Here is a 144179-nt window from a genome sequence, read left to right on the forward strand (position 1 = left end):
ACCGATTTTTTGCACTTCTAGCAAATTTTTCATGAGACTGAGTTGTTTCAATATCCGATTGTTTCTAAGTAAACTTTCTTCGAAAGAAAATACTGGCCATTTAAACATGTCTGTAGTCTTTAGTGATTTATTAGTTTCTGTACAATTCAAGCAATTATCATAGCTAGATATACTACTAATAAACAATCTAATTGTATGATAAGACAATAATATTGACTGTTGAAAACATTAAATTCTATATTCATAAATCTATTTGAATAAGTTATCTTTTGTTATTAATCGGAAAAGTTTACGTTTATATACAACTTGTTGAAGTTATATCTGCAACACAACAGAATTCTGTTAATTTCAACAAAACAATTTACCAGTAATTTAACAATTCAAGATGTTCTATTAAATACAATCAAACATGATTAATAACTAAGGACTGATTCGTTACTAAATAGGTAAATTTGTTAACAATATACCATTTAAAATAATCAAATCTATCGTAAAAATAGATCTATTTATTTCAAACATTTATATATATATATATATATATATATATATATATATATTGTCAGAAAGAGATTTTGTGCATATTAAAGTAAATTAATAGTCAAATTCATAAGTCAATTAGAGGTAGATCACCATAGAAAACCTGAAAGCACTGAACGGCCGTTTCGTCCTAGTGTGGGACTCCTCAGGAGTGCGTATCTAAGATCCCGCTCACGGGATTCGAACCCAGAATATTCGGCCTCGCACGCGAGCGCCTAAACTGTATACCGCTGAGTCGGCATCCGACGGTGTTAATGTCTAAGTTCCACTAGTCCACGAAATTGCGCCACCGTCCACCATTGTCTTCAGTGAGTTACTATCTCACAACAGACCCAGTTGAAGTTAAACATCAACACCGTTGGATACAGGCTCAAGGTTTAGAGGTTAAGCGTTCGCAGGCAAGATCAATATGTCCTGAGTTCGAATCTCACGAGGCAGGATCGTGGATGCGCACTGCTGAGGAGTCCCATACTAGGACGAAGCGGCCATCTAGTGCCTCTAAGTTTTTCATGGTGGTCTAGCTTCAATTAACTCATGAATTCAACTATTAAATATATATATTGAGAAACATTTACAAATAAGAATGATTACTGTAATATAAACTCGAAAAAACATAATATTCTGATATTTTAAATGATTGTCTTTAAACTAAATCAACTAAAAAGTGAGTAATAAATTTTTCTCATTTAGAACGATAGAATATTCTACATTCAAAATTATAATTTCAAACTTCTAATAATAAACCAATAAATATGAACCTTTTTTTATTATGCTTCTTCAGATGTAAATTATTTCGAATAAACATGATAAGTCAATGCAAACAATTGACTAATCATTAACATAGTAAAATACATGTAAATCAATATATCAAGAAGAACTAATCAATGAAAGGAAAACAAAAGGGGAACATTTCAAGGAATAAATAATTTAGAAAAATGTTTGTAAATCAATTGAATCTAAAAAGCTTGAATAGATCTCTGGTGAATGCGATGTATCATAAGTGTATGAATCGTGATGACAATTATTTATATCATTACTAGTTGTAGGTTGAGATATATTAAAATCTGTGTAAAATTCTTTTTGATCAGGATAACTAGTCATATTATTTCGATTGTTCACATTAGGAAGAAATGTACTTGTTAATTGGATTTTGTAAGGATCATAAATTGTATCAGTTGATTGAAAATATGTTGAATTGTTATTTGCCACTAAATTTTGAACTGATGTACACATATTTGATATGGGTTTGTTACTCATTGGCATCATGTTCATTTGTGATATTATAAATGGTTCTGGTTTATGATTCATCTCATTTATTGACATATTTCTATTTTGTGTTATTTCATATGATTTCATTGTTGGAGCAATAATAGGGATACGTGGTTTATTATATGGTTGAGTGACAGCTTTCGGAACTCTTGTTAACCTTGCTGCTTGAAAACAGTTTGAACGGGTAGGACATAAAACTAACTCAAGAGGTAATTCAGCAGTAGTTTTTACTTTTTGCTGTAATACAACTTTATTTGTTGGTTGTTTGCGTTTTCGTCTAGGACAGTATTTGTAATTTGGATAACGTCTCATATGACAATCACGTAGTCGGTTAGCTTCTTCAATAAATGGAATTTTGTCAGTATTTGTTAAAGATTTCCACAAATTACCTAATTGCTTACTGATTTCGGAATTATGAAGTTTAGGATTCTCTTCAGCCATTTTACGCCTTTGTAAACGTGACCATACCATAAATGCATTCATTGGTCGTTTAATTCTTTCACTGTTCGTATTAGTATTGTAAACAGTTAAATGATTATTAGCAAAATTGGATTGCATTGTAATCACTGAAGACGATGATGATGATGACGATGATAAAATTGATGTTGACAAGGTCAAGGGATGAAGTGGTGATTCATTTACTACCTGAAAAATAATTTCAAGATTAATTTCAAGTACTAAAACCCAGTGTTGAAAGTCATTACAAATCTAATAAAAAGTTTTCAGTGGAAATCGTGTTTGATAAACACCTAAGAACAATCTAGATATATTTTAAAGTAGGTAATTTTCCTAATTGTACATTAAGTTTATCCAGATCTTTAATGAAACGTTTTTAACTTACTGAAATCGGCTTATGAAATACTAAAATAAAGATAACACTGAATAATTTTGGATTCTAATTCAACAGCCGATCACAATAAACTATGAATATAACGTCAAATTTATAAATTAAAATCTAAATATTCACTAATGAATAGCTTCTAAATGAATTCCCTAAATTTCCATTTAGAAGTATTACTTTATGAAAATAATCCAGTATAGTATGAAGCAATATTTCAGTGATGAAGATTCCACTAAATTAAGATTATCAGAATGGGGATTTACGGAGATTGTAGTAATTTTAATAGTTGAATTCATGAGTCTATCCAGGCTAGACCACTAGTGAAAACCTAGCAGCATTGAAGGATTTCTATACTAGGACGAAACGGTCGTCCAGTCCTTCCAAGTTTTCAGTGTGGTCTAGCTTGAATCGACTCATGAATTCAACTGTTAAATTAAAATTAGCTGAAAGCTAAATATATGTTGAATTTGAACTGACTTTTGATAATAATTAAAAATGTCAGTAAGTTTCAAACTGGAATAAGCTATTCACTTCAAGGTAACTAAGTTTTGCATAGTTCTCTAGCTGATGTTAATTTGTAGTAACTTTTATCTTCATTTTTATAGAACTTTTACTAAACAAACATAATATATATCTTCTGTATTCACACATATCAATGATAGTGTTGATCAAATATTCAGTGTGACTATACTTAGTAGCATATCAGAAACTTCAGAATATACAGTCAAAGCTACCGAAACTTCAAATTTAACAACAATATGTGAACCTATTATCTTGAATAGTAATGGCTTGCTTGATTTACTATTTAATTATTACAGTCAAATCATATTCTATTTGAATACCATAGTAACTGAATGAACTAATTATTAGCCTCATTGCACGATATCACTGAAATCTATGATTGTTCAAGTGACGTCACACTACAAAGAGAGCTTATGTCAAATTACCTTAGCCTACAACAAAGAAATTTGTCTTGTACACTATGGAAACAAACATGTTAGTTTAAACGAAAAATAATTTTAAGTCCATCTGAATTCGAAAAAACAGTATTAGTACGTAGTAATCCGATTCGTAACATGAACAATTAAAAACCAATAGCAAACAATATTTTTCATAGTGCACTACTGTTTCTTGTAAAAACCGTCTTAAATTTATGATAAACCTAAAATGTAATTAAACCTCATTTCAGTTAATCGATAACGATCATTTTTACCATTTCTTCACATCAAAATATTAACTGTTATATGACTTCGTGTTATATCTCGGCGGTGTTTAAGGGGCTTTGCTCAAAAGTTATGAATGTTAGGGGCTATCGATTGGTTAGTCCTTACATGGATAACTGAAAAAACATACTAACTTTTTTCATGAGTGTTAAAACAGAACACATGTCGATACTAAACTACTGATTACCTTTTATAAGAACATTTTACATGAGTTAATAATATTCGGTATTTAGATAACCATTGAACAAGACCTGACTGATGTTAGTTAAAAGGTTAGTTCTCTATATTTTGTCTTCCTTGTAGCGCCAAGATGATAGTTTTCGTCACAGTCAACAGAAAAACGAAAGCAGATGTCGTATTACTGATGATATAAATATTGGAAAGACCATCAATAAAAGGTATTCTCCCTAGCTTCCTTTTCTCCTTTTAACTGCTATTACACTTTTTAAACTTTTAAGTGACCAACATATTCATTTAAATCTACGTTGACATACCTCTATAAATATAATGATTTAAAGTGGCTTATTACATTTGTACTAAACTGGAGACCCACATGAATATTTAAAAATTATTTCAAGTTTATTTTAAATAACTGGCCAATTTTTCCATCAACAACCTTTGAAAATCTTAACAAAAAACTAATGTCACCAAGCTTGTACCGAAATGCAAAATATTTCGACTACATTTTGTTGCTTTAGTGAGTCGATTTGTTTCCGAATAAATTTTACCATTTTATTGTCAAACAGATGAAACTGTTGTTAATGTCTACTTGTTTAAAGTGTTTTTCGAAATGCATTGTTCATTTCAAACTTTAGGAATCAAAACATAACTTGACATCGTGTCCGCGTCAATCATATACCGAGATGTGTTTAGAATTTTTTATTCTTTTATAATTTAACTATCAGAAATCATTTGAAAATCTGTATATTGTGTTGTATGCTACTTATGTCCGTCGATATAAGTAACATGTAACACCATTCGAAAGCAGAAAACCCGGCAGCAGAATGCTATAAGTATCGACTTAAAGAAAACAGAATTAAAAAAGAATTGTAAGTCAGAAAGATCATACAGAAAATAAAGAACAAATGATGAAATTTTGCAAATGAAGTATTCAATATATAGTTCTTCTGTTGAGATACATTTGATTGTCCCCACCTATTTTCTCGGTCACAACAATATCAATCGAGGTTCTACATTGCCTGGTTCATTGACGTCAGACTAACCATTTGTCCTATATTCTCGTTGATAATTTGATTATTTCATGATAAGTTTCATAAATATAAATACCATTTTCATTCTGCTTTGATATTACTTCAGTTTTAACTGAACACTAGCATTACAGCAGATAGTGGAGAAATAAAAACATAGCCAAAAATAGCTAATAAACTATTTAGTAAAATTAAAATTCATCATTATATTAACGTACCATTTGTCGACATGAATATTTTTCTAGATTTTGTTTACGATTATCTAAACAAATATTGTAATCCAGTTGTTGTTGTTGTTGCTGCTGTTGCTGCTGCTCTGACTGTAATCTTAGTCTCTCACTTTGATACTCCAAATCATGTGGTATGAAACTTGATTTGATAAGATTTTTATTTGATAAATCAGATTCAGGATAATTCAAAGGTGAAGATGATGATATTGATGCAAGAACAGAAGAATAATACGAATTTGTTATGTGTTTCTTATCACCTGACATAATTTGTATATTATTTGGCATCAGTATATTACTTACAGGTGGTAATATTGTATTGCTTCTTGAAACATTTTGATTTGGAAAATCATTCATTTGTATTAAACTGAACTCTTCATTTCTTAGCGCAGCTGACTGAAAGTTCTGAAGTTGATTATGTTCACCAACAGTAGAAATGGGTGATTTTTGCATTAAAGTATCTGTTTCATCAGATGATAATAATTTTCGTGTAACTAAATGATTGTCATCTGTATGTGGAAATGAATCATATTGTATAGGACTATTTAAAGCTGGAGGTGTTGTTGAGATATTTTGACAAAATGGTTGAGAGGAAATCATGATTTGAAGTTTTCTAAGAATTTATTTAACAACTAACTATAAAATCTTTCATATTAAAAGTGTACTGAATTATTATTTTTGTATTTTTTTCTCTTTCCATAATTCTTTTATAGGAAAAGTATAAATATATCAGAAGCCCCCAGTTTTTACGTTATCATTTGAATTCAATGAAATAATTGCATTAGTTTAAACGAATGATTCAAGGCATAGTTTATTAGATTTTATGATTATTTCAAAAACAATTGTGATACAACTCTAAAATTAGATTGCTAATTTAAATAATGTGGAAACCTGACTTCCAATAGACCTTGAAAAATTTTGAGGTGACTTTATCTATTCTAAAAATTCGTGATCATTCACCTTGGATAAACATTTCTCTTATAAGGTAAAATATTAAGCCTTAGATACATTTTACTAACAAATAAGAGGATAGGATAGTTAAGAATATTGGGCCTCTAGAACATTTTTTTGTTTACGCATAATGTGTTCTTGTAGACATGCATTTAAGAAAATACAACACATATAGATGTAGGCAATAATAGTAAGCATACTTATTTACATAAGCACACTCATAAAGCATACATACAAATAATTTTTCTACCCCACCCGACAAGTTCTTCTCCTTTCTACTCATCTGACATTTTATTTATCTGTATGCATTGAGTTCACAATATTTATACTGGGCAAAACGCAACAAATTTTTAGAAAAAAAATATATCAAGTATAACCTAGTTGTTTACACATCCTGTTATATGTAGTTAGATACAAATATATACATTTTAAAGGTTTGATTAGATTTTAAACTACTGTTGTTTGAAAATGGTACGCTCAATTTTGTTTAATATTGAATCAGTATTTATTCAAGTCCTTTTATTTAAAATAATTTTTTTTGCAATGTGAAGTACTATAGAACAATAACTTGAATTAAAAATTGTGTTTTACAAAATGTGTCACAATATTTGTCACCTTAAAATCTGTCGCGGTACTTCGTTACTGAAGAAGTTTCAAGTGTTCTATTTGGCTAATACTTAGTGTAATTTGTTCGTTGTTAAAATAGACAATAGGCGGCCTATCAGATTTTGATCATTTCAAGTCATTTAATAGTTTAAAACCATTAATAATAAATAAGTTTTTGAATTATAACGACGCAAATAGAACAAGAAACACTAATCTTAGTGGTGTGACAGTACATAAATTGGAGAGATAACCCTTATCATCCACCTGAAAAACTAGGTCGAGTGAAAAACAATTTCCTTATGCATTACCAAATGGTTTGTCCGAAAGCAGGTCATTTATTATTATAGAAAGTTGATGTCAATGATGTTCAAGCTAATTAGTCGTTCAGCGTACGTAGTCGGTGTGATTCCATCCATAATGAAAAAAAGAAACGTTTCAGATATTTTGAGGTGTAAAATTCTTATTTTCACTGGTCGAATTTGTGACACATTGTGATAGCTTCTAACTGAAAAATAGACAATCCACAAAGTAGCTTTGTGTTTCATATATCAATAAATGAGGATGTGCACTTTTATTTTCAAGGGATATTGATATGACTTGTTTCTTGATTAATAATAATCTATCTTAGATGTTCTAAATTGGATCATAGACGGGAAAATAAATATTTCTGTTTTGTTTTTTTAATCAAGACGTACTAAGAAATACGACAGAATGAAAGAAAGCAAAGTAAAAGGACGACATGAAAGGTTGAATCCATAGGCTAGGGGCCACTCACAATCTATCAGATGGTCGTTGAAACGAGTTCAAAGCCATAATGTTAGAAGACGCACTGAGTTTCAGATTGCATAACCATATACTTATCACGCTGGAAATTACAGTACAGACTATAACAGATCACGTGAAATTGAGTTTGTCCACAATTAATTCAATCAAGTCATTTTATTAACACATTGACGAACTGAGTCATCCTAACAACAACTTATCTATATCATTGTATCTTTATTACTCTTGCGAATGTATGAACATGTATGCCTGAATATTGCTTACGGCCTACGCATTTATTCACTATGCTAGTCTTACTACTAACCGCTTATTTGATTCGATGACTCATTCATTTCACTATGTATATATATGTCCATGTTATTCATATTCATTGCTCTCGCTCTCGCTCGCTTGATTGTACTCACTTGCTCGTATTCATATTCGCTGACTCACTCGCTTGCCTGCTTGCCTTTCGGCACAACTCTTCTATGTTTGTTTAACGCATCTGTAGCTTTGGTTATCTGTGTGTGTGGTCCCATAATAAACGTAATCAACACTTCGTATTCGCATTCTGATTAATATACCGTTGGGGCGTTATATAGGACGGTTATCAAGATGAACTGTATACGAAGTTTAAGGATTATACTGAATGCCGACCATCACAAGACATTACTCGAACAGCTTTTCAAAACAAACCATACCTGCATCACTAGAAAACATCTTACACTTCAATAATACAAAGATTTCTGCATCAAACCCTTCTAAAGAATACTTCCTAGCACTTCGATCCTTAAAAGGATATAATAAGAGATGATAAAACAAACAAAACGTCAGTCATGAACGCAAAATATTATGATGACATAGTTTGGATATCTCCCTACTAAACTAAATTATAAGATTACATATATTTGGTTCCAAATGTATAAGGACAAAATAAAGTCAGACCGAATTGACTTTTTAAAGTTAAAATAAACCGAATGAACTTTTAATTTCGACAAGTTAGTTGAAATAAATTTAAATGAATCTCTCAATCTAACCCTCTACTTTAAATCAATATATCTATTCAGTATTAAACCGTCTCTTATTCAGAAGAGTTCTGAACGTCTTACGAAGTAAAAAGACAAACAAAAATACAACAGAAAATGGTCAGTTTTTTACTAGTTCATTAATTTAACATAAACGTTGGTGAAAATAAAGTACAATGACTTGTAATTAAATGAAAAATCATAGAAAATGTTGGGGATTAGAACTGCAGTGTTATCGTACCATAAAACTACGATAACAGAACAAGAAATAATCCTAAACAACGGAAAATGAAGGTTTTTTATAAAACAACCAACACACTTTTATTACTCGCCTTCAAATGGATATGAAAATGGAACCCTGTTTACAGATTGATTTTATTGATTTTAATATATTTTGTCTTGTCAAGTCTTCTTAGGAATCCTTTACTAGTACCTCACAAAATATTTAAGTTACACAAATAGATGTAATAATTCTGAAGAATTTGAAAATGTACTAGCCAAATCTGTAACAGTAATGCATACAATATTCCACAATTGTACAATCGATATTTAAAGATAATCAAATAATTTAAAAACGTTTCTCCAACTTCTTTACTTTATCAGCATGGGGTTGTGGAGATTATTCAGTTTTCAATTGAGATCATGAACCGATTGATGATTTCAATCAAAAACTTAATAATCTCCACACCCCCATACTGATAATAACCATATGCTCACTAATGATTAGCTTTAAGATGAATTTCCTTCAGTCCTACTGAGAAGCTAATCCATGTCGGATAAAGACAAGTATCTACCTCAGTACAATGGAAGATGGTCACGAAATTTCGTTAATCGGTTGAAATTAGACATTAACATCATTGGAGGCCGGCTCAATAGTCTAGATGTTAAGCATTCATGCGCGAGAACAAATGCTCTGGGTTCGAATCCCATGAGGGAGATCATAGATTTGCACTGTAGAGGAATCCCAAAGTAGAATAAAACAATCATCCAATGCTTCTTTTACTTTATTCTAGAATGTAGAAAATCTTAATCACGAATTTATTGAACAAAGTGAAATATAAAATTTTATTTTATATTTTTCAATTATGTTGGTTTTTTCCTAAAAACATTTTTTTATAAATAACAATTCATCATATTTACAAATAATAAATTAGTTACTTGAACCTAATGTAACCTACATTCTATGTAAAAGTTTGACCTCAATTTTGTTTTAATAGTACGATTAAATTTCCTTTTTTTTGTAAATTTACTCAACTTAACATCTTTTTACTTAATAAATTAACTCTCTTTAATTTTGTTTTTTTTAAAAAAAAGAAAAAAGAAAAGAAAAACAAACTATGCATTATTACTAAGGTTATACAAGTAAATTTCTATTGTTCTATATACAAAATTATTAAAACTAATTCTTTCCATCTACTTATGTATTTCCTAGAAAACTTTCGGATATAAAATTTGAGAAAAATATTATTGTCAATCAACAATTATAAGAAACAATATGTTTTTATGAGGTAATTGTTTTCACGTTTTAGAACAGATGGATAAGATCTGGTAAAAAAACAATTCGAAAACTCATGTTTCGTCTTATTTCATAATCATTATTTGAAGGTATGTTCATCTCAGTGTTGATTTAACTAGAGCATCACTCTCAAATTTAGTGCAAAACAACTACTGTTTACGTCCTGTATTGCTTTCAAGTGATTGAAAACAGAATCTGACCCTATTAAATGATTTTGTCTATTAAACGATACATTTATAACGATTGGCTTTATTCATAACATGAATAACCTCTAGCTTAAAAGTTTTAAGATAATATATATTGTCAGTATGAAGCGAAGATTGTTGGATTTCACTCAAATAGAGAAATGATCTAAGCACTGGATGGTCGTTCCATCCCAGAATGAGACTCCTCATCAGTAGTCGCGGACGATCTTGCAAGCGGGAATCGAGCCCAGGGCTTTCGGCCTCACGTGTGAACGCTTAACCTCTGAGCCACTGATTCGAGACCCAAAGGTGTTAGTGTTTAGCTTCTGACTAAACACGTAACTCCCGATTATTTCTATTACAACACTATCAAGAAACCTGTTTCATAGACTGTTCAACCGACCTGCAGACATTTTTGCCAAGTCTACAAAATTTGTCAGTTTTCATCGCTTAATACGAAATTCTGCAGTGGTTTTTACTACTAATGCAATATAATCCATGACTTTGGTGAAGATTATATTAAAAGCTATTTACTTACTTTTCAGACCATTAGATACATCGAAAACAGCATCAGATATTCGAATTTCCTTTGTTATTTATTTAAATTACGAGCATTATCGCTCAATGATATTAATTCATACAAAGAGTTCTTATAGCTAAAACCTGTTCTTGATTTCTTAACTCAATAGCTATTTTTCGTTTACTGGTTACACTTCGTAATTTCAGAAGACTAAAGTAAAATATCAAACCTGGATAATTATCTTTCGTAAATTCTTCACTGAATACTTTAAGAATTAATCGTCAAACAATTTTTTTATGACACTTTTAATGTTTATCTTTTAAACTAACCATTATTTTATCCTTTATAGATGTAAATCAAACGTCAACCAACCAAAAATGAATTACTCTGTTTTACAGCTAGTCTTAGTTAATAATGTTTGAAAATTGTGGTACTTTGCTATCCGGTAGTTTATTTGTTTAATGATATTAATTTATATTTACTTAAGTGCCTAGCAACACTCATCTGACTTTCTACAGTAACACATAAATGTTTAGAAAAATATAAATTTCTATGACCTTACAATCATGTGAAGTAATATAATAATGCAGTTGATGATTTACTGTTGGTAATGTAAAACAATCATGTTTGCATTCATAACCAATGTTTAGAACAGTCAATTTGTCCACTCATTTTAGATTCAACTGAGTAAAGATAAATCAGTTATAAAAACTAATTCCTAATGTTCAGTATGATAGTGATAGAATCTTTGATTCTAAAGTTTATGAACAGTATATGACATGATTTGATAATAGTAATTTAACAAAAAAGAACCATTTATTTAGGGTTTTATTTAGTATAATACATAATGATCTTTCATTTACGATTATTACAAGTAGATTTTTATGGAAAGTAAAACGGCTACGAATTTTGATAGTGTTTTGTTCTCTGAGCTGGATAGTTTGGAGCTTTAGAGTTTTCATCGTTCTTCTGAACAATATCGTCAGCACAAACTTTAGGTAGAATAAATGGATTAAATGTATTAGCATAAATCGGATATACCTCAAAGTATTCTTGATTGCTTACTGTATACATCACTTACCTATGAAATATGAATTACTTTATGCTTCAACATAAATTTATTCATGATCATTCTAATGTGACACTATAAAATAACTTTTTTTTAAAAAAAATCATAACTACAGTATATTTTTCACTTCTAACAACTTCTTAATGCCAACTATTTTCAAAGATATAAGTAACAAGTAATCATTTAAAAGCTACTACTGAAATATATTACTGATTTTTACAAGTGATTTAAATTTCAGTTTAGCATAATTTTTCCCCTTGCTGATCTTACCTAAGCATAAAAGTACCATCAAATCAATGTCAAGAATCAATCTGTTATCTGTTTAATTAGATCGAAAATAACAACATAGTTGTGTGTGTATATATTTTTTCTTCTAATCTCAGTTACTTGTAATTTCATATAATTTGGAGGTGAAATAAAAAAACTATGATAGAAAAAGGTGATTTGATAAATTCTATATTCCCTTCCTTCTTTCTTTTTTTCTCTTATACTTTTTTTGATAAGGAAACGGAAATACAACTTCTTGTCTCAATCAAGAACAAAAATTATTGATTTCAGATCAAAAAAACATATATAGAGAATAATCAAAATGTTTCACTTGTAGTTTCTTTTTGTTTTGAATTTCACTATTGATATATTCTATCATATTTGAAAAGAAAGTAAACTTCTTTTTCCCCATTTTTTTATTATAACAATACACTCTGTTTTCTACTTATATTGTAATGATCCTAATAACCATTGTATTTGAATGTAAATAAATTCTGTCGGTAATTTGACAATATTATTTATCAATAGTTATTTCGGTAGATACATGAGAAATATGAAGATTCAAAACTGTTAAATTAATTAAATTTATTACTTGACCACCTATGGTAGTTTATGAATAATGATAAGTTTATTATCTTTTTTTTGTCTCATAATTTGTTCATTATGTTGTTGAACTCTGTTCTGTTAAAGAGAAGAATAAAATGATAAAAGAAGTATGATAGAGATAGAATATAGTTTCATCTAGTGAACCATAGTTGAATTTTATATTTTGACTAGTTGTTATTTTGTCTAATATTATCTATGAAACCACATAATCGCTAGTTGATATAAGGTAGATTAAATCATTTGGCCTAATTGAATATTTGTAATATTCTAGCCTACAGAATTTGTTTTTTGTTGTTGTTGAAATGTAATATTTAAATGAGGTTCAACATTATATTTTACACAAAAGAGGGCTGTGAAAAGCGGTTTCTGATACTTCCCGGCACACTTACCACGAATAAAAACATTTAGGTAGGTCTAAAACCCGAAATAAAATCATATTTGGTCCAATGCAATATCTAAAATAACCTTTTTTGCCAAATAGAGTCGTGGATCATTTTGATATATACTGATAAGGTTTAATAAAGCCACTATGGTCCGTCAGCAAACAGAGTATTGACTCGATAATTAATAAATACTACTGTATCACTGTATATCCAAATCCTTCAATCAAGGCATTGATTTTACTCAGTCAAAAAAAAGAGAACTAGAGCGAAAATCCAATCAACAAAGGAGTGAATATTATGGATGTGATATGGTTGATTGAATGTAATACAATGATTGAAATAGATCAGGACCAAAAATACATTAATTGACAAAAAATAAAAATGCTACTCCCCAAAACTCTTTATCTCACTGAACCACAGAATACTGGAAGATAAAATTTTGATCTCTGATTGAGGATAAATACCATTTAGTCAAAATGCCACTCTTCATACTTTTTTTATGTAACATATAACCATAATGAAAATTTGATTCGAGAAGTTTAGCTGCCTGATTCTAAAATCCATGTATATTACTAGGGCTAGTGAAATATCACTGAACTATAACCACACTGTCCATCAAGCTTAACTTAACAATAATTTAGAAGATTGATGGTTGAACTTTGGGTAGTTCGCTGAATTTTGTTGAGGTTGTAGACGAGTAATGTGGAGTGATCAATCAGTGACATGTGCTGCACTGTATCTAAAGTATGTGTAAACAACCTCTCCTCAGTCTCTCTTATACAATAAATCAGTTAACTGGTAGGATTTTATCTATTCTCTAGAGGCACTTGGGGAGTGAATTAGCCTGGCTACGATGTTGAGCTGAACCTAGCTAGGTAGCCATGCAATAGTGTGACTTAGAACTAAGACTACTTAAGCTGTGCACTCGCGTCATTCAGTTCATTTCGAAAGGATAAGAAGTATTATTAAAGCGATATAAAGAAACGCTTCATAGCAAATGTCTCAACATCCACAGAATGTCCCACCTACGTAAAATTATGAATAAAAATCTGAATGGAATACCTTATAGCTCACTGACTGATGACGTAAAATGTTGATTTCTAGTTCGGCTGCACGGTTAACATTGACGATAACCGTGATAAATTAATGAATTTATTAAGCTCAAAGATCACCGTCAAGTGTTTAGGCCACCACTTAATAAGTTACCGCTCACGTGATAATCCTCACCCATCCAATTTATAGCCACTCGTTCAGTCCTGAAGTCTGTCACTTCTGTTTATGCATAATTCTACTGTTATTCTCCTTATTAATTATATTTGGGATGAACAGACACCATTTAGATGAATTATTTAGAAGAGATTAGAACTGTAACAGCTTTATATTATCTAACTTGGTAACCTTGATGTTCACCATTATTATGGCAACTCTATATAACCCCATACTTTCTGAACTGGTATGTGAAAAGACAATCAAGTGACGTTTAAATGTGTTATTACAATTCTATTAATAATTTTGTAACTATTCATGTGATTGATTACGAACTTTTACTATGCCTATTATAAACGTGTGTTTGCTCATGTATGTACGTATGGGCTGTATAAACTTATTCATCGATCTATACAAAAGCTGATTACCATGTCAGTTCAGACACCATATACTGTAAAACATAGACCAAACAATTCCCACTTTAATTTCTATACTTCAGATGGTCTGAAATACATTTATCTATAAAACAATTTAGCATCTAACTTTTGGTATCGCTTTTTATAAGTGTATATGATTATACCACCAGATTCTTCGAGGAAGTATACAAGGATAACAAGAATCTAAAAAACCTGGATTCAGGTTTTATCACAGTATCATTTTGTAGCGCTAAAGCGATGTCAAACTCCGAATACCTATGGCATCTTCAAGTTTGAATGTATTTTATTCCCTCAAGTAGTCTCCAATTGTTATAGACAATGTGTCGGCCAGAATAAGAAATCTTATCGAACTCTAGATATGTTTTCAAAATTTCCACGTTTTACAGTATCACATAAAAGTCGAATACATTTACTAATAGTTTACGACACTGGGCATTTGTCTAGTTCCGGAGACTATTGTTAATTTGAAATAACGTTAGGAAATAGGATTAATCTTAATCTCACAGTATGACTCCCTAATGTAGAACTTATCACAATCCACACGACCTAATCTGCAGACACAATTTTATGTAGACGTGAGCGGGATCATATCTTTTATTCTAATTGAAGCGTTTCTTAGAATGTTGGTTCTCTCATAGAAAGCTTCAATATCCATTGTAACTCTTCTATCGAACCACAGTACCAATCTAATAACTTTCATTTGGATTGTTACTAACAGAATGACCGTCTTATTTTAGTATGTTATTATAATATTCTCAGGAAAATTATTGGAACGTAAAATGTTTATCATATTCTCTTCTTCCCTTAGTTTGTCTTCATAAGAAGTAATGATTTTGGTTGACCTTCTGAAGAAAATCAGGGCTAGGGATACTTTCACACTGAATGGATATGCAGAGTTGAAAATCAATATACCTATTTGAACGTATCGGTTTTCAGTATATGGCTAGATTTAGACTATCATTAACCAAACGGTCTTAGAAAGGTAGTTCACTATGTTCATCTTCCTTTTCTAAAGTGGATTCGATATATTCTGAGAGTGTGTTCATGTGTTTGAAGAAATTTATAAGAGACATCCTTTTAATAATGATAAATGTGTCACTTACATATCTGAGTCAGATTCGTGTTCTGGTCTTGCTGGCAAGAATGTGGGCATGAATAAATTCGCAACAACCGGAGATGCTAAAGATCCCGTGACTACTGCGTTCATTTGTTTATATAATGTCCCTTCGAAAGTGAAAAGTGTTGAATTCAAGCATAGGTTGAGTGATCTCATGATTAAGCTAATGTTCGATGGATATCTGCTAGATAAAGTATGATCGTTCTCTAGTGAACCGTTGACGAAATCTAGACATCTATCAATTGGAAAACTAGTGTATAAAGATACAACATCATAGCTTATCAAAGTTTCGTTCTAGTGCTTACTTACGTTGCTTGCCTATGTGTATTAGCGTCGATCAACAGCTATGTTTGCTAGTGGTTGATTTTTAACAAACCTATTTCACTGAAGCATGTAAATGCTACTAAAGCTTGTAAATGAACCATCGCAGCTAATCATAAATACAGATGGCCAGTTACCAATATCGATTGACCTACTAAAGTGAGTATCAATCAGTATTACAATAAGATAATATATGTGAGCATTAATCAACAGAATAATGGAAAATGGGTTAACAAACGTAAAAACTGATCGGTAAAGTTGAAGCGAATATGAAACTTAATAACAGGTTGTGTTTCTTTGGTCGGTCTCAACCAATGTAGAATAATTGCACCGTTTGTTATTAGTATTGCCATAACAATAGAACTAATCCCGAAATTGTAGATCTCTCATGATGTGACCACCCAATCCACAAAGTCTTACGTTGGAGTCCCATCATGATAATCATCGTGATGATCAGCACCATAGCGCCTAGCACTCCTGAACAACATATATGAGCTATGAAGAGAGTAATAAATTTGATACAGAAAGCAAGAGGTTACTGCGCCTGCATTACCAAGCCATTCCACTTTGATTAATTCCTTCCACTTTCATCATTGTTGATCTGCTCCTATTGTTATATGTTGAATGCGAATCTCCCCAGTAATCATACACTCAGCTTAAAACTTCGTGTGGTTAGGGACCAATATCACTACGATATGTCATTGAGTCCTAGCCAAATTATCCATAGAACAGAACTGTTTCGACTTCAGATGAAGGATTAGTGAATGTCGATTATTTTGTTGAATATCGTTAAAGTCACAGATGACTGACACGGATTGAGCAAATGAATAGCCTTGACCAGCTCACATGACAGAGTCTATATATACTTCGCTAACCTATAGTCTTCAATGTACTTTGATAATTCCATAAAAATGTAAAGGATTCAGAGAAGAAAATTTGTCTTTCTACGAAATCACTTACTGGTGCTGTTCATTCGTCTGGCAAATATACGTCTATAAAATACTACGAAAGGTTACATTGGAAAGTGGTTCGAAATTTTGAAAGGTGTTGCGTAAAATTCAGAAGATTAGAAGAAAATAAAATGACGAAAATAATGTGAGAGATAACTACCCAATTGGCAGATATCAGTGAAAATAAAATACGTAAAAGGTTATAATAACTACCTTATAAGGATCATGAAAATCACTCGAGGATAATAATATCTGGTTATAGCTTAAAGTGACAAAGTAATAACTGAAATAAAACAAGACTAAGGCACACAACGGTAAATACGCATGCACGTTTTACAGTATCACATAAAAGTCGAATACATTTACTAATAGTTTACGACACTGGGCATTTGTCTAGTTCCGGAGACTATTGTTAATTTGAAATAACGTTAGGAAATAGGATTAATCTTAATCTCACAGTATGACTCCCTAATGTAGAACTTATCACAATCCACACGACCTAATCTGCAGACACAATTTTATGTAGACGTGAGCGGGATCATAACTTTTATTCTAATTGAAGCGTTTCTTAGAATGTTGGTTCTCTCATAGAAAGCTTCAATATCCATTGTAACTCTTCTATCGAACCACAGTACCAATCTAATAACTTTCATTTGGATTGTTACTAACAGAATGACCGTCTTATTTTAGTATGTTATTATAATATTCTCAGGAAAATTATTGGAACGTAAAATGTTTATCATATTCTCTTCTTCCCTTAGTTTGTCTTCATAAGAAGTAATGATTTTGGTTGACCTTCTGAAGAAAATCAGGGCTAGGGATACTTTCACACTGAATGGATATGCAGAGTTGAAAATCAATATACCTATTTGAACGTATCGGTTTTCAGTATATGGCTAGATTTAGACTATCATTAACCAAACGGTCTTAGAAAGGTAGTTCACTATGTTCATCTTCCTTTTCTAAAGTGGATTCGATATATTCTGAGAGTGTGTTCATGTGTTTGAAGAAATTTATAAGAGACATCCTTTTAATAATGATAAATGTGTCACTTACATATCTGAGTCAGATTCGTGTTCTGGTCTTGCTGGCAAGAATGTGGGCATGAATAAATTCGCAACAACCGGAGATGCTAAAGATCCCGTGACTACTGCGTTCATTTGTTTATATAATGTCCCTTCGAAAGTGAAAAGTGTTGAATTCAAGCATAGGTTGAGTGATCTCATGATTAAGCTAATGTTCGATGGATATCTGCTAGATAAAGTATGATCGTTCTCTAGTGAACCGTTGACGAAATCTAGACATCTATCAATTGGAAAACTAGTGTATAAAGATACAACATCATAGCTTATCAAAGTTTCGTTCTAGTGCTTACTTACGTTGCTTGCCTATGTGTATTAGCGTCGATCAACAGCTATGTTTGCTAGTGGTTGATTTTTAACAAACCTATTTCACTGAAGCATGTAAATGCTACTAAAGCTTGTAAATGAACCATCGCAGCTAATCATAAATACAGATGGCCAGTTACCAATATCGATTGACCTACTAAAGTGAGTATCAATCAGTATTACAATAAGATAATATATGTGAGCATTAATCAACAGAATAATGGAAAATGGGTTAACAAACGTAAAAACTGATCGGTAAAGTTGAAGCGAATATGAAACTTAATAACAGGTTGTGTTTCTTTGGTCGGTCTCAACCAATGTAGAATAATTGCACCGTTTGTTATTAGTATTGCCATAACAATAGAACTAATCCCGAAATTGTAGATCTCTCATGATGTGACCACCCAATCCACAAAGTCTTACGTTGGAGTCCCATCATGATAATCATCGTGATGATCAGCACCATAGCGCCTAGCACTCCTGAACAACACATATGAGCTATGAAGAGAGTAATAAATTTGATACAGAAAGCAAGAGGTTACTGCGCCTGCATTACCAAGCCATTCCACTTTGATTAATTCCTTCCACTTTCATCATTGTTGATCTGCTCCTATTGTTATATGTTGAATGCGAATCTCCCCAGTAATCATACACTCAGCTTAAAACTTCGTGTGGTTAGGGACCAATATCACTACGATATGTCATTGAGTCCTAGCCAAATTATCCATAGAACAGAACTGTTTCGACTTCAGATGAAGGATTAGTGAATGTCGATTATTTTGTTGAATATCGTTAAAGTCACAGATGACTGACACGGATTGAGCAAATGAATAGCCTTGACCAGCTCACATGACAGAGTCTATATATACTTCGCTAACCTATAGTCTTCAATGTACTTTGATAATTCCATAAAAATGTAAAGGATTCAGAGAAGAAAATTTGTCTTTCTACGAAATCACTTACTGGTGCTGTTCATTCGTCTGGCAAATATACGTCTATAAAATACTACGAAAGGTTACATTGGAAAGTGGTTCGAAATTTTGAAAGGTGTTGCGTAAAATTCAGAAGATTAGAAGAAAATAAGATGACGAAAATAATGTGAGAGATAACTACCCAATTGGCAGATATCAGTGAAAATAAAATACGTAAAAGGTTATAATAACTACCTTATAAGGATCATGAAAATCACTCGAGGATAATAATATCTGGTTATAGCTTAAAGTGACAAAGTAATAACTGAAATAAAACAAGACTAAGGCACACAACGGTAAATACGCATGCACGTTTTACAGTATCACATAAAAGTCGAATACATTTACTAATAGTTTACGACACTGGGCATTTGTCTAGTTCCGGAGACTATTGTTAATTTGAAATAACGTTAGGAAATAGGATTAATCTTAATCTCACAGTATGACTCCCTAATGTAGAACTTATCACAATCCACACGACCTAATCTGCAGACACAATTTTATGTAGACGTGAGCGGGATCATAACTTTTATTCTAATTGAAGCGTTTCTTAGAGTGTTGGTTCTCTCATAGAAAGCTTCAATATCCATTGTAACTCTTCTATCGAACCACAGTACCAATCTAATAACTTTCATTTGGATTGTTACTAACAGAATGACCGTCTTATTTTAGTATGTTATTATAATATTCTCAGGAAAATTATTGGAACGTAAAATGTTTATCATATTCTCTTCTTCCCTTAGTTTGTCTTCATAAGAAGTAATGATTTTGGTTGACCTTCTGAAGAAAATCAGGGCTAGGGATACTTTCACACTGAATGGATATGCAGAGTTGAAAATCAATATACCTATTTGAACGTATCGGTTTTCAGTATATGGCTAGATTTAGACTATCATTAACCAAACGGTCTTAGAAAGGTAGTTCACTATGTTCATCTTCCTTTTCTAAAGTGGATTCGATATATTCTGAGAGTGTGTTCATGTGTTTGAAGAAATTTATAAGAGACATCCTTTTAATAATGATAAATGTGTCACTTACATATCTGAGTCAGATTCGTGTTCTGGTCTTGCTGGCAAGAATGTGGGCATGAATAAATTCGCAACAACCGGAGATGCTAAAGATCCCGTGACTACTGCGTTCATTTGTTTATATAATGTCCCTTCGAAAGTGAAAAGTGTTGAATTCAAGCATAGGTTGAGTGATCTCATGATTAAGCTAATGTTCGATGGATATCTGCTAGATAAAGTATGATCGTTCTCTAGTGAACCGTTGACGAAATCTAGACATCTATCAATTGGAAAACTAGTGTATAAAGATACAACATCATAGCTTATCAAAGTTTCGTTCTAGTGCTTACTTACGTTGCTTGCCTATGTGTATTAGCGTCGATCAACAGCTATGTTTGCTAGTGGTTGATTTTTAACAAACCTATTTCACTGAAGCATGTAAATGCTACTAAAGCTTGTAAATGAACCATCGCAGCTAATCATAAATACAGATGGCCAGTTACCAATATCGATTGACCTACTAAAGTGAGTATCAATCAGTATTACAATAAGATAATATATGTGAGCATTAATCAACAGAATAATGGAAAATGGGTTAACAAACGTAAAAACTGATCGGTAAAGTTGAAGCGAATATGAAACTTAATAACAGGTTGTGTTTCTTTGGTCGGTCTCAACCAATGTAGAATAATTGCACCGTTTGTTATTAGTATTGCCATAACAATAGAACTAATCCCGAAATTGTAGATCTCTCATGATGTGACCACCCAATCCACAAAGTCTTACGTTGGAGTCCCATCATGATAATCATCGTGATGATCAGCACCATAGCGCCTAGCACTCCTGAACAACATATATGAGCTATGAAGAGAGTAATAAATTTGATACAGAAAGCAAGAGGTTACTGCGCCTGCATTACCAAGCCATTCCACTTTGATTAATTCCTTCCACTTTCATCATTGTTGATCTGCTCCTATTGTTATATGTTGAATGCGAATCTCCCCAGTAATCATACACTCAGCTTAAAACTTCGTGTGGTTAGGGACCAATATCACTACGATATGTCATTGAGTCCTAGCCAAATTATCCATAGAACAGAACTGTTTCGACTTCAGATGAAGGATTAGTGAATGTCGATTATTTTGTTGAATATCGTTAAAGTCACAGATGACTGACACGGATTGAGCAAATGAATAGCCTTGACCAGCTCACATGACAGAGTCTATATATACTTCGCTAACCTATAGTCTTCAATGTACTTTGATAATTCCATAAAAATGTAAAGGATTCAGAGAAGAAAATTTGTCTTTCTACGAAATCACTTACTGGTGCTGTTCATTCGTCTGGCAAATATACGTCTATAAAATACTACGAAAGGTTACATTGGAAAGTGGTTCGAAATTTTGAAAGGTGTTGCGTAAAATTCAGAAGATTAGAAGAAAATAAAATGACGAAAATAATGTGAGAGATAACTACCCAATTGGCAGATATCAGTGAAAATAAAATACGTAAAAGGTTATAATAACTACCTTATAAGGATCATGAAAATCACTCGAGGATAATAATATCTGGTTATAGCTTAAAGTGACAAAGTAATAACTGAAATAAAACAAGACTAAGGCACACAACGGTAAATACGCATGCACGTTTTACAGTATCACATAAAAGTCGAATACATTTACTAATAGTTTACGACACTGGGCATTTGTCTAGTTCCGGAGACTATTGTTAATTTGAAATAACGTTAGGAAATAGGATTAATCTTAATCTCACAGTATGACTCCCTAATGTAGAACTTATCACAATCCACACGACCTAATCTGCAGACACAATTTTATGTAGACGTGAGCGGGATCATATCTTTTATTCTAATTGAAGCGTTTCTTAGAATGTTGGTTCTCTCATAGAAAGCTTCAATATCCATTGTAACTCTTCTATCGAACCACAGTACCAATCTAATAACTTTCATTTGGATTGTTACTAACAGAATGACCGTCTTATTTTAGTATGTTATTATAATATTCTCAGGAAAATTATTGGAACGTAAAATGTTTATCATATTCTCTTCTTCCCTTAGTTTGTCTTCATAAGAAGTAATGATTTTGGTTGACCTTCTGAAGAAAATCAGGGCTAGGGATACTTTCACACTGAATGGATATGCAGAGTTGAAAATCAATATACCTATTTGAACGTATCGGTTTTCAGTATATGGCTAGATTTAGACTATCATTAACCAAACGGTCTTAGAAAGGTAGTTCACTATGTTCATCTTCCTTTTCTAAAGTGGATTCGATATATTCTGAGAGTGTGTTCATGTGTTTGAAGAAATTTATAAGAGACATCCTTTTAATAATGATAAATGTGTCACTTACATATCTGAGTCAGATTCGTGTTCTGGTCTTGCTGGCAAGAATGTGGGCATGAATAAATTCGCAACAACCGGAGATGCTAAAGATCCCGTGACTACTGCGTTCATTTGTTTATATAATGTCCCTTCGAAAGTGAAAAGTGTTGAATTCAAGCATAGGTTGAGTGATCTCATGATTAAGCTAATGTTCGATGGATATCTGCTAGATAAAGTATGATCGTTCTCTAGTGAACCGTTGACGAAATCTAGACATCTATCAATTGGAAAACTAGTGTATAAAGATACAACATCATAGCTTATCAAAGTTTCGTTCTAGTGCTTACTTACGTTGCTTGCCTATGTGTATTAGCGTCGATCAACAGCTATGTTTGCTAGTGGTTGATTTTTAACAAACCTATTTCACTGAAGCATGTAAATGCTACTAAAGCTTGTAAATGAACCATCGCAGCTAATCATAAATACAGATGGCCAGTTACCAATATCGATTGACCTACTAAAGTGAGTATCAATCAGTATTACAATAAGATAATATATGTGAGCATTAATCAACAGAATAATGGAAAATGGGTTAACAAACGTAAAAACTGATCGGTAAAGTTGAAGCGAATATGAAACTTAATAACAGGTTGTGTTTCTTTGGTCGGTCTCAACCAATGTAGAATAATTGCACCGTTTGTTATTAGTATTGCCATAACAATAGAACTAATCCCGAAATTGTAGATCTCTCATGATGTGACCACCCAATCCACAAAGTCTTACGTTGGAGTCCCATCATGATAATCATCGTGATGATCAGCACCATAGCGCCTAGCACTCCTGAACAACACATATGAGCTATGAAGAGAGTAATAAATTTGATACAGAAAGCAAGAGGTTACTGCGCCTGCATTACCAAGCCATTCCACTTTGATTAATTCCTTCCACTTTCATCATTGTTGATCTGCTCCTATTGTTATATGTTGAATGCGAATCTCCCCAGTAATCATACACTCAGCTTAAAACTTCGTGTGGTTAGGGACCAATATCACTACGATATGTCATTGAGTCCTAGCCAAATTATCCATAGAACAGAACTGTTTCGACTTCAGATGAAGGATTAGTGAATGTCGATTATTTTGTTGAATATCGTTAAAGTCACAGATGACTGACACGGATTGAGCAAATGAATAGCCTTGACCAGCTCACATGACAGAGTCTATATATACTTCGCTAACCTATAGTCTTCAATGTACTTTGATAATTCCATAAAAATGTAAAGGATTCAGAGAAGAAAATTTGTCTTTCTACGAAATCACTTACTGGTGCTGTTCATTCGTCTGGCAAATATACGTCTATAAAATACTACGAAAGGTTACATTGGAAAGTGGTTCGAAATTTTGAAAGGTGTTGCGTAAAATTCAGAAGATTAGAAGAAAATAAGATGACGAAAATAATGTGAGAGATAACTACCCAATTGGCAGATATCAGTGAAAATAAAATACGTAAAAGGTTATAATAACTACCTTATAAGGATCATGAAAATCACTCGAGGATAATAATATCTGGTTATAGCTTAAAGTGACAAAGTAATAACTGAAATAAAACAAGACTAAGGCACACAACGGTAAATACGCATGCACAGCATGAGCAAATTATTTTGTTGGTAAGAGAATTTTCCTTTATTTTTGTTCGACGACACAACTAGAACCGTATTAGTGTGAGAAGATTCCACTTGTTTTGCATATTCAATAAAGAAGCAGCCTTATCCGATTACCACAATAGAGTGAGCCAGATCAGATATTTATATGAAAGCGTGATGAAGTTGAAAGCTAGAAGATCACATTATTTTCTTCCAGCTCGAATAGACGTCATCATTTATATTTTCGTGGTTCTTCTATTCCCCTATACTAGTCGGTAGAAGATAGCCAGATCGTTTTTCGTTCTCACACTCCGTACCGGATGCCTTAGGTACAGCACTAACTTTGATATCTAGCTATCTCTCTTGCATGTATGGTAGTTGTAATGCCTCACTGTCAACGCTTCACAGCGAGGCCTATCATCAGTAACTGCCGTCCAAATGTCTTATAATGTATCTGACATCCTTTAAAGCTTAGTATACTGCCAACAACTCTGTTAGTTGTAGAATATCAAGACCAGTTGGCTGGATATCTTCAGTTGTATACCACTAACCATTTGCTGTCAACTTAAACATAACGCCAACACTAGTTGTTTATCAAGAGAGATAAACATACTTCACTATTTTCCCTAGCCACTAAGTTATTTTTATATAGCATTTTCTTATAATTTCAAGTGGCTGGAAAACATGGTTCGAAGACACTGCATTAGTGGTTAATGTGCACATGTCCAGTTATGAGGGATTATCATAAGAGTATAAGTGGTCGGTTAAACCAACGTAGCATCAGAGGACAGAGAGACTTCTATAGTCATGGCCTTCTTTTACATGGATTTAACATGGTGGGTTAATAATAAGTCCTCTAAAATCATGTAGTGGCACTTTAAAATAAACAGCTTTATGTATCTTGACTAATCCTTGGTGATATTTTACTAGCTCAATAAGTTCAAGTTCGATGACTGCGGTCTAATCAAGTTGGATGGGAATATGTGAACAACTAGCAAACATTAAAATCATACTTCGTGCTTAGTATCTAACGTGGATTGCCTTTTTCGTCGTATCCAGATACTATGGCTACCTTGATGACCGTACAATACAAACGATGTTATTACAGAAATATATTGGTAAGAGTAGGTACAAGGAACAGAGTGTGACCACTGCTTTATGGGCCAATTCAGGACATGCCACTAATTGACGCACACTGGTCGTTCTTGACCTAGATGAGGACCAGCAAACTGTTTGACATTTAGCGACCCGAGTACCATATGATTTGGCTAGAACTCAGTGACATTTCACTAACCATATAGTCATATTCGGTTCGCGCATTCTGGTGTTGCAATGTGTTTCTTCTGAACGCGATTTTGCATGAAGTTTGATCTGACACCTTCAGCCAGTTGCAGTCCAGTAAAACTAATATGATCATCATCAGTGTCGTTTGCTTATAAAACATGTTCGTCTTGGTGAACTTCGCATACGAGTTTTCAATAATTTTTTTCAGAACCTTTACATTATTATTTTTACAAAATGCCATGACGACGTTTAAGTAGAAAGTGAATAAAAGTCCTCGTATCAATAAACCCTACGTAGAATAATTTTCCACTACTATCCCTAAAACTTCACTAAGTTCATGGTGGAGTTTAAAAAAACCCATAGTCATTTAAAAATCACTAAATAATAAGAATGACATTTAAATCACTTACTTTACAGAAATAGTTTACTCCATAACTTAACACGAGTGAGTATTGTACATTGAGATTTTTTAGTGTTTAGAATTATCTTGTTTAATAGTTCCAATTGACCTTCCACGTTTTGGATTTCTTGTGAGTTTCTGTAGGAAAACTCGAAGTCTGTTAAGATATACAAAATACAAGTCAGAACTAATTAACCACGATTAAATGACGTTATAATATGTTGTTCCGTCATGCTAATTTGTAGTTTACCTTACTTATATCTTAAAATAGTCTCTTACAACTGCTTTTTTATGTATAATGCCCTTTGGAAATATGGAATAATGCTTGAAGTATTTTAAAGTGACAGTTTGTAAGCTTTGTTCACAGCCATATCAAGCTAACTGTGACGAACGAGGGCAAAGAATAACATGCAACTTACTACTGTCAATTAATCGACAGTAATTACTGAATGATTTGTCCAAGTTAAACTCAGTAGAAACAGGCGAGGAAAATATGAAGTTGATTTCAAACAAAGATATACAGTGGGTAAACGCATTTAAATTAGAACGCTGGAAAATCATAAACGTTCGGGATAAACTTCAGACAGAAAGTTAAATTGTTATAGTTGCTGACTTTTCTGTATTGTTTCTTGAACTGTTTTCGGTCATATTTACCATTCTTTGTACTAGAATTTCCACATTTCCTCATTTTAAATGATTAACGTTTTCTTTTGTGCATGATGACTGGTTTTTGAATACTTGTGCTTTCTCACACCTGTTTTATAAACAAACATTTTTTAGTCACTTTCAAAATATTAATCTTTTAAATTAAAGGCTAGACAATTTTAAAAAATACTCAGACTGATAAATGCACAATGAAACCAAAGATCACACTGCATACACATTTTTAACTATTTTTCCTATATGCTGGATATATATACGTTGAATAAGATCTTGTAAATTTACCGTTTCGATCGACTGGTGACTTTTGGTTTAACTTTTTACGCAGAAGTATGATTTTAGTATTCATTACTTTAGCCTTGGCTTTTTATTTTTGGAATAGGTGTCAAGAAACATGTAGTTAAGTAACTCATCTACTACAGTAGTGAATTCCATCGAACTACAGTATCGTTCTTAGTATGTATTCACCTACTAAACCAATGGACTATAGGCCTGTGAACCACGTCCAATGAGCCTGCACATACGGAGTCTATGAATATTCTTAATTTCATGGTCCAATGTTACTGGATGACTACCTTACTTCTTTTTCAACAATCTCCAGTCTTGACAACTTATATGTGAAAACGCTGTCAAGAGTAGGATCTATGAAGCACTTTGGTTAACCGCTATGTACCAAAATTTAGCAATGTTTCTATGCAATTACCATTCAGTGTTGGAAGTCCTGCCAAGTCAATGATGAGACATAGATAGCTGTCATACAGATTCAGTTCAAAAGAACTCTTTTAGTCATATAGCAGTATGCATCCTAAATTAGTATGGCTGATAAGTCACAGACAAATAACTCGAAAGTAACACTACTGGTAATGAGAACAGGCATAAGACAGATTATATTTCATCGCCTATCTTGCTTACAATAAGATTACCTACTTATGTATCCAGGTACACGGAGTTGAGAGTTGTTTCCAACGGCGAACAGTCTAGTGTGAGCATAGGGAGAGACTCGTGTCAGTAAGGCCGAACCTAACCTTGCATGTAATTTGTATTTAATCTATCCATAAACAGTCATAAAATTGCTTGAACACCTTGATAAAAATCTAAGACCGACACATGAGTTCTTACACGTCTTCCATATATTGACACTCATATTAAGACGTGTATGTATCGATTAGCTCTGCGGACACAAAGCAGTTCATATATAAAGTTTTCTCATTTATTCCATCATTTTCGATTCGGGTTTTATCTTTCCAGGATTTTGCAGTCTCTTTGTTAGTTTGATAGTCATGTATATTATTACATCCATTACCCTTTCTTGTGATTAGGTACTAGTAATAATGATTGCGTTTCTTCATTAGCGTATTGCAGAATTCTAATGCGATTTTCTGTCATGTTTATCGAGAAATGGCTGTAAAGCTTTGTTTTTTAGTCTAAATAAATAATTTATATAAAGCAAATTGTTTCTCATCATTGAACAATTACATATAATAAAAATGGATGCATATGTCTATTAATTACATTGTTGCCTTATAAGATTGTTAGTCACATTTTGTTATGTAGCCATTTTGTTACAATAGTTGCGAATCAGTGCCTGTCGCTTTAATCGGAATCTTAGTAATTTTTTAAACTATGCAAATCAGAATTTTGCCTAATTTTGCTCTGCATATGGTCAATAAACTTAAAATGCCTCAGCAGTCTGTCTTGGTATTCACTACTATGTTTTTCAGTCTTCTGATGTTTCTCAGAAGCCCGAATCTTTATCGTTTCCTAGTTTCCAATATGTTCTCATTAAACGCTAATCTACTCAATAGCACCTAATATATGTGTATATCTATAAATTTCTTACCTCTAGTTCAATGTCTGTTTGTGAATCAAACGAAAAGCCCTACTCAAGGAGTTACATCCACCTAGAAAACTGTGATAAAAATGACTTAAAAATACGTATTATGCAGTGGAACATGCTTGCTCAGGGTAGGTTTATAGCTGTAGACCTTTATTTATTTCCAAAATACAGGCTTTGTTCCGTTGGACGAATTCATATACTGTCCTTGTAAAATGTTGTCGTTTGAACGTAGATGTAAATCAATCAGTGAAGAGATCCTGCGTTATGATCCAGATATTGTTTGCTTACAAGAAGCAGACATAATTAAAGACATAGTAAAAAGTCTCAACGCCAGCAGTGGGAGAGATAATTATTCGTTTTGTTTTCTACCAAAGATGTCTTCTCCTTGTTTGATGGTTAAAAATAATCACGGGCCTGATGGACTTGCTGTTATTTATCGGTAACCATTTTTGTCTTTTTTATGTTTTCAACAAATAGGAATGATAATTATGAACTGATAAAATCTGAAAAGATTCCTCTCAATGAAGACAATTCACGTTATGCTCTTTTTTGTCACTTCATACCCAAAGATGTTGGACACTTAAACAAGAGCTGCCCTGATATCTACCTAATATGTCTTCACTTAAAAGCTAAGGTATATTGTTCTGAGATACGAAGAAAACAAGGAGAAGAACTTGTTAAATATTTAAATTCATTTATCAAGCGTATTTCTTCCACTTCTGCACCCGTAAATAGTACTGTATTTCCTCCTATTTTTATTTGCGGTGATTTCAATGCTGAACCTACAGAACCAGTAATTAATATTTTACAAAATTTCTCCTTGAATTCTAACACACTGTACAAGCTCACAAGTGCTTACTACGTAGCAGGTGGTTGTAAAGAACCTGAATTTACAACATGGAAAATCAGAAAAAGTAAACGAATTGTAGAACTTACCGAGGACTGTCACACGATTGATTATATTTGGTACTGTGATCGACTATGCACTTTGTTAGGTGCTTGGTCCATTCCATCCAAAACTGAAATTGGTCCTAATGGTCTACCGTCAGCTATATTTCCATCAGATCATATGAATTTAATTGCAGATTTTAGTTTACGTTTATGCAAGTAGTATATATTCTTCTTTGATCTATCACTTTTTTGATAAACATTATTTTCATCATATTTACTGCTTGAATTGGTTTTGGCATTGATTTAAATTTAGTTTAATATAGCTTCGAGTCAATTGATTAACTTTGGTCGTTAATTTGCATGAAATAAGAGATCAAGTTCTTATTAACGCTTTACTGAAATTTTATTTTTATGATCTTTATTGAATAAACTGTGTAAATATGTTTTGACGATTTATTTCTTTAAAGCGTATCTTCGAAGTTTAATTTTTTTCCCTGATTAAATTTGACTTCAGTACTAGTTGCTTAAAATCCTATCTCTTTTACTTTATATATTTGAGTAAATTAAATTAAGTACATTGTCACTTTATCGCAGCTTAAAGACATGAGTAGTCAGGTGATTTCGTTTTTTAACAACTACATTGACTTTGATTCACGTCTTAGTTTCACAGTCATTGATAAGTTTACATTCATTTGAGAAATAAATCATAATGCAGCATCCCTCTATAAAGCTTAGATTTCAGAACGGAAAAGTTACAATAAGTTGTTCGACGAAATGCTTGACTCCCTAGTTATCGTTGAACTAATATTAGTTGAATGATAGTAAACTTACATATAATTATTAGAATGGGAGGTTGTGGAGATTGTAGTAATTTAATGGTTGAACTCATGAGCCGATTTAAGCCTGACCTCCATGGAAAACCTGGAAGCACTGGACGGCCGTTTTGTTCCTGCATTGGACTCCTCAGCGGTGCGCATACACGAATCCGCACCCGGAACTTGAACTCATGACCTTCGGTTTCGCACGAGAACGCTTAACATCTAGAGCACTGAGCCGACATCCAATGGTGCTAATGTCTAGCTTCAACCAATCCATAAGCTCTACAATCCCTCCCATCCTGATAATCGCTATGTGCTCACTAGTGACTGTTTTCAAGAGGTATATCCTGGAGTTCTAGTGAGAAGCCGTGACCAGTGGACGTCAACCGTGTCTGTTGTGAGGCAGTTACTCACTGAAGACAATGGTAGACGGTGGTGCGATTTCGTGGATTGGTTGGAGTTAGACATTAACACCGTTGGATGCCGGCTCAGTGCTCTAGATGTTAAGCGTTCTCGTGCAAAACCGAAGGTCCTGAGTTCAAGTCCCGGGTGCGGATTCGTGTATGCGCACCGCTGAGGAGTCCAATGCAGGAACAAAACGGCCGTCCAGTGCTTCCAGGTTTTCCATGGAGGTCAGGCTTAAGTCGGCTCATGAATTCAATTGTTAAAATACATATGATAATAGATGAAATTCCTGATATTTGTCTTTCATGTACAAGTTATCAATTATGGAATCATATTCCAAGTTACTAACTCCAGTTAAAATGACTATAAGTGCGAATGCTTGGCCGTAGAAGATGAGATCGATAGAAGTAGGTTTTATTGAATTTGGCTTAGTATAAATATGTGAGTTATCATTGAGTCTTTTTATGGTTGTACTATTATGATCATCCCGTCAGTTATATAATTATTTAATTTTATAAATAATTATATCCGTAATGTTAAGTTATCGATCGATATAGCGTACAATTAATTACATTATTGTGTTTGCTAGCAAATGACCTTGTATGCTAATAGATCAATAGACAGTAACAAATGGAATCTGTTGAACATATATTATCATTATAAATTCGAATCCAATTTGTTGCAAGCTACTAATTTAGTGTTACATATGTTACATACTTATGGTTAAATATTTAAATTGCACAAGACCCTGGTACAAGTGAATACTTATAGTATTATTAGTAACTCAGAAAATAGGGAGATTCACTTCAATAACGGATGGATCCATGCGACGAAAATTCGTTTAAAAAGTAGTCTGGATAAAGTGAATATCATTTTATCATATGACAATCGTGATACTAATATCTAAAAATAACTGAAGTAACTTTTATTGTTGGAATGTCTAGTATGCATTGTGAACTTGAACCAATTAAAATTATCTGTTTATTAGTCAAATTAAATACAGATAAAATAAGGTGAGAGAAATAAAATAACCACTAGTCAGATGCTTGGTCAATGATTATGTATTATGAGTAAAGTAAAAAATGGTAGTGCGGAGAAACTGGTATTCAAATTCCTAATGTATTTATTAGTTTAATAACTATAACAAAAATAATATTTGAACGGGTGAATCTAAGTTAGTAAAACACGAAGAGGAAGGTTACCTGCGCATTAGCTAATTTGGGTCATCTTATGATTAGGATGGCTCTTGGTTTATCGGGCCTAAAATTAGTCAAGTTAGTAGGAGCGGTTGAACAAATTAATATTGTATCCAAAGCTCCGATTTTCTAATCCGGATGACTGCTGCTTACACTATTTAGAGAATTCGAAGTTTAACAGATTTCAGCAGATATTAACTAACACAACAGATTATTATGTATGATTTATTCACCCTGATTGTATAACCCGTTTCGACTAGATGGTATTGTGTCGAGCTATTGAATGTTTTAACCACGCTGGAAGGTGTTCGTAAGTATGTGAAAGTAATTTTGTAGATTATCTGTCGATGTAACCAGCCCTACATAATCAGTTGGATTGATAGATACAAAAGGAACCTCATGTTTTGTCTAGATAATTACTTGTTTATAAACTTCACAGGGAACCCGTTTTCCCTTAACGTATTACATAAAGCATTTGTTTCCTTATCAATCGTACCTAAAGAGTATATGGCCGCCGTCCCATTATGAAAGTTTTCACTAAGTTTCTTATACTGTAGCAGAACGAAACTAGAGAAGTTTATGTATTTTACTTGTTAAGTAGCCTTTTGAGTTCCTTCCGAGTGATCTGTCAACCCTCCTAGTAAGTATTGCATTTAGAAATGCTATTTTGTCTTGATATTCTTCCTCGCAAGTGAATTTAGTAGATGGATAGATTTCGTTAAACAGTCTCTAACAATCATTGTGTCTTTTGAAAAAGGAAAGTCCGACATTCACAGTTCGTCAGTAAAATGAGAACTTTTCAATGTTATACAAGTAATTCGTCTTCTAGATTAACTAGAAAGTTACCGGCCAACATAAGATCTCAGTGGAGAACTACATATGGTGAACCTATCAAAAGTATCCAAGTGAGAAGGTCACGTGATTACAATCTGAAATGACCTGACGGACAAATGCATACCGTTGGTTGAAAAGATGGATTGATTTTCCAAGGAGTAGAGATGTTTATGAATAAATGAGTATTTGTGCATATTATTCGGCAGTCAATATACTTTCTCGTCTTCTTTTGTGTTCTCGCTCAAGTAGTCAGGTGGGTATTGGAGTGTAGCACATTGTGTATCAATGTCAGATCTCGAACACCACCCATCGTAACAGAACCCACCGCTATCGTATTACCTTATCTGTATATTTCCCTGTCAAAGATGGGATTCACACTCGATAAATTTTGATTGTAATTCTTTAAAAACGTCTACTTAGATCGCAATGTCTTTCATTTTACACTATTTTTTCGCATCTGACTGACTTTCCGTATATTTAACATGTGTAAAAACTATTGTCAGATCTGAGGATAACGTAGTATGTTCTCTAATGTTTATATCTTTGGTCCAGCCTGAGAAATGAAATACACTTTAACATAACATCAGATAAAGTCGCCATCTCCCCATCTTCGTTTGCATAAATGCTAATTAACTGTCAACCACCACAACGTATCGTGAACGTAGAAAATTATAAACATATATTCGACCGGAAAAAACTTGAACAGAAAAAAAATAAAGTGAAGTTTCCTTTGGTAAGTGGTCAATTTTTTCTATGATTTCTGCTGTGCTCTTAATAAGAAGCACTCCAACGATGTGTATGTAGGTACGGCTTACTAGCGTACACGCTTCTTTGAGAACAAAGGCTTTGTTTTCATGAACTAATTATAGAGTTCGCTGAGATCGTTCTTAGGTATCTTTAAAACATTAACAGGGTTCAATGAACCGAATGGTTAATCTTCAACCAAGAGGTTGTTTGTGGAGGTGATGGTACAAACATTTTTCTTCATTGTAGTATGGCAATAATATATCTAATGATATAATAATGCATTTATGTATGCGACCGAAAAAACACAATCACTTCAAAATGTCAACTTGTAGGTTATAGACTAAGGTTAATCATAAATGCAGATGAGTATGGACAGTTTCAAGTTATTTCCATTTATTCGGTTCGGAGAACACAATACTGAAATATCATTGAATTCAAGCAAACCTTAATTAATACATACGGTTGCCGTGTATTTCTGTGGCAATGTTTGTAGGGTTTGTCAGTGACCGAATAAAGTCTAGCCAAATTCAAAATGAATGTGAAATATCTCTCGGGTAATTAAAAAAGTCCTACGTGTCATTTATTCGTGAGCATCTATCAGAAGAAATAAACACACTGCCATCAGTAAGGTTTGGTTTCTCCCCTAATTTTTAGCCACTTTCAATTTTTTCAATGTGGATATTGATGGGGACAGTTTAGCTAACTTGGCTACAGTAATGATGACTACGTTCTTGAAATTATAAACGTACTTTGCCGAACTACTTACAAGTAGTAAGCTTGTTTTCCAGAGATTATTTGGAGTTTCAACAATGACATGTATTCTAATTCGTATTTTTTGTTACTTTTACGTTGCTCGAATGATCATGGCATCTTTAACGAAGTTACTCGGCAATTTTTTTCTCTTAAAAAGGTATTTAGTACTCACCAACTGAATGTTTACTTTTAAAGGTAAGTAATACCGATATATTATAGACAGTAGTCACTCATTTAACGTGAGTTTGTACTAATAAGCTAGTTTTGTATAATTAAAAATAAGGTGGTGTGCTCATGTCTTTAAATTAGCTGGTACTTACACAAACAAGGTAATATTTCCGAACGGTTGAGTTGACTATTATAGTGAAAGACTAACAGCCTTCTCTCCTCTTCACTAAGTCCAAGATAGAGACTTACTCCTGTTATCCCTCGTAGAGGTCCATAGACCGCTCACCAACACTCTCCATCCAAGCCTGTCCTGTGCAATCCTTCCCATTTGCTATTCATTCTTTTGATATCTGATTCCAATTCCCAAGGCAACGTTTTCTTGGGTCTTCCTCTTTTCCGTTTCCCTACACGAATCCAAGTTAGTGATTGCCTCGTGATTCAGTTCGGTGATTTCAGCAATGTATGTCCTATCCACCTCCAACTTATTTTCCATATTTACTATTCAGACGGAAGCTGGTTTGTTCTCTCCCACATTAGACTGCTACTGATGGCATCCGGTCAACGAACACTGAGTATCTTGTGTAGATTATTGTTTATCAATACTTGTACTATTTTGATGATGACTGTAGTAGTTCTCCAAGTTTCACCTCTGTACAGTAGGACTGTCTTGACGTCCATTTTGAAGATTCTGACTTTGATATTAGCATGCATACAATTGTTTTTAGTTCCATATATTCTCCGACTATCGTTTTTCCAATCCTTGCCTTTACGTCTGCATCAGATCATCCTTGTTCATCGATGATGCTGTCCAGGTACGTGAAAGTTTCCAGAGTTTCTCCATCAAGTGTGATTGGTTTGGTTGGTGTTCATTCTGTTGTATTTCAGAATCTTAATTTTTCCCTTGTGTATGTTGAGGCCTACTACTTCGGAGGCTCCTGATACACTTGCTGTTTTATTCTGCATTTGTTGGTGTATGTGAGGCAGAAGAGCAAGGTCGTCTTCGAATTGTCTCTGGATGCTAGTTGTATATTGTGTTCCGTGCTGCCCCTGAGATATGGAGGTCTTCGTAATCCAAGCGGCTACCAGAAGAAAGATAAAGGGCAAGAGTGACCAGCCTTGTCTGATTTCGGCCATGGAATATATATATATATATATATATATATATATATATATATATTTGTGATGGGTTTGTCTACTAATATCTAAATGGTAGACAAATCCATCATTGAAATATTATACAAATATATTGCGCGAAGTAATATAAGCTAGTCAGTGGATATTTAGTAGAGTTATAAGCAGTGAAAACAGATAACATAAAGTAAAGATAATCACTAGGTAAAATGAATGATTTATACTTTTAATAGCTACGTTTTCGAAACAAGCTAATAATGAAAAATAGATTATCTCCAATAGTTACCTATAACGAATTACCTTAAAATCTAACAATTTAAATTAGTCAACTACAACTCAGTGTAATACAAGAAAGTTTATCTAAAATTTACATGCTTCTAATTACACATTGCCTGCTAGTTACTAGTTAACTCATGGTTTTTCACACGGTCCAATAGACAATCACTGTTGATTTCCTTATTGATATATTTGCATCAATGTGTTCTCAGCATTTCACTAGTTTTGTTAAGTGCTGATAATAACCATGAGTTACGTTAATGAAATTCTGGCACTAATTGTGTAATATTTACTTTTATTTGAATCACATCAGCAACAGCAGTACATGCTATTTTCAGCAATCACAAAATTGATATTAAAAATATCAAAATAATTCAGAAAAGCTTTTCCAACTATAAAGGGAAGCGAGTAGCCGAAGCGTTTCACATAATGCTATATCCTTCTGCCTTCCATCAGAAAGAAGGCTTGGCTATCCATTCAACCTGGACTGTTTATCCAAAAAGCACACTCAAACCTATTTATTTTTCACAAAGTCTGCACACACACCTAGTTTCATTCCCATCACTTCATGCAAACATTTTTTATGCCCACATTGTAACGTACAAATGAACATAGTGGTATGTCTTACAAAATCACCTTGGCCAAAAACGTAACTTGACATTGACATGTTTAGACTTATTATGATTTTGATTATACTAAATATGTATTACTTTGTTTGTTTCGTACTTGTGTTAATTTTATTTCGGTTATTTATTTACTCCAAAGAAGTGACTTACATAAAGTCACAAAACGTCAGAAATGCACTTTTCTATTCATTGAGTTATCACAAAAAAATATATATTTATCATCAACTTTCTACTCAATGCTCAAATTATTTGAAACTATCACTGATACCTATATACTCTTTGACATTAGTTATTAGTTGAAAAGCCCTACATTTCTTATTTGTTTGAATATGAGCTACAGTTAAACTCTAAGCTATTTGAACTATATAATTACATTAGTATGTATATCTTTAAATATATCTGGTTCACTTTGCATGTAAATTATTCTTTCTTTATTATGAGCTTCTGTGAACAGTTGATTGCATTTTTTGACAGCAAAAAAAGAACGTTTTAAATCCTGTAACTGTAAGAATTAAGAATCAGTTTGAGCATGTGACTTTCGATAAGTTTTATCCAAATAAGTCTGTTAAACAGAATGATAGATGAACCGTCTGTTTGTAGCTGGAGATATATTTTTTAATATAGTATAAATCAAGATGGTATTTTATCCCATAGATTTATTATGTGAATTTTAAAACGGAAGAATATTCATGGAGATCAACACTGAGGTAGAATAAGAAATATTTTGGTGTGTAGATATGTTTTGTAAAATAACACGAAGTTTATCAGCAAGTGACTGAAGCGGTAGTTTATAAGTTATTTTCCTAAATTCTCTTTTAGAATACAGTATTGTAAATAGTAGCTTAACATTTGTTCAGTGGGACTTTGGAAAATGCGAATATTCAATCTCCTGGTTATTATTAGTATTAATAATGTCAATAATAAAATTAGACAAATTATGGGATGTCAATTGTTTCATTATTATTTATATCAAACAATAAATACCCAGAGAATGTTGAATACATATAACCATGTAGAAAATAAGCTCCATCACGTATGGCCAACCATGCACGATCACCTTTATACATTTGTAGAATCCCTTGATTCGTAGCTGTTGCCCATGGAGAACTTTCAGACCAAACATCAAATATTTGCTTTTCGTTGTGCATTAGACGTACAACCGCCTAAATTATAGGTATTCATTTTATTTTTCCATAAAAAAGAAATATGAATTATGGGTTAATTATTATGAGCAATGGTGTTTTTAATTTCAAACAGACAAAGATTTAAATACTACATATTTTTCATGCGTTAATTCAGAATTTAACATGACGAAAGTGACCCATTATATCACTAAAGAAAAATTAAAGACGATTGAGAGAAGAAAACTTTCTTTTTATTGATAGCATTTACCCTAGTTACACAAACATTTTTATTGTCAATTTACAAATAAACAGCTATGCATTGCATAAGTCATTAATGTACGTGGTTTTAATATTGAACTCTTGATGGTTTTACATTCGCCTTCAAAAAACCATTCAGGTTAATGTTTAAGGATTCGTTTTAAATTTACTCAAATCGTGCGACCAATGGACCTGTTTCACAAGGTTAAGTGAACTTTTAAATACACATTGATGTGGCCCAATGAGAGACTTTGTCATTGACAAATCCACGAATGATGGAGCGGCTGGGAAGGACGATGAGAAGCCTAATGGCATAAAAAGTTTTTCTTTGAAATTTCGTTAGACGATCTATCAAAATTTCCGCAGTAGTGTCTCCCTTGAACTCAATGTTCATAAAGAAAGTTTTCTTAGAAACTGTAGTTCTTACAGACTGTGGTTTAGATCTTATTCATCTTTCAATAAACCTAGATGGATAGGCATTTTTGATAAATATTTGTTAAAGCTTGGATAGTTTCTCATCTAACGTGTCTTCGGAGCATATTTGCATAGCCCTGGGTGATAAAAATTGGCGGCCTGCTTAAACATCTATGCTATCCGTTCCTGCCATCTAGATATTTCAACAAGTTATCCAACTTCGTTTGTTTTAATACATTATTATGGCTATTATTCTCCTAACCTATTCAGGTGTGTTTTTGAAAAGTGTACAACCTTTCGTTGTACAAGTTAAAAAAAACCAATCAGAGATATCGTGGTTGCAGGCAATATGCAGCGTGAATGATGTACATTATCTAGATGTCAATTGACTGGACTGCTAACTTCTAACTGCCTATCACTCAACATTTATCGTGAGGATCGACCAAGAAGTAAGAAACGGAAACTTGTTGTAATACTTTGTGCTGAGGATTCTATATTGTACCGAAAATATAATAGTGAATAAAACTAATAATAATAATAATCAGGTTTCTTTAACTGCTTAATGGAACGCATATATGAAAATTCGTTTATTATTTATTCCAAGTTGGTTTTAGTATAATGATTTTCGTAATGTACTGTCTGGTCTTCTTGTAAGAAATTAAGGAACTGAGATTCCGAAATTAACATGATAAAAAAACATTTCATGAAACCTAGAAACTAGATCCTTAGTTCACTTTCCATTACCAGTACTAAAATCAGTATCCTAAATTTTATCTCCAGTCACATTATCATGAGGAGAATTTGCGATCCCCGTAAATATCAACTTATACAACGAAATAACTGATCACATCAGCTTGATAAGTCGCCAGAGAAAGATTATTAACAGCGAAAGTTTGAATTAACCAGGCGAACCATGATGAGCTTAATTACAGTTAGTCAAGTTATCCATTTAACCTATGTTAATTTCCATTTCATGTACAATAAGTTGAAATAGTCTACTTGGTTACCACCTCAGTGAAACGGTTTTTATTCATAATATTTGTTCAAATATCTTTAGTTGACTGAAGCAACCACCACTACTACCACAGCTCATATCAATAATGTTTATATAACAAAACCTGACTCATGCGTTCTCATCGTGCCTCCTGGATAGTGTGATTTAGTCCCATGAACTAACGTGAGCAGTAAACCGGGTAGTAGAGACCGGGCTAATCACTCACTATACCGATACCCATAAATGATTACGAATGCTACAAAAAAATTGTACAATTTTTACTGGAGTAGACACGACAAGATCTAAGAAAAATATATATATTCAAAAACAGCTATTTCGCTCTGGTAGTTGTGCCGTGCTTCGATGTAGCTGCTTCTCCAGAAGGGCCTACTAAGCCTCACCAACTTGTTTTGGCTAGAAGGAGGGGAGGGGAGAACAATCATAGGGTGTTGTATGTTCTTTTTACAGAAAAATATTTTAAATTATTTCTAGTATTCTAATCACTAACAATGAAATTCAAATTTGAATATTCAAATTGAACAAAAATAAGATTCATTATTATTTTTTAATTTGTTCATAATAATGCGCTGTAAAAATTATAACTTTCAAATGGTCATAAAAAACCACGTTACATTCATTTCAACCAGTAACACTGGTAACGGTTTTAGAAGAGAAGGAATAAGTAAAGGGTATAATTATACATCATTAGTTTACTCGTAAGAATTTTCTCTAATTCAGTTCTTATATTCGGTATAATGTGGTTTTTTCTTTTATGACAAAGTATTATACATTTATTTGGTTTTATTTTTAATCTGAGTAAATTTCTGGTTAGGATTTCTGTTAGATTTTGTTTGAAAAGTATCAAAACAAACTTATATGATGATACTGTTAAAGCTAGAAGTAAATTATCAAGCCGATGAACAAGCAGTTCACACTCTATATATTCATCCATAGAATTATTACGGTAGGTTTTTTTAGTGTTATCTAAATACCCATTTAAAACTGTGTTGATGAAATTTTACAACTTATATCATTTAAGTAAATTCCACGTTTATTGGTGTCTAAAGGTAGGTGGTATCTTCAACAAGCCATTATTCTACATTTTACGTCTCATGTTCTGACATATATCTGTTATCTGAACGAAACTCATGCTACCTCAAGAATAAAATATTCGTTATTCTGAACAACAGTCCGAATCGCTGATATTGTAGTCTTTCAACCACCATTGTCCTGTTGTGACAATAATTCATAGGTAATAATCGATCTCTAGATATTGGGTAACTGTATGTGTGATTCTTACTGTCACATATGTGTTAACTCGACATTCATGATCTTTATCAAGTTCAATGCCATTAACAAACCAGACCTTTTTTAAACAAATAAATAAAAAATCAGGAGTACACTATTCACTTACTCTTGATTTCCCTTGAGCTGAAATGGCTAGAAATAAAATATAAATACCATTTACTGGTGCAATAAATTCCCCGGTTATTGGATTGTATGCATTGCCCAAATTCGTGATAACTTTGTTCATTATCAATTTAGGATTTTCGTCCAATGGTTTTTCAACAACATTAAATTCGAGACCGGCAAAAAATGCTATTCTATTCTGTACTGTCTGTAGCTGATTATGCAATCTACTCAGCTGTAATTTAGTTAAGTTGATATCTGTAAATAAAAAGAAAATGATAGGGAGACAAACACAACAAAGTGATGTAATCGATGAGGTGATTATAACGTTTGGTCCTGTACATAGAATCATATTCTTAAATTTATTCACAGGTTATTTTAACAACAACTAGCTAGAATGAAACAAAGTTTTGCTTAGAACAATACATAACAACAGCAAATGGCAAGACGTTTATATTATCTTAGAAGGTAGTTGCAATGTTTAAGATACAATAGTTAAAACGTCTAGAGAGAAGAGGCTGATTTCAATCGTTTAGATTTTGACACGATTGTTTTTTTAAACTATACATTTTACTGGATGTGAAACTAATCCTTAAAATGCTTAATGGCAAATAGCCTTGTGGTAACTGAAACTAATAACTATAATAACAGTCAGTGAGTTGTTTTAAATGTTGTATGCTGTTTTTAATTCAGTTTCTTTTGAGATAAGTAAAGACTCCCAGTTATTCTTAAGGACTTACTTCACATTAGTAACACAAAGTCGGATAGTAAAATGTGGAGCATTTAACAAAAAGAATGTCTTATCAGATGAATGAATTTTTGTTCATATGCTGTTTCATGATTTTTAAGTGTTCTTTATTCTACGGTCTACTTGTAATAGTCATGCAATAATTTAAGCATAGATCTCATTGATGAACGAAACAATTTACTTTTACTTCGAGCTGGTTTTCTTCTATAAACTGATGTTTATTAAAATACAAGATTTAAAACCGGTAAACAATACCCTAGTTTTATTATACATAATCAAACATATTACTATGCTGTTTAAATCTGATCATTGTCTACTATGTATGGTATGACCTTGAGAGACGCTGTTAACGATCTTTTATCTAGATGAACATGACACCATGCTAGGGTAATACTTAACTTAAAAGTTAAGGTTATCCTTCATCAAGCATTTAAAATAACTTTAATAGACTGATATCAACAAACGAATGGATTTTACTATCCTGAACCCGCCATTTTCTTTGTATGGTTTAAGGCCGTCAACATTACTCGCTTTGATAACCCATCTTTGCGATGGAGGATCATTAGTTTCCCATTTCACCTATAATTTATCAATTTTATAAACAACCTTCTAATTATTTCACAGAATTATGTACAGGCTAAAGCCAAGTTAATTGGTCAGTATTATGAATGGGTGAAATAGTTAAAAAGTTAAAACCCTATTATTATTATTATTAAAATCTTTTTGTAAATAAACAGCTTAGTACATCGTTTGACCAAGTTTTGTAATTCACTTATATTAATGACATTCTCTACAACTTTACTTTTTCTTTTCAACTGAACTCAACACCAAAAATGAAGCCTTTTATTTCTTTAAATTAATATTTTATTATGATATGAAGTTCAATCTACACTTTAAAACAATATTTCCCTCTAAAATAAACTTTATTGTATGTTCTTATTTTATTATATTGTTAAACATCTCCAGGTCAGGTTGGTTAAACATTCAAAGAAGAAAGTAAATAATTAATAATGTGAATAAAATTTCGGAAATTCATAGGTAATAGTCATCTCAATGTTCAATAAAATGTTCTATTTGTTCATATATATGTATAGGTTTGTTTATTTTGTCATAAGAACTTGAAGAATAATTCACTACAGTATGAGTATTTATGACTTTTAATTTTGTGAAGAAACATTTCTTAAAACAAATATTTTACTTTGAATTGTAAGTAGTATTAAAAACTGATGATATACACAGATCTCCAAACATGATTCTCATTTTGTTATTCTAAAGTAAATCCATGTTCCAAGAAATGTGTGAAGATCACTTTGAATGTTATAGTGAAGTATAAAGATAAATGAAGGTAGTTAGGTTAAATGGAATTTTTGTAAACTCATTAAATAAGAACTATGCCTGAAAATTATCATTTCGTTGGACCTTTCTTTTTGAATACTTTTAGAAACAAGTATTAATAGTTGAAATCATGAATCAATTGAAGCTAGACCACCATGGAAAACCTGGAAGCACTGGACGGCCGTTTCATCCTAGTATGGGACTCCCTAGCAGTGCACATCCACGATCCCGCGCCCGGCGAGATTCGAACCCAGGACCTATCAGTCATGGATGAGCACTGCTGAGGAGTCCCATATTAGAACGAAACGGCCGTCCAGTGCTTCCAGGTTTTCCATGGTGGTCTAGCTTCAATTGATTCATGATTTCAACTAATGAAAGTTATTTCTGTTCAAGAATAAAGAATCAAGATTTATCGTATAGTTGAAATTAAGAGCAACAATTGTTTGTTTGTTTTTCATTTTAATCTACGACTGTTGACGAATATTGATGATGAACTCATGAAATTTAATAAATTTGAATGAGTCATGATAGTTTCTAAAATATGAGTTTTGACCTCTTTAAAATGAACAAATCATATTACCTGAAATATTGTTCATGATAGTATATATTATTTATTATAATTATCTATACTATTTGTTACGTAAACATCACTATAAGTAATTACACTACATATTTTATCCGGTTAAAAACTTCACCATTTGGATTTCAAAGATCGGTCTTACCAAAATTTTTAATTTATGTAATTATCTCATCTACTACCTAATAGATATTAACCTCCCATTTCACTATTTTATAATTTTTACGCAATTTAAAAAACTATAAGTAATCAATATTAATCACTGATCTGAAGTTTAAGATCTTTGTTCTATTTATCCAGATCTCAACGTTGTTGAAAACATAAGGGATCAGTGGTACCTATTAAAAAAGTATTTCATATTGATAATGATATCAAATTTCTGTTATTGTTAAGAAAATTCGATACAGTTTATGATTCCAGCTTACATGTGTTTATAGATGTTGGGAGTAACTTGATTTTATGTTATGATCTGTTAAAGGTCTTAATAATAGCTATTATTTAAGCCTTTTACACTTCACCGACTAGTTCTTACACTTTCCTGGTGGTTATTTTATTTCTTGAAATACTATACACACTAATGTTTACTCATTTAATTCTTTTTTTCTTGAGAGATTAAATACTCTCTTGAAGATCGCATCTCATCTCTGCTTATTTGTGTGCGTTTGTTGTCATTAAAATTTTATGTATTAGCTGTTCAATCTATTTAATTGCGTCAATCCATAACCATTTAATAAGTGCATCCAACTACTTATTTTGAACCAAAAGAAATATACAAACATGACAATATGAAATCATTTGCTAGACATCTCAACAGCTAAACATTTCAACATGACAATAACTCATCTTATAGTGTGAACTACTTATATCTACATAAATAGTATATAACGACTGTCAGGAATAGAATGTATTTCAGTAGACGATCGAGAAGGAAAGAACGAGAATGGAAAGCAGTTGGTATGAAAATGCACAACCAATGAAATCTAAGACGATGAACTGAGATTTGCAAAAGAAACAATGAAGTTTAAGACAATTGGTTGATATTTTGTAAATTAACTATTTACTTTATGGTAATTAGATGTTAGTGAGATATTCTGTAATTTCGTGCACCAGATATATTCGAATGCTTCCACTCGTGTTCCTATTCACTACAATCTACCAACTTTAAAAGGTAATGATTATTTCATCTTATAATATAATACTTCGTACTTACGAAATATATATATATATATATATATACTATATATCCCTTAACATATTTCTCTTTAGGCAATTTGATCTCCCTATTATTACTTGATCACTTTTGTTAACATAATCAGGGATAACTACCAAACACAAACATCAAATCAAAAGTGCAACATTTTTTACAACAACAACAAAAAATATTTTGTAGGAAGAAAATCTAAATTGAAGTTTATTTAGTTTAACTAATAGAGAACTATGAATGAATTTATATTCAATGAAAAGGAGATTATCATTGATAGGAATGAAACATTAAACAGGAAATAATTGCCTAAGTGAAAAACTATAAATTGATGTTTATTTAATTTTATTTCATTCTAATATGAATGATAAATATAGAACAGAGAAATTGTCCCTAACTCATAGCTATTACTCATAAGTAATAATTGTTTGTTTTTTCTAGAAAAAGCTTCACTCTCTATCTTTCTATGTAAAAATAGTAAATTTATTGAGATAAGTAAATTTGTTAGTATGTTTGTTTTTCTTTCTTTCGTTTGATTTTTTTTTCGCTTACCAAAAATGAAGTTTGTTGATTTGGTTAAATGGATTTTTCGTGTTTATGATGAGTTCGGAAGAAACATGAAAAAAAAATAAAATAGGAGAGTAAATAGGTGATGACAGTTAGACTGGAATAATGATTTAAAAATGTTAATGGATTGAGTAAAAGAAAAGAAATTGTCTATAAATTATTTTCTGTATTAAATATCTATCGACTTTAAGAAAGTTGAAGAAACTAAAACGAATTTATACTCTCGTGTGTGTGTGTGTGGTGGTGGGTGGTTAGTTCGTTGAAATATATGAAGAATCAGTGAATGAAATTTACGGATTCTGTATACTAGTTTGTAAAGGCGAAATATTCAACTAAGTTTTAATTTGCACAACTCGCTGAATTAATCTTGTAGTCTTCGTTTATTTTTACTTTTTATTTAAGCTCAGCAGATAACATTTGTTCATAATTGAAAATTAAATGTTTCGATAATAGACCTTTAAAATGCTGTACAATCGTAAGTAATTATAATACGCAAAGTAGTTTACACTAATGTGGTGTAAAAAGCTTGTTTGAACATTGAAATAAAATACAATCTATAGAATAGTAATCGATTTCTGCGAGTTAGTTAATCGCCAAAAGTATGCCTCATAGTCTATATATTTGTATCTTGCTAAGAATGAGTAGTTAACTACTCTGAATTCTCCCTTAAAATTTTTCCGAGTTGATATACACTAGAATTTGTTATCTGTCATCAACCGACTAATGGATAAATCAATATCTTAAAATTCCAGTTGACGTCACTATTTACTAACAATTAATTGTTGTATAGGAAACCTGTTGATAGCTGATATATATACATGAACTTAGCGGTTAATGTCACTTCCTTCCAACCAACCAGTTGCAGCTCTAAACTGCTCTTCATCTATTTCGTTTTACATAACTGAGTAGTATCACTTGATTTCATATTAAAAGCTAAAAGTTTACAACATGAGTGCGCTTTTAATAAATAGCAGTATTGTTACCACGGGTTAAAAAATGATTAAGTTATCTTTTAGGGTTTGCAATTACGCAAAAGAGTCTTCAGGAATAAAATAGCTTTTTGTTTTTGGTACCAAATTATTCATCCTAAACACTAAGATCAGTTTAAAATTACTTATTTTACTTCACAGCTTTGTTCTATGGTAGAATTTTGATAAATATTAATTTCAAGAAATTTTCATTTACTTGGTATGTTTATTTATTTCTTCACAGTAGTCCTTCGAAATCAAACTGCTGAGACTCACACCAATAGTTCATCTAATATTATCATGGAACCTTGTAACAATGTTACACAAGAGGACTAATAAATTCTTAAAAAAGCCTTTCTTATTAATAAATCCACTAAAGTACTCTTGGACTATACTTACTTTCACTAATCCGTTGCTAATCAATAAACAATAATTTAACGTTATACTTGTTTCATGCAACTCAATAGACAACAATTTATATAAAGTGATTACAATAATGTTGATTTTGAAATCTGTCTTCTGACAGATTTTATAGCTAATAAAAAAGTCTTTAAACCCCCTCCTTGGTTATGAAAAATGTCAACGTTTGAGTTGAAATAATTATACATTCAATAAGGCCTATTAATGAGTTTACATATTTTTTTAAGTATTAAAGTACATTTATATGTTACTAGACAGAAGATACTTCGCTTCAAATACATTTCCTCAACCTAAGATAAAATAGTTGGGATGTTGATAGCTATGGAATTTAGGACAAATGTTTGGGATTCGTCATCTGGACACACTTGAATCCTACAGTTAATATTCATTCTAGGACTCAAACCCAGTACTTTTTGCTCCAAACACCATCTTATTATCAACTTAGCTACTGAGTTCAGATAGTCATTCACTTTTGTAATGGGTATTATTATTACTAGTGGCTTTATTTAATATTATACTTTTGGTACAATACAGAATTCTCAGCACAAAATATTTCAACTAGTTTTCTGTTTCAAAACAAAAGAAAATGAGTACAACTTTTTCAACCAGAAACATATTTAAAAATGCAAGTTATTGACTATATCCACTTTAACAACCTGTTTTTTGCTAGATAAGGTATTGTAGAGTTTTTATACCTTTAATTTCATGCATGGATTCGAATGTAATGATTTCTTGTTCTACCTGAAGATATACAAGGAGGAAGATATAAATGAAGTAGATTGTTATTATCTGATAAGATTACACCTGCCAGGAGTTCGCATGATTTTAGATGTTCATCCACAACCAAATTAATAATGATTTGAAAAGATTGACCACACACTCTGCTAACTATCTTCAGCACTCTCCGCAATACAGCAAGGTCCTTTCTCAAAATCCCAGGGAAGAATAATAAAGAATAGTAAAGAATAATATATAATATGCAAGAATCAACAAATCATACGAGTAAGTACCGAGTAATCCCAAAAGCATACAGCCTCTTTATGTAGTAAGTCAGTAGGAAAACTTCCTTCGATAGCAATAAGACATGAGAAGACCAAGAAAGATCAGTGGAAATAGTCACACTAAGATAATTGACCTTCGAATTTAAATTCATTTTGGCAGGGGTTAACATACGTCTATCTGGTGTATGGTGAAACTGTATTGTTCAACTATCACTATGGGGTGAAAAACATATCCAAAGCTTGATCTAATGATCTATTCTTTTTAACTCTAGAAACTCTTGGTGTCACTGCACAACACACTGAGGAAACAAATATATGTCAACAGTCAAAAACGCCTTGAACTACGTAACAGGAAATAAATGTGACCATCCGATAAATTAATAAATTCTCTATAAACAAGCTCAATATGTTTTTGAAGCAAACACAGAGAAAGACAAATCACCTTCTGTAACCAGTGAATCTTAACTTTGATCATCTCGGGAATAAATTATTCTTAGTTAAGTTAGATTACTTTATGCAGAGAAATAGTATATTTGTACCAGTTGAAAATGATGGAAAACAAAAGTGTAAACTTTTTAACCATTATTCTACACCTTAAGTTTCATTTCAAAATGTAATTTAAGTGTAACCAGTAAGCCAGTAGATCATTGGTTTACCAAATAAATCCTTTTCAACTAGTCTATATTCTAAGCTGGATATTAGTTTGTACTTTGATCTAGAAACAACTTGATGTTTTGTAAAATATTAATAAACTGACCTTTAACCCCTGAATCAATACTATGCTTACTTTACTAGTTATCTTGTCAAGACACCTCATGACTACAAACTTTATGATCAGTTTTACGATCGCAAGTCACTGTAATAATACTATAGATAGTGAAAATCTAGAAATTTACTTTAAAGTAGCTATAAGTAGGACTTGTAATCTTTTTAGTATAATACATTTTAAAAAAATAATAATTATTAATCACTTGACCTTTACATTCCAATACCTCTTCAAAACAACTTATGTACAACACTTAACGATCCTTACTTTTCTGAAAAGATTATTCCTATTTTCTTCAAATTTTATACAAGAGAGGATTATAGTTATTTTTCAGTCGAATGTTCACGAAAATAATTAGGAAAATTTACTCCTAAAGTATATTTTCACTTTTTTGTTTCGATCATTCCAAATTTGTTCTTTTTCAGTGTCACGTAAGCACATTGCTTTGATTAAACACTTTTCTGAACCTCCCTGATATTAATAGTTCCTTAGAAAACTTCAGTTAATCGCACAAACTCATTTTTAAATTCAGAGATTAGGTTGGAATATGGCTTACATCTGATCAGGAATAATTCTATACCATCAGCAATCATTCATGATTCCTCTCCTCTATTCAACTTAAAACTAATGTAAAAGAAATTATTAAGAATAAACATTTAATATCTCGGTGAATAAAACGTTTCTTTCAAATATTTTACGACATAATCAAATATACTTCTTCAAACAATTATCATTAATAAACAAATAGAAAATAGATTACGTGACTGAAAAATCTGACCGTAATTACAACATGTCAACCACTATCATCCATTATTATTTAAGTACTAACAAGATTATTACAAATAATAATGATATCTCTTCAATAGAAAAAGTTACTGTTGATGGTTAATTAAGTATTTGATTAAAATATTTAAGTAACTATTCATAACTGAACTTGTGAAAAAGTCATTGTTTTATTATGCAATCTACTTGTATATAGCGTAAACATTATAAATAAACCAATACTTTGTAGTTAAGTCTTTTTAACTTATATATATATATATATATCAGAAGGGATTTTGTGGAGAATTGAGTAATTTAGTAGTTAAATTCATTAGTCACTTGAAGCTAGACTACTATGGAAAACCTGGAAGCCCTGGACGGCCATTTCGCTCTATTGTGGGACTCCTCAACGGTGCTCATCCACGATCCCGCTTAGCGAGATTCGAACCCGGAACCTATCAGTCTCGCACATGAGAGCTTAAATGTTTTTTTCTAATAATGTATGAAATGATTACAGTAAGAATCTTGTTAAGAAATCTTTTCATCAATTATGAAATTAATTTATTTAATCGACAGGCTAAAAAATGGATTGTTTGTGTACATTGACATAAATATTACTTCTACTGATTTCGACTAATAGAATTAAACAAAAATATGTGTATATTTACTTGTTTATTTATTTATTTATTTTCGATTTATCTCCCTTAAAATGTAAGCGGATTAATTCAGTAATAATATCGGTTTAGTTGACTGTAATATTTGCTAAATTGAATTCACTATAATTAAGCTGATTGAAAATTATGAAAGTAGATAACATAGTATAACAAAAATTGTCATGTCCGCTTATAAATAGGCTGCCCCCAAATGCCCTGGTACGGCTGAGAGTGGAGAGAGTTTGTTCTCCCTCTCAAAATACTCTCACATGGCCACACGTATATAGCCTCTGTCAAGGAAGTCATACTCACTGCCTTCTCGTGACAAGGGTGTTGTTTACGAAATTGAGAAAATGAAAAGTGAATGTCCGGCGATTTAACCGGGTTGGTGAAAACGGAGAGTTCACCTAGGGGAGTTGGAAAACTCTGATTCCAAAGCAATAGTGCACATGGGCTCTAAGGTCCTGAAGGAACAAATGGCGTATGAACCAATCGTTTTTCAACGGCTACCATGGGACTGCAACCCCTGACGTTGCTACACTGCTTTGTGGATCAGACTTTTAGGTCAAAGGCTCTGGGTGTTACCCTCTAAGAAAACCACCTGCTTCGGTCTGGGTACTTGAGCAGCATCGCAGGCCACACAAAAATCAAGCGACTTTTATGGCACATATGTATTCGGTGCCCCTTTCTACCGCTATTTATGTGTTCAAATAAATAAAATTATAAATTCGCCACTGAACATTTGATAGAATGATTTATTTTACCAGTTATTTATGACATATACATATTCACCATGAAATAAGTGAACGCTTGTTTACAAGACATGAAAAATATTATGAACATATATATTTAGATGTTAATAAAAATGGGAATCATGTATGATGTCTTCAAAGAATAAAGTTTTTCTCAAAGTAGAATAAAGTAATGTAACATGTTCGAATTAAGGATTAATTACAGTGAGAATCATTTATAAAGTGTAAAATAGTTTGTTGGCTTATGTCGTTACAAGATGTTAGTACACTTACATCAACACTTGTAGCCTTGTGGTTCAAAATTATAAAGGCTTAGAAAATAAAGTAAATCTCGGGTTAATAATATTTTCTTTTTAAACTACAGTACAGTTGACACTTCTGGTTAAAGAATATATCAGCTCATATATAAAAGTTCGTAATCACTAAGTAACAGAAGTTCAATGCTATAATAAAATTGGTCCAGTTAAACGAATGTGTTTCTGCTGAATTGAACTGTCTAAACAATATCCGTTTCCTTGATGCACCATCTAGTGAATATGTTTGCTTCTGAAAGTATCTATCATGTTTCACCTCTCTGCCGGCTGGATATGATTGAGTAGATGATTTTTTACCGTCACCTTCATAATATAATGATTTCCATGAATCACTATATGGAGTAGTATCAATATTCTTTAGACTATTCACTAACAAATCATCGTTAAGCGTATCATTTAATAACACAGTTTCGAATAACTTCCAAAATTCACTCACTGTTATTCCATCCATATGCTCCCAATCAATAAGCACACCATCAACTGGTGATAGTAGATCAATAACATCCGAATGATCATTACAATCTGCTCTATCTTGTCCAGTACTTTGTTGAAAAGTTAATGCAGTCTCATAATTGGCTAATTTGCAGTCGCTGAATACATTCTCAAGTGTAACCAAACGATCTGTAAATTTGATGTTTTCAGGCATAAGGAATTCAGCTAACACAATGACCTCATGGATGCCATTATCGTTATAGTTGTTCTCACTTTTGTAAGTAGATGTGGAGTGAGCATAAGTAGTTGCATTGTGTACAACATCACGTCGGTAACGTTTAATTCGGTTGAGTAAAACCTGTTGGTTTGATAATGAGTCCGATATGATCATTTTGGCATCTCCTGCAATTTGAATGAGAATACAGAAAGTGTGTGAACATTCAGCATTGAGATTTGTTGGGGTTTTTTTGTAATTATTGAAGATGATAAGAGTATTTTACTTCTTAACACATACAAGTTTCGAAGAAAGTAATTTATTTGAAAAGTGAGATATTTTGGCTGCAGAAATGATGAAAAACACATGAGGATTAAATTCGCTAAAAGCAATTATGGTACTCATTTTTCCCAATCATAAATTTCCAATTAGTCACCCAGTTTATTATTAAGTACTTTAAAGTTTTATTCTCTGAGGAGATTAACATGCACTATTATTAATTAAACCATTATCAATATCATTACGACAAGAAAACCGTGAGCAGTTTACATAGCAATCTAATTTCGATAATAATCCAAGGTATACAAGTACAGTAGAAATACATTTAAATCCAAAGTTATCCCGTCTTTAAATGGTCTTGTCTTATATTTCATCTACAACCATTAATATAAAAACACACTTAGGAAAAAAACTAATTGTAAATACGACCCACAAATAAATTATTCAAGGGATACTTTTTTTATCACCCATATGAATTTCTTCTGTTCTATACATAATTTGAAAAGTATACTTATTAAGACATCTTACAGTAGATTTGGAACAAAATTACTTGCAAAAATCGGTAAATTTTTGATGAAATATATAGGTTTGGTGAAGAAAGTGAACAGCTCGATATTGGCCCATTTAGTGCAAACTGATCATTGTGCCAGTATAAACCAATCGTTTTCAATTATTTTTGGGGTCAGTAATTTTTTGCCAAAGCTTGTCAAACTTAAAGTCCTTCAAACGGATGAAGTAATAGCCAACCGGAGCTATGGGTACAAAAGAAATATCTTCAACCACTTCTCCTCTCCTGGCCAGCCTCAAGGGCAATTAATCAATAGTAATCTTAGCTATCGAATTACCTAATTTGACTATTGTGCTTACGACCTTTCGTAGTCACATGTAATTTTCTCTGTTATCTTTATTCACAAATCTTTGTATTATTATTATTGGTTAAATATCATTATTAATCTCCCCAATAACATGATTCATTCACTTCGCATTCATCCCTCCTTATTACGTCTTACTAATTTTTCACATGATATAGTCTTCCATTAAACATTTTTTCGGATTGTAATTACACTATTATTTCTCTCATCCTATCTGACCCATATTTATTCTGATCATGAATCTTAAATTTTCGCTTAACATATATACAGATTCAAATTAACATTCTATATGGTTCATATCAACAGTAACAATTTTATTCTATTTTGTTTGACAATCCTAAATTCACATGCTTTAAACGATACACTTCGCCCTTAAACATGACCAATTTTTAGATTATTAATTTGAATATATAATTGTAAAATCTGAAGAGAATTTATCAAAAAGAATATTCTTCATTCAAATAGTAGTCCCACAATAGGACGAAATGGCCTTTCAGTGCTTCCAGGTTTTCCATAGTGGTCTAGCTTCAAATGGCTTATGATCTCAACTAATAAAATTACTATAATATATACCTATTAAAAAAATATAATTAATCACAGAACTTCCTCCTTATCAAAAGTAAAATGGTAAAAAAAAACTATCAAAACTAGTATTATGTTAATCAATTAACAAGGATTTGAAAATTACTCATTTACCAACGAACTATACTACTAGTCACTGATTATAAACAATCCAAGACAACTTAATTTTATAAACGTCAATAAAATCTATAAAATTATGCCTTGAATTTTTCAAAACCTTAACTAAAAAAATATTGTTTTCTTTAATGTTTGTCACAAAACATCCATTACACATGAATAGATAAGATGTCTATGATTAGTAAGTGTTACTATTAGCAATAATGAATAATAAAGCACTTTTCTGATTAAAAGACTTATTCCAAATTAATATCATAAACTCATTCATAAGATCATGATAAAGTAATTGTTTTTAGTTGATAATAATGTAAACATTTTACGGGTTAGGAAAAGAACTAAAAGATATTTTTAAAAAAACGTTATTCCCATTCTTACCTAGGAATATATAGAGAGATTGAGAGGGAGAGAGAGGATATTATATTGATTTAGAAACTAATTAAACTGTTTTTGAAAATAAAAAAAAATGTACCAGTCATTCGAAAATAGTAATTTATTAAGATATTGAATTATTATTATTAGTGTAATTATTTGTTAAAAATTAAGGTAGTGTATAATCATTTATTTTATTAAATCCAATCTAAATTATGTTATATCTAGAGCTTATATTCTTGATATGTCGCGTTGGAATTAAGCACTCGAACACTAGAACCCTCCCAAGTCGTAAATGAGAAGACAGAAGACAAGTGCAAGGAGTGTTATTCCAAATAGTGTCAATTATGGTACAAAACTGTCAGGCATTTATAGCTTTTAGTAAAACCGAAACCATCGTTATAGTTATCCAATCCACATATAGGAGGTTATTAGCATTGTCCAATAGGGAAACTACATGTAGTGATTCTGGAATATTCTTCAAAAAGATGATTGGATAGAATATCTTCGGCTCTTTCTAAGCTTCTTAGAAATTCCTCGAGTTTTCACATGGACCGTCCTCACAATTTATATTGTATAATATTCTCATTATTAGAGACTTAACACAGTTCATGTAGTATTCTGATTCAGTTATACATTAAATATAACTTCGTTTTTTTTATTCATATGAAATATTTAGTTTATTCTACAATCAGGCGACTTTTCAATGAAATGATCTCAAAACGGCAGAAATCCAATTTTTCTTTCCATAGAAGATCGTAAATATATATTCATATCATTTTTAATGCTTGATTTATTTTTTTTTAAATTATCAAGTTAAATCTTGATAGGGACACATAAACTATTTATTTCATTGCTTTATATATATCTACGTATGTATCCTCTATAATTACAACTGCACATTGGAATATTTAATAACATTAACTAAAAATATATTTTTTCACAGATTGAAATCATGAGTCAGTTGAAGCTCCTGGAGTTCTAGTGGGAAGCCGTTACCAGTGGAGTACAACCAGGTCTGTTGTGAGATATCAGCTCACTGAAGACAATGGTATATGGTGGCGCAACTTCGTGGATTGGTTGAAGTTACACATTAACACCGTTGGATGCCGGCTCAGTGGTCTAATGGTTAAGTGCTCGCGCGCGAAGCCAGTAGGTCCTGGGTTCGAATCCCGCGGGGTGCAGGATCGTGGATGCGCACTGCTGATGAGTCCCGTACTAGGACGAAACGGCCGTCCAGTGCTCTCAGGTTTTCAATGGTGGTCTAGCTTCAACTGGCTCATGATTTCAATCTGTGAAAATTTGTAAAATCCCCACAAATTCCTTCTGATAAAAATATATATATCAGATTAAGATAACATGATATAAACATATCAAACGAGTCGTTTTTGAATGTTTTGTTTAAAATTTCTCTTTAAAAAGTAGAATCTATCATGTCTTCAAACTATTTTATGCTATGCCCCCAAATGCCCTGGTACGGCTGAAAGTGGAGAGAGTTTGTTCTCCCTCTCAAAATGCCCTCACATGGCCACACGTATACAGCTTCTGACAAGGAAGTCATACTCACTGCCTTCTCGTGACAAGGGTGTTGTTTACGAAATTGAGAGGACGAAAAGCGAATGATCGACGCTTTAACCGGGTTGGTGAACACGGAGAGTTGGAAAACTCTGGTTCCAAAGCAATAGTGCACATGGGCTCCAAGGTCCTGAAGGAACAAATGACATATGAAGCAATCGTTTTTCAACGGCTACCATGAGACTGCATCTTCTGACGTTGCTCCACGGCTTTGTGGATCAGACCTTCAGGTCGAAGGCTCCGGGTGTGGCTCCCTAAGAAAACCACCTGTTTCGGTCTGGGCACCCGGTCAGCATCACAGCCCTCACACATATCAAATGAGATTTGTATGGTGCATATGTATTTGGTGCCTCCTTGTACCAATATCTATGTGTTAAAATAAATAAGTAAATTTTATGCTATAAAGTAAATTTTTCAATTAACTTCCGATAGTAACTAAATCGACATTTTTATTGTTCTACTACTAAGTCTTCCCAATAAGTGAATATAACTTATATGAAACATTTTTGTTTGTAATTGTATTCCTTCTTATAGGTTTATAAATGACCAATTTTATAAATATCTTACACAATTTTAAAGTAATAATAAGAATAAGAATAACCTAATTACATAAGTAGTCATTCAAGTATTTCAAATCAAACTATTTCAATGCATTCAAACAAATTCAAGTTACCTACTTGAAATTAATTAAAAACGGTGTAACAATATGTTAATGTTAATTAAATATTCATTAACATAAATAATATTCTTCACAGCTTGTAACAAAAATATCTGTTGTATTTAAAGATGGTAATTAATTATTTTTACTAAATATTCTTATGCTTATAAATGACGTTTGGTTCTAATTAAACTTGGACGGCGGCTTAATGGTCTAGAGGTTAAGCGTTCGCGTGCAAGACCTATAGGTTCTTTGTTTGAATCTCGAGAAGCGAGATAATGAATGCGTGCTGCTGAGGAGTCCCATACTCGGACGAAACGGTAGTCCAGTGCTTCCAGGTTTTCTATGATGGTTTAGCTCCAATGGATTTATGAATTCAACTATTAAATTACTATAATATCCACAAAACTCCTTTCTGATTATAAACTTGTCTAGTTAAAACTTTATTTAGAGTATTATTCAATAAGCAGAATGTAGAATAAGGAGATACATGGTTTAATCAAAGTAGACTAAAAACTGAACTATTGACCTTAAAAAATTGACCACTGTAGAAAATGCGAAAAATCCTAAGAAATTCATCTGACGAAGAGTTTATTTGTATATTACTAAGATTTAAGGAGAAGTGAAATACCTACTAAGTTTCTCAGAAATAACGAACAAAGTATTTGAATAGAGTTGGTTTATGTACCTAATCTATATGTACATATCTTCATATATTCCACAAAGAAAGTACTTTTTTTCCCTTCTTACCATAAAAAAAAAATCTGTTGGCACTTACTTTACCTTCTAAATTCATATCCAAATTAAAAGCCATTTCTATTATCTAATACATTTAAGATAATTGTATTTAAGTTGATGAGTAACTGCGCAATACATTTTTTCCCATTTTTTTAAATGAATCACTTTGCCAATTTAATTTCTATAAACTTAGCTTAAAATGAAGAAGAAAAAAAGGACACATATTTTCCTCCTTCATAAACTAAGAATTGAAAGAAAGGGTATATAAATCTTTTGAGTTTTTTCTTTAAATCATAATTTCATAAACTTTTCAGACCTATCTACATATAATAAATAAGAAACGACTTAAGCAGCGAGAAAAAAGTTTTTTTAATTCCCCTCTATTCCTCGTATCAATTTGTCCCATTACGAAATTCCTCATTATTGAACTACGTATTTAATGTTTACCATAAGCTGTTTTGTAATACATTTCTAATATCAAGTATTCTTTGTAGTTGATAATAATAACGTTTTTTTTTGAAAGTTTTGGCAAGATTAGAATTAAGGAAAGTTATTTATGTTCGTCCAGGAATAAACATGTTGCTGTCCCACAATTTATGGGGAAAAAAGGTTAAATATCATGTTAGTTGTTAGTATGCAAACAGTCAGCTAAGTTCAAATTCCAATGAATGTGTTTATGAATTTCATTATATGGCTTAAAGTTCATATGGTCATTGTAAAAAGTAATTCTTCAATATGGTGTTGAATCCAATCCACTTTCCTTAAATTCACTCATTGAGAGATTATATTTAAGATAAGAATGGGATAACTGATACAGACTCAAAGGGTGATATAAGAGTAATTTGATGAAACAACACTGATACAGTTGACGTTAAAATAACTAACAATATAAGCCCATCAGATGTTTACTGTTAGAATACTATATGATCAACAAGTTTTGAAACTAATTATGATTATATTACTGCGCATAAATGACAATCGCTAGAATAAGTTGTACTAGAGTATAGTTTACTTGAGTTTATGCTTGATAATACAATAATAATCTATAAGATATAAATAGTAAATGATACAGAAAGAGTTTTCGTCCAGAATACATACGAAGTCTACAGAAAATACATCTTTCAATAGTTCTATTTTAATCGTGTTTATTTTCTCTTTTTTTAGTAATTATAGAAGCTATGACTCAAATGTAACTTTATTGAAGTGGTTCCTAGTGAGATTAAGAGTGCCAATGCCAAGAGCATTGTCATGATTGTGAATATTAGGATCATTTATGAATCGACGTATGATACAAATTAATTCCGAAGGAATTCAATAGAGTATTTCTCTTTAAAATAAATATTTGGTTTATATATATTCTCTTGGTTTTCTTATCAGAATACATTATATCTTGGATGTAACCACGTAAACTCAAAGACAGAATCACAATTCTCCATAGAATCAGTCAGTATAGATCATAACATTAGTATCTGAGTATAAATGATCATATGTTAAACTCTGTCATTAGCCAAATTAGAGTCCCTGAAACCTAAGAACATATTTGGTGCATACTTCAAATGCTTTTACTTATTGACAGAATAATTACTCACAAATTGTTTATTCCCTTCATATGGAGATGTTGAAGAAATGAAATATGGAATATATGCTAAATATATATTTCCGTAAAAGGATGACTAAATATTCAAAATTGAAAATTAAAATTCCAAGTGTCTTATGATAGTGAATTCTAACCTTTCAATTCAAAGTTAAAATGCTATAAAGTATTTCTTAAGTAATTTATTTACTATATTCTCATACAGACCTGTTGAATAAAATGAGAACAGCTATATAATTCATAACTTTCAGTACTTATTCTCTTGATGTTATCTAATAATAACGGTCTCTTCAAAAAAGAAATAAACTCTATGGTCAGCTTCAGTTATTGCTTCTTCTAGTGTAGCATATGAATGCTTTAGGACTCTGGTAAATGATGCATAAGAATTATATTTCCTATCACATTCATATATAAATATCTTTGCATTTTTGTGGATCTCTTCTTCTCTCTATAAAGATCAGTTAAAATGACAATAAAAAGAGTAGTAATGGTAGTAGCAAAATAAGTAATAAGCAAAACTTCTTATCAGACAATCTCTTTCCATCTATTCATCCACCCTATTTTTGTAATAATGTAAAGACAGTTTGCCTATATATTTTTTCTGTTCTTCTTTATGTTTTTGGTAATTCATTCATTCATTCCCTCTCTCTCTCTCTCTCTCTCGCCCTTCTTATCTTGATAAATTTGAACAGAAATGTTCAGAAAACACGCAAGTATTATACAGATAAAGCAATGAGTACAAATAATTGAATGAAATGCTATTTGACAATAAATTTTATAAAAGGAAACCAAAAGATTTTTCCTTTATGTTGACTCTCTTTAGTTTTAAACTATCCAATTAACTTTACCCTTTCTTTTTACGAGAGATTATATATATATATATATATATATATATATACTTTATTTTTCTATCTATAGAAATTATGTTCTGACTTCTTTCAATAAGGAGACTAGTTGAAATTAACCGATTTCTTATTCTACTGACATTAAATTCTTTATTTCAATTTTATTTTACTATGTCGCATTTACTTTTTCGTATTTTCTATTTTGATAACTGTATGCCCCTATACATATATATATACAAAAAATTTAGATATCTTGATAAGATATTCAAATAAACAACATATATAATACTGATAAACATCTGTCATTTAAGTAGTTAAATTAAATAAAACAAAATGAATAACATTTTATTTATTTTACAAAAAATAATCACTATTGACATTTGAACTTATATGACTTTATGCTTTAACTTCGTTACTACTATAAATAATTTCAATGTAGATGATAACTACTGAAATGTTGTTATTTTCAGTAGTCTATTTTTCTCATTCATGTAAATTAAATAAATACTTATATAATTAGAAAGAAATAACTATTTTGTTAAATAATAAATGAGTCCAAAGATTAAAAATAAGTTTCAAAAATGGTAGTATCATACTAATTTCTTATCACTGATACGATATGATGTAACTTGAACTGATAGGGATTAATGTTTACGATTGACTATTGAAGACTGAAATTGAAATACTAATTACACGAAACATTACATAGTATTTTGATAACTTCTGCATACAAAGTAGGTGATACTCTATATTACTAAAATATTTGATTGTTTTTTTAATAGTACTACACTATGTTAACAGATGTTTTCGAAATACATATATATATTCACTTGGTATTGCTTGTTTATACCTTCTCATTGTTGTTTAGGATTACAAGTGATCAGGTACATTCAGCTAACAAGTCCCAAATAGGATGAAACGTGCGTCCTGTATTCCACTGCTAGCCACCATTCATCCTTATGTATATCAAAATACGGTAGTAACTTAAAAAGTTTAATGATTTATAAAATTTAGTTATCTTTAACGTTCAATAATAAATTTTTTGAGAAATCGTTTAAGAACATTTATAAGTAGGTTAGATTTCGATGATAATCATCTCATTTGTATGTCAGAATAAAGTCATGTCATTTTTGGTGAAAATAACCCTTATAACTCAACACTATGGTCAAAAATAGTAGCTTTCATACGAAATAATACAAATTTGTCTGTTTAAAGAAATATCAGCTTTCCCAAGTGTAAACATAAGCTATGCTGATAGATATCGTTTCATATAAACTTTAATTAAAAGGGTAATACCTTATTATTCAAACTATTCAATCCTGAACAAATTAAATTATAATGTTGATCAGCTTAGATATGTAGTTACATCACTGACCTGCTATAAAAATAACTTATCATCACCGAAAACTGGACAATATGACATTAATTAATAACCTGTAGTGTGTATCTGGATATTAGTAATCTTTTAAAAGACATCACAGTAATATGTTATGATAATAAAATATTTACTGTTTCTTAAAGCGTGCACATTACAACCTTTTCTAAAATTGATTCGGATAATGCACTACTGTAACACTTTTATAGCTATTTATTATAATCATAATCTATTAAAAATTATCAGTATAAGTTGTGGAGTTTACTAAGTTTTTGACTGAGATATTTGTCTCTACCCGACACGGATTAGCTCCATTGGTCACGGCTTCTCACTAGAACTCCGAGAATTCCCTCAGGAAGCTAGTCACTAGCGAGCACATGGTGATTATCACTATAGGGTTGTAGAGATTATTAAGTTTTTGATTGAGACCATGAACCGATTGCTGATAGATCATCACTGAAAATTACTGTTCAACAAACTACAAACACTCTTTTAAATTGTTATATAAGTCCTATCTATAAAATTCGAAGATATTTCTGCCTTTATTTACTTGTCAAATGTACTTGGTGATTTTTTTTTCAGGAGAAACAAATGCCAAATTTTAAAAGCCATGCAACCAAAATCTAAATTAAAATTCAGTATATACAACTCGTTCCTTCAGTAAATTGATTTCAACAAAAATAATAATGAGATTATTATTAACTTAATTTCCATTTTTATCCGGTAAAAATAGTTCTACATTTTGAAAAGAAACCACTTACACGAATTTACTACCATTTATATGAATGATTCTTTATGTTTACGTATGATATGAAAGAAGAGACTGAGAAGCTACACTTATGAAGTGTACATTTAGGTAATTAAAACACTAAATATGAAATGTAAATGAATCTATTCTATTAAACCATTTGTGCATCATGGGAGTTATATCTACATAATCGATTTATTAACAGATGTTATTTGTCTCTGGTGAATGTTTCCGATGACATTACGTTTTCTAGGCTGAATAATTTGTTTTATAATCTTTCATTATCGTTATGAATATCATCTGTGATTACTTTAAACAGAAGTCAGCACTTGAGATGATGATAATAAAAACGGTCATGAAGGCTTTATTACTAAACGATTCGTATCATAGAATGCGAGATCACCAAAATGTGCTTATATTAATTTTCCCCTCAAAACTATTTTAAGTAATTCTTGATACTGCCTTACTAACATATTTTGTATTGTGTTCAACAAAGGCAAAGGAACCCTAGATAATAGTTAGAAAACCTTTTTACGACATATTAATATCATAGGGTACTGAAGTGATTTATTTTCTCTATTTTATCAAGCTTTGGCTATCGTAAAACATAAGCCTAGTTCAGTTTATACTTCTATTTGGAATAGGAAACAATTTAATTTACCAGCAGATTATTAATTTCATAATAAACCTAGTTTGATGTCAGTGGAAAACTCTGCCTCAAGTTCTCTATTCATAAGAAAAACCGAGAAAATATACCCAATCTCGTTTAATAACTATAAAATGGCTATAAGCAAACGACCCTGATAAGGAAAATTTGTGCGTTCATTTATCTTATCTTTCCTACTTTTGTGCCTAAAAGGATTATATATTCGACTAGGTAGTGGCTTGATCCTAACTACTTCAGTCGATGAACACTCATCTTTATCAACCGAGTTTATTTAGCTAAATACTAATCTATAACTACATTCATTATTACGCACTAAATCATTCTATAACATTCAAGCGTTATGACTGGTTACTTACAAGTTATTCAGATCTCCACTTAGCAAAACTAACGCTTCACAGTTATAAAGTAATGTATAATGAGCTGCCTCTTGATATACTCATTCTTTGGTAGGGAGATGAACGATTTTTTACATCATGAATAATATCACTTGCCTAAATTAAAGTGAATAATGGTAAATGTTAAGTCAGATTAACAAAACCCACAAACAATTCAAATCTCTAAGTTGCACTCGCTTTAACACAATATGAAGAAGGATTATTCAATCTCATAATGAGAGTTTACTTAAAAATGTACACACAATGTGCGTTATCTAATTTTGAATCAGTAGTCTAATTTTTCAATGTACACTTTTTCGTGTTTACATTTGAGGTGAAAGTGACCTTATAGAAAAAGACGAATTATCACGTTTTAACAGTCAAAGAATTATATTGTCGATAACGTTGGTAATATCTAAACTATACCAAAAAAACTCACTTAAATAAAAATGCTATACTGAAATTTTGCGAATTGTGTTCAAGTTCAATACAAAAAATTATTGTAGTGAACAAGAACACAAACGGGGACAACCAAATGTATTTGAACACGAAATTACACAATGTCTTAGTAGAATCTGAGAACCGTAAATAATTCATTTACAAAATATCAATCAATCGTCTCAGACTTTATTGTTCTTTTGTTTCCACACCAATCATTCGCTGTTCACGTTCTCTTTTGCTGGAGCTTCTTAACAATCTACCTCCAGGTATTTTACTTTCGATTGGCGATACATACTACTTAAATCTGTTGACATCAACAGCACACACCACATTATAAAGAACTTTGATCTGCCAGATTAATTAGTTCAAAAAAATCTTTCAATTTAAAAGAGTCCATTTCACTGACACAACTACAATATTTCAAACTGAAAGATATTTGAACTAAACAGTGGTGAACAAAAAAATGAAATTTTCAATTCGAATTATCTTGTTCTGATACTTTTGTATGTCATACTACTTTACTCTCAGTAATTTCTAACCACACTTATTTGTACACTAATTTGCATATAAATGAATTACTCACTGAAACATTATACTAAATGGCAGTTATTCTGCCATCATGTGGCAGTTTGTCATTTTGTAGCATTACCTTGGTTTATGTGAACAGTCATCGATAGATCGCTAATAATCAATTCACGATGATCAGTAAGTTTTTTCTGCTAATTATATATCACAGATATTTTTATAGCATCATGATCTAAACATTGTGTTCATAGAATTAGACTGAACGTTTTTCGGAAAATTAGATAACCTCTTCAAAACTACTATAGCTTTTAGTATAAAAATGATATACAATCTCTGTTCATACTCAGAAACAAACATTGATCTATATTCTGGTTCATAAGTGAATCATTTATTACTTCTCATACAACACGCCATTTACCTTGTAAGCTACCTGGTTCACCAGGTGGTCCTCGAAATCCTCTTGCACCCTGTGGTCCTGGAGGTCCCTGTGGACCAGGTGGTCCAGCTGGTCCTCTTCCACTACGAACAGGTATACGTATACGACCAGTAATATGAGTAGTTGAAAAATTCATTATTGGCATTTGTTTATTATCAATATTTTCCATTTCAGTAGAACATTCCAATTGCAGTTGACAATTGGTTAATTTATTATTCATAGTATTCATCTTCAATGATTGTTTAGATTGACGAAAATTTATAAAATTATCATTAGAAGGCATTTTTGCATAATCAGATCTGGGATACTGTGACGATGATGATGATAAACTTATGTTATTAATAACTTCATTATTAGTCTTAAATAAACCAGACATCATTGATTTTGATTCATTGCCAAATATGATATAAATTTTGTTGAAAAGAATAATTATAGTCTGTAAAATAAAAATTAATTGAGTAAAGTATAGATTATATTTCATTTATATCAACTGATAAGTTAGTAAATAATAGTTATGCTGAAATGATTTCTTCTTTGATTTGACTGTTAACTGTATTGTGAATACTTATTCTTCTAGAAGAGTTGAAACTCGTCATATGATTTTGGAATTCGGAGAGTTTCAATGTAGGTTCACAATGAATTGTAGCTATGATTAAGTGTATTGCCATTGTTTGTTTTTTTCTACTCTAAAATGATTGGATAAATTCGGTGAATGAATTCGTTTTTGGATTCTTTGCTCGTGTAGAAATGTTTGTTTGTATGTATGTGCCTATTTATAGGGTTGAACAAAGTAAGTTTGTTATTGGTGTTGCTTATGATAAGATGAATACAATGTAGATTTTTAACCCCAGTAAATAAAAAAGTTATAAACTTTTTCTATAATTTCTTTTTCGTTGTGATTATTGTTTAAGTGAAGTTTGTTTGACTCAATAGATAAACTTGCCACCTTTGTATCTAGGTCGACTGCAAACTACTTGTATGATTATTATAAAGGGTATTATGCTTGTTGCATAAGTGATCGATTATCTGAACTCAGTAGTTAAGTAGTCAGTGCGTTGGGGGGTTGAAGAGAACGATACTGGGTTCGTGAACATCAACAGGAACTTAAGTAGATCCAGAAAATCAATCTCAAACCGGACGAAACACTCCGCCTGGATTCTATTGCTAGCCATAAATTTATCTGTTCTGTTGATTGTAATTTCGTGTTATCTATCTCATATCTTTCCCATATTGATTTTAATGAAATATTCAAAATAAACTAGTCGTAAATATTTACTGATGTGTTTATTTCATAAGTTTATTTAATTGGTTTAAAGTTATTTATAGTCAACGAAATTACCGTTAAATGTCGGCTCAGTGGTTTAGAGGTTAGGCGTTCGCGCGCGAGACCAAAGGTCCTGAACTCGAATCCCGTGAGCGGGATCGTGGATGCGCACTGCCGAGGAGTTCCACAGTAGGACGAAACGGCCGTCCAGTGCTTCCAGGTTGAATGACCTTGTACATAACATTTTATTTTTATTAATGCTTAATGTTATCGATACGTTAAAAGTTGTATTATTGTGTCCATACCTTTTAAAAACCACATGTCGGGTTGTACAACTCATGAGACTGGATAGATAACCATTATTATGTATTTCGAAGATATTCATCCCCACATTCCAAACCATTAAGGGACACAATGTGTATTTACATACAACTTCATCTTTGGACCAGTATGAAATATTGTTACAGTTTTGCCAAAGTATAAAATAAAAAGATTACTTTTGACACAAGCGGTCAACGGTTAATATTTATTAGGAACCAAAGATTTGTAACAATTTATGCCTTGAACAAATCTCGGCTATCTATTCACTCGCTATCAAGTATCTATGATACATTTTGATTGAGTTCTGGTAATAGTTAAAACAAATCAGGTGTTTTTTCCGTAAAATCGTCTGTACAACAATATTCATAGAACAAACTAGTCTGTTTAATAAATAGTCATTCTGAAGCGACATTACTTTACAAAACCTAGGGGAAGATTATTTTTACATCGTCAAATTATTCTCAACATATATCAACACACCCTATATAAGTCTCTATATTTTTTTAATATTCCTAGAAGTTCTCAGACATCAGGGTGGTTAGCTGATTCGCAGTTTCACGACCCTTTCCACCCTAAATTTCTCGACAGAACCGTGTAAGCAAATGATTTTCCAAACTTACACTTAGCCGGTAATCAACCAGACAGTGAGTCTGAGAGTGGAAAACACAAGAGATGGAACATATTCTGTTCCCATCATCAAAAGAGATTGACATTAGCCCTAGGCTTCCACTATTCTTACAGTCTTCACATCCCCCACTTAAATATTTTGTCCACCTAAATTGGGCTGTTTCGTTCTCCATAAATACCCCCTTTACCCGTGAATTTCTTTTAATTTGTTTTTACTTTTTTAGTATTTGTCCGAAATAGACTCACATTAGTCGAATCTGACATTCAGTAGAATGGCTACACTGAAAATTTCGTAAATTATATCAGAAATTACATGAAATATGACCAGCACTTAAGTAACATTTTACCTGATCAGAAGACATTGTCATAATAATCCGACTAGGCACTTATTATTCACTGTTATAGTTCCAATGAGAGCGTCTATTGGTGCTAGTGCAAAACAGACAGGAGACTCCTGCTAAATCTTCATCATCTGTAACTAAAAGATAGATGCTATTGATCTCTAGACAAAGATAGATGGAGGATAGCAGTGGGACATAGTCATATTTGGGACTCGTCAGCTGGATGCATCTGCATCCCAGAGTTGATGTTCACTCCGGGACTCACACTGTACCATTCACCTCAAAGGTCATCTACATAGCTACTGAGTCCTGATGGTCACTAGCTTGTGCGGTGGAGTGAAGTTTGGGTTCATTTTGTATTGCTTGTTTGAATCTTCCCACCGCACAAGCTAGTGACCATCAGGACTCAGTAGCTAAGTGAATAACGTGATGGCGTTTGAGGTGGATGGTACTGAGTTGGAGTCCCAGAGTGAACATCAACTCTGGGATGCAGATACATCCAGTTGACGAGTCCCAAATATGACTGGGTTTCACTGCTAGCTACCATCCGTCTTTGCTTAGATTGCTTTTGACTTAAGGCAATATCAGGCCAATACTCACAGAATACACATATAACAATACGAGACTGATTAAGTTCAGTCCTGAACATCAATAGGAAGATTCAAACAAACAATACAAAATGAGTCATTGATTTCTGTTATGATTTAAAAATAAATAGCACGACATTATTCACTGACTGGTAGCTAGTATCCGTACTTCATTCATAGCTTCACTAAAAACCTGTTTAGACCATTGTTTATAGTCATGATCATATATTTGAGTTGTCTCAAATAAATATGGCGTGATTTGTTTTCCTCACACTAGTAGGCACAGTATGCCAAGGCATAGTAACCAATAGAAATACTAAATTCTCGAAAATCTCGTCTACTACTTACATTTATACAAAATAAATATCATGCTTTACAGTATCGAACGATGTCGATTTTCCATGATAAGTAGAAATTATAATTTTCACCAATTTTTGGATGCTATCTCAATCTATTCAAATAACTTAACTTCTAAAGGTTGTGGGTGTACATTGTTAAGACGAAACAATTGTTCAGTCTATCCGGTTTTCAATGGTTTTCTAATTGATGTCAGCTTTTGATACAAATGTGGTGTCTGTACTAAATTATACTTGTTTTTCCTATTTTTACGCGCCTATTCAAAATCATTATAAAATGTCCTCAGGTGCGTTCACTGTATTCACTCTTACTTGAGTGCTGATCCATTTGTACCTACTAGAGTACGTACTGGACAGTTTTGAGAACTTAATTCACTTAATAAACTCGGTTACATTACTTTAACTTACCACAATAAACTAAAAATCTCAGCTAAACTTCATCCTGACAATTGTAATGACAACAAGCATTGAACAGTGCTAACCAATAAATAGAATTATTTCAGTCTAATATAAATGTATGTTTTATCAATTTAGCTTTTGCTTATTTAAATAACAGGTTTCAACTAATTTACGTTGTTTTTAGACATTTCCATGTGAGTAAATATAGCGGAACCACTACCATACAGAGAAGATAACACCATAATGATTCACTGTACACCTATATGACTATTCTTGTGAAGACAATGCCATCCCTACCCCCCACTCTACCCAATAATTCAGCATAAACATCTTAACTTTAAAGAAAAGAAGAGAGGAAACTATGCTAATCAATGAACCACAACGGTGATTATAATTGGAATTGTCAAAAGGAATTCAACCGTTAAATATTTAAATTTGATTTAGTGTGTAATTAAGTCTTTTCTTAAAAATAACTGTCAAGTTAATTAGATTCAGTTTAGTCAAATGGTTATTCGAGAAAATTCAACTTTATTTCTTTATTTATTTGAATATATATGCCAATTATTTTCAATGAATACTAATGTAAATGTATTTGAAACGAACTTGCTAAATATTTCGGATTTATTCACCAATTCAATCTATGAATCAACCAACGAATATAAATATTACTCTATTTCACACATATACTCATTGATTAAATTAATTAGGTATACCAACTAGTTTCATAAAACAAAATCCTACTTGTGATACAGAATATGGGTTCGATTATTACAAATGGTTAATTTGGATAGATGTCATCGAAATCAAATTTCTTAAAGAAGCATGAATTTTATAATTGTTTATTTAGAGCTAAAAATATTAGTATTTGCATAGTACTATTTTTATCAACAACCTACTGTGAAAAAAAAAAACTAGATTTCAGTAGAGGAAGAAATCAGGAAGAAGCTCTGGAAGTGGATAGAACACACAGTGAGGAAACTTCCAACTGTTTCACAAGGCAAGCCCTCACTTGGAATCCTCAAGGCCAAGGGAGGAGAGTAAGACCAAAGAACACATTACGCCGAGAAATGGAGACAGACATTAGAAGGATGAACAACAATTGGATAGAACTATAAAGGAAGGCCCAGGACAGAATGGGTTGGAGAATGCTAGTCGGCGGTCTATGCTCCATTAGGAGTAACAGGCGTAAGTAAGTAATTTCCATCAAGTCATTAAAAACGTGACTAAAAATATTCTGTAAATTAAAGCCCAGTAATAAGTTCTCACAAGTTAAAACTGAATAATTGACACTTTGGATAGACTAGCTCGCCAATATGATATCATACAAATCACATAGATTGTTGACTCTGCAGAACTTTATAATAATCTTTGTCATTAAAATAAATTTGTACAATCTTTATTTATATCCTAACTGTAAATAGTTGGTAAATGACTTTAACTCTGATCAATTATACGACTCATTCTACTTTCAATTATATTCTTTGTTAAGTGATGACTGAAACTGAAGTTCTTTTTAAAGAATCGGAAATTCTCCTCCCTAAAAAGTATGTGGGTCTGTCACCCCTAAAGTCGATCTTTATGTATAGTGTCTTCTTTTCTGCTGAAATTATTTGTGTTTTCAGCGGTTTCGGTTTTGTTTTTATCAATGAATATAGAAGGATACCCGTTTTTGATAAGTATCTCCTTCAAGATGCTGAAGCGTCCAGTTTAAACTCTTTCATTGTTCAAATTCATCATTCTAAAGTATTATCTATCTGTGAACAGAATATCTTGCATAAACCAAATCACTTAACATCAAGTCCAATTGAGACTACGTCCATAGTTTGTCATTTTCTTTTGTTTTTCAGTTATCTATGGAAATATTACTACAATTAAATCAACTAGGACTTTTAATCAAGTTGTTGATATTCGAAAAATTAGGTCACTTTGAATGATTGAAAGCTAGAATCACTAGTGAATAGTGATGGCTGTTCGGAACTGTTAAATGCTTCCATATTTAAAAAATAATAATAAGTAGAATCATTAAACAACCTCAGATGTCAATCATCTTTGTAATTTATCTCTTTCGCCACTCAACACATCTAATTTTTTATAATTGTTATTAATGGATCTTTTAACTAACAAATGGCTTCTACCTTCAAGTAAGTCACATAAATATTGAAACCATACATGTAGGTTATGATTACTTAGCACATTACATAGTGTTGAAAGGTGAAGTATATAGAAGAGTCAGAAATCTAAATGCCTTTTTAAATTTTTACTTTGTTAATGAATCGGTGAAGATATATAAATACATTACTCTCAGTTTAAATAAATTAAATCCTATTTCACTAATTAATATGGGTTCTTAAAATATCATATCATTCAGACAACACTTTCAATATTTAGTGCTTCCATGAATAACGGGTTTTTTTATGAAACAAAGTTATTGATCTGTTTCATCTGTTTTCTATGATATCGGAACACAACTTTGAGCAGAAATAAAAATATCATTTATATCATATCCCGTATCTAGTGTAAACGAATATAAGTCAAGAAACTATACAAACAACAGAAATTCTAGTTTAGTGGCCCTCGAATATATGACTCCAGGTAGATCGTACGGATGATTTTTATCTAAATACACATGTCGCCAATCCTCGTCTATAATCATCGACTTAAATCGCGTTGGTGAATAACGGAATTCAATAAGTCAGATACGATAATGGATTTTTGAATACGTATATTTTATACACTCATAGATCTGAACAGACAATCAAAAGGACGAATCGAAGAGAGCAAAGTAAACTGAACCGCAGTGGATTGTGAGCCAACTCGATTTAACCGAGCGTGAATCGATATTCATAATCAGACGAAAATAAGTTACAGGCATGTTATGAGTAAGATAGGAAATGTACACACATATGCTTACATAAAAATAGTCAAGGTTGACAAGCAAATAATTAACAAAGTCAAAATGTGACGCAAGAAAAACGAATAAATCGGCTTGTCCGGAAGCTAGAATAAGCTATGTGTGTTTAACACAGCAACCGACGCTACATTAAATATCTGAATCAATCTATTTAGTTTCAAAAATGGACAAATTTCTGTTTTCTTTTCAACTTTAAAGTTCAAACAAAAATATACTATACTTTAACAACCCATTTATTTTAATGGAGTTTTTTTCTGTAAGCTGGATGATTTAGTCGTAAAGCTTTCATCATCCTTCTGAACGACATCTTCAGCACCTTCCTTATGTGTACAAAAACAATCCATTTATATTAGTATTCAGTTAATGATCTTGAGTTTATTATTCCTATTTTTGGCACTTTGTTCATTCTAGAGAATAACAATGTAACTTAAGCACAAATCAGAGAGGGGTTTTGTGGATATTACAGTAATTTAATTGTTAAATTCATGAGTCAACTGAAGCTAGATCACCATGGAAAACCTGGAAGCACTAGATAGCCGTTTCGTTCTAGCTTGGGACTCCTCAGCATTGTGCATCCATGATCCCACCTATCGAGATTCGAACCATAGGCATAAATATTCTGATAGCATATGACAAAGATTTACTTAGTATATAAATGTAAACCCATTCTTTACGAAACACGAATATTTTGTAAATTTAGCAAAAGCTTAGACAGTATTGCTGAAAACATGCTCTGTCGAAAAGAAAAATTGTATCAATTAAGATTTAAACAAAACTTTTTTTAATTGTTTTATATTTTAATTAAACTGATTCATTTATTAAGAATATTATTCATTATACCGTGTGGTTTCTTCACACTTCAACTGTTACTGCTTATATATCTAAGATAATTAATAAGCAAAATGAACTCATGTAATTGAGACTATAATTAAAATAAACTTAATTTGCTCTGTTGAGAATAAAACAATTGTTCTAACTATTGTTAAGCTTCTGAATAAATAATTAAACAAACGACTCATTATAAAATTGATAATAAAAAAATAAATTTTTGAAAACATTCCCTATTTTATTACACAACAAACTAGTTAGTTTGATAACAATGGTAAATGGAAATAAATGGCCTCTAATTTTCGTTCAGTAAGTATTGATTACCAAGACAAACGAAACTGTGAATTAAAAAAACACCATGAGATTTTAGCTTCTAGAGGTTTTCAAAATAGATTTGATCCTAAGCATTCCTATGCATGCTGTTGTAGGTCGTGAGACCTATGTAATTTTCTTGTTTACATTATCTGTGATTACCGATTACTTGCTTGAAAAATTAATTCCTCTGTGTACTGTATGTGTTAGTCGTAATATGTTTTCATCCAGTTCAGTAAAACAATGTTATCTCTGTGTTGTGTCGATTTGAATTGAAGGTTCAAAACATTTGACTCTCCCTAAACCAATCTTGTTAAATCTAGTCTTTTGAACTAAATTCTCAATATATTTATTTCGTTGAATTTCGAACCCAGTTTTGTTTATCGTAATACTTTGGACAGTTTAGTCTCTTTCCCTTAGTTATTTCCAGGCTTTGATGTACCAATTTTAGGACATTAGTTAAGGAAATATTTATCATGACTTAGTTTGAAAGTAATGCATTATTTTGATGTCCGTAAAAAGACATAATACATAATTTCCTTCAAGATTTACCAATCATCTAATGCTCACTTCATCCTCTAAACGAGTAATATGGCATAAATCCTCCAAAGATTTTGTATCAGTACTTCGATTTTAAGTAGTTAAAACAAAACCTAAGGGTGGGTTACAAGTATTAAAAAAAGTACGATTTCTAAATGTCTCGTCTGTGAACTCTGAAATATAACTATTATCCAATTTTAGATAGGAATATAATTAAGACTAACAAAATGATAGTTGAACATTGTTTTTAATTAACATACCACTAAAGCATTAGTTACAAATCTTTTAAACTTACCTTAGGGGTTTATTTTATCTTTGAAGAGCATACTTTAAGAGGGTTTGTCTGTCTAAGAACATATAAGTTTGACACGTTCGTCAGTAAAGTAATATATATGTATTCCATTGTGACGTTCGAATTTTACAAACTACGATGTTAATGATTAAATAATTACAATTGTGGTAAATAACTAATACATTTATTGTACAGTTAAATACTTTATTTTGTGTTCTAACCTATAGTAATAATAGTACAATACAATTCCGTACTGAGTACTTCGAATCTCAGTTCGTGACTGTATCGTACTGAAGTTCTAGACTTATTGGGATTAGTTCTATATCTTTGTATTACTTCAAATTCACATCTGAGGTCGCAATTTAAGTGGATCCAAGTTACTAAGGAGAATCGCCTACCAATGCGTCAACCCGGGAAGTGGAAGTTTACTCAGAATGTTCTGATGCTTGGTGCTTGTTACATAACTTCGGGGAAGGTAACATTTCAACTCACTCTATTACTGTTGTTGAGAGGAAAGCATATAGGTTGTTAAAAGAAATTCTTCACATTCTGACAAACCCATTCTACTTCCGTTGAAAAGACTAAAGAGATTACTAACAGGTCATTTTCGCATAACATCATTGGTAGCAAATAAAAAATCACACCTTAACAAATTAGTTTGTGATCTAAATCAGACTATTAGAGATTTTGTGAGGATGCGCATGACAAACAGGGTTTAATATACAAGGATGAGTTACAATTGCTTTTTGAATTACTCACTTTTCTGAATGAATCAAAGCTGCTCTTGTTAGAAGTTTAAGGTTTCTGCAATACAGAAAATTTATTTGCATTTGACAATAAAACTTCATGTTGTTTCGTAACGCCATCACGAGGATCAGTATTAACATCTTCAAAATTAAAACGGAAGTCTTTAGGTGCCTTGAAAGTGCAAAAAAGAATTTGTATGAGCTTCTTCTCTAGTTTAGAATTATTTATACCAGAAATTAGGCGGTCACAATGTTGAATATACAACTGTTCACCAAAATTGCAATTAGAAGCTTGTGTCCAAAGCTGTAGTATGAAATTGTGGAGATGAGCATGACAGACTTATTTTGCAAATAGTTTTTGATGTTATTTGTCATGATCATCTCCACAATTTCATACTACAGCTTTGGACACAAGCTTCTAATTGCAATTTTGGTGAACAGTTGTATATTCAACATTGTGACCGCCTAATTTCTGGTATAAATAATTCTAAACTAGAGAAGAAGCTCATACAAATTCTTTTTTGCACTTTCAAGGCACCTAAAGACTTCCGTTTTAATTTTGAAGATGTTAATACTGATCCTCGTGATGGCGTTACGAAACAACATGAAGTTTTATTGTCAAATGCAAATAAATTTTCTGTATTGCAGAAACCTTAAACTTCTAACAAGAGCAGCTTTGATTCATTCAGAAAAGTGAGTAATTCAAAAAGCAATTGTAACTCATCCTTGTATATTAAACCTTGCCTTTCACATAGTAAGCTGAATCTTCGTAGCTCATGCCGATTTCGTTATCAGCGTTGTCGTGTGTGTAGAATGGTTGGATATACACAAAAATTGTGTAAAGGTTCCAGGTCGTTGGTGGATCAGAACCAGTTGATTTGGACAGAAAAATGGAATGGTCAGGGCGCTAAGCTATGGGTTTTCGCGCACATATTACATATTGTTGAGGATTCTGAGATGTCATTACTTAGCAGCTATTAACAACATTTCTTTCGTCATACGTCAATTTTCGTAATGTTTGTGCTTGTTACGTAGCTTATATTCCAGTTCATTAGTAGTTTCACATATTTGTTGCTTACAACCTGGGTGGATGATTATCCGGCCTAATGTGGTTATTTGTAACAATGGAAACTCATACAAGTGAAATTCACCATTTGAAAAAGCCAAAAATAGCCTGTAATCAGAGTTTAATGCAAAAATTATCTCTAAGACGTTTTACAAAATTTCCCTTAAAATGGAGAGATTGGGAAGTTACGGAGCAACAATCGATCCAATGTGTGAACAACAAGACAGAGAAAGCTAAATCAATGTTCTTCATGATGATTTTGTGGTTTAGCTGCAATAAAAGACCATTTAATTATCAGAACACCTGGTATTCGTGCAGTCCAACGGACACCCAACAAACCTATAGCTTTTGAAATACGGAATGACAGCCTCTTGTGAGACCGTTCAAAGACGCTGAAACGGAACGACGGGAAGCTTTGAAATGATCTCATTTTTTAACCATGCCTAAGGCATAGCTCAGCCTCGCAGACGTGGTCATTCTGTATAACCTGTCTTTATTCACATTGGATATATTACCCTATCGTCATCCTAAACGTGTTCTCTAGGTGTACTAAGTATCATACTGTTAATCGTTACGGTACAATGAGTTAGTGTAGACAATGATGTGACTCCCACGTAAGATCTTTAGATTAGGTAGTCACATCCTGACGAAACTATATTTTAGGACTAGGTTTATTATTATAGTAGTACTAATACCAAACTGGACCATGATTCTACATACTCGTAAGGAGTAGAAAATATTCCTACAGTTTAGCACAAAGTGTTTCAACAAGTTTCCGTTTTTTAATTCTTGGTCGATCTTCATTATAAATGTTGAATGATCGACAGTTGGAATTTAGCAGCCCAATCAATCGACATATCAACAATGAGCATTATTTTTGCTGCATATCAAAAGCAATCACGATATCTCTGATTGGGCCTTTTTTAACTTGTACACTTTTTAGAAACACGCCTAAGTAGGTTATGAGACTAATAGTCGTTTTGATGTATTAAAACAAACAAAATTAGACAAACTATTGAAATATGTAAACGGTGAAAACAGGTAGCCCGCATGATCAAGCAGGTTACCACGTCATATATTATATATATATATATTGTTACTTTTCTCGCTCTTAAGTATTATTCTTAGGGTTTGTGTTGCGAATGAGCTTGTAGGGCCAGCGAAATGTCACTAAGCCCTAGCCAAATCATCCGGCAGTCGGGTCATTGAATATCGAGCAAATCATCGATCCTCGTCAAGGTCAGGGACAACCAACGCGCATCAGTTAATCATATGCCATGGACTGGCCCATGCGGCAGTGGTCTTACTTTCGTTTGTATCTACCTTAACTAATATATTTCTGTAATAACGTCCTCTGTGTTGTACAGTCTTCAAAGCATCTATGTTACCTTGATACGTCAATGGGGTAGCACGCGTAAGGTGCTGACCACGAGGTGTGACTTCGACATTAGTTAGTTTGTCACACCATTCACATCTAACTTGAGTAGGCCTCCAATCATTTCGACACAGATCATCTACGTTGGTGATCTACAAGCTTAAATAGGTATTTTAGAGGATCGCCAAGAATCTTTTAGATACTACAGGCGGTTGATAGATCTCCTCTTTTCGCCTACACTATAACGGGTGAAAATCTAGTGATTTGACGTATTCTTTTTGAGACCTCACTTTGAGCCCCGAAACTGATTTCTTTGTTACCCTTTAGACATACTTCGCAGCATTCTTATTTTTCGGAGTAAAGAAAGAAATACTGGCTTTGTACTCTAAGAGTGGAGAATAATACTTTCAAAAATAAAGTGAAAAATTCGTGCTTAACGAAGTTGCTAGTGAGAGATCTTTTTAAGCCGTTTAGTCGTAGATGTCGTAAAACTTAAGATTATAGGGCTACATTATACCTAGATCTTTTTGCAACCTGTGACACCTACCGAAGTATGAGCTGCTTTAATTGTGTGTGCAGTTCAACACGTATCCCAGATAGACTACATTACGCTCTGAAATGTTGAAACTAATTCCATCTCTAACCACCAAACTTTGACGTGAAGTCGGATCTCCATAGTGTTAGCTTGTCATTCGGGTTTGAAACCTCTCTTCACGCCAGCAAAAAATAAGGCTTTAGACTATGGTTTTTGACGAAGATCATCGATATAAATCAAAAGGAGAGTTTTAGTATTTAACTTTTGGGGACCTCATCATAACATTAGTAGCCAGGGAAAACGTGTGCTTCACTTTAAAAGACAGACTACTGAGGTATTACAAGTCATTCTACCTACTAGCTCAAAATTACCGATGATATATATATATGATCTACTCAACTAAAAGCCCTGCATGAATCGACATGCATAACATCCATCTCCGTCTTACGATACAGGACGGATACCTATCTCTCCACAGGACTTATCACATTAGGAATTCAGGACTGACCCTCCCCGAAATGCGTGAATGGAATTTTTGGATGTTATAATCTGTACTTTAACCACGATTAACTAGAGATTTCATAACACTTGGAGTTTTTATAAGGAGAATAACCGTTGGGTGGTTCGAAGTACCTTTCAATCGGCCTCCTTTGAAAATTGTCGTGATGTGTCTCAGCTTTCAGTTGTCTTGAATCGCATCTTGGCTGAGTAAAAACCAATCCGTTTAGCCAAATTGAGGGCTGTGCCCTCATCAGAGGAGGATTACCCGTCTTCTGGCAAGTAATCGATTTCTTGTTAAAATATTCAAGTCTTCGGTATTCCAGTTCCGTGCTTAGAAACACCTCCAAGATTCTAGTTGAGATGCAGTTGAACCTATCACCGACGTGGGTTGGAATTTATGAAAGTGCTGCTTTGCTAGGGGATGTGCAAGATCATCATCCATGCTGGCAGTGGGATTAGTATCCAACAACTATGAAGGTTTGGCTTTGGCTGTTCAGTAAAAGGTGACATGATGAAATACGCTTTTCTGATCGGAAACAAGTTTATTGATTTTATTCCGGTGTTCTTCTTCTTTTAAAGCCTTCCCACAAGGGCTCCTAGCCTGATTAGAATGCTTGTATGAACTTTCACAGCTGATTTAATTGAATTTCCTTCAGTAACATCCTTTTAGTTTCAGCTTTTGTAGGGCATGATTTTGCGTTGCTTGCAACCTTTAGGGACCGTTTGTGCGACATAATGGTCTGTTATATTTAAGATCATGTTCATTGAGAAGCCTGGTGGTCAAACTGAACTTCGCCGTTCTAATCCATGTGCTCTAGATTTCCCTTTAATGCTACCTTTTGAGCCTAAACGTTGTTGTACTGAGGATCGCACAGTTCCATCTTGGAAACTAAACCAAAGGTCGCCCTCACTGAATGGGATCTAAAAAGGCGCTGCATGTGTAACAACAAAGCTTATTGTTTAATACGTCAAAACATCAGACATTCAAATCTCAGTCTTCAACAGAAAGGACACGAGTTCACTCAACCTATAGTAATCGTTGCAATTTGCAGTACTGTGTAAATATTATGTCGCTCTGGACGTATCAACAGAGAGTGCTGATATTACGTGTTCTGGTAGAAAATTCCAGTAAACCATTACTCGGTGCGAAAAGGGAACAAGGACTGCACCCTAGGGAACTCTACATTTTACAAACTCTTACGCCGATACAGCTTAATTTATCCGTACCCTCTGTCTCCTATAACTAAGAAAGTCATGTATTCAGTCTGTGATTTCTCAATGGATCACAAAACTCCAGTTTTAACTTAATACCCAGGTGAGAGACTTTGTCAAAGGCTTTACTTAGACCTATGAAGATTACATCTGCCAGAATATTACTAACTTTTGCTGCAGCCTAATCTCTTGTAATGAGCAGATTTATCGATCATAATAGGCCTTTCCTAAGACCGTGTTGTTCCTTGGACAAGAGATTGATCCCTTCCATATAGTTTAAAATAACCATCCAAATAAGCTATTCCATTAGTTTGACAACAAAACTGGTTAGACTAACGAGGCCATAGCAGCTAAATAAGCCCCTGCATCCCGCCTTATACACCGGACTGATGACTTCGTCTTTCCAGTCTCTTTTCAGTCTGAACTGCTGCAAAAACGTATTAAACATTATTAATAGAAGCTCAGCAATTAAGTCCCCCTGGGCTTTCATAATCACAAAATGAATGAAATCAAGACCACTAGACTTGTCCGGTTCGTGATGTTGAAATGCTTGTAATGCAGCTCCTTTCTCAACGACTACAGGATCTGTCGGCAAGCCATCATCATCAAAATTAATTTTTGGTTGCTCGCCAATGTTGGTGGAAGACACTTTTCTAAAATATCTTGATAAACCTTCTTCATTATCATTTCTCGCATAAATGTCTGGCCTTACCAACGCCTTGCAAACATTCCTTGTCTTACAAAAATGGACCTATAATGTTTAGAATCTGTAGAGATAATCCAACGCTTTTTCTTACGTCTAAGAAGTTTTATGACCTGTTTGGTTATCAGTGGTGAAAAGTTATTTGCTATACATAATACTAATCACTATATAGACGTGGATAGGTCAGTCGTACCTTAAAATATTGACCATGTTTCTCTAATTGACAAGCTAGTATTTACTGACCGATTTGTTACTGTATTTCACACTTGGGTGGCCAATATTTTTTCTCCATACATTTGGGCGAGCTTTGACGTCATTGTATATTGTGTCAGAAGCCGTAAACATGAATGATAAAACAGCATATGTTAATGGTGGGAAGATATTTAGATTAACGATATCCTCGGTTTCATGGGTGATTACTAAGTATAACACAAATCTTTGGTTTGAGAAAAGACTTGAGGTTTGAATGCATGTTGTATTAAGGTATGCCAAGTTACCATTATCAGAAGCCTACTATCGAAAGAGTTCTCAGATCTTACAGTGTCCATCTCTGCCCAACTAATATCAGGTACATTGAAATCTAATATCACTTATCGGTTATTTTTATTTCATAGCTTAATGTTCTCTCTAAAAAAGTCACCAGCTGGGCAGGTGACACCAAGTGCAAAGTCACGACCATCGAAAGTAAATTCTCAGCTGGTTACTTCATAAATTACACCATGAGATTCACAAACAAATGAACGGATGTTTATAGTATCAGTAATGTATGTATGGACCTCACCCCCACTATTTTATCCATTCCTATCACTTATTAGGGAATCGTTACCGAAAATTCTGGAGTGACGTCAAAGACATAGACCAACCAAACCTAGGTCACAGCTACGATAAATGGCTTTAATTTGTCCAGTAGTATTTCCGGTTCATTGAATTTTCCTCTTAGACCACTTGAATTTGCATATAAGACACATGAAGAGAACGACCTATCCATACATGCCATACGGATTCCGTTTCCAAGACCTGACTAAACTGAAACCCACTGAGCGAAAATTTTCTCCACCATTTTTTGACGCCTTGTTTGTTCAGCTTACACCGTCTTCTTCTTTATTCTGTCTTACGGAGACATGTCAGTTCTTACTCGAATGTCGGTACAGTTGTTATTTCATTGATCCTCGGACCATAGGCTTAACCTAAGCAGTCTCTTACCTATTCTTGACAATTTTTTGATCTAAAATCTCTTACAGTTTGTAAAATCCAAACTACGGTTTGGATGTTGAAGAATAGCCGACCGGGGACTTTAGACACGCGCCCTTTCCCGTCGAAATCAAAACAAGTAATCGGGTAAATAGCGGTTCTATAATTCATCATAAATTTAAATGTAAATCGTTACCTAAACAAATATTACCACCCGGCTATTCAACCAATGATTGTTCAATCAATCAAATCTAAATTACAATAAATAAAGAAGTTGATAGAAGATGAGGAAAAATTACCAGTCACAACAAATGAACGTTATTCTATCCTGACTGGATAGATCACACACAATAGGAGGAACAAATCAATATGGCTACCGCCAAGAACAAGTGTCAAGTAAAACAACACAGATGCAGTTCAGGAAGAAACACAAACTTAGTGAATGCGTAATAAAAACAAAACTGTAATAAAAAATACAAGTATTAACAATTCAAATGTAACCAAAATACAACAATGTACAACTAAGGGGATCAATAGGAACAAAGTACAAGTATATACATGGAGGGATTTTCACCAACACACAAAACCTTCAAAATGGATCTTACACCGGCCCCCAAAATGCCTCCATACCACACAAGCTACCTTGATGCCTACGGTCATGGTTCATTATATAACATATCACACCATAGGAACGAGTAGGACTTACAACAGTACGCCTACTCGACCTAACTACATTAATAACAACAAAGACTAATCCAAAGCTTCAAGGAGACCTGCTTCACCTGTTCTCTGGTGATCAACAATAACAGTCGTGATATAGACCTAATCACTCTTCCCCAAACTCCACCCATGCTGTTGGATGAGGGCCTCGCTGACAATTCAATGTTTATCTTCTGATTCGACTGCTGCACAATCTTGCTTAACTCAGAAACTGTCACCACGAAGCTTGACGCACTGTCACTGTAAATCTCCGGAGGTTTCCTTCTTCTTCCAATAAAACGTAATAGAGCCATTAAAAATGAATCAGTAATCAAACTACACATTTCAATATGTACTGCCCATGTTTGCAAACAAGTAAACACATATCCATACCCTTTTTCTAATGATCTTCCTATGTGTCCTTGTTCTTTATGACAATGTCTAATTATCATTTCCGTCACTAAGTGTCGACTGGGTAAAATTACTGGATATTTAAAAGCATTTGGGAAATCTGAGTATCTTAGTCGACCTCCAACGCAGAGTAACCCATCAAGCATTATCAACGATAAACCTTTCAGATCATCATGGCTTACTACTTTACTGCTGTTTTTAAATTCACTAAGTAATTCTCCATACACTTCTCTCTGAACCATCAATAAAATCTTACGCTTGGCAATCTCAAGCTCTTTGACCTTTAAACATCCTAGATGAACGGATCCTTCACAACTCGGTAAACGAAGTACCATCAGGAATTCGATGAACCTTCTAAACCAGGTTACAGCTCTGACTAATTTCAACCAAGATTCAAGATCGGTCATTTTTTGTATACTTCCTCTACATAATAATTCACCTATATGCTTAACGAAACTCTTTGCTTGATCACAAGCGGGAATGGATATCAAGCAATCATCAACATAGAAATTATTCTTGACATCATCTACAACATAACCATCATAACCGTCAGAGAATATTTGGGCCGTCTTATTCAAGGCAAAGTTCGCACGAAACGGCGAGGATGTGGCATCAAATGGATGGGATGTCATTTGAAACTCGGATGGTTCCCTCGACATGTCTCCCTCCTGCCACCACAGAAATCTTGAAGCTCCTCGATCAGACTCAGGGACCTTCACTTGCATGAACATTTCTTCAACATCTGCAGGGATTGCAACTGCCTCCTTGCGAAAACTTATTAATATACACCTTAACTCAGCGGTGGTATCGGGTTCTTGATAAATCATATCATTTGGGGAAACCCCTGCAAACTGGGCGGCACAATCAAGGACCACTCTAAGTTCTTCTGGTTTTTTCATGTTTAATACTGCATGATGAGGTAAATACCATCGGGGGCAATAAGACTGAAGATATATTTCAAAGACCCTCTCCGCATAAGTCTTAGTAAAATCACTTTCAATACTTTTGATATACCTGATGTGCAGACTGACATCCTTCGACAACATACCCTTCAAACTTTGTAATCTACGGTTTGCTACTTCATAATTATCCACTTTCATATTTGGATTCTTTTTCCACGGTATAGAAACTACAGAATGACCGTTGTCGAAGCGCGTGCCCCCTTCTACAATCTTTACAGCCGCCTTGTCGTCTACTGATAATGATTTATCACTTGAATAAGCATCTGAAAACTCTACATCATAAAGCTCACGTATTTCATTCTCTAATGTCTGTACCTTACTGGTATGGTTAACGACTCTTTTTCTATATTCCGAATATGACGCAGGTCCGAAAACCGTCCACCCCAGCAACGTTTTCACAGCGTACGGGTTCTTCCTTCCACCCAACCGTTGGTCTAACACCCAATGTGCTTCTGGTACGTCGCAACCAATCAACAGTAGAACTTCTTCAGAATCTAGGCTATCTATTGGCACATCACTTAAATGAGGCCACTTAACTAGGTTGTTCATTGCTGACTTTGTTGGCTTATGACCTGGTATACCTGCCACAATCAGAGCTCCTTCAATCGTAACATGTTCAGATCGATCTAAAGAATATACCTCAAAAGGCGCACTCGTGACCTTCATTGTTCTATTACCGCCCACAGTCCCAACTACCACTGATGCTTCGTCTTCGCTCAGCCCGAGAGACCTCAAACAGTTTGATTTTATCAGTGTCACATCAGAACCGTTGTCCAACAGAGCATAACCCACAATCTCGGCCTTTCGCGATTTCAACCGTACGGGAATCATGCCTAAACACACTTGACTGATTAGTGATTTAGTATATCCGCAACAATTCGAGATACCAGGTTTCTCACTCTTGCCGTGCAACAAAGAATGGTGTTTCTTTTCACAACCCTCAACGTTACAACGCTTTGTCAGCTTACATTCCTTAACTCTATGTCCTTGTCTAAGACAGACGAAACAGATACCCTTGCTTTTAGCGTGAGACCATCGGTCTTGAACTGTAAGCGCTAAGAACTGTGGACATTTATCAATGGCATGGTCGTAGGAACACATACTGCATTTAGTTTTCGTTGTCGAACTATTCCCTTGCTCTGATTTCACGTGACAGTTCGTCTTTACGTTATGCCCTTTTCTTGAACGGTTTGCTAACCGTCCAAAACTACAACAAGCCACTCTCGCACGCGATGCGATAAACTGAGTGAGCTCGTCAAAGGTCGGTTCCCTGTTATCTTCAGTCAATTTATCCACCCAGTCCGCCCACTGGGCTTGCATAGGTTGAGGCAAGAGTCTCACTATTCTTTCCAAGGTAACTAAGGAATTTAGATCAGAAGTATAATTCATCTGTTCCATGACCATAGCACAGTTTTCCATTTTAATAGCCAAGTTTGATAGTTGGTCCACGTCAATATACTCAAAATTCACAGCACTGAATGAGTCCTCTAGTGTTTCTCGAGCAATTACGTGAGACTGTCCGAAAAAACGTTTTAAAATCTCCCTTGCTCTTTTATAGCCAGAGGATGCCTCCATCATGACGCAACCTTCAATAGCTGTTTTAGCCTTTCCCTTACAATAGTGTATCAAATAGAGCAAGCGCTGGCTATCATCCGTGACTCTTGATGCTACATACGTCTCAAATTGCCTTATAAACTTCCAGTATCCTTTTGGCTCTCTATCGAAATAACTCAGTTCAACCTTTGGTAGTTCTGGGCCAACAACATGAACTATAGGCGACATGCTCTTTCCTGGTAATTCAGGCCTTTGCTTCTCCTTTAAACTAAGATCTTTTACGTCATCTGACACCGAATTAAGACTAGAATCACTACTATGATAATCAACTCTATTTGAGTCTGAACCATGACCCTTAAGGACGTCAAAAGGCACTTGCTTGACAATAGGGGATTCTTCATTAACATCGACGAACTTTGAGCTTGATTTCCTTCGACGATTAACTGGCATTATAAGCGAAACGACCAATTATTTCCAGAAAATCCGCGAACGATTACCAAAGGATTTCGGCCAAGTAATAATTGTTTAGAACTGTAAAATCCAAACTACGGTTTGGATGTTGAAGAATAGCCGACCGGGGACTTTAGACACGCGCCCTTTCCCGTCGAAATCAAAACAAGTAATCGGGTAAATAGCGGTTCTATAATTCATCATAAATTTAAATGTAAATCGTTACCTAAACAAATATTACCACCCGGCTATTCAACCAATGATTGTTCAATCAATCAAATCTAAATTACAATAAATAAAGAAGTTGATAGAAGATGAGGAAAAATTACCAGTCACAACAAATGAACGTTATTCTATCCTGACTGGATAGATCACACACAATAGGAGGAACAAATCAATATGGCTACCGCCAAGAACAAGTGTCAAGTAAAACAACACAGATGCAGTTCAGGAAGAAACACAAACTTAGTGAATGCGTAATAAAAACAAAACTGTAATAAAAAATACAAGTATTAACAATTCAAATGTAACCAAAATACAACAATGTACAACTAAGGGGATCAATAGGAACAAAGTACAAGTATATACATGGAGGGATTTTCACCAACACACAAAACCTTCAAAATGGATCTTACACAGTTATCTGGTTAAGTGCTACTAATAAATGACCCAACCTTTTCTTAATCATGTACGTGTCTCGTTTTTGGGATCAGGATCGTTTCACTCTAGTAAGTTATTATTTCGATGAGATCAAGCTCTTTTCAGCCACGCTAGGTTTAAGTCCAGTCTCGCTTTTAGAATTGTGCCTTATATTAGGTGACTTAGTATGAGGGCCTGTCAAAGGCTTTTCAAACAAATGGACTATAATGTGACTTTTTCTCGTCTTCTTTGTTTCCCCACTTGTCTCGAGACAGGCACATCGGGACTACTTGAGCCGTTTTCATTCGGATCTTCAGGTACTACATCAAAATCTTGACCACCAACACTCATTGATATTTCACTCTTTGTTTTACAAGAAATTTCTCTTTCTTATGTTTCGCAGTTGGATGTTTGGCTCGTCTTGTAACAACGCGTACTATACTGATACGTTCTTCATAGTCATTGCTCATGTAACCTGTGCAGACACCACCAAATTTCTCACTGGCGAGCGCCTGAAGGCTCACCACCCCATGGATCAGTAGTGTCATACTCGGACAGCAGGACCTCCAAAGCCAATGAGAGTTAGCTCTCGCGCATCGTTTATGTGGAGTGAGACTTAAACACTTCGTGGAACCCTCTCGAACGAAGAAACAAGTTTGCTGTCCACATTTTGGAGTACAAATGACTTCAGTAAACACATTTCAAGTGCAAAGATTCGACAAAATAGCAAGGTAAGCACTATAGTGAAAAAAGAGTGCCACAAAACGGATAAAAAGAAAATGTCAACCCTTAACCTGGACAAATCAAGTTAAGGCGGACGAGGTATGCCTTTGATGCAGTGAATACACAAAACTAAAAAAACATAATTGAATCAACTATTCAGTTTTAAACGTGCGATAAATAGTTGTAACATTTATCTAAAAATGCAAATAACAATAAAGTGGGATATTGAGAAATTCCATAGACTACTTCAAATCAAGTCCTTAGAATCTTCTCTTCTCAACTACATTGAAGTCACATGATGAACATTGGACTTCACGCGGTTTATGCAGAATTTTGCCGCGAGATGGAGAGTTTTTGTCCGGAATGCTTGCGTTCCGGCTTTTCAGTACCTTTATTGAAAGTTAAGTCATCTGCTGGTTCAATAAATGGAATCTGCTCCTCAAACAGGTGTTCATACCCATTTTCAGTGTACTCTGATCTGCAGTTATCACGTAAGGTAAAGTTATTGGTTGACACTTGTTAGTTTGTAGAGGTGTAGATGACCGTGCATCAGAAGAATCTCAAACGGTCCGTGGTTTTCTTGATGAACTGTTTGGTATGGATGTCAAAAATGGAGACGATGGAAGTTCGTTCAAAGGTGTTGACTCCTCTCACCTGTATAGTGATTGTGTGCCTACAAGTTCATCTGGTAGTTTCGATTTGATTCAACAAGATGTTTGCGACAGTTCTCCGGTTGACAATCTCTTCCAAAACAATTATATGCTTCCAAGATACTTAGCAGATGACATGAAAAGAAGTGCGTATGTTTGTTTTCACGGAGTAAATGTTGACAAGCTTGTTAAGTTTTTCGTAGTCATTCTTTCAAAGATTCTTAGCGTATGTAAGCACCTTATTATCTCAAATAGCAGAAGTCCTATGCGCCTTTGATGTTGTCTTAAGCTTTTCACAGTTACTCAACAGATCAGACAAATAAACAGATTTTCAAAACGTTCACACAAAGTAGTTTTAAGCTTTTTGCTTATATACCAACGACAATTTACTCGGAAACTTTTTCTTAACTAGTGAGTAATGACAAGAAGAAGTTAGTAAAGTTGTATTGTTCAAATAGTTAACTAGAGATTTCAACCCACTTGATTACTAGTCTTTCGGTCATTTCACAGCCCTTAGTTCATTACTTAGATTAATTTAACGGCCATTGTCGTATCGTCACGCGCTAATAGAAATGTTGGTGAGACTATAATTTATAGGTGACCTTTGAGCGACGCTAGACTAACCTTGAGAGTGTCCGCTTACTTACTAGGGCTAAATAAGGGTTATAAAGCAGTTTGAAGAATAAGGATTATGATTTACAGTTGATGGTTAGGGTTAGGAATTAGATTTAGAGTTTTCATCACGAACTGACATCAATTATAATGCCAAAACTCTATTTACCCAAATAAATGAGTGAATTTCACGCCAAAATCCAAGATCTGTTATCGTGAATCTGATTGGTTCGTTCGTAAATTATAGTCTCGCCGAAAGATTTCACCTATCCAAGTGATATGATGATTTTCTATATGCTTTCATACGATTTTGCCTGAACACCGATTACCACGACGTACAATGCAGACTAGTATTGTAGAAGGTCGGAAGAAAGTTAGGAGAAACCAAACCAAAACGTGACATCAGTCCTTGAATTCACTAACTTCTAGTCTAAGTCATGTTGGTAGGTGCAGACTACTTGGTTGAGGTCCGCGTGACTATCGTAACCAATGGTCGGAGACTGGGTGAAATGACTCAGAATCGATCACAATGCCGTCGGTATATACACTCTCTGTCTTCCCCTGAACTATGAGATTAAAATTGCTTTATATCTTTCATTCTACGAACTAATTCTTTCTTCCTGTACTATATCCTTATATGCAATCTTTCTTTTATATATTACCACCATCGAATTAACTACTTCTATGAATTAGGTGTTCATCTTGTTGTGCTAATGTGGTGTGGCAACTTGAACTGATGCATATATGTGCCTAGTCCGACATTGTAGCTGACTGAGTTCCTAATACATATTTCTCCCAGATCTTTACTTAACACTCATTGCAGTTGTGGCCATTAATACACTAATTAAAAGCTCTTTTCGATGTAAGGTGTCAACCAATAATGACTTGATACAGCACTTACTAGGAAGCCCTTTTACTTAAAGATTTCCTGTAATTTATCCCCAGAATATATTAATAAATTATTATTGTTTGTTAAATAATTAGAATTCAAACCCACTGCCTTCCGTATTCATTTGTTTTCAAGGGATGCGCTTTGTTTTACCTGTGAAATGTGCATGATATAACTTAATTACTTCATTGTAATCACTCATAACCTTTTTATTTTATATCTTCCAGTTATAAGTGAAGATTTATCCTATTCAAAACGTCCACAGTTCCAAACTACGAGCAATCCCCACATGTCTGAAAAGTTCAATCGGAGTAGTGACAGTGGAATTTCAATCTCTTCGCGGTCTTCTAAACCATCTACTCTTAGCTACAGCGAACATGTCGCCCAGCGGATGTCAAACCAAAGCGATGCTATTTCAACCTCTAAATCAGTTTCTATGTCTTCTTTCCCACTCGACAAAACAAAGAATATGGCCCATTTTGATCGGTTGGTTAAACTTCAAGAAGAACGAATGCAGCTCCACTAATGTGTATATTCATCCCACCCTCAAAGATGCTTCGAACTTCTTTTATTTAAACCTACAAATCAGTTTGTCGATACAAACCTTTATGTACAGGCTGTTTGACTTTTTTTCCAAAGTCATCCAAATAAATTATGCCTCTCTTCGAGACTTTTCAGTATGTCTGGATTTCTCACGTACTTTACTTGTGGATCTTATTAGTGTCAAAAACCCTACATTTTTCTTTCAACAACCCGTTATCATTATCAGTACTTTGACATAGTCATCTGCCTTAGTCATTTGATGACTCATCAGCTGATGAGCGAAGTGTAAGAATAATATTTCAGAGGTCCATTTCCACAGCACTACAAATGAACGACCTATATACGATATAATCGTTTTCCTTCAATACACATCATTGTACTATGTTTAAGACAGTATATTTGAATAATGCTGTTCTATGGATCATCTTTCTGTTGACGGTTAGCGTTTTTGCATTTTTAAATCATCGTTAAGTAGACCAAAACCTGACTGGTAGTATTTACGAACGATCGAAAAGTAATTTACGTGAGCAATGCAACTGGCATAAAGAATGATTAGTGTTCCACTGGTATGTGTGTGTATGAATTGAATGACGGATCATCCAATTTTATCCTTCTAAATGTATAGAGCTATGTTTCTTAAAAACATTTCCCATCAGGATAATGAAAGTGTCAAAAGCCGCTTTTCTTGGTAATGTAGGCTTAGTGTTGTTGTGTATACCGTTCTATTATTTACAGGGAAGACTACATTCATTAGCAACGGGGAGTAGATGGATATCAAGATTGCATCCTGGAATTTCCAACTAAGCAATTTTGTTCTTTCCAGTTATATTGAGTGCACTCTGAAAAAACTGGTCATCATAAACGTCCACAATCGTGTTCGTTTTTGATAGAATTATTAGATAAGAATATAATGAGGCTGCTATTTCGGGAACTAGAAATATAAACTTGTTGCACAAGTACTCTTTACTAGTGCTTTTTCAGTTACCATGGTACTAATGATATTGGAATTAGCCCTAACAATATATATTTATGTATATGGTTTAGCTTTCAACCACTGAATTTGGGTCTCGATTGGTCTACCTATCACCAGTCATGATACAGCAAATATGACTACTAGCTTATACTACTGCAGGGGGTCCGAATTCCAGGTTCCAATCCCACTCTACCTTTTTCAGTTTGACCAGATGAGTAGTATCACTAGCTCTCACATTTAGTGTGGTTTATATCCAGGTATTTACTGAATGTGTTAATTAAACTATAAGTTGTTTGTAGAGAACTCTGAAAGCAGTCTCCAACATTTTAGAGTGGTGATAGTAACAAAATAATTCTTCTGAAAAATAACCTTCCAAGTGTCTTTAGGTTTCATTTCTGGTGTTACAGTATTCCGAGTAATTACTATAGACTGGTATTTGTACATTAAAATCGATATTGTACAGTAAGGACATCTGTAATCAAATATCACTATTTGTATGTTTTCGTAAATAAGAAACATGAAACCTTGTAAGGTAGTACATCGGGACCAAGTAAGTCTTCTAATTGATTTCCTAAAGTTGAGACATTAATCCTAACAGACCCTTACATTATCACTTGGTAGGTATACCTCTAAATCTCTATTATTTAGTAGTATTTTTTTGAAGGTATAAACCACATGATCTAAATCAAAACCAGTAGTGTCTGATCCCTGTTTGTTTGTATTATTTGTGACAACGATATCAGTTCTTTCGTAACTAAGAGTACTTTTTTTACAAAGTAGTAGTTCAGTACTCACTGAAATGCAATTTATCGCGCAACGCATACATCGGTGTTGGAGAAAATATGAGATCTTCAAAGCTGGCGTGTACATAACAATTGGTGCAACGTTTACCCATTTTATTCTAAAATCGGAAGTTCCAAAAATTTCATTCTCACAGCCTGTAAATGCAGCTGAAATAATTTACCCTTCTCTTGTCGGCGCCCCAAACCTCCCAATAAACAATGAAGCTTTTCATACTTTGGGAATGCCATCATCAAGTCATCTTCGTGTTTTTGACGGCTATATATGTGTTTATGATCGTCGCAACAGAATTCCATATTGGGTAATGGAGCATTTAAACCCTGCTAAACTACATCAAGTTGATATTGATAAGGCTGGAGTAGATCGGTATGTTTTTATTTCATAAACACATAGAATGACATTTTAGACCAAGATTATCTTATTTAGTATATTTACTGGGACCTTTATCAGATTGCTTTGAGCCAACTTGTTTACCTAGATGTTAAGGAAGGAGCATAACACAATTTAGTTTAACGAACTTTTTTTATCAACTCTTAACTAACTTCACATACTTTACTTAAAGACGTATGATATTGTAGTAAATAGCTTAAACCACAACACAATATAAAAAGGTATGTAAAGACGAATCGCAAGAGTTTTTGATATATATTGTGGTTGATAGACATCCCAAAGTCAGAATTACCAGCTTAAAAAGTTGATTGAGGTGCAAATTGAGCTGATTAGAAGAGTAGCCGATCAAGTTCAAGTAATCGTGAAAGGAAACAGACCAGAGTATTGAACTAATCAATAATCCAAAGTCAAATAAAATAGAAAATAAATCCTAGTTAACGGTCAGATGTTACTGGGATTTAGACCAAATTCGTAGGATTACAATATGGAAATCACTAACGACCACCTACTGGATTGTTTTAGATTTAAATTTTACTCATTCATTCTCAGCATCATGTCGATCAAATATTTAAAGATTTTATTTTGTAAAGACGAAATCAGTTATTTAAAGGGCTCGTATAGCATGTTCACAAAAGTCAATATTTGGACGAAAAATTGTCTTCAACAATCACATCTTAAGGCTCTCTAGTTATAAATTTGTATTACAATAGCCTATAAATTAGCACGTGGTGATATCACTATTACTTAGAATTAGAACAGACTGATCCCCTCAACTAGTAGATAAAGTTACATTTCCTGTTAATGAATTTCATGAGAAGGGTCATATTATTAACTGTAAGTAAACCATGAACTATTCACATAATCAGAGGTTTATTGAAGAAGATGGCTAAAGAAAGCACCAAGATAAATGAAATTGAAAAATCTGAAAACAACCATTCAACAGGATGATCATTAGAATGAGCTGATTTAACACTTTTGGGACCGGTAACAAACTTACTCTTACATAAAGTAAGTACTCATGATGTCCAGAACAATGAAAGCTTCATAATTATACTGTTCAGCTCAGAAAATTTAACCCCACTAAAAGCTATGAGGTTCGCAAACCTTGAGCTTCTGTCATTTTATTAATCTGGCATACTTGTGAGCTTTCAACACTCAAGGTCGGATACTATTGAATATCATTTTCGTCACTTGGCAAAACCTTAATTGCTTATACTTGTTATTGTGATCCATATTACGGTAAAATAATTGAATTAATAAATTGCTTGAATGGCTGAACTGATGATTACCTTACCAAACCGACCCCTTGAACACTAACAGAATAGTTATTAGAAGTAAGAATCACTGACCAATAGATTATGTTTATGAGTTAAGACTGCTGTTTAGACACCAAACATATTAAACCAAGATAGTATGGCTTTTCGCTTAACAGATGGTTAATCGAGGATAAAATGTATTACAACGCGACGAATAACTATTAACTTTCCTGTCATATCATGTCTTTACGAACTCTTTCCAAAAGATCCTTTAATAGTATTATATTTCATAAAGAGGCATTTTCGGGTAAATTTTTCCAAAATACGAAAGGGCAATATGTCTTGAAACACATTTTAGGGATCTTGAATAATCAGTAATTTAAACTATCCCAACTGTCGCATTTTGTATTAAATAATAGCAAAATAGGTTAATACATACTTGATGTAGGAAGGACTATGCAACTTTTTACGAATCCAACGTTTCAAAGAGATACAGAAGTCCATCAGTTTGGATATCCGATAATACTCACTTTCTCGGAAGCCAGTAGATCAAAACAAGCTGACTAGAATTGTCTATATACTTTCTAAAATTCCCAAGTGTATACAAGTTCACTTGACATAACTATGGGAGAAAGTTATTGGGAGTTCAAATTACATAGTGCTTAATGTGAGCTTGATCTCATACTTTAAAGCTTTCGAAATGCTATTTTCAATGAAGCGTAAATCCAGTTCAAGTTTGAGAATTTCTCGTATTTTCGAGTTTGAGTAAAGAGATATCAAATGTCAGTTTAAGTCATTTTTAGCGTTTGAACATTATGTAAGTTTTTATCTACCAGCTTGAACAAAAAGTAAAAAGTCTGTTTTTGTCAAATTAGTACCTCATCGGGAAACAAGGAAACTACTTCAAAGCGAAACTCCTGACTAGACCAAAGTTAGCTCAATATATTATACACAAAATTTGGCGTCCATTAAAGACAATTATATATGTTACAAAACTATTCAAGAAAGAAGAACACCTACCTATTTTCCTAGGTGATAACCTCCGTAAGAGGATAATAACGCTTACATTAAGAGAACTAACTCTGTTTCTTTAAACTGTTACATTTGTTTGAAAAATTAACAGTAAGGATTTCGATTTCTATGAAGATCTTGGTGAAATTGAAATGTTCCGTTCTACTAACAAGGATTATTTGAACTCTGGATATGATCGTGGTCATCTGGCCGCTGCAGGAAATCATCGCCTCAGCCATTCAGCTATGGGACAAACTTTTATATTGAGCAATATTGCACCTCAAGTAGGTATCGATATTGGAGTTCAGTTTCTTTTTTCGAGAATTATAAAAAAATATTAATCTATTAGCCATCTACACATTACAGAAAGAGTCTATGTCGCAAGCTAAACTTACGTGCTCCATGGAAAGTTCCCAAAAGCTTGTAGAGGTCGGCACCATGTCAAGCTCATATAGGTCATCCTAGCTTCTGGACAGATCAATTTATTCATTTTTGTCGAACTACATTCCGACCTTGTCAATTATTCGCTTGTTAACCCTGACTTTTTATACGATCGTATGTGTGTTAATTGCTCACCCTACTCATCACATGTCCATAACTTATTTTTATCTAAATATAAATATTGAGTCACGAGTTGGCCCACCTGTTTTCTGCGCTGCCCTCCACTTTGTTTCGCTCCGCTTCCTTCACTTCATTTCTCTAATTGTCTGTCTGGACCAATGAGTGTACGAAATATAAGTATTTGAGATTCATTCTCGTATTTGACGTATTCCGTTATTCTCTGACGCTAATTAGGTCGATAAAAATATACGACGTTTAGCGGCATGTATATTTTAATAGCATTCATCATAAGGTCTAACTGAAGTCAGACAAAGGGCCATTAAAAGCTGTTTTTTTAAAAGTATAAATGAGAAATATACAAGACTTAAAAGTGAATAAGTAATTCTCTCAAAGATTCAAGTAATCACGAAACGGTAATCATTTATCATCTTTAGGTGATTGTCAATCATTGATTTATTAATTTTATTGTTTACATACTTATTGAGAGGATTGATGATAAACGATCGTCTTCTGATACTCTTGGTATCGTTGAGTTTATTTTATGTTTCCAGTAGTATACGACCAAGCTTTCTAATAGATGATGTTTGTTTACGTGTGTATTGTTTCACCTTTAATCTAGGTTGGGTATGGTTTCAATCGGCATGGTTGGAATAGCCTAGAGAAGTATATACGTGCGGTTGCAAGAAAGTCACACAATATGGTTGTTATTACAGGACCATTGTTTCTACCCCAGTAAGTAATCTAATTACATTTTGATGTCTGATTACTCAATTTGCTTTTGGTAATAAGAATAATAGATTGTTCATGTATATATATTGATCTTAATTAAAGCTGGAATGTGTCTAGGTGTATCAAGTAATTTAATTAACCCTGACAAAACTCATCGATTTTATTCAATCTCAGATTGTAGAATATTAATTATTTTTTGTGCTGACATCAACCGATCTTGAGATTGCTGAATACAAAAGAACAAGCTGTATAACTAACCATTTCGATTGAATCAATTCATAATTCAAGTCACCGAATAGTAGTTGTTTACGTTTAGGAATCTAAGGTTGCTTTGGCTAAATAATGTAAAAGTTCATATATATTGACTTTTTATTGAAATTTAATGTCTGTAACTAAGCACAAGTTCCTGTATTCGACATTGAGCCACACCTTTCATGTGGTAAGAAAAAATAATGCACCCTGACTGCTCAAACTGAAGTAGTTTCTGAAGGTGAGTCTAGTCATTCCATCAGTTAAATTAACTTTGAGTGCTATTAAAATGATAAAACTATACTATACTAGCAACCTTGAACAACTCCGAAAATAACTTAGTTATTGACCAATCAGAGTGTAGCTGATATAATTATGTACTTTATTACAAAAAAAAAGAAATTCATGCCGCTTACCTGATCAGTATGCCTACTAAGGCTCACAATAAGTTCAAGAGTCCTTATCTCGAACATTAATGGTTTGTCAATATAGCAGTTTTATTATACCCATCAATTCATCATTTCACATGTGCCATACTAAACATAATCTTCTATTTTGTCTGTGCAATGTATATCTCTAAACGTTTTGTTAATTAAAACTATTTTTCAATACTATTTCAGAAATGTAAATGGCAAGAAAATTGTGACTTATGAAGTAATTGGTAACAATAATATTGCAGTTCCAACTCATTTCTTTAAAGTGGCAGCTATTCAAAATAAACCAAATGGAGAATGGCATCAAGTAGCTTGGGTAATGCCCAATATTCGTTTACCTGAGCAAATTAAAGTGGATGGTTTTAGAGTTCCTGTTGAAAGTGTTGAAAGTGCTTCAGGCTGGAAATTTTTCCCTAAACTTAAATCTTAGCAAAACTATTGAAAATTTGTACTTATATACTTCATATTTATACCTTTTTTAGTTGGTATTTATGATTTTCCTTTTCCTTAAGATATTTTATATGGAATTATATTTTCTTACTCAAATATCTTTTTATTTTTTTAATTGAAATAATCTGGGACATGAAGTTATTTTATTACTCAGGATTAATAATTGAGGTTTGTGACTGATTGGTCAAATCGACAGTAAGAAAGCCATACAATATGGCTATACTGAGAATCATTCATATATTCTATTCATTGAACAGAGATTTCCTTATACTATTGTAAGCCAGAGTTGGTTATGAATCCAAATATTGTCCAAAAGATTTATAGGAAAGATTAAATTTTAATGATCGCTCTTTCGTGTACATATGTTGACAATACTCTTAAAGGCAAGGCAATAAATTGACGTATTAAGAAGTAACAAACCTATGAAGGAGAAATATCTTCGACCCCACTAGTAGAAATCAAGAATTCTCTTGCGTGAAATTCCATAGGAATTGCAATGGTTCAATTTTAAAAATGGTAAGTAACAAATAGACTATATAAACTGTTTTAAGAGATCTAGCTACCAAAAAAAGAAAGTATGTGAGTCTTATTCAAAGAAGAGATAACCCTATTCAAATTACCATAAGCATTAATACAAAGAAACGAAACAAATATTTAGTACAAACAAACAAGATTAGTATTGTTAGTATATACTACTTAGATTTGTGTTAATTTAGAAAGGGTTGTCAATTGTCTGGTAAAAAGATGTGCATACATATATTTATGTTCATTTTTTGAAACAGTTTATTCTTTGACCTTGATAATGTATCATGAGACTGATAATTTGTTACTTTTGTGGTGTTATTTTTTGTTAGAAAACACCTTAACTGTTAAAACTTTGTATTTTGTAAGAAGCTGACAATTTACTAATATATAGACGTTCTGTCGACCATATTTGACATGATTAAGTAAATATGTAGAGTATTATAAACTTATTACGTACAATTTGCAGGACGAATTAGAGCCCCTGGATTAATTTAACAAACTGTCTTTATGCTACTTACAAGTAGCGTAAATAGATTGGTTTAGTAATCAGTAAGACAATTTCAGGTCATTGATATGTTTCTTCTTCAATTGCGTAAATGCAAGTTTATATACCACTGGTAATAAGCTCCTTAAAATGCCTCTCCTAACAAACATTTCATTTGAAAATATAATGTATATAGAAATGGTGCTGATTTATCTAATATAGATGAAAGAGATTAGGTCTTCATCAAATATGTGCAGTTTCTTTATCTATTCTAATGTCATTGTATTTAACACTTATTTAAAGGGTATTCTATCTTACGAAGATATAAACGGGTAATAAAATTCTAAGAACATTATATCGCCAAAGGAATTTATTTATGATTAATTATAATAACCAAATCATAATATTTACCGATAAAATGAGACCTCAAAATGGAAAGTTTAAGTTTTTCAACCATTATTGTTAAAGCTTATTTCCAAATGTATCCTACCTGATATGACACAATATTTAAGTATCTACTTTGATTCTGTTAAAGTATTATCAAACTAATTAATGTTCATGACCTACAAAACATATTTATAATGAAATGTGGTTTAAGTTTGTTTTTTCTAATGAGGTCTCTGTCAGTTGGATCAGAAGAATGTAATAAGATACTAGTTTTAGATGGACATACTATACAAATATAGAACCCTGAATTATGTAATTAAAATCGATTGAATAAAAGTTTCACTTACACATAATACTTAGATATAACTGATTCTTGCAAACATACCCTTAGTTTCTAGATAAAACAATAGAAAATATGAAATAGAAGAAAACCTTTAAAAGTTTTTTTTTATTTCAAAGATTTCTGAAGTTCATGAGAATGTAGACTATTATTAGTTTTCAGTTAAAAAATGCTATCTCAATCCAATTAGTTCTACTTTGTATTTCATCAAAACAAAATGAAATTATGCATCTCTTAAATTTTTATGACTTTAAAATGCTTTTAACATTTATAATTTAACTAAATCATATTATTTATTGACGAATGTTTAAAAGTCAATGTTCGATAGAAAACAATAAAATGTTCAGAATTTTGATTTCATGATAAATACTTCTTCGTCAGTAAAGCTTATCCATAATCTTATAGAAGCTAATACTTATGGCTGTTACTTCTCGTTGAGGAGTGTAGGTCGCCCACCAGCACTCTTCATCCAGCCCTGCCCTGTGCAATCCTTTCCAGCTCCTTCCAGTTGTTGTTCATCCTTTTCATATCTGTTTCTATTTCCCGACGTAATTTGTTCTTTGGCCTTCCTCTTTTTCACTTCCCTTCAGGATTCCAAGGTAGGGCTTGCCTCGTGATACAGTTTGGTGATTCCCGTAATGTATGTCCTATCCATTTCTTTCGTCTTTTCCTAATTTCCTCTTCAGCTGGAAGCTAGTTCGTTCTCTCTCACAGTAGGCTGTTACTGATGGTATCCGGGCGATGGATGTTGAATATCTTGCGTAGACAACCATTTATAAATACTTATACCTTCTTGATAGTGGTTGTTGTTCTCCAAGTTTCATTTCCGTACAGTGGAACTGTCTTGACGTTGGTATTGAAGATTCTGATTTTGATATTGATTGAAAGTTGTTTTGAGTTCCATATGTTCTTCAATTGTAGGAATGCGGCCCTTGCTTTGCCAATTTTCTCCTTTACGTCTGCATCTGAACCTCCTTGTTCATCGATGATATTACTACCCAATATTATAATCTTCACTCTGCTTACTATTAAATTTAAGGTATTTAAAAATGTTAAGGTGAGGGTGCCTATTTTCCATAACAATAATAGGAAAGTGTCATATAACCAAAGAATAGACGATTCTTTCATTATTATTATAGTTAATCTGAAAGGAGGAAGAGCGGTTAGTTCAGGTGAATTGGCTCCAGAGGTCTTTAAGGACGGTGGTCCAATTTTAGCGATTAGGTTGACTAATATTTTAGCTAAAATCTGGGAGTTGGACGTAATCCCGTCAGACTGGTCGCAATCACGGATTGTCCCAATATATAAGAAGGGGTCAAAATCATCAATGTGATAACCATAAAGGGATTAATCTGACTAACTTAGCATCTAAAGTACTAGCCTCAATAATTATCGGACTCCTAACTAAGACTCGTGAACTGCCAACACGGGAAAATCAGGCTGGCTTCAGACCTGGTCGTGGCTGCATTGACCACATATTCACTATTCGTCAGGTTCTAGAACATAGGCATACTTATCGGCGTCCAATAATGGTGGTCTTTCTTGATATAAAAGCGGCATTTGATTCTGTAGACATCAAGATTCTGTGGCAGTGTTTGTCATTGAAAGGCGTACCTCAGAAGTACATAAACCTTGTGAAGGATCTTTACTCGAACACTACTAATCGAGTCAGAGCTTATGGTGAACTGTCATCTGATTTGGCAACCTCAAGTGGTGTCCGTCAAGGCTGTCCACTTTCTCCATTTTTGTTTAACTTCATCATAGACCTACTGCTGAAAATAGTGCTCTCATCGACTGAATTTCTGGGGATTGATCTCCTACCAGGAGGTCCACTTATAGACTTAGAAAACGCAGATGACATAGTTCTGTTTGGTGAGAACGCTAATAAAATTCAGAATCTATTGGTAGCACTAAGTAACAATGCCAGAATGTTTGAAATGTGCTTCTCTCCCTTTAGATGCAAGTTGTTGCTTCAGGACTGGTCTGCATCAACACCTGAAATAAGGATAGGGAGTGAAGTAGTCGAACGCGTTATCTCGGAAGTCTAATCAGCCCTGATGGGTTGGTGTCTGATGAAATCTCAGCACGGATTCAGAAAGCTCGTTTGGCTTTTGCTAGCTTGTGTCACCTATGGCGAACGTAAGATATCTGCCTATCAATTAACGGACGTGTTCTGTTCTACTTTACGGCTGCGTAAAGGTGGCCGTTAAGAGTAAAAGATATTCGTGAGCTACCAGTATTTGATCACAGATGCCTTAGAAATATTGCTCGCATCTGCTGGGATCACCGAGTAAGTATTAGTGAGGTTCGACGCAGGGTATTAGGGAATGATGGTAAATCAGCTGGTGAGGTAGTGAATCTTCATCAACTGAGATGATTAAGTCATGTTACATATGCCTGAACACCGATTACCACGACGTACAATGTTGACTAGTGTTGTAGAAGGTCGGAAGAAAGTTAGGAGAAACCAAACCAAAACGTGACATCAGTCCTTGAATTCACTAACTTCTAGTCTAAGTCATGTTGGTAGGTGCAGACTACTTGGTTGAGGTCCGCGTGACTATCGTAACCAATGGTCGGAGACTGGGTGAAATGACTCAGAATCGATCACAATGCCGTCGGTATATACACTCTCTGTCTTCCCCTGAACTATGAGATTAAAATTGCTTTATATCTTTCATTCTACGAACTAATTCTTTCTTCCTGTACTATATCCTTATATGCAATCTTTCTTTTATATATTACCACCATCGAATTAACTACTTCTATGAATTAGGTGTTCATCTTGTTGTGCTAATGTGGTGTGGCAACTTGAACTGATGCATATATGTGCCTAGTCCTACATTGTAGCTGACTGACTGATTATTATTAAAGCACATCTTAGGAACTCATTTCTTCAACTTAATATATTCTCTTAAATTAGGTAATTTTAATATTAACTCATTATACAAATTCTTGATAAATTAATCAAGTTTACAATAAAACGTCAACTTGAAATTTAAAAATACCACATTTTGATTTAATATTCAGTAATAAATTTTCAATCAAGAGTAGTGGAATTTCAGAAGTGAAAAAAAAATAATTACACATTTTGCAACTGGCATATTTCGAAAAAAATCTCCATGATTTCCTCCAGATTAATGTTGTTATGTGTTCGGTTCATGAAAACATTTTTTCCCATTGAAATATCCCATCATGGATTAAAGTGAGTTAGAAAACTATTAAAACGCAAAAGAGAAATATAAATTACTACTTCGTTGTAGTACCAAAGTCTTCAGTAGTTTATTTCGTGAACTGTAAATGGAACCGAGCGTACAATTTTCACATCCTGTAATGTGTATATTACTGGTGTTGATTGAGCTGATCCCATCTTACCTTGTATATAAACACTAAAATAGTTTACCTATTATAACCTTTAAGACTTTTGATATATGTAACATGTTAGAAATAGCACGTTGAAAGACAATCTAAAATTGATTAACTAACTAAGAAACAAACAAAAAATCACACAACTAGTTACTTAGTTAAACATAATCAATAAATAAATTCATTTAGTGTATACAAAATATTTCATTAATTGTCATATTTAGATATGCAGATAGAAAAGGGAAGATACTTACATTAATTGCTCTATGTTTTATGACTCAAAAAGAAAATAAGTTAATTTCACAATTAACAAAATTATTCCTATTGTATTGTTTAAGTTAAATGAAAATATAAGTATGAGCTATTTGTGTGTATCGCTTCATATTAAATGCTCATATATCTATTATATGGTCTATTATGGTCTCATTATTATCTAACAGAGTGGTCATTACTGACGTTGAATGAATATTTCTGCTGTAATTGAATTCGAATCAATGATCTGTTTCACGGTGACTATACTTAATAATTTAACAAATTTGTCTTACCTTTATTCACTTGAATTTATGCCTAGTTTTTTTAATCAATGAAAGATATGCAACTATTTCTATGTCATCTTACAATCTTTTCAGTGAAACTTACTTGCTACAAGACAAAGCAAAACAGAAATAGAACAAGTGTTCAAGTTACTCATTATTATTTGGATCGTTTAACATCGACTGATTTTGTACTGAAAAATGATGATTGAACTTGGACAAAATCCTGAATTGTGTTTGATTTTAATCCAAGCCATCTTTGATAGATAGGTTAACAGTTATTCAGTTACTTCCTCCATGTATCACTATATAGTTATGTATGTATTCTGCTGATTACAGAATCTGTGCCAATCTATAGATATCATTAGATCGTTACAACATTAAATAAATAAACATAAGTTATTTGAAAAGATGAAATTCACAAATTGTTTTAACAGAATATCAATGACATGGTTTTGATTACGGTGAAGCAAACGACAAACAAAAATTGCCTGATCAGTAATGGCATCATTTTCGAGTACGATGTTATTGACCAAACATACTTTTTATTTTGAATCATTATGAATGTCATTGGTCATCACTTGATAGATCCCTATGTTCCTTTCGCTTACGCAAAAACAATAATAATAGGATTGTTGAGAATTCATACGTTTTCTTCTGAGGACGAACTTGCAATAAAAGTGCGTTTTCTGCTTTTGATAGCACCGATCTACCATCACTTACTGTTTGTGAGACAATAAACATAATATAGTCTTATATATTCATAATTTTCTTTCCAACAGTTGAAAGAGTTATCTTGAATATTTTAACATTGTAGCTATAGTCTCTGAACGCAACCGTCATATCACGTTTAAAGAAAAAGGTATGATACCATGAGGATGACAAGTAGAAATATTTTTCACTTTAATGGCCACATAGAAATATTCTAAGTAAGCTGTTTTTGTGTTATGGTTTTGAATTTGTTTCGTTGTCCGAGTTGGCTTGTTTAGTTGTCTTGTAATTGACACAACCAACCGAAAACCTTATTTTTTACTATTCGACGCTCATCACTAAATAATCCTTACAATTTAAAGATAAATCATATGTTGGTTCTGATGTTTGATTTGTGAACTGATCTTCAGTCCAACTCATTCCTATTCTCGATTTCTTTTATTCAAATAGCATCCACTAGTTTAAGAGTATAAACATGAAAGAGTTTAACAGCCAGAAACCCACTGAACAGCTACTTTACCCAGTATTGATATCCTCACACAGTACTAATTCCCACAAATTATCCAAATAAACGATGACGTACTGACGACTCAGGTTATCCGTTCGTGATTTTGTAACTCAATCAACACCTTTTGTCCTTTTAGCAGATAAATGAAGTGCACTAAATTGTTATGTCCCGATAAGCATAATGAATGGTAACTTTTGGGATCCATTTATGGACCAATACTATGCGTATACTTTTATCCTGTAATTGTTATGTAACTAAACTATACATATTCACGTCCCTCTTATTATGAGCTTTATATTGACCTATGAACTATTATTATACGATTTACCATTTTTTAATTATGCCCTGTCTATTAATCACTACCACCCTCATTCACAGCCACATTTGGCTAATTCTTGTACAAATGTTTTTTCATATTTTACGGTACTATGTGGTCTGTGTGGCTGGTATATAAACCTAGTATGTTTGAGGCTGAGATTGGTGTTCTGGACTTAACTGACTGGGCTAGGCGGGAAGCAGGACCAATCAGGACTCAAGGCTGCTCCCACGGGTTTTGCGCGTCATTGGTCCGATCGATAAGTAACTGCTCTCTAATTGGCGGTATCGTTACGTTATACATTAACAGGACACTCAGGCCACAAGTTATAACATAAATAATTCTTTAAATGTATAGTGCTTAAGGTCTTTATCTTCAACAAAATTCTGTTTTTTATTCACCTTTCAGGGCTTCATTTATTCACTATATGAACGAAAAGCGTTTAATATGTTACAAAATCACGACCAGATAACTTCAGTGATACTGCCAGGGTTTCATTCATGAAGTTGACAGTGTGAATATTGATCAGTATCGCTGTATGGTACTGATTAGCGTTCAGTGTAATCTGCTCATTTTTTTTCATATATTTGTATCGTTCTAAAGACCTCGTGAAACCATCTACGGTTAGTCCTTGATTTTCAAATGCCACTTTTGTGTAAACCAAGTTAATATAGACCACTTTCATTATAATCAGTATGCAAATCTTCTGTAAATCAATTAATAAAATAACATTATTTTTTGCAGAAAAATTATACTACTCGTATACATTAATGATAAATAGTTCAAAAGTTTTCCTTTAACCAAGTACACTAATCCAAATATCCATATATTTACAGCCTAATATTAGGACAAATTGTTAAAATAATTCTTCAGTCCATTGATGACAGTCATCCAAATTCCAATTGTGTGTGTCTACTCAATGATAGGTATACAAAGAGTGAAGTGTAAACAGTTTTATGACAAACAAAGATGAAGAAATAAAAAAAGAATAACACTAGAAAACACTGACTGTTGTTATTATTGTTACTTTAGAAAGTCTCTCTTTTTTCTCTTTGTATTTTATGCCTACACATAATTTGATTCATTCACATGATTCTTTGTTCCTCTGAAGTTAATAGTTTTATATATCTGTGTGTATAATTTAATTTAGTCGATAATTACTAACTTGTGATTAATTGTAGTAAGTAAATATTATCTATATTATGTCTGACTAAGGTTCGTGTTGTTTTAACTTTTTAATACCTAATTATTGAATGAGTGTACTTCTAAAAGAAATTTGTTTCATTTAAGATTAGTTTGGTTTCATCGACTGTCTAACATGATTTTCAGAATTTTTTTTGGTAATGAAATGCAACTCTCAATAAAACTTCCCACAAAGAAGCACACAATTAGTACAATGGTTAGAAGTGGCTTAAATAGTGTAAATTGACAGTTTTTCTAATGAACCTATTGTTAAAATGTAACTGAACGCATTTTAAGAAAAAGGACTAATATAAATAACTCCTATTTACATTTGAAATACTTGACAACCCCTTCTGATATTAATCATCTGCTCACTAGTGACTGACTTCAAGAGATACTCCTGGAGTTCTAGTAAGAAGCCGTTACCAGTGAAGTTCAACCAGGTCTGTTGTGAGATATCAGCTCACTGAAGACAATGGTATACGGTGGCGCAACTTCATGGATTGGTTGAAGTTATACATCAACACCACTGGATGCCGGCTCAGTGGTCTGGTTGGTTAAGCGCTTGGTGCGAGACTGGTAGGTCCTGGGTCCGAATCTCGCGGGTCGCGAGTGCGCACTGCTGAGGAGTCCCATTCTAGGATGGGACGGCCGTCCAGTGCTCCCAGGTTTCCCATGGTGGTCTAGCTTGAATTGACTCATGATTTCAATCTGTGAAATTATTTTCAGAATAAAAGCAATGAAACAGTCAACTACGTACTCACTTTTTACTATCGTAAGGAAGCTATCCCCAAATGGATCATTCTTTCACGTTAATTCCTCTTCGTCACTATCATCTTACAGCTTGTTAACCGTTGAGTAATCACTGATGTCATGTCCCCCTAGCTTTTTGGTGCTGAACGAATTCTATAAACGGAGTTGTAGTTTGGCCACTAGTGTAAGTGACATGATATCACGTTTACTATATTGAGACGTTCGGTGGTTGAAGTTAGTCGACAGGAAACTCGGCTTTAACTAACACTCACCAGCAAGGCATATCTTGAGGAAACTAACGAACTCTTATGAATCTTCCCAATCTTAGAAGTCAACACTGAGTTATTCGGGCGGTGACAGACGTTTGTTGGACTGAGATATTTAAAACTTAGTATTGACTAATACGTTGTTTGTCTAGTCCTTTAGTGCTATAAACCAGCACCGTTTTAATGCCACGATTCCCCATTTTATTTAAGTTATCCAAATCAACTAACAATCCTAATGAAATCGGTTAAACAGTGAATAATTTTCACATACACTTGAACTTAATGCTCTAAAAAAGAGAAACACTTATTAAGTATACTATTTACGAATTCCCTTCTCTACAGATAGTAAACCACAGTAGCTGTAATTATTATCCATTCATGATTAATTATCATACATACCGGAAATTTACGGCCCAAACCAATTTTACTTTAATAATAATAATAATAATAACAAATACTATCACATTCAGTGTTAATGTATCTGGATTATAGCAAAACTAATTTTTTTCTAAAGACCGAAGGTTTCATTTTTTATCAGTAAAAAGTTTTGACGGGTAAACGAATAACCACTTACCTATAAACTAACCATTAACCTTTATAATCACAATTAATAATAGTTTGGATCCAAAGAGATTATTAAAAAAAATTAATTCAACAAATAATCTAACACTACATATGTGAAGTAAGAAAATGTTACCCAAAAAATGCAAATAAACGTTTATTATCAAAATATCTTTTATCAGAAGGGAGTCTTGTGAAGATTTTATTAATTTAATAGTTGAATTAATGAGTCAATTGAAGCTAGACCACCATGGATAACCTGGAAGCACTGGACGGCCATTTCGTGGACTGATTGAAATTAGACATTAGCACCATAGGATGTCAACTCAGTGGTCTACAGGTTAAGTGTTCGCGTTTGAGTCCTGGGTTGGAATCTCACGAACGGGAGTCCCATACTAGGACGAAATGGCCGTTCAGTGCTTCCAGGTTTTCCATAGTGGTCTAGCTTTACTTGTCTAATGAATTCAACTATTAAAATATCTTTTGTTTCAAACATCCTTTAACTGATCAATTATAAATTGCTTTACATTACATCCATTCTTTAATGTCTTCTTTAAACGGAGAAAAATCCTTACAATTCAAAATAAAACAATATCAATTATACCAGTATGTTTATTTCATGAGTGACATTAATTACTATTTGTCTTGACTTAATAATGAACACTACGAATCAGGAGTGAAATTAAATCTCTGTTAATAGTCAGATATTTCAGTTTAATTGTATGAAACCTGAAATGTGACCATTGTGATACGATCACATATTTTCTTTTCTTTATCATTTCTTAGTAACCATCTACATTTGTATCATTATTCTAAAACATTTACACTGTAATTCAAGTAAACTATAATTTTTCAAATTTAAAAAAATCTAATATCATGTGCTTCTTTCATGAAAAACAAGCTGAAAAATGTCTTAATGCATTTTTTTTCTACAGAAATATAAATTACTACATAGAACAGGTGAAAAGATGTATCTCAACCAGACACTACTATCACAATCACGTTGAATATATAGTATGATAAACTTATGACCTGTATCCATGGTTAGATTTATTGATGTTGTAATTAATGGTCAAATCATCTGAGTTCCTATTTATTCTTACATGTCATTACTCAGATTAGATAGATAAATAGTGATAAAACGATTACAAAGTCAGATGATATAGGATTTATTCATTTTAATTAAAATCCCTATGAAATATCACATAATAAAAGTGTCCTCCTAAGTATTGCTTGATGTTTGGTGGATTTCAGCAGGAAATTCAGATCCCTGGTTTCTTGTTTCTTAGGTTTTATAAGTAAGCTATTTCCAGAACTTTCACATTTTATTAAAATTTCAGCCCTGAGTCAACAGAAATAGTTTATCCATCGAATTGAAATCTGTCCATTTAATGGATATTTCCAGTTATATCCATCAAAGTATCTTTTTATTGTATTTCTTTCGTGATTCATTAGGTAACTTTGATAAGTCTCAATGAATTGATGTTGCCTTCTTTTTATCTACGTGCATTTTATCATTCAAATGGAAATGAACTGTACTAAATAATTATGAATTCATGACTTAAATAAACTAATTCGACAAGTTGATTCATTCCCAAGTCAACAACATGAATCTATTTAAACTAAATAACCTAGTGTTTATAAAAATCTCCAGATGATTAATTTAAATGTTTTTAATTACTTATTTTGATCAGTAGTAGATGTCACAATATAAATTTTTTCATGTTTACCAGTCAAAATCTCTATACTTGACATTTAATCCCGTACAACAGCACCATAAAACGAAATAAAAACGTACTGTCTGTCATCATCAAAGAGTTGATTAATGTTTACACAAATAGATGAAATCAAATAATCTAAATGTAAGTACAACATTTTAGTATATTACTAAGTGATTTTGTTTTCAGTCCTAAAAAATGACAACACAGGAACCAAATACATGTTTAAACAAGTAAACTTAAATCATAATAATTCTTATATTATTTTGTCGTAGTTTTGTACACAAGAGTTTATCTACTGGTCCCCAATATGAAAGCTTTCCGCCTATTTATTCAATTGTTAATAAATCTTTTGTCATAGACGAAAACAAAACGTAAAATGTAAAATGAAAAGTTAATCCTGATTCCTACAGTATCAGGTAATCTGATATCCAAGAAGTTTTTTAGTACAAAACTAATATCTGGTACATAAATTAAGTGTTGAAAATCAATCTCCCCTGTTATTAAAGGTTAGATACTGTTAGTAGTTTGTCTCTAACATGTTTTTTTTCTATTATTTCCTCATGTTAAAATTTATAAACAAAATAAAAAGATAAATGAAATGTTGAACTAGATTCTGTATGTTTGAAATGTTCCCTACACAAATTATCTATTATATTCTTAAATTTCTCTTGGACACTATAGAGGAAACATATCAATAAAACATATTATAAAATTTATTGTCTATTCTGAATCACTTTATCTAAGACACTTGAAAATTAATGTATAAATTAATTTCTTCCGAGATAAATTTAAGATGTTAAACGTTCCATTGATGTAAAATTTATATAGTTTCATATATGTAATTTGATGGTAATCAAAATAAGGACATAAATATTATTAGTTGAGATCATGAGTCAATTGAAGCTAGACCACTATGGAAAACCTGGAAGCACTGGACGGATGTTTAGTCCTATTGTGGGACTCCTAAACAGTGCGCATCCACGACCCCGCCTCGCGAGATTCAAACCAAGGACCTATCAGTCTTGCGCGCCAGCGCTTAACTACTAGACTACTGAGCCGGCCAACATGCAACGGTGGTGATGCCTAACTTCAACTAATTCACGAAATTGAGCGACACATTCACCATTGTTATCAGTGAGTTACTATCTCACAACAGACCTGGTTGAACTATACTGGTCACTGCTTCTCACTAGAACTCCAGATATACCTCTTGAAGCCAGTCATTAGTGAGCATATGTTGATTGGTATATTATTCAATTTGTAAGTGATCTTCAATGACCCTGTTTCATCTGATAAATCGATAAAAACCATGGTTTACTCTATGGCTCTTCCTGTGATATTCCTCAATCTGTTAAAGTAGGGAATGATCAATTTCATTCAAAGTGGAAAACAAAACTTTTATCTCATTTGACTAGTGATTTGATACTTAACATTTAAATAAGAATTTTAACTGTTTCATTAAATATCGAATTTTATGAGATATTATTGATTAGTTGTGACCCGGTAAGGGAATTGGTTCAGTTGAAATGAAATCAATTACAAGTGATATTTTAATATAGTAGGGGAATTTTCTGAATTAGAAGTGTACTCACCAAAAAAGTTTGATTTAATTACAAAATTTGTTAAGGTTAACTGAAATTCTTGAAGCATTATTTATTTGCCATTTAAACTAATTGTCCTGATGTATTGTTTAGAAGGTTTAGTGGCTAGTTAGAGATTGATATCGAGGCAGCTTACAGATGTTATATGTTAAAACTTAGCTAAGCTTTGTCATGACTAATAAAAGTGAATAAATAATTCAGTAACTTGTTTACTATGATTCGTATACATTTTTGTCCTAAAGCTTTATTTAACATGTTGTTCATAAAACTACATTTCATTCGGATACATACTCTTGATACTATAAATCCTGTCGATGATTCTGAAACGATAAGATTATTTTGATTAAACTTCAAATAAACATAAATAAATCATTCCTAAAATATTTTCTGACACCCTGGACAAATGTTGATCTATTTATCCTTGGAAATTTTAAGAAATAAAACTAAGAAAATGGTCAAAATCACTTAAAAGCAGTGTAAAAGACAGATTTGTTCATTTGAAGTCATATCATAGCAGTAGAATACAATGATGACTCTTTTCACAGTTGTTAAATTTGCAAATATCAAAGCCAGTTTGTATCGTGTTCGTTGCTGGGCTATGTATTTTGACTGTGACTGAAATATGATTGTAGTTCTGTTGGGGGAATTCACTAAAACATTTTCGGTGAAACCATAAACTATAGACGACCTTCGAGCGACACTAAAGTGATCTTGAGGGTGTCCACCTAATAACTAGGACCAAATGAGGGTTATAAGCCAGTGTGAGGAATCGAAATTATGATTAACAGTTGATGGTTAGGGTTAGAAATTAAATTTAGGTTTTTCATCACGATTTTACATCAGCTATAGTGCCAAAACGGTATTTTGACAAACGGATGAGTGAATTTCGCTCCAAAAGCCGAGACCTGTTTTCTTATAACTGATTGGTTCGTCCATAAATCATAGTCTCGCCACATTTTCTACTACCTTTTTTTCTCCTTTCTAAATATAATAATAATAATAAATATAATAATATTGAAATCTATAATTGACATTTGAATTCTACACATAACATTATGACTCTTTTTACAACCATGTTTCATTTTAATTATGCATAAATAAATCTGCTGACCAATGAATTACCTAAACTTGGTAGTGTGATGTGTGCTACTGAAGTCGATAGATTTAAGTAGTATGGATCATTAATCGAAAATGATATAACTGGTAGCACAAGGTTAAGAAGATTGAAAAGAACAGAACGAGAACAATGAATGATTGGTGTGAAAACGAAGAATCAGTAAAGTTTGAGACAATTGATTGACATTTTGCAAATGAATTATTTACTGTATGGTTCTCAGATTTCACTAAGACATTCTGTAAATTTGTGTTCAAATACATTTGGTTATCCTTGCTTGAGTTCTTGTTCATTACAGTAGTATTCTGATTTGTATACGTTTCAAGTAACAGTGGGATACCATTTTTGTGTAATGTAATGAATTCATTATATTTGACAAATTTTATTGTTCACGTGCTATTAGATTTTATGAATAAAATCAGATGTGTGGAACACGTTTGTTTGTTTGTTTTTCTTCTTCTGATTTATTTGTCCTACCGTCGGAACGTTCTTCATATACATTTAAGTAATTAAAATATTGCATAGACTTTCTATAGTTTAATTAATCATGTGTTTTGACTTAACAAATATTAGTAGAATACGTGTCAATAAAAACGTCATTCATTATATTTAGTATAGTTTTCTAGTTGAAACGAAAATAAACGGAGTATCATTTGGTTAGTTTTGTTGTAATTTTGATTTTGAGTTATTATTTTTTATTATTATTCAAATGGGTCGAATCAATGAATAAAATACCTCACTTTCTTGTCTGACTATAATATTTGAATTGTCTGAATTATAGCACGAACTAAGAGTCCCAGAAATAACGCACTTGAATTAAGAAGTAAGACACAAGCACAAACGGATGTATTGTATTTGGAATTCGAAATCAAGCATTCAACAAGTACAAAGGTATCATTGGTTCATTCAAACACCACACTGACCTATCATGGATATAAAAAAACAATAACTGTAACGAGTTTATAATTATTATTGCCTTATCAGTTTACAAACAAATTAATTCTCGACCCCAATTTAAACTTAAATATTAAACTGCATTCTATGAACTATTCTGCTTCTGGTAGTTGAGTAGTTGAAAGTTACTTGATCCTAAAAAATAAACAGATCAAAACAGATTGATCAGTAGAATAATTTTTTATGAAATAGGTGATAAATTGAAACCCTCTGTTACGTTTTATATTACTCATTTACTTACTTACTTACTTACTTACGCCCGTTACTCCCAATGGAGCATAGGCCGCCGACTAGCATTCTCCAACCCACTCTGTCCTGGGCCTTCTTTTCTAGTTCCATCCAATTCTTGTTCATTTTTCTCATGTCTATTTCCATTTCCCGGCGAAATGTGTTCTTTGGTCTTCCTCTTTTCCTTTGGCCTTGAGGATTCCATGTGAGGGCTTGCCTTGTGATGCAGTTGATTGCTTTCCTCAATGTGTGTCCTATCCACTTCCAGCGCTTCTTCCTGATTTCTTCCTTCACTGGGATCTGGTTTGTTGTCTCCCATAGTAGGTTGTTGTTCATAGTGTCTGACCAACGGATCCGAAGCATTTTGCGTAGACAACTGTTAATAAACACTTGTATCTTCTGGATGATGGCTTTCGTAGTTCTCCAGGTATCCTCCCCATACAGTAGAACTGTCTTGACATTTGTATTGAAAATTCCGACCTTGGTGTTGGTTGACAGTTGCTTTGAGTTCCAGATGTTCCTCAGTTGTAAATGTGCTGCTCTTGCTTTGCCGATCCGCGCCTTCACATTAGCATCAGATCCACCCTGTTCATCAATGATGCTGCCCAGATATATAAAAGTTTTTACATCTTCCAAATCTTCTCCGTCAATTGTGATTGGATTGGTGCATGCTTGGTTGTATCGGAGAATCTTGCTTTTCCCTTTGTGTATATTGAAACCTACTGCTGCTGAGGCTGCTGCTACACTGGTCATCTTCTCCTGCATTTGTTGTTGCGTTTGGGATAGAAGGGCCAGATCATCTGCGAAGTCTAGATCGTCCAAGTGCATCCTAGTTGTCCACTGTATCCCGTGTTTCCCTTCAGATGTTGACATCTTCATGATCCAGTCGATCACCGGGAGAAAGAGAAAGGGTGAGAGTAAGCAACCTTGCCTGACGCCGGTCTTCATTTAGAACGACTTTGTCAACTGTCCTCCATGCACGATTTTGCAGTGTAATCCATCATAGGAATTCCGTGTGATATTGACTATCCTCTGAGGCACGCCGTGGTGTCGAAGAAGCTTCCATAGTGTTGTTCTGCCCATGCTGTCAAATGCTTACTCGTAGTCAATGAAGTTGATGTAGAGTGATGGATTCCATTCAATTGATTGTTCCACAATGATCCGTAGAGTTTCGATTTGGTCTGTACACGATCTATTCTTACGGAATCCTGCCTGTTGGTCACGAAGTTGGGCATCTACGCAGTCCTTCATCCTGTTTAACAATACCCTGTTGAAGACTTTTCCCGGTATTGAGAGAAAAGTGATGCCCCTGTAGTTATCACACTTGCTGAGATCGCCTTTCTTTGGTATTTTGACCAGAAGTCCTTCTTTCCAGTCTTTTGGTACTTGTTCCTCATTCCAAATCTTATTGAAGAGAATGTGGAGTATCCTTGCAGTTGCCGCTACGTCTGCTTTTAGTGCCTCTGCTGGAATGTTGTCTGGCCCTGCTGCTTTGCCACTCTTGATTTGCCTGATGGCCATGTTTTCCTCTTCAATTGTTGGTGGGCCAACATCTATTGAGAGGTCCGTGGGTGCTGCTTCGATGTTGGGTGGGTTCAATTGGGCTGTTCGATTCAAGAGTTCTTTGAAGTGTTCTACCCACCTGTTTCGTTGCTCTTCAATGTTGATATTTCTCATTTACCTTCGCAAAAATATTAAGTTTAATAAGTCACTAGTGACTAACAAGTACCAGAAACCTAACGCTCTATAAAAACTTGCTAAGAATATCAGTTAAGTAACTAAAAGATATTTGAATCCCGTATTTTTACTGTAGCCTATACTTATAAAGAAGACTTCTGTTGACTATATGATAATCAATTTCAAAATGTGATGAAATGTGTTTTCAAAAACTGGTAACGTTTCGTCATACCAATTTCTACTATCAATAAATCCTTTTTATCTATGTATGTAAATTCAATGATTTATTCATAACCTTTAACATGGTAACAGTGTAGTACTCCTACATGTTTATTTGATACTAATATATAACGATCACTAAAATTTAATAGTTATGACACAAAATTCTTGTTATCATGAAAAAAAAACGAGTCTTCATTACTGTCTATGTATATTTTTATTTGAATTCATAAATTCTGCTTATCTGAATATAAAGTTATTTAATTATGAAAAGCAATAAGACATCGGCATAGACTTTTACTTTTAATTTGTGTTTATATTCATGAAGGGTCTTTGCATGCACAACATTTTATGATTCAGATGTATGTTACTGTAATAGGAATTTTCTGAATCTACGCTAGTCATTGAGGATAGCTCTGACTTAATAGTACTTCCAGTATATTTGATATTTAACTAGCAGTAGAATTTGGGATTCTTATTTCGTTCTGTTTGGAACTCGTCAGTTGAATATGCCTGGATTCCGGTATTGACGCTCACATTTCGATTTGAATTCAGTACTATTCACCTTCAATACCAACTCGTATTCCATTGAAGTACTGATTCTAGATGACCATTAACTCGTTCAACATGTGGGAAAATATTAGCGAGAGTTTATAATTTCTCATTATCATTGTACTTTAAGACTAGAAGAGTTGAAAAATAAAATAATTGAAATATTCCATTACGAAAAAGAACAGTGCCATTCATACTCAGAAGAATACTATCGAGTAATTATTCTTCAGCACTGGTTGATAGGGTGTAACTATGAAATTTCCATTTTAAAAAATTGCTTCTTTTAAGAGTTCTTGAGACAGGAAGCTACCTTTTCCCAGTAATCATTGTCAATCTAATTTAGGTAGTTAGTGCTGTTAAAACTTTCAGCCATACTGACCTTGACTAATCTGTACTTAAAACACTTTTATTAAATTTCATTCCATGTTAAAATTGATTACTTTCTATTATTAGAATATTTATTTTGTCTATAATAACATGAACAAATTATGATAATGTATAAATGGCATATTACAATTCAGTTCAATTAATCTAATCTCATATGATTATTAAATACACGTAACTGTTGATGTATTCAGACATCTGTCTATGTATCTATGACAATATCTGTATACATGTATTTAAGCTTATTTGACTGGATGTATTTTTGCATGTGTATACATTGATTATATGTGTATTTGTAAGTTTAAATTACCACAATAAAGTGTACTGTCGTCAAGTTTACAATATTTATTCATGGAATAATAAAAATTAAATAAATGTCATATTTCCGACTTATTAACCTAGTATCTTTAATCAGTTAGTTTGTGCATTACCTTATTTATTTGCTCAATTACTTCTTTATTACTTTTTTTTTCTTTTCTGTATACTATCTTATGAATAAAATATGTATTTTGAAATAAACACAAAAACAAGTACAGACTGATATAGAATACAATATCGATTAATTGAATTGAATATATAATGTAATGGTATATACTGGCACACTCAAGCAAGAAGTTGAATTTTAACCAGTTAACTTAAATTATTGACTTTTATATGAACTTGTGTTACCTTCATAAACATGCTCATACGCATTTATTGCATTGAAGTGCATTTTCTAACAATATGAATAGTTGTTATATGATTACTTTTTTTCAAAATGTTAATACACTACTGACTTGTTGTTCTTTTATCGTGTTGACATAAAAATCAATAAATTCAATGTATTCTTTTTCCATTATTTTGTTCTGTACATTGTTGCTGTATGTGGATATTAAGGTGATTATAACTATTAAGTAGTTCAGTTTTCAATTACTTCAGATATTTATTTTTCACAAGGCGGTCCGCTTGAATATCTGGGCTATCTGTTCCTGTTATCTGAATATTTCAACAAGTTATCTATTTTCTTGTTTGTTTTAACATATCATTATGCCTTTTAGTCTCATAATCTATTCAGGTGAGTTTGTGAAAAGTTTACGACATTTCGTTGTACAAATTACAAAAGAGCTTAATCAAAGACATCGTAATGGCTGGAAATATGAATTAAAACGAATGAATATTATTCAGATGTCGATTCCTGAACTGTTAACATCTAACTGGCGACTACTCAATATATATCGCAAGGATCGATCATGAAATAAGAAAAGGAAACTTGTTGTAACACTTTGTGCCGAGAATTCTATATTGTACAAAAAATATAATTTTGAATAAAGCCACTAATAATAATATTATTATTATTTAACGTGGTACTCATAAAAGTACCATTATCAGAAACTGAAGTTGAGAGTAAACGCTATTATTGTCGAGAACCAACTACGAAAACCGTGGATTATAATCGATTTTTGGATAAATTTTAAAGTTGGTGATATATTTGTAAGCTTAAAGAAATGTGGAAAACTTAATATCAGGCGAAAATATTTTAAAAAATGTCTAAATTATATACAGTGTAGGCAAATAATCACTAAAATTGATCATTTTTTTAAAATCCCTAAGTAGACTGTCAGTGGTGGAATCTGAAAAAAAAGAAAATTCTGAAGAAAGGCTTCAACGAACTGTAGTGAAGGGGAATATTAAGCTTCTCACATGTTACGCAGTTGTAATAAGTCAACACCTAAACAATCGAAGCTAACAAAATTGCATTATCACCTTACCTGCAAAATAATGCTTTATACATAAAAAATTTGATGGAAGTTGGATGGTTGAATTGTTTACTATAAAGTCATGAATGTGTGTGCAAGCAATATGCTATGACAGGATAAAAGATTAGATAATATGAATGCTTTTCTTGAGAAACTTGACTTGTTCAGTTTAACAAAAGGTCGATAAAATATGTAAAACATTAGTAAAAGGTTTGAAGAAATAGTTATAGCTACGGTCTACTGACAACTAGTGATCCTTCAGGAACTTCAAACGTTGCCAGTCAGAGAACCAGCTTTTGTAGGCTTTGACAAAGACTAATACTCTCTCAACGTAAAGATAGCTGATTGTTTACACTTATATGAAGGTGTCATGAGATAGAAAACGCTTGATTCGTTGTATCATTTTTGAGTAGGCAAATAACTAATTTTGAAAACGTTTGGAAACAAATTATGAACAGAAACTATACTTTGTTGATTTTTCATGAAACACAGAAAAAAAGTATGTAGACACTTAAGCTTAGAATGTGAAAAGAAAATACTGTGTTTCATTTAGCACGTTATAACTTAGGGTCTAGCCGGAAGCGGTAGTTCGTGAAGCTAACAAAGTTTAGTGTAAGCTTCCTAAATTTTTGTTAGTTACTTGCCTCATATCAGTTTGTGATGAAAGTCAAAAAATGCGCTGAGGGTTAATGCGGTACTAAAAAGAATAAAGGCATTTTAGAAGACTTTCTTTCTAATGAATCCATCTCAGGCTATATTTATAGATAGTTTTACATAACACAGTCTGATAATATGGAGGAATGTTACATCAATAAATCAATTCACTAAGTATAGTTAAGCGCTTTTTCAGGTACTGAATTTTAAAGTCTATAAAAAACAAAGAAGTGTGGAATCATTTAACAAAGTGATTAAAAAGTACCAAAGGTTTAAGTAATAAGATACAGTAATTTATACAATAAGTTCAAAGGACAAATGTCTACTTTACGAAGAAGAAAGTTAAAAATAAAATAAGAAGTGACACTTATCATTTGTAGAACTTGGGAGGAGTCCGAAGACCACGGAAGAAGAATAAGAGATTCTTTGTACACAGAGATGGTGAGTTTCTGCAACTTCAGCTGTGCACAAATTTTTTTTTAGAAGGCATTGTTTGAATATCTTAGTTTTGAAAAAAATGCTGCCATTCGATTATGATAAATATAAAGATCATAATTTCTTGAAGTATTTTCAAAACAATCAAGTGATATGTTACAAGGAATTGCGTTACTTTTATCTATTGGTCTGATTATTTAATGTAATCACATTGTCTATTGAGTAAATCATTTATATTAAATTAAGAAATTATAAATCAAATTTGGTTGTATCTCGGAAAATGTAGTAATATTCTGTAAAATGTTGAATAACAACAACAAAAACTGATGATCTATAAACAGTCTGTCTTATAACATTCAAAATGTCTGATTTTATTAAACACCTATGCAACAGAGGACCAAAGAACACACTGAGTTGGGAATTGGAAGCAGACATAAAAAGATTGCCCAGGACAAAGTTGGATAGAGAATGTCGGTGAGCGGTCTATGCTCCTCCATGAGGAATTACAGGTGTAAGTAAGTAAGTAAGTAAACAGAAACAATATTAAACACTTTCATTTGTTGCCTAAATTTTTAAATTATTCTAATAAACAAGCATACATAAACTATCCCATACATAACCAACAAATCTCATTAAAAATACCATTAAGAATTATACCTTAGTACATAAATCCAATTCAGTATTTCACGTGCAATATTAATCATATCAATAGCACACGTATATATATCAAGCATAATCACAGCATCGAATAAACATATTTTTAGTTAGTACAAATTAAACATCATTTATCTTTTTTTCCAGTAATAAATTATTTATTCAAATGATTGTCAGCTTGACGCTAATTGACAGCAATATTGTGGGAAAAGTAATGAATACATTCTCTATTGAAATTAATAAAGTATATATATTCAAATGAATATTACCTATTCATAAGTGAAATAGACATATTCTAATAAGATACAACAGGTGTAGTAATTTACTTCACTAAAGATTAGTAGTTATATTTCATTTATCCCTACTTAATTAAGATTATGAAAAGAGTGAAGTTATTAAGATGAAAGTGTATTACTAATAATTTTGTTTTCCAATAAAAGGTATAATTACTTTAATACAACAGTGGTGTGTGCTACTGATGTCGATAGATTTAAGTAGTATGGATCATTAATCGAAAATGATATAACTGGTAGCACAAGGTTAAGAAGATTGAAAAGAACAGAACGAGAACAATGAATGATTGGTGTGAAAACGAAGAATCAGTAAAGTTTGAGACAATTGATTGACATTTTGCAAATGAAGTATTTACTGTGTGGTTCTCAGATTTCACTAAGACATTCTGTAAATTTGTGTTCAAATACATTTGGTTGTCCCCATTTGTGTTCTCGTTCACTGCATAACTGCATCACTTATACAGATTATGAATTACAGTTTTTCAATGGACTCCATTTCTATCGAAATCCTATTCTGATGGTAAACAAAGAAGAGGAAGAAAGTTGCACTTGGACCATTCGGTCACTTGTTATTGGCCTATGTTATCTTGCCTAATCTTTGATATACATTGAATTATATCGATCACACTAGGTCTTCTGTTACTGTGGTGCACTTAAGTTAATGTTAGATGATTGGAGGTAATATATCGAATGCTATAGACTTCATTTTCGAGTTCACTTGGTGCTTGTCAATAGAAATTATCTGAAGTCTTAAGGGAACTAAATTTATCTCAGAGGTTCGAATCGGCGTTACCCAGTGCTACAACTATAGATATATTCACATGAGCTATTCTAATCATTTTCTGGCTAACTATGTTATTTACCTAGTTATAAGATAAACTTAACCATATGAATGCATTCTAGGAGATTTTTCACATTTCTGAACAGTCATGATCGTAATACGTTATATATTTTTACTTAATTCTATGACAGGTAAATCATTATATGACATATATTCTTGCGAGTATTAATCGTTAACGTTTACTGACAGTGCATAAAAGGTACTAAACAGTTCCACAGTCAACAATATACTAACTAGAAATGAATATTATGAAAATGTAGACAAAGTAATGAGAGTATTTGTTAAATAAATAAGTTATTGTTAACGTCATGTTTATACATTCAGAAAATCCATACACGTAGTACAATTGCGAAATCGATGAACTTAAAAGGCTTGAAGAGCCTATATTATCTACTTACTGAGATACACTAAGTATCAGTTACGCTAACTAAAAACACTAGAAAAATTAGATAGTAATCAATTACAATGGTGGAGACACATTCAGTTTTTACTTCATATTAAATTAGTATCAGAAGGGGTTTTGTGGATATTATAGTAATTTAAATAGTTGAGATCATGAGTCGATTGAAGCTAGGTCCTGGGTTCAAATCTCGCAAGGCGAGGTCGTGGATGCACAATGATGAGGAGTCCCATAATAGAACGAAACGACCGTTCAGTGCTTCTAGGTTTTCCATAGTGGTCTAGCTTTAATTGACTCATGATCTCAACTATTAAAATTATATTACATTATAAACATTTTATCTCACTTAGTTTATTTCATGAGATTATCACTTTCTATGTTATACATTATTTGGATCAACTTGAAACAATAAACTAATTAATAGTAATTGTTATATGTATTAGAAATTCTCAGATCTGCTCACATTATGTGTTTACTAGCTACAAACTGACCAATATGACAATACAAGAAATGACCATAAACACATAAATATATTGTAGTAGAATTGTAAATGAAGCATATAATTACGTACAAATTGTTAATTATTTTATATAAACATCATAACGTAAATCATAATTTGCATAATATTTTCTATTTGTTGTCTTTGTCATTACAAAATATGGTTAAGGCCCATTCATTTAATTAATTATTTACTTTTATAATTAACAATGTTCAATCACCTTTTGTTTTGTATTTAAACAAAATCAACTAACTACCGACTTAACTGAATATAATAATAATCAAAAGTTCATAGAGTCTATAACAGTTTTGTTTTTCAAATTAAACTACTGGGTTTTTTTTTTTTTCTCACAAACCAGGACTCCAAAGAGCTGTGATTTTGCAACATCTTAAAAAACATTAACTTTCATTCTAAATTACTCTAAATGTTTATTTGGCAGTATCACTTCAGTTTATTACTTACATCACCTTTAATTTTTTATTCATAATGATATTAGATAAGTAAAGTGGAATATGTTTTAAGATTTTCTAACAAGATTTTATATTTTAATTAATATCGGTGATAATGAGTTTTCTTTTTTCAAGTTTGTTTGTTTGTTTGTTTTCATCAGACCAACATCTTTTTTTGAAATAACTAAATATCGTCGTTCATTACATGTTGTTACATTGAATTGACAAAAATTGATTAATCTTTCTTTTCTTTTCTTTTTTTTCTTTCACAAACATTTATCATATACCGCAATTGTAATTCATCTTAACTAAATGATTAGTACAGTTCAAAGTAATTTTAATGTAGAATGTAGACTATGTAATTATTTCAATGGATGAAAACTTGTCAACTTATGCTTAAAGTAAGAAGAAAAAACACTGAAAATGAAGACACATTATCTTCCGATTATTATTATTATGATGATGATGATGAGATGTGTATCATAACAGTTGATAAATTGTTGAATACAAATGTTTCTATATTAGAAACAATCAAAATCAGATCAATCGTTTATAGAATGATAAATCATTGATAGCAAATCCTATACACATAATTATTAACAGTTTGTTTTGGAGAGAAAATATTAGATATTACATTTTCATTAATTCAATAGAATCTTAATGAATTCTTATCTCATTTGTCTGGTTACCAATTAAACGTTTTTGAGATAAAATATGAAAAATTAATTTTTGTTTTCGGAAATTTATATTGATCAACTCAATATACAATCGATAATTTAAAAAATCATCTATTTATCAGTCTATATTTGAAATGTTAATAACAGACTTGAATCTAATTCATGAATAGTTTAGTAAATTGATCTTGTCATATTGTAATGGAGATACCATGACAATAAGTTACTCCATATATTGATTATCCAACTCATAATGGATTCATTAACGATTAGTAATATATATAGTTAATATAACAATAATATTCTTTAAACATTTACCTAATCTACAATAGAAAGATGTAATTCACTAAAATTCAATATCATACATATCGTATCAATCATTTCAAAATATAATTTGAAATTAACTACATGTCAAATGAAATAAACATGTACAGTGATATCAATGAGTCTACATTGAAAGAAAAACATTATTTAATATAGTAATAAAATGCATAATAATATTCCATATATATATATATATATATATATATATATACTGAAACATATCTTTATTAATATGATCTTTTCCCTAACAGCAGTGCTGTTAATAAGAACATGACTTATTTAATTTCCTATACACCAACATGATCAAAATTAGAAATGAAACAAATGCCTAGATACGACCGAGAGTGGAGAGAGTTAGCTTTCACTCTCGATATGCTCTCACATGGCCACACATATACAGTTATTACCAAAGAAGTCCTATTCACCGCGTTCTCATGGCCGGGGTATTGTTTACGAAATTGTGACGACGAAACGCGAATGTCCAGCACTTTAACCAAATTGGTAGATATGGAGGATCCATCTAGAGAAGTTGGTAAACCTTCATTTCGAACCAATTGATTCCAGAATCCTGGGGGAAGAAATGGCGTATGAGCCAATTGTTGGTCACCGGCTACCATGGAACTGTATCTCCTGACGTTGCTTCACTGCCTTGTGGATTAGACCTGTGGGCCAAAGGCTCGGGGTGTAGCCCCCTAAGAAAACTGCCTGCTTCGATCTGGGCACCCAGTCAGTATCACAGCGCGCACACAAATCAAGTGACTTGTGTGGTGCATATGTATTCCGTGCCCCTTCCTACCAATATATGTTCATATAAATAAACAAATAAACAAACGTTTTAAATAGAAATGTTATATCACTAAATAACTGTTAGTTAAATGTTTAAATAGATTGTTATATCAGTACACTATTCACTTATTGCTCTGTTTTAAACACCATGATCTTTCTAAAACAAAAACACAATAAACAAAATGAGAACATGTTAAGAAATTAGGGCGAATTTCTTCTTTTTCCCTCATTTTTTGCTCTAACAATGTTGAATTTTATCGTGCCCTGAATTTGACCGTTTCACTTAATAACAACTGAAATAACACAGAAAACTTTTTTGAAAAAAATAAGTGAATTATTAACTCACACGAAATGAAATTCCACAAAGAGAGGACACAATTAACAGAATATGTCGTTTTACGTTCTATTTTCATTCAGTTTACTATTTTTTTTATCTATAAGACGTCTTTTTCTACTCTGAATATGTATGAGAATTCAATCTGAGATCTTAATGATAATGTGATAACAAGTGATTACTTATAAATTGTCAATGATATTCATAGTAAATTAATTTAAATGTGTTCTACAGATTCCTGGAATATTTCTCTTTTCTATGAAATGATTGAAGGTGTTCAACAAATAATCTTGAATTATATGGACTGCCATTTAATTGTTAATGCCCTAGCTTCAGAATGACTGTCTAAGAGACTAAATTATTAATTTTAGCAAAAATTAATTATTGTTCTCTCAAATAAAGTAAAGCCTGATGAGGATCTAAACGAAAACAATATGTTGTTCTAACTCACAAATAGATTTCACTAGTAAGTGAAGTTAAGCACAGTAAAAATTTGTATTGTCTACCGACTATATTTACTCATTATACGTGTAAAGAGTCCCGTCAGCGATCTACTTGCGAACACACAACTTATTGTTTAATATGTTGAGCTTAAATATTTTATTCATTTTGAATTGTAACCATAAAACGGATACATTCGTAAATACATTCCATTACCAGTACATTGTATTACTGTAATATCAACAATTGGTTAAGTCAAATAATACATATATAGACAAAAAAGAAGAAGGGTTCTAGGAATATAGACAAAAAAAGGATTATTTACCATATATATGTGACATGATAAAACAAATAAATATTCATTACATATTTATTTATTCCCGTTTTTCTTTTACCAGTATTAATAAATATTTACTGATTATTATCACGGAGTATGATTTATTTTCATTCACTTATTTCCGTCAATATTTGTTTGTTTAAATATCAATGAGAAGTTTGGTTACATTATGTATTCTTGCCCAATGAGTAAATGGATCATTTCAGATCCATGATTGCTTTCTGTATAAGAAAAGTGAAAGATGATTTCTATGAAAGTTACCTTAATGAGAAATTACATAAAGTAGATTTGTATGATAATGAGTTATTTAGTAAATAATAAGTGAAGATTATGTATGTCTCTCTCATTCGATTTTCGTATACAGAAAGATGTTCTATAATTTGAAGTAATGTAGCCCTTCGTTGTGATTTATCATTTGAATAACATATATATAAAAACTGTATCTAATTAAATGTTAATTGATATACATCAATGTTATAATGTACAAGTCAAATTATAATTGCATATCATCTGTAGTGTCAGCGTGACTAAGCTACTTATACAGTATCTAAACAGAATTATTTGCTTATTCAGACCTCCTGAAAAAGGACAGAATCATTGCTTATGATGACTTGTTGAATGAAGTTCCAATAGAGTGTAAGAAAAAAGTTAAATATAAAAAAATAGAATCAGAATTTGAAACAACATCCTCATTTTGTAAAACTTATGGAATGATTGACTTGATAGTTAAACCATACTTTATCCTCATTTTTGTTAGCAAAACTTATAGAAGAGTTATGAAAGCTTTCGAAATCTTATATTGAAGCATTTATCACTGACTCAGATTAAATAACCTAAAGGAATAGGCAATGTTTGTTTGTTTTTTTTCTGTAGTAAGCAATAACCAGTTTACATAGATTATTCTGCTACATTATGTTCCTTAATAGTTGAATCAGTGACATACAAGCTCTCTAATGAGTTTGCCAACCCCTGTTTTAGTAAACGTAATTTCAACAACTGTTCTTAACAGGAATCATCTCTTTAAAATTTATCAAGAACACCATGGGATAATGTATGTTTAAAACAATACAGAGTGAATTTTATCAGTTACTATAGTTCGTTAATATTCCCTTGTTTACTCAGAAGAAATTCACTTTGATTTACATGTTCGTTTATAACCGTCATCTATATCTAGTGTTACACTAGACAGCCTCCATAAGTGACTCGTAGTCAATTATTTAGTACTGTAGCTAACATAAATAATTGAACACTGGAATGAACTATGTTTCATTGAATGATTATATCAACAATATGCCCCAACACAGTTTCCTTGTTTATCATAGATTCATTGGAATGAATGGATCCGAAACTCTGAGTTAAATAAGAAAAAGAGAATTCAGCGAGGAAAATTTCCTTTCCGACGAAATCATTTACTTGAGCTGTACATTCGTATATACATAGTTATATGGAAAATGTATGTCTATAGGAGGATGGAAAAAATCGCATCACAAAAATGGATTCGAAAAGAAAATTTTTTTCGCTGAATTCTCTTTTTCTTATTCAATGACACTATGGGTTATTTTAACTCTGAGTTAATTAACTTTCTGTTGATTCCCATAAATATCCCAACCCTAAACTAATGTTATTACTCTTGGTCACTAACTCTATCATTAGAATTTTATTTATATTCATCTGAAGAAATGATTTTTTCATTGCTCATATTGTTTCTATCTGGATATTTTTTTTGCACACTAGCTTCAAAGATAAAAAATAACAAATAATTTAGCAAGAATATTTATCTTAAAGGACTAACTAATCTATAAGGTAAAATAAATAAGTTTATGAATATTAGAAAATCATTTTGATTTCATTAGATAGTTGAACCTTGCTGACCTAATTAATAATTATTACTAACATTTCAGAAATATAACCAAAATCTAATGATCATGTCAGTTAAATTCTGTAATAAATTAGTCTATTTCTATATATAAGGTTGAATAAGGCCACGTGAATTAGGTCATATGTGAAAGGAATCAATGAAATTAACTCGTCCTCACTCCACCCCCCCCCTCACCATCAAAATGTATGACAGACAAAGAACATGAAGAATCTCAGTCATTTATTTCTCTCCTAATTCAGACAGATTAGTGTGTTGTTCTAAATAAGGTCACTAAGGTCATAAGTTTACACTACCGCTGATTAAAAATTCTGAATAAAAATAGAGGAAAATATTAGATATTTTTTTCTAATGATTGTAATGATTTAAGTTAGTAGTATAGTTAATAATAGTAGTAAGAGTTAAAACGTTCGAAACTTTCAATTGATCTCTTTTTGATGTATATTTATTGAATGCGAATATTATACCTGGAAATTAAAGGGAATTCTATGAATATGAGAAAAATTTATAGCTTGAAAAAATGGGTTCAATGTGTTGAGTTGGTGATGTTTTCGGTTATCGATAAAGAAATTCGATGAATGAACCAGTCAGTTTATAATCAGAGAGGGGTTTTGTGGATATTAAAGTAATTTAATAGTTGAATTCATGAGTCAATTGAAGCTAGACCACCATGGAAAACCTGTGCTTCCAAGTTTTCTATGGTGGTCTAGCTTCGATTGACTCATAAATTTAACTATTAAATTAACATTTTATCGACAAGTCTTTAGTTCAAATCCACAAAATCTTCGAAAAAACACTTTTATTCGAAATATCCTAATTTTCATTTATCTCATTTGATCTGACTTAGTTAATTCAACTTATTTCCACATATAAATTTATGTTGAAATTTGTTTATTCATAGTGAAAAGATGAGTAACTGTATTAAATACAAAACAAAAAGAACATTACCAACGGACCATTTTTTTCCAGAAAGATGAAATTCAACAGTAAATGTGTTTTATCAAGTCAACTGAATGGAAATTAAGTGTTTTATATAAGAAAGTAGCTTATAAATTCTTAACATTTAAAAAAAATTGAAAACAAAATTGGAGATTGATAACGAATGACCTTTTGTTTAAATTTTAGATAACTAATAAACTGTCCTATAAAAAAACGGGTAATTCTTTAAATGTCGATGTGTGTAAATGTAAATAAAACTGTAATTGTTTATTCTCTCTAAAGTGATCGAAGTATAAAATTCGAGAGAAGAATCCAATGTGATTTACTGACAAAGCATCGAATAATAAATGTCTAGTTAAAGATGGATAGTGGATAGGAATGGAATTCGGGACTCGTCAGCTAGATGTACCTGCATCTCCGAGTTGATGTTCGCCTCGGGACTCGAACCCAGTACTGTTCGCATCAAACGTCATCGCGTTATCCATTTAGCTACTGAGTTCTGATAGATACCTGCTTGTGCAACGGTACTGGATACTAGAAAGAAACGCGCGTCCTGGATTCCACTGCTAGCCACTATCCATCTCTGCTTAGAAAGCTTGTGACTGAAGGCTATATCGAGGTAATCCGCAAATGATGCACATATACCAACATGAGACTGATTAATTGCAGTCCTAAATAACAATGGGAAGATACAAGTAAAACAATGCCAAGTGAATGTCTAATTGTTTGCCGAATTATCCAAGGTGTATGTTGTTGGTAAATAGATACGAATATTGACATAAAACTTGTGAATAAAAACTGAACGAAAAACCACTTTACTCTTGACTGTTTTGAAAGATAACTGCTATAAATGAAATATATTCTACAAACTCTGAAACGAAACCTGGAACATGTTAAATAAGGTTTAAACATGTACAATAAAATCATATAGTTCAAAACACTTTACAAGTAAAAAAAATCGGATGTAACAGATTGATCTAGACAAAGATGCTGATTACTTGTTTACAATCCAGTAATACATAGTGAAATAGACGGTGTGTATATCTGCATTAATATACGAGTCCAAAAGAAATGAAATTTATTTTTAACAACCACCTGGGCTTGTCACTATAAGGAATCGAGCACAGATGAGATCATTTTGATACTTATTTTGGCAACAGAATTATGGTTAAATTTCATTTTATTCAGTTTAATACGCGCTATTTTCTTGACTATAAATTAAAGGACACAAAAAAAATTTTCGTTCCTACAATATCCTTACCTATATGGCTGAGCATATTAGGAAATTCGTCCATCATAACTGATTGTTTCTTATCCATTAGTTAGATAATAATTAATCAACGAAACTTCCGAAATACTAGACCTATGATAAAAGTAAATCATTTAAGAAAAACATTTGACGACAGTTGTTGATAAGGACAGAAAAAGAGGAACTAGAGCTCAGAAACTACATTATTAGTCATGTCTGAAATGGATGGATTCATTTAATATTGTGGTTTCAAATTCATGTTTCTGAGTTTGATTAATATAATATACAAACCATTGTTTTCACTTCTCTGTATAACAAATTTACAATTACCTCACGTTATTCCTGCGTTGTGTCAGAAAAATCGAGGAAGATCACGCAGTCGTCAAACTTTATCTGAGATTTTAATACCGAATACAAAAACAGAGCTCGAAGTGTCTAATTCTACGTCAAGCCCATATGGTTTAGTGTAGCTTCCATACAGACCAATTTATTAATACTTTTAGAGCCATATTTTGACCTCGTCAACTGTTCACCTTTTAGCCCTGATTAATTTCATGTGAGCGTACGCGTGTGCATCGCTTACCCCATTTATCACATATATTTAGTTTATTTTAGTTTGGCTATAAATATTGACCCACGTTTTATGAAATTAGATTGGCACTCTTACCTTCGCTGGTATGCTTCCCCGCTTCGTTTCTCTGATTGTCTGTCTCGATCAGCAAACGTATGAAATGTAAGTATCCAAAATTCATTGTCTTATTTGGCTTATCTTATTCAGTTATTCACTAAAAATAATTAAGTCAATAATCATATACGAGGATAAGTGGCATCTATATTTCGTTAACAACACTCGATTAAATCTCAGTTAGATCAACGAGCCATTCAAAACTTGCCAGCTAATCAACACGGAGATGATAATGGTTATACTGATTTTTTAAAGCCTGAATCTTCTTAAATAGATGTGTGAATGGTAGTTGAAACATTATCGTTGAATATGATGTCTAACATGATGACCTCAGCCGTACCAACAGATACTGAAAAGCGGGAGGTAATAAAATTTCAGAAATACCTACATTACAAGCTACTTAATATCTAATGTCAGATAACAATTCGTCATTGTCATTATGAATATTTTCAATCCATTGATTTAATCGTTGAAGTGTTCTGTTCTCAACTTTTCTCATAAATCTTGACATCAATTCATCTACTTTGGTTTGGTGAGCTGGCCAGTATTAATAGCTCTCACACAGAAAATATAGTTCAAAATGAAGCACGCGAAATCTACAAATAACGTTATTCGTATTCGCCAAATTTTTATATCGTTTATCAGTAGACAGCAATCTAATCAATAATTTATGTTTCTTTATAGTTTTAAATTCATTGGCTGTATATCAGTGAGGCTGATACATGAAGATTATCAAAGTATAGTCCACTAGACTGTTTTTACTCAATAAAGAGCTTGTATGTAATAGTACTAGTAGTAGTGGTAGTAGTAGTATTTTTAGTGGTAGCAGTATTATTATTATTATTATTAGTAGTAGTAGTAATGCTTTGTTTTCTATTATGTCCTTCTCATTTTTTAATGATAAAACCTATAATAACAAAAGTTTGTGGATAATTTCACTTTAAGAGTATAAATTTATGTTGTTAAAAGTTTTAACTTATCCAATCTTCTACATAATAAATAAATAGTTTTCATCTCATTATTTTCTTGTATAATGTATACGGTCAACTCACATACCATCCCTTCCTCGTAACAGCTACCATCATTGGGTGTTTGTAAACATAATGTTTATTCTAAATTAGCATATCTGATCAACTGCCAGAGCATGGTCAGTATAACAATACAAAGAAGTACTACATTTTATGCAAAGATGGAGAGTGGCTAGCAGTGGAATCCAGGGCTCATGTTTCGTCCTACTTGGGGCTCGACAGTTGGCTGTACCTGCATTTCAGAGTTGATGTGCACTCCGGGACACGAACTCAGTACCGCTCGTTTCAAACGCCATCGCGTTATCTGCTTAGCTACTGAGTCCTGATAGCCACTTGCTTTTGCAATTGAATAAAGTTTAAATTCACTTAGTATTGTTTTTTTAATCTTTCCTTTTCTTATTTCTTTATCAATCCTAACGATAAATATTTAGTGATAGCCATTTAGATGTTAGGAGTTCAGAAATCGACTTCTGAATAATGTTTATTTCTTTCAATGCATATTATCAGCCACCTAAATGTCACTGATTGTACCTATTTGTAATATGTACAGCGAAAGGTTGTAAACTTTACATAAACGCACCTGAATAGGTTGTGCGCTGCAAATGATCAGTCTCTCATTGGCATATTTGCATACTGTGCATATTGCCTCGATATAGCCTTAATTCACAAGTATTATATGCATCAACTCTGAGATGCAGGCACATCCAGCTAACGAGCCCCAAGAAGGACGATACGTGCTTCCTGGATTCCACTACTAGCCACTATCCATCTTTGCTTAGAAAGCAATCCGCACAGGATGCACATATGCTAACATGAGGCTGATCAATTGCAGTTCTAAACATCAATGGGAAGATTCAAACAAACAATATCAAGTGAACTTAAGTACTACATTTGTTTTAATTGGTAGACAATCAACATTAAACATTCATTTTTAGGTTTACTACTTGACATAACAACTCATTTAACTTGACATAAATCGTATGAACAATTCATAAAATCGTTATGAATGGTAAATTTTTTTTCTCCGATTGAATACAATTACAGGTATTGTGAAATCAAGATGTTTATAAAACATTCATATTTAAAAATAATCTTAGATACATTATGTTGCCAAGTTCTAATAAAGTCAAAGTGCAATTTTATACATTTCAATTAACAAATTTAAACATTTAATTACATAACAAAATTATCATCAATTCAAAATTCAATAAAATAAATCATTTAAGATAATGGAGAAGATTTTTAACTTGGTTGGATGATTTTGACGAAATTTTTTAGTCTGATCAAATCATCCAGATCAGAGAACAAAACTTTATCAAAATAAATTGTTTAGATGAACTTTAACATAATTCAGGTAATTCCAACAGTTGAGATCATGAGTCACTTGAAGCTAGACCACCGTCGAAAACCTGGAAGCACTGGACGGCCATTTCATCCTATTGTGGAACCCTTAAGCAGTGCACATCCACGACCCCGCCTCGAGGAATTCGAACCCAGGACCTACTAGTCTCACGCCAGGCGCTTAACCAACTAGATCACTGATCCAACATCCAACGGTGTTAATGTCTAGTTGGTTAAGCGCCTGGCGCGAGACTAATAGGCCCTAGGTTCGAATCCCGCGATGCAGAGTCGTGGATGCGCACTGCTGAGGAGTCCCACTACAGGACGAAACGGCCGTCCAGTGCTTCCAGGTTTTCCATGGTGGTCTGGCTTCAATTGACTCATGATCTCAACTGTTGAAATTACTACAATCTCCACAAAACCCTTCTGATAACAATTCAGGTGATTTGTCAATCTATCCCCTTCGATTTTTTTTGTTTATTTTGTTTTGTTTTTCTTTCTGACAAAATACTCCTTTCCAAATATTCTATCATCTTTTGTATATCATTTCATTTACGGTTTGTTTTCATTATGATTATTATTATTATTCAAAAAAAAAATAGCTATTGTATTTTTCTTTACTAATAACGCCCATGTTTATGAGTTGAGTGCATGTTGAACTTTTGAACTTTAAGGAGGAGTAAATAACTCTTGTACAAAATGTTGGTTCTAATCATTATTATTATTATATTTCCTTTGATGTTATTATTTTAGTCTTTATCATCACAGCTGATGTTTATGTGTTACTTTTAAAATGACCTTATTCTCAAAGTTTTGTACTTACATTCCAAATAAGAAGTTTAAGAAACTGAATATATATATATATTCATCAACCGATTTAGTCCGTACGTGTATACAACCTTGTTATTCATCGACTGGTTGACTGTCAAGAAAAATCATAACTGATTTGTCTACAGTTACGTGAAACGGTTGAAAAAATGAAACTAAGATCGATTCACGATAAATGTTTAAACAATTTATACTGTTTAGTTACGGATATTCAGTTAAACATATCCAGTACAGAAATAATCATACTATAGATTATGTAACTAAACTTTAGTTCTAAGCGCTACCATAAATTCATTTGGAAAGATTTATGTATTTACTGATAAAAATGTTTTCATTCTGGCTCTATTAGTCAATATTTCATTGCAAGGACTATTAAATGAGGTGAAACAGTAGTTCTGTAATGAATCAATGCATTTGATACGAACGTCTTTGGAAATATTGTAACACTATGAAATAAAAGAAATTCTACTCAGTATTAACCTTTTAGTTTGTAGTCAAATCCCTAATAAACATATCTTTTAGAAGTGTAGAATCTTGGACCTACCAAAACTAGCAGATTTTGTATGCATACAATGTCACAAAAAGGAACTCTAATAAAATCAGAGCATGATGTAGCTAGTTGATCCGGTAAAATTTCTTTGAAATTCTAGGAAATAATGGTGATAATCACTATTTTATGATTTACTTAGAAATTCATGGTGATAAAGAAAAACCGTAGCTCAGGAAGATATATTCAATTTTTTAAAGGAGGAAAATAATTGGTTGAGATTATAAAACATTGTGATTATAGTTTGAATGAAATGACCAGACCATAAATTAAAAAAATAAGAGATGAGTCGATTCAGTGTACCAAACTGTTTATAAGAAATCGGTGTCGACCGTAATGTCTTTTTTGATGTATAGACATTTAACCATATAATGATGGATTCTGGAAAAGTATATACATCCATATATCCATAACTATGTACAGGGTATTGAGTAGTAGTTCGTTCCTAGAAAAAAATAATAAAATTCAAACGGATGAGAGAAATAAATTAGAATTTGAAACTGTACATTTCACTAGTGTTTTCTGGTCTTTGTTAAAACAACATAGTGGTCGTCCCGACATCACAACAAAAAGCAATTATTCCAAGATAGATCAGTAATTACTTAGTCGGAATAGGTGTATAATATTCACTGATACTATCAAAACTCTTTCCAGGCTGCTACTCATATTAGTGAACTGTCAGATCTAGTCGGAATGATAAATTAATTATATACAAAATGAATTGTCATGTCCTAGTAACAATTCTTCGCATATTTCACTGATTTTATCACCATCTTTTTACATTTTTACAATAATGATCATAATGATAAAAATCAATGAATTGCTCATAAATAGTTTTATTTTCTACACTAGAGAAATGATTGTTTACATGCACTGAAACATTGAAATGATTTAACGATGTTTTTCTCTTATTTAATTATTAGTACAATGTATTCAATGAGAATAATTCTTCAGTTCAGAGATTACATCCGAAATTTCAATAAGAATAATTAAATGAAATAAATATTTCCCTACATTTAATCAAAATAGAATTATTTACAATAGCTGAATAAATACTACTGCCATTTGAATAGTTTTCAGTTATGACCTTAAGTAGACAGTGCATAACTAAACGCCTTTTTATACATAGTGAATATAATGATTTGATAGACTCGACACTAATAGTGAAGCTTTAAATATCATCACTGAAAGTCTGTTATTTTGTTTATTTCATAATTGCTTTTTATAACCAGATAAGTAGTGCAGGCTATTAATCTTATAGTTTCAATGATTGTCTGACCATTGTTAGTTCTCGTTATGAATACCTGGATTCACTAACGTCTTCAGCACCTTATAATAACTTATATAACTGGTAATAATTAAAGTAAAACCTTGTTGTCAACGTAAATCTAGACCATAATTCAATTATTTGAACATTAAGTAAATATTAACATTACTACGTCATCAAGTATGAATTATGAAGATTGTATATATGACACCATAAAATACTTTGATGACATTTTTAAGTAACTGCGATTTGTCTGTTTATTACATTTATCTTACTCAAATACTGACTTTTCAAAATTTGGGAGCTTAATTTTTGTTAAGCCTAATTCTCAGTACCATATAATCTATTTCAGAATAATCATCTATAACACTCTTTATAAAACTAAAGATAATCCATCTCGCACTCCCTTTGTTTTATGATCAAAATGTTCGAATTGAAAATGATAACACCAACAATAACTCGAATATGATTTTGGGACTAGACTCGATTTTGTTGTCGATATCTTTTTCATATGTTACATTATATTTATGAGCGAACAATTCTATCTTCAGTAAGCCCAGATATTCAAAATATTTGTACCTATTATTGAGCCATCTCTGAAGACTGAAAATACTTATAATTAATGTAGGTTTATGAGCGGTTCAGTCATCTCAGCTCAATTACTTTAGATAGAACTCAAATAAATTAAACACCAGTTGTATTAGCTACAAGACTAATCAGTTTTGGTGGATTCGAAACATTCAGTAGTATGTATTACGATATAGATTATGATCATCATACACATAAACGTCGGGATAGGAATGTTGATGAAACATTGAACTAAATTATTAATCACTCGGTCAGAGGAACAATATTTGAAAAAAATAACCAAAGCATTATATATATATATATATATATATATATATATATATATATATATAATATTTAAAGGTCATTTAGGAAAACAACTGGAACTGACCTCAAACAACAATCGAATTAGGTCATATTTAAAACTAGAATAATAATGTCAAAAATATGTAAGGTGATCATTGAAACGTTAAACTACGTAGGTCAAATGGTGACCATAATACTAATCAGTCACTAAGCTCTGAAGTGAAAACAACATTTTATCAATATAGATTTAAGAACACGAAAAACAAGAGTTTACAAAAACAAAACAACATATACATTCCATTTTCTTAAAAGAATTTAGGTCATTTCGATTTTATCCTGCCATTTTCATTAGTGTTGTTTTTCATTCTTTCTTCTCAGAATAAAGTTACAAACGTCTTAACATGTTATTGATTAGATCTGTGTTTAGACTAAGTTTTGAAAAGTTTTGTTTGTCGCCCATAATATCACGAATTCATTAAAGCGGATATCATTAAACAAACCATCCGTTGAACTCATTAGAAAGTGTTAGTTTGAACATCTTAGAATTTTTAGGTATCATTACCAAGATTTAACTTGATAATTTCGAATAAATTGAGCATTGGATAAATTGTTATAAACAAACAATATATTCGTAATATCCCGGTGAGTAGAAAAAACAGATTTTCTGACGTTTCGCGGCTCAGTGTAAGCCACTTCTTCAGAGAGTAAATAACCAAATCAAAATTAATCCAAGTTTAAATAGTACAACAACAATATTATGTGCTATCAATAAAAAAAGCAGGTCTAAATTTTAGGACCTCCAGCCAACTTCAAGTAGACGGTTAACCCCGTGAAGCTCTAAATTTATCAAGAAATCTGGGATTACTTTGAAAACCAATACACAAATACAGTGAAATTATATGGTCTGTGCTGACAAGTACTGAAACGATCCAGAGAAATGAACCGATCAATTCGTGATGGACTAAATTAACGACAAAATATTAGGGTAATAACATCAGATCTCAATTCCACTTCAAAGTTTACACAGAATAGCAGTAATTACAATATTCACAAATATCAACAAGATTATCATTTTCATTAAGGAATAAAATAACTTAGCCTTAAATTGACCTGAGCCGCTTTTTGACTGCTTATTATTTCATCTTTATATGGATATATATGCATCACTTAATCGCCTAGATTCTGGTTATAACTTTTAATTTTATCACAAAATGATATCATGCTTCATTTCGTTACCTTAATTTGCTAACTAGCTAGCAGGTAGGTTTGATTTGGTGACCGCAAGACTACCATAAACTCAGCCCCTTTTCAATATATATATATATATATACGAATAAAAGAAGTAGGTTAGATCGACAATTTCAGTGATGACCTTACAACTTCCTGATTTCACAAATTTAGATATTAATGTTCATCATTATCATCCTAGTTATAATAAGAGAAAAAAAGATGACAAGGTTAACGTGAAGTAGAACAAAATAATTTACCAGCAAGGTTGAACGAGAAAAAGAAACAAGCATTGAACAACTATTCCATTTCATATTGTCTCCTTTTATTATTCAAAAAGACAATAGAATGAACTATAGAAATAGATACAATGATAGAATATAAAATATAATAACCATTTTGAAATTCATATAGAGTTTTTCTTCCCAAAATTGGATTTTTACTGTCCCCAACATTTTGAATGAGAGAAAAAGTAGGATAAAAGTTCATAGTTTGGTTGTTGCCTTTTTTGATTTCTTTCTCTCCGAACTATTTCATTTTCTGATGAAAACGTTTTTATAAATTAAGATAAGAAGTTGATTAATAGATGATATCAGTAGTATAAAGATCTGTCGTGAAAAAAACTATAAGTGATTTACTTTTAAATTAAATGAATTTTTAACATTTTTAAGCATTCAAACAATATTATCCACATTAACTGTTTAATTGTTTAAAAATGAAATAAACTGTTGCTTATTGAAACTACTACTGTGATATGTACTACTGATGTCGATAGATATAAATAGTATATATCATCAATCGAAAGTGAAAGTTGACAGAAGGTTAAGAAGATCGAAGAAAAGAAAAAGAGAACAGAGAATGATTAGTGTGGAAACGAAGGAACAATGAAGTCTAAGACGATTGACTGATATTTTATAAATGAAGTATTTATTGTATGGTTTTCAGATTTTACTAAGATATTCTGTAATTTTGTGATCAAATACATTCCATTTTCCTCACTTGTGTTGTCTTTCACTACACTGCTCAACATCAATGCGTGCATGATTACTAAAGGATCATTGAATAACTTTTTATCTATTGATCGCATACTTTCCTTTCGAACTTTATTTTCTAATGTTAATTTACTGTTATCATTGGTATTATTATTTGCATTGTTTCCAGTTTCATTTTGGTGAACTTCCTACTTTGCTGCGTTGATGGTAAATATGATAATCTAAACTACTTTACATATATGTTATGTTAATGATTGACTGACTAACCCATAGTGAATTAAAAAGGAAGATTTTCCGGTATCATATTCTTTGTTAATAGTTATTTACAGTTTCTTAATGACTAAATTCATAGTTCTAGATCATACAAAAGAGAATGAAAACACTATGAAATTGTAGCGATCATATATGGACAGCATAAAAGAGTAAACCTGATCTATTCAAATGGTTTATTACCATAATGGTACAAATTTACGAAAGTTAGTTGCCAGTAAATATCTCTTTATAAAATAGGAAGTTAATTTGTAAAAAGAAGCTTAACAAATAAATCGATTAAGTGTTTTGTATGTGATCTCAACGATCATAGGTTTCATACTATTTGTCATATGGTTTCTTTTCATTTGTATCTTATGTCCACATGTTTGTAGTGGATCAATTGTCAGTTCGTATCAAATAAACTACTCAGGTCATCTGTATCTCACACTAGTGAGTAATATTCTCGTGGATTATGCTCACATGTTTAGTGTAAAAACGTAGTGTAATCATATTATTGTTATCATTATTTAAATTAACAAGTAATTGCAAATGTAATGACTGAATCCCATTACTTAGAGAATGCTTTTGATCAGTTGCCTATTTTATTGTATCTAAGTCTACTATTCGCCGTTTCAATTTCAATACGCATCAAAGAAACAAAAGTTTTCTCCAAATGACTGGAAAGTCTATGCTACACACCATATTTACTCACTTACTTTGGGATTCGTTTGCAAATCCAATAATAGTGTTTTATGAGAGAAATTCAATAAAATCGTGATATCACTAATATCTATGCGAACATTCTAATCAGACAGTAATTTGGAGATTGTTTAGCTAATTATAATCTTAAAAATTAAGTCAATTGGCTTAAACATTTGGTTAAATTTGTCTAGGTACATGGATATTGTGTACGTTTTTAAATGAGAAAAGCAACCATCCAAATCCTTCATGATATCTATGGACGGTGTTTATCTACACATTTCCGTCATCAGTATACTTACGCCTATTTTTAAAAAAAACATAGTTCGTATAGTGTAACCGTCAACAATAAATTTACAATATAAATATAGTCGTTTGTATTCTATTTTCTCATTTTTTTTACCTCACCCAAAATTTTATGAATAATCATGCATATTATTCATCTGGATATGCAAACAGTCAATCAGTGAAATTTAAAAACATGATTTCTGAATTTATACTGAATTCCTTGTCTAAAAAATTAATTTGACTAACATCAATTGAAATCCATGTTATGATAGAGTGGAGATTATTTATCATTGCATCAAACGATACTGAGAACAATTAAGTATTGATATGGTCTTCAATGATGCTTGAGAATTAGCGTCAATGTACATAGTTATACTATTAGCTTTATTCTATGAATCTTACAGAGCCAGTTACACTTACAATCTTTCACGTTGAAATAAATATCAGAATCAGATGAAAAAAAGTTTGGAAAAACGTGTCTGTAAAACTATCTTATTTATTAGTGTACAAGAGTGTGAAGATGGATAGTTGATAGTAGTGGGATCCAGGACGCGCGTTTCGTCCTATTTGGGACTCGTCAGCTGGATGTACCTGCATCTCAGAGTTTATGTCCACTCCGGGACTCAGACCCAGTACCGTTCAAACGCCATCGCGTTATCCATTTAGCTACTGAGTCCTGATAGCTACCTGCTTGTGCAATGAGACGAAGTTTTAAACTCACTTGGCGTTCTTTACTTGCATCTTCCACTGCTAGCCACTATCCATCTTTGCTTATAAAACTTGTGACTTAAGGTGATATCAAGGCAATCCACATAGGATGCACATATGCCAACATGAGATTGATCAATTGCAGTCCTAAATAACAATGGGAAGATACAAGTAAACAACACCAAGTGAATTTGTACAAGAATGCATTTCTAACATATCCTAACTAAATTATAAACTTGTTGTATAGTGATAACATATGAATTTCATTACAACAAAAATGTCACATCAAAATCATACTGTTTTTTTTTAAAAAAAATAGGGATAACTCAGTTGTTTGTTAAATATTTATTCCATATCATTGCTACACAATCACTTTGAGAAATCCTTTTTCAATATAGACCAGATGTACATAAGTTATATTCATGAACTAAAAACTATCAGTCACCATCAGTTTAACAGTTTAATATCTAAAATGTTAAACTATTCATGTGATACATTAGATTTGTATACTACTTTTGTTTCTAAATCACTTGGAATAGAAAAATTCATAATTTGCTTATTATATGTATGAATAACTACAATCTATTTCATTTATAATTAATTAAGCTCAATATTATCAAACTAAAACCTAACTCATTCATGATAATCCCTTTAGCTTTTAGTTTCTTAACACTTGTATATTTTACAAAGATTAAACAAGAGAAAACTTGTGAAAAAAACCTACAGTAGAATCTCAGTTTTAGCATATATCTTTATTATACGATTTTACTTTAAACTAGATGAATTTTCGGTAGTTACTGTTCTCCAAGTTGTTGTGAACAGACTGTTCAGTGCCTTCTGTAATTGTATGCAATGAGTACGGCTCTAGTGATGAATTCAGTTAAGAAATATCTTATTCTGAATCTGATAAAACACTAACATTATTATTTTAAATCAGGTACAAATTTATTGTATAAAATGTAAGGCCAATATGATTGGCCGATTATTATCTAATCTAATAATGTAATGAATAACGTAACGATTGTATCATTGACTGTAATACTGGCGTATAAGAGTTGAAATATAAGTTTATTCTCGATTGAAGATCAATGCTGATGGACACAAAATCAGAATTCAGTACCTTTTAATTGAACTCTACACTTATAACACTAAAATTTAAATGTAGTTTTGTGTACAATTCAAGTTACTTTTATAATCGTTATGGATAAACATTAAATAAATTTAGTATCATTTCGATTTGACTTTTGTCAGAACTGAATTAAATACAACATTTAAAACAGTATGATCGGATTCTAATAGTGATAACCTATGCACTTCACCTTTATACGGCCGGTATAATTTCACTTGTTACATATTAGTTGTAAGTAGATAGAGTTTATTCATCAGTAATAAGCTGCTTTCTTTAAATCAGTGATTCACATCATCAATGTACTTATGCTAAGTAAGAAAATATCAAATGAAAAAATCTTGTTTTATTTCTTTGGTTTAAACTAAACAATCAATAATGTTGTACTTCTGACGTTCTTGAAGACATAACTACAATGTTTCTCAGGTGATTTCATACATTATTATTATGATTCATGATAAACGATTTTACAAAATTACAACAAAGCAAAGCGACATATTCTAAAAGTCTACTTAGTTGGTATTCTCATCTAACACTACATGTATATCAAATGTTAAACTATAAAATTGTTTTGTTCGTCCCATAATAGGACGAAACGGCCGGTCAGTGCTTCCAGGTTTTCCATGGTAGTATAGCTTCAATCGACTCATGATTTCAATCAAAAAAATACATAACCTTGATTTACTATAGACAGGTCACCTAAGAAAGAATCAATTATGAACTGAAATCTTATAATAATAATAATAATAAAACCTGATATTGTAGCCATAAATTATTCCTTAAAAGAAAAGGAAAGAATTGAAAATACGTGCACCAATATTAATATGAAATATTTGAAGAATTTTCTAAAAGAACTTATAGTTCACAATACAACTAAATGGCATGTTCAATTTAGTCTGAACTCTCTGACTGATAATAATTTGGTTCTTAATTAAGTTATAATTGTAATCAAAAAATTTTTGCTTATCTTATAAGTTCACTTTTTTAATTGAATTGTATCTTTAATTTTCTATGATAATAATATTCAGATTCATAATTTACATCAGAGATTAATCTTAGTTTGACTATCTTAAATTTTTTTAGAAACAATGAATAGCTATTTCGTTCCAGTATGAGAATCCTCTGTAGTGTGCACCCACGACCGTACCAAAGGGAATCGAACCCAATACTTTCATTCTCATAGGGAATGATTGAACATTATGCCACTGAACCCGCATATAGTGATTTATTCATCTTATTAAAATCAATGCATGATATTACTCGAAGGCCTTCCACTACCTTTAGTGAATAACTATCACACACTCAACCTGGCTAGAATAAGGAGTGCACATTATAGAAGAGTCCCTTACCGAGATGAAACAACTATCAGCTTTTTCCTAGTTTTCGGCGATTGCCTAACTAGGATCAATCCGTGATACAAACTTTTGAAATACAATAATGTCTACAGACCCTTATAGTAATATTAGTTTATAAGATCTTAACGTGATGATATATAGGGGAAAACAAAAGTATGACTGATTGTTAGAAACTGTAAACATAAAGAAATTGCGTGAAAACTGAATACGATATTCTGTCTGTGTTTTATTTACAATGACATATACTAGGATCAATTTATATGTCAATAAAGCGCATTTATATTTTACTTACTTACAGAGTAAGCAACCTTGTGTGACACCGGTCTTTACCTCGAACGAGTCTGTCAACTGTCCTCCATGCACGATTTTACAGTTTAATCCATGGGAATTCCGTATGATATTGACTATCTTCTCAGGCACGTTGTAGTATCGAAGAAGCTTCCATAGTGTTGTTCTGTCCACGTTATCAAATGCCTTTTTATAGTCAATGAAGTAGATGTAAAGTGATGAATTCCATTCATTTGGTTGTCCCACAATGATCCGAAGAGTTGCGATTTGGTCTGTACACGATCCATCCTTACGGAATCCTGCCTGTTGGTCTCGAAGTTGGGCGTCTACGAAGTCCTTCATTCTGTTTAACAATACCCTGTTGAAGACTTTTCCCGGTATTGAGGGTTAGCGTTTCTTTAGCGAGTTAGCTTTCTATGGGATGGGGTAGCTAACCCCATGCCCAACCCTCTTCCTTTATCCGGGCTTGGGACCGGCAGTAGCCCCCGGAGGGTCTCCAGGCGGAGTTTATATCAGTAATGCACTATTTCTTTATTTTGCGATTTAGCATAGAGTAGACTATTACATCAAGTCGTTTACTCTAAGTAAGCTGATGCATAAATTTTCTTGTTGTATTTGAACTCATGGAATAATAAATTAGTGAAATTAGTATTTACATTTACGGCCGTTCAGTGCTTCCAGGCTTTCCATGATGATCTAGCTTCAGTTGACTCATGATCTAAACTATTGAAACTACTACAATTTCCACAAAACCCCTTCTGAACTGCTTATTTTCAAATAAAAAATTCTAAATGAAAACAATATATGATACTTTAATACCAATCATTTCTCATTTCAATCAATATTGTGTATAGAATACAAAGTTCATCATTTTTACTGTGTTCCAACAATGAATTCATCATGTATCTTCATGTAGTCATGATTACTAATGTAGTACAACAACAAAAACAAGAAAAAACCGTAAAATATATTTTTCAACTAATGTATCTGTCTAGTAGTCTCGTAGACAAGTGTGAAGTATAAAGCATAAAATGAAAATATTTATGATGTGAAATTTACCCTCTTAACTTCATATTCTGTAATTTAATATCATTGTACTTAATATACATATATAGTACAAAAAAAAAACACTTTATGATACTTCTAGGTGAATGAGTTATTTTATTTGAAAAATCTATGAGAACTCAAAAGTCATACCTTGAACTTTATATATGACCGTTATCCATTGATCAAGTTGTGAATTTAGGAAATTCATGTCATTTGATAAGTAAATGAAATGTGTTTTTTTCATATTGTTTTTATTAAGTAGTTAGAGATAGTCAAAAAGTAGTACGTTTCGTCAGTTGGTATATTCTGTTACGTTTTTATAAATAGTTAGCTAGCTATGTTGCTATCACTATAATCCTTAACTAAAATATGATGAGACTACTTAAAACCCTATGAAAAATGGAAGATTTTTCTGCATATAATTTAATCCATTAACCATCTAAAAAATGTTGAGTTCCGAAATTATCTAGAGACTGTAAAACGTATGCTTTGTAGCTATCAATCCTATGTGTTGTACAATATATTTACGCATAATGCAATCTATAACTAATCTCCATTTTCAAACGTTATCAAAACACTGGTGAAATGCTACAGAATTACAATCACATTTAGATTGGGTAACCCGAAAATCCACAAAATGAAGCATTTTTTCAATTACTCGACTTTTCCAAAACTTCCTTATTTACTTACCTAAACCTGTCACCACTCTTGTAGCTTGGGCCTCTAACTAGGGATCTTCTAGCGACCTAGATCTCCTTTCTAGTTATTACTGAGTCACATTCATTTTCTTGATATTTGCACCCAATAACCAAAGCCATTTGGTCTCTGGTCTGTCTCTTTTCTTTCTTCCTTGAGGATTCCAATTTAGGAGTTGCCTTGCAGTGCAGTTCAGTGGTTTGCGTAAAGTGTGTTCTATATAACTTCAGCTTTTTTTCTAATCTTCTCAAATGACACCTAATTTATTTTCTGCCACAGTCGATTATCGCTAAACGTTTGTGGGCGGTGGATCTGGATCATCTTACACTGACGGTTGTATACCAAGACCAGTACGTTTTTGATATTGATGATAGTCCTCTAAGTTCCAGCTTCGTACAACAGGACAGTATGTTGAGGCCTACTGATGCAGAGACTGCTGCTACACTGGCTGTCTTTATCTGCATTTGTTCGTGTGTATGCGATATGAGGGCTAGTTCAGCTGTGAAGTCTGAATCGCCGAATTGGTTCTGAGCTGTCCATTGTATGCCCTGTTTTCCCTCAGATGTCGAGGTCTTCATAATCCAGTCGACCACTAGAAGAAAGAGGAGAGGAAAGAGTAGACAGCCTTGTCTGACTCCGGTCCTTACTTGGAATGCATCTGTCAGCTGTCCTCCATGCACGACTTTTCACTGTAGTCCATCGTATGAGATCCGGATAATGTTGACAATCTTCTCAGGAACTCCGTAGTGTCGAAGAAGTTTCCATAACGTCCTCCTATCCACACAGTCAAATGCCTTTTCATAATCAATGAAGTTGATGTGTAGTAATGAGTTCCACTCAACTGATTGTTCGACGATTATCCGTAGTGTCACAATTTGGTCTGTGCACAACCGATCCTTACGGAATCCAACTTGTTGATCTCGAATTCGGGCGTCTACTGCGTCTTTCATCCGGTTTAGCAACACTCTGTCAAAAACTTTCCATGGTACTGACAGTAGTGTGATGCCTCTGTAGTTTTCACATTTGCTCAGATCTCCTTTCTTTGGGATCTTGATGAGGTGTCCTTCTTTCTGGTCCGTCGGCACTTGTTCCTCCTCCCAAATCTTTTTGAATAGAAGATGAAGCATGTTTGTAGTTACTTCGATGTCTGACTTCAGTGCTTCAGCTGGTATGTTGTCGGGTCCTGCTGCTTTCCCGCTCTTGATTTGTTTGACGGACACCCTGATTTCTCCCGTCGTTGGTGGATTGACATCTATAGGAAGATCTGTGTGTGTTGTTTTGATGTCCGGTGGATTCATTGGAGCCGGCCTATTCAGGAGTTCCTCGAAGTACTCTACCCATCAGTTCCGTTGTTGTTGAATTTCAGTGATTGTCCTGCCTTCCTTGTCTTTGACTGGTCTCTCTGGTTTACTATATTTCCCTCCTAGTTTCTTCGTTGTATCGTAAAGCTGTTTCATATTTCCTTCTCTCGAAGCTTTTTCCGCCATCGTTGCTAGTTCTTCCACGTATTTCTTCGTGTCGGCTCTAATGCTTGATTGATTTACTTATAAATTATTCAGTGAGATTTCATTTGGCTAACAAAATGTACTTGTAATCTCAAAAGCTGGCGAAATAATTTATTAAAGATCCATATGATACCATACCAAGAAGACAGTAAATATGAAGCGATAAATTGTTTTTATCAAGATACTGATGTGTATCATCTAGCATTTAAACTGAAATGTACTTCAACAATCATCATAATTAGTAATTTTACTTTGTCACTAAGTGGGTACAACTTTGAGCAGTATTTACTAGTGTACTGTAACAAGTTATCATTTCATAGTAATAGTAACTCTAAAATTGATATCTGAATTAAGAATTATGAAAGCTCATGAAAATATCTGTAAGTGACAAGCAGCGAACATTTTATGTACAATTTTTTTTCTAGATAAGGAAACTTGTCTTCTGTCAATGGCAGATAAATGGAGTCAATATTCTGTGTACAAAGCGTTCATCCAGGTTGTTGTCAGCTTGAAGGTGTACTAGTTCCTTTAATATCAAGGGAAAATAGAGCAATTAAAAGATTAAACTGTATTCAAGACTTTTAATTTTTGAAAACATATCTGGGACCATTATTAAGTGTTAAATCTAGTGAATATACTCATGAGCAGATTTCGGCGAAATCATTAGTGTGCTTAGTGTTTATAAATGAATTTGATTCAACATTTCATTTTCTGAAAGTTGAATATAAATTTCCATGTATAGCTAAAATAATTTCATATTATTTTATTTCTGGCAGCTTTTACGTTTATTGCTAAATGATCTCGCCAACTACGTGGAAGCCGATGGCAGGCCGTAGTTAACTTACATCTGAGCTTCCTGATGAGATGGATGATGTATTGATCATATTGATAACAATGCTATGTTAATGGCATTATGAACTTGGGTAATTTAATGCTGGAATATATCAACCACTAAGTTTTTATCTTCAGATAATCTGTTCAATACAACTGTTAAGATCTTGGATTTGATTATGAAGTAAAATATATTGAAATATGATTATCATAGCGATGTATCAAAAAGTAAAGTGATTATTGATCTTATAAGCATTCCTACTACCGAATTAACCAACGAAGTAAAATATTCAGTCAGGATCTTTTTACCTTAAATAAAATGTATATATGTTGATTTAACCAGAAATCCATGAATTAGTATCAAGTTGATGATTAAAATTACCTGAATTCTGATTGCACTAACTGAGATCCACAGGTCACATTATAACGGGACCTCTGTTCCTGTATTTATTTCTAGGTACATGAGAGTAATTATAAGAAAGTTACAAACC

General features: G+C 32.5%; 5 protein-coding genes across 7 annotated transcripts; 3 read left to right on the forward strand and 2 right to left on the reverse strand.

Annotated features, from left to right (window-relative positions):
• Positions 1–1061: 1061 nt before the first annotated feature.
• On the reverse strand, positions 1062–6473 carry MS3_00001425 (uncharacterized protein; the record flags this gene model as incomplete). Of its 2 annotated transcripts, none has more annotated exons than XM_051208880.1 (2): positions 5297–6473; positions 1062–2447 (listed from the first exon to the last, which is right to left on the reverse strand). In XM_051208880.1, the coding sequence occupies exons 1-2, from the start codon at positions 5307–5309 to the stop codon at positions 1465–1467; spliced, it is 996 nt and encodes a 331-aa protein (XP_051074285.1). In that variant the 5' UTR covers positions 5310–6473. The 2 variants fall into 2 exon arrangements, with proteins under 2 accessions (XP_051074285.1, XP_012799032.2); XM_012943578.3 differs by having other exon boundaries at positions 1465–2451.
• A 19893-nt stretch (positions 6474–26366) lies between these two features.
• On the forward strand, positions 26367–30173 carry CCRN4L (Nocturnin). The gene is made up of 2 exons (XM_051208881.1): positions 26367–29198; positions 29237–30173. The coding sequence occupies exons 1-2, from the start codon at positions 28972–28974 to the stop codon at positions 29868–29870; spliced, it is 861 nt and encodes a 286-aa protein (XP_051074286.1). The 5' UTR covers positions 26367–28971; the 3' UTR covers positions 29871–30173.
• A 5583-nt stretch (positions 30174–35756) lies between these two features.
• On the reverse strand, positions 35757–66911 carry C1QTNF3_1 (Complement C1q tumor necrosis factor- protein 3; the record flags this gene model as incomplete). Of its 2 annotated transcripts, XM_035730725.1 has the most annotated exons (7): positions 37540–37767; positions 40695–40760; positions 40809–41062; positions 42080–42131; positions 51125–51702; positions 63692–64145; positions 66807–66911. In XM_035730725.1, 7 exons carry the CDS (start codon positions 66909–66911, stop codon positions 37540–37542), a joined length of 1737 nt encoding a protein of 578 aa, XP_035586270.1. The 2 variants fall into 2 exon arrangements, with proteins under 2 accessions (XP_051074287.1, XP_035586270.1); XM_051208882.1 differs by lacking the exons at positions 40695–40760; positions 42080–42131; positions 51125–51702; positions 66807–66911 and having other exon boundaries at positions 35757–37767; positions 63692–64560.
• A 1395-nt stretch (positions 66912–68306) lies between these two features.
• On the forward strand, positions 68307–69678 carry MS3_00000831 (uncharacterized protein). The gene is made up of 2 exons (XM_051208446.1): positions 68307–68793; positions 69452–69678. Exon 1 carries the CDS (start codon positions 68396–68398, stop codon positions 68717–68719), a length of 324 nt encoding a protein of 107 aa, XP_051074288.1. The 5' UTR covers positions 68307–68395; the 3' UTR covers positions 68720–68793; positions 69452–69678.
• Positions 69679–85524: 15846 nt separating this feature from the next.
• Positions 85525–94782, forward strand: CPS6 (Endonuclease G, mitochondrial; the record flags this gene model as incomplete). Its single annotated transcript, XM_051208883.1, has 6 exons — positions 85525–85745; positions 85778–86050; positions 87633–90088; positions 92492–92663; positions 93560–93672; positions 94539–94782. Exons 3-6 carry the CDS (start codon positions 89721–89723, stop codon positions 94780–94782), a joined length of 897 nt encoding a protein of 298 aa, XP_051074289.1. The 5' UTR covers positions 85525–85745; positions 85778–86050; positions 87633–89720.
• Between the last annotated feature and the right edge of the window lie 49397 nt (positions 94783–144179).

Source organism: Schistosoma haematobium, chromosome 1 (assembly GCF_000699445.3).
Source record: "Schistosoma haematobium chromosome 1, whole genome shotgun sequence".
Classification (NCBI taxonomy): Eukaryota; Metazoa; Platyhelminthes; class Trematoda; order Strigeidida; family Schistosomatidae; genus Schistosoma; species Schistosoma haematobium.

Bases quoted from the DNA above. Each gene is read 5' to 3' on its own strand.
- CCRN4L (XM_051208881.1), top strand. From the start codon at position 28,972: ATGTTGTCGTTTGAACGTAGATGTAAATCAATCAGTGAAGAGATCCTG. The intron at 29,199-29,236 runs GTAACCATTTTT...TTCAACAAATAG, and splicing joins GGACTTGCTGTTATTTATCG to GAATGATAATTATGAACTGA.
- MS3_00000831 (XM_051208446.1), top strand. From the start codon at position 68,396: ATGTCATCGAAATCAAATTTCTTAAAGAAGCATGAATTTTATAATTGT.